Consider the following 114,460-nt stretch of genomic DNA (forward strand, 5'->3'; position numbering starts at 1 on the left):
ACTCCCTCAAGTGGCATGGGCAGTGAAAGTTGGGAAAATACAGCAAAAATGAAAATATTGGAATCTCAATGCTCAGAAAAACATTCCCAATTTTCCTCTAAAGCCTTAATCAGTTAATTCAGAACCTTGCTATCAATCAGTGACAACCTTATTTCCTTGCATCTGCATCTCATTATTAGCCTAATTTGTTTCACCTCTAAGCCACTTCCAATTCCCTTCTCCTTCCCCAAGAAAATCGAAGCACACATTCCAATGTGAAAGTTGGACTGGATGCTTCATGGCTGTAATTCACCAAAAGCTTGCCCTGGCCTTAATGCAGCTCTGTCTATCCTTAATGTCCCAGCCTTTTTCATGGACACCATTCTCCTCCTTCCTCCATCCACGGAAGTCATTTTGAGGAAACCATCAACCTTACCATTCCATCATGGCTCTCAGTCCAACTTATGTAGCCATTCAACCCCTCAGGACTTGACTTTGGAGTCAGGGATACTTATGACTGGCATGCATCTGCAGGAACACATACGCATCTCATGCATCTATACAGAATGCATCTTCTGATTCTTAGCGTCATTTCTTCGCACTCACTCACTTTGCATTCACTTCAATGGAGCTGATCTCTTGATGGCTTGTTTCTTTACTGCACAGACATGGCCTCCTTAGCTTGCATTGCCTTTTCATGCAGGCAGCTTGCCATGATCAAGAGCATTGAACAGTCAAGGGCATGGACATCTCTGTGCAAAGGAGTTCTACATCAATGTCACATCTGCAGCATTTACCAGCAACCTAAGCAGCAAATATACTGCATAAGCTTCAACCAAATGGCAATTTCTGAAAGTCAAAGAACAATTATCATGAGGATGTAGTAAGGAGGCTTACCAGGAGATAGTCAATGGGGTGCTGGAAAAGTAGGAAACTCAGATCTGGGATGGCCTTTGTTGGACTGTGTCGCTGAGGGAATGATTACCATGAAAGGGGGAAATTCAGGATAAAAGGAAATGGTCTTGTAGTGGAGAGAAGGGGATGGGGAGTTCCAAGGGGAGGAGTTTTTAAAAGTCAATGTTGCTCTGGCTTCTGCAGGTGAGCATGGATAGCTGATGCAGGCATTGCAATCTACAAAGCCATGACTTTAGGGGTCAATGAGGGACATGTTATATAATGAGGCAGAATATAAATGGGGGAATGCTGAAAGGTCATTAGAGAAGCAGGGACAGAAAGGCAAAAGAAAACATGGAGGTTGGGACATCGTCCTGCATCTCAAGCAGAGTCTGCAAGTCTCTCAAAAGTACATAAAGTTGAAACTATGCCATTTTCAATCACAAATCAGCTGCACAACAGTGAGACAGAAGGACTGCAACTGCATGCACAATAGGTGGAGTAAGTTACTCTTCAGGGACACAGTAAAATTGTTTGAATATTAGGCCTTGTCAAGGGCGGTTGTATTAATTATGCATCCACTGATTTAGTAAGGTAAAAACAAGGACTGCAGATGCTGGAAACCAGAGTCTAGATTAGAGTGGTGCTGGAAAAGCACAGCAGGTCAGGCATCTGAGGAGCAGGAAAATCGACATTTCAGGCAAAAGCCCTTCATCTTAAATAGAGGCAGGGTGCAGTTTTTGATTATTGAGATGGTGTTGAAATACTGTTTGTTGAGAGTATGAATTCTCCTGAGAACTTAGTACAGAAGGGGTCCTTTGCAGTTCTGAGAGAGTGTGGCCCTCAGCTGAGGCAGGGCTGACTGTAGAGAGGTTAGGTGCTGGCATAATACTGCTCAGCTAGCATCCAATTATACTTCATCACCAGTCATTCATTCTCCAAGAATGCACATTACAAATTATGGTCTCAAACAGTCATGATTATTACACTGTTCATACAAATTTCTTCCTTGCCATGTTAGGTAAGTAAATGTAAATGTAATCTAAAAATGAATTGGGATTAATATTTTTGATAACACGTTCCATAATTATCAGTAAAAGACAATATTTCAGAGTGGCCACATTCTCCAGCCACAATAATGTCTGTGTCAGTTTTGAACAGATAATCTTTGAAGAATGCCAAAAAGAGAACAACATTTCAGTAACAGTACACTTCAGTCACAATGAAGCATCAGTGTAGTACAGAGGCTTAGAAAAGCAGATAATTGCCTCATTAAGAACTCACTATCTACAATTCCCTGTTTTCTCTCTACCTCTCTTATGAAATAATGGGGTTACATTAACTACCCTCCAATATGCAGGAACGGTTCCAGAGTCTAAAGAATCTTGGAAGATGATCAGCAATGCATCTACTACTCCTTGGGCCACTTCCTTAAACACTTTGGGATGTAAATTATCAGGGCATGGCTTGCTTTCAATCTCATCAATTTCTCCAACACCATTTCTCTACTAATATAGATTTGCTTCAGTTTCTCCCACTCACTAAACCCTGTGTTCCCCATAATTTCTGCTACAGTATTTGTGTCTTGCCTCGTGAAGTTAGAGCGAAGTATGAATTTAGTTCATCAGCCATTCCTTTGTTCCCCATTACAAATTGCCCTGCTTCTGACTGTAAGAGACCGACATTAGTTTTCACCATTTTTTTTTCTCTTTACATACTATTTTAAAGCAGCTGCTGTTTTCATATCAGGGGCTGTCTTTGCTTTTCTTATTTCCTTTCACACTTCTATTCTGAATTTTCTTTATTCAGCACACCATACATATCATTTTTCTGCTCCACTTCCTAATTCTTTCACCATCCAATAGCTCTTATTTTGGTTGCCTTTTTTTCTCTTTCATGGGCATTTTGAACTGGATTCAACCGTATCCTCTTTATAGGCAGCCCATTGTTGCATGTCTGCCTGTCAATTGCGCATGCCGAATCACCTGGTCCTTAACTGCTCTGAAGAAGAGTCTCTAGACTCAAAATGTTAACTCTTTATCTCTCTCCATAGATGCTGTCAGACCTGTCGAGTTTCTCCAACAATTTCTGTTTTCGCTTGTTCCAGGATACCTCATGTTTTATTAATGATTCAACCTGTCCTGCCACCTTCAATAATTTATGCACATGTACTGACTTGTCCCTTTTCTCTTGAACCCCTTTTAGCAATGTGCCCTTTATTCTATATTGTGACTCCAGGTTCTTCCTCCAAAAAATGTCACTTCAAACTTACCCATGGACAAACTTTCCTCATTCCTGAAGAAGGGCTTATGCCTGAAACGTCGATTCTCCTGTTCCCTGGATGCTGCCTGACCTGCTGCGCTTTTCCAGCAACACATTTTCAGCGCTTACCCATATTGAACTTCATCTGCCACTTGTCCACTCATTCTTTAAACTTGTCTGCATCCTTCAGAATTTTGATTTTATCCAATATTCCTACAATTCATAACACTGCCAAATTTCATATTATCTGAAACTTTGCAATTGTGCCCTATACACCAAGGATTTGATCCTTAATTCATATCAGGAAGAGCAAGGGTTCTAACACTGACCCTAAGCAAACTCCATCACTAACCTTCCTTCAGTGTGAAAAGCATCCATTAATCACCATTCTCTGTACCTGCCACAGCCAATTTTATACCTATGTTGCTGCTACATCTTTTATTCCATCGGTTATAACTTTGTGAGAAACTGTATCAAATGCCTTTTGGAAGTCTCTGCTCATTATGGGTTTCCGTAGCCAGTTGTGTAGCATTGATAAGAGTACTAGATTAGATTAGAATCCCTACAGTGTGGAAACAGGCTCTTCAGCCCAATAAGTCCACACCGACCCTCCGAAGAGTAACCCACCCAGACCCATTTCCCTCTGACTAATGCACCTAATACTATGGGCAATTTAGCATGGCCAATTCACCTGGCCTGCACATCTTTGGACTTTGGGAGGAAACTGGAGCACCCAGAGGAAATCCACACAGACACGGGGAGAATGTGCAAACTCCACACAGACAGTTGCCTGAGGCTGGAATCGAACCTGGGATCCTGATGCTGTGAGGCAGCAGTGCTAACCACTGAGCCACCGTGCCACCCCAGAGTGTACTAGCAGAGTGTATTGCAGAAGCAGGAGTACTGTGCTATCTTAAAAGGAATACTGAGTTCCTCTCCCATGACGTCAAGGCCATTCTTCTGGACATGCAGCACTTCAACTCTCCTGCTTGAGAATACTGTTGAAGAATGGTGTGAATTCATGAGATTCTGGATGCCCATATCTACACCAGTACGCCAGAGATACGATAGCAGCCGTCTCTGGAAAATTAGCAGCCCTGCAAAGGCTTGTGGAAGTTGTCAGTGGATGGGTGGCACAGTGACTTTGATCGTCAATGGTTATAGATTCAAAATGCTTTCTCTCTCTAGCTATTATTGTCTGACCTTCTGTGTACATTTTCTATTTCCACTTTTATGCTATTCTTTACCATCTTCAGATTTGTAGCTTCTGCAGTACGTTGCTTTTGTTTTATTACAAAGGAGGTTTCAGAAAATGTGAATTAGTACCTTAAAAAGTTCATATCTATTGCTTAAATAGCACGGCCCTCAGGTGATTTGGAGAACATCAACAGTTACACCCTTTTTTCTTGTATACTGATTGACAATATGTTCTATTTCTATTTCAGAAACTTTACTTCAGGCTTCAAAGAACTCAGATAATTATCAGTAGAGTGGAAGGACTGAGGACAGTGGAGTGGTAAGGTGGTCAGTATGTTGACTGCTCATTTATTAGTTCAAGGCTGTACTCAAAGGCAAGTAAATTATGATGGTTAGCGGCCTTTCCAAATTGAATGTTCTGCTGGAGAAAATTTGAATGCTTGAAAAGAACACAGAGAGCAGGTGAAGGTGATGTCTAAGAATTATAGCAGGCCGAGACAGAATGTGGAACCATTTCCTCATAAAGCCTCCCTTACCTACATCCTATTCCCCATGAGGGGAGAAACCTAATGTTCCAGGACTTCCATGGTGCAACATCTGTGTCCTGTGCAGGGATTGGAGCCACATTGACACATGTCAGGTTCATGTGCTTTGCCACCTGGCCAGGAGCCAACCAAGTATTAACGAAGACAATAAGAACATTTGATACTTATGAAATACATGTATTCCATGGGCGGTGTAACTTAAAACCTGTTTTGTGTCTGTAGTGTGGGAAAAGGTGATTATTGTGCGCTAATCTTTGTGCAGAGGTAGCTGTTTCATTGTTATGAGACCATAAGATATTGGAGCAGAAAGTAGGCCATTCAGCCCATCGAGTCTGCTCTGCCATTCGATCATGGGCTGACAGGTTTTTTGACCCCACTTCCACACTTTCTCCCCATCACCTTTGATTCCCTTGGCAATCAAAAACTTAACTACCTTTGTTTTAAACATACTCAATGACCTGGCCTCTAGAGCATTCTGTGGCAATGAATTCCACTGATTCAAAACTCTCTGGCTAAATATGTTACTCCTTATCTCAGTTCTAAAAGGTCTTCCCTTTACTCTATGGCTGTGCCCTTGGTTTCTTGTCTCTCCTGCCAATGGAAACATCTTCCCATCATCCACTCTATCGAGCATGTTCAGTATTCTGAAAGTTTCAATCAGATCTCCCCTCAACCTTCTAAACTCCATCAAGTATAATCCCAAGTCCTCAAATGTCCTTCATATGTTAAGCCTGTCATTCCTGGGTTCATCCTCGTTAACCTCCTCTGGACCCACTCCAGGGCCAATACATCCTTCATGACGTATGGGATCCAAAATTGCTCACAAGACTCTAAATGTGGTCTGACCAGAGCCTTGGAGATTCTCACAAGTACATCCTGCTTTTATATTCTAGTCCTCTTGAGATGAATGCCAACATTGCATTTGCCTTCCTAACTACCAACTCAATCTGCAAGTTTACTTTAACAGAAACCTGGACTTGGACTCCCAAGTCCCTTTGCACTTCAGATTTATGAATATTCTCCCCATTTAGAAATTAGTCCATTCCTACCAATTAGTCCTACCACATTGTATTTCAACTGCCACTCTTTGCCCACTCTCCTAACCTGTCCAAATCTTTCTGCAGCCTCACTGCCTCCTAAATACTACCTGTCCCTCCATCTATCTTTGTATCATCTGCAAAAATAGCCAGAATGCCCTTAGTTGCTTCATCTAGATCAATAATATAGAAAATGAAAAGTTGTGGCCCCAACACTGACCCGTGTGGAACATCACTTGTCACCTGCTTCCATCCTGAGAAGGACTCTTGTATCACTTTCTGCTTTCTGCCAGACAGCCAATTTTTTATTTATGCTGGTACCTTGCCTCTGAAACCATGGGCCCTTATTTTATTCAGCAGCCACCTGTACGGCGCCTTATAAAAGGGCCTTTAGAAGTCCAGGTAGACAACATTCATTGGTTCTCCTTGGTCTAACCTGCTCATTACCTCTTCAAAGAAATCTAACAGACTTGTCAGGCATGACCTCCCCTTGATGAAACTATGCTGACTTGCCCTTTTTTTGTCATGCACTTCCAAGTATTCAGAAACCTTATCTTTCACATTGGGCTCCAAAGTCTAACCAACAACTGAGATCAGACTAATCAGTCTATAATTTTCTATCTTTTGCCTTATTTCATTTTTAAATGGGGGGGGGGGTTACTTTAGTGATTTTCCAGTCATCTGGGACCCTCCCTGAACTCCAGTGATACCTGAAAGGTCACTACTAAAGCCTCCACTATCTCTTCAGCTATCTCCTTTAGAATTCTGGGGTGTGGCTCATCTGGTCCAGGTTATTTATCTACTTTCAGACCTTTCAGTTTTTCTAGCACCTTCTCCTTGGTGATGACGACCATATTTATCTCTGCCCCCTTACTCTCTTGAATTTTTGGGATATTACTCGTGTCTTCCACCATGAAGATTGACACAAAGTAATTATTCAGTTCCTCAGCTATTTCTTTGTTCTCCATTACTAATTCTCCAGTATCATTTTCCAGCAGCCCAATGTCCACCTTTGCTTCTCTTTTGACCTTTATATATCTGAAGAAACTCTTGCAATCTTTCCTAACATTACTGATCAGCTTAGCCTCACATTTAATATTCTCCCTCCTTATTTCTTTTTTCATAGTCCTCCATTAGTCTTTGTAGGTTTCCCATTCCTCCATCTTCTCACTGCCGTTTGCCACATTATATGCTTTCTCTTTTATGTTCTTCCTGACTTCCCTTGTCAGCCATGGTTGCCTCATCCTCCCTTTAGTATGCTTCTTTTTCCTCAGGATGAATTTATGTTTTGTCTCTCGAATTACTCCCAGAAATTCCTGCCATTGCTGTTCTACTGTCTTTCCTGTTAGGCTCCTCTCCCAGTCAATTCTGGTCAGCTCCTCCCTCAAGTCTCTATAGTTGCCTCCAAAATGGGCTTTGGTGAGAAAGTCTACAATTGGATCCGACTGCTCTACACCAACATCTGTAGTGTGGTCTCAGTCAATAGGGTAGGAATCAAGGAGCTTCCTGATCAGTTCCGGAGTCAAACGGGATTGCCTGTGCTTTCCTGCCTTGTTTGGGTGTTGTGTAGAGCCTTTTGCTGAGTCTATAAGGAAGGATCTGAACTTGAGAGGGGTGACTATTCCAGCAGGTCAAAGCCTCCCTGTGCTTGGATGATATTGCCATCTTTTGCTTGGATCCACTGTCAGTGCACAGACTCATGACCATCTGTGACCAGTTCAAACCAGCCTCGGGAGCCAAGGTTAATTGAGGCAAGAGTGAGGCCATGTTCTTTGGAAATTGGTGTTACAACACGGGGTAAACCCCTCTGCTCATTTAAACCCAACACACAGAGAAGCTTACCTCATGCTGTAATCTGCTATATTTCGAGAGGCAAAGAATTATCCCAGATTTCAGAATTTAAAGTAAAAATTGACAATTTTGTTTTTAAGTCCAACAGAGAACATTAAAACCATAATTATTTACAACTCCTTTCTCTTAAACCTATCTTTTACATTCCACTCTACAAACTGGTCAAATTAAATAAAATCCCAAATAACATTTACATTTAAAAAATCACATTTCAAAACCAGCCAGCTGTGTTGATTCTCCTTTGTAGATTTTCCTCTGTAGAGTTTTCTAGGTTGGCTTTTCTTCGATCTTCTGCTGCACAAATTTTCTTATGGACAGGTACCTTTCTGAGAACTATCCAGTTCGCAGTCCGTACTTGTTGGTGTTCTTGGCAGTTATCCCTCTACCTGTTCAAATGTCCAGTTTTATACCCCAAAATATTGATTCATTTCATTGGTTTGATGTCATCAAAACATTAAATTCAAATTCAAATGGATTTTGGTCTCTGGGGCATAATTTAAACTGTTTGGCCGAACTTGAATTTGTTTTTGTACCATGGCAACACAACACCAGCTATTCGTGTCAACCAAATGTTACATTTTTAAATTTTCAGCACACTCTATGCTTTCAGTCAGTCCTGGCCAGCTTCCTCTTTCTCAAAGGTACAGTACACACCTACAAGTTCATAACACCTCCCCCTCAAAAAAGGATGAACCATCGTAATGAAAAGATGGTTTTATGTTTTGTTTCTATTTGTTAACCACATTACCATGACATACGTATGACTTTAATCTAAGTTTACACTAACCGCTTCCCACATATACATAACATTGAATAGACACCAATCTAATCTATATTTTATCAGTTAAATCCGCAATAATGCATCTGCGATTATATTCTTACAACCTGCAACATGGACGATTTGAAAATTAAAAGTCTGTAACATAAGACTCCAATTAAATAGTCTCATATTCTTGTCTTTAAAGCATTCTAAGAATGTAAGAGAATTGTGATCCATGTACACAACCGTCTCCAACACATTGTTTGTGATGTATACATTAAAATGTTGTAAGGCTTGTACCAAAGTCAATAGTTCTTTTTGGATCGTGGTGGATGTTGAGTTTCTTTGAAAAGTAACCAACTAGCAGCTCAATCCCATTATCATCTTCCTGTAGCATACAGCTCCATAAGCTATGTCACTAGATTCAATGGCAACTTTGAAGGATTTTGAGAAGTTTTGGTGGTTAATATTGCATTTAAATGGTTGAATGCTTCCTGCCATTGTTCTGTCCATTGAAACTTTGTGTTCTTCTTCAGCAAACCGGTTAACAAACTTCTGACAGAACCCGGTTAGTCCCAATAATCAAAGCACTTCTTTCTTTGAGGTTGGTCATGGAAATTCCTCAATGACCTTCGGCTTTGCATTTCGTGGGTCAACCTTTCATGACTGATGTTATGTCCCAAGAACGTCACCTCTGCTTTCATGAATTCAGTTTTGTTTAAGTTTATCACCAGTTTTGCTTCTTGTAGTCATTCAACGAGCTCTGCCAACTGTACCATGTGATCTTTCCAGGACTTATTAAAGATCACTACATCGTCCAAATAGACTGCAGAGTTTGTTAATCCAGTCAAAACTCTGTTCATGAGTCTTTGGAATGGGTGCATTCTTCATAAAGCCTATTTGGGGTTACAAATGTAGAAATTCCTTTTGCCATCTCTGATAAAGGTACCTGCCAATAACCGCGCAGTAAGTCCAACTTAGTGATGTAACTGGCTGTCCAACTTTCTCAACACTGTCCTCCAATCTCGGTACTGGATACGAGCTTAATTTTAACGGCATTGACCTTCCAATAATCTGTGCAAAATCGTTGAGTCCTGTCAGGTTTGGGAACTAAGACAATCGGCGAACTCCACTCGCTCTGACTCAGTTCATGATATCCTCATTAAGCATGGCCTTCACCTCCTCCTTTTGATCTGTCTGACTTTGAAATGATTAAGCCGATAGGAATGTTGTTAAGCTAACTCACCCACTTGATTTAATCTCTCCCTCACCTCCGATACATATCCTAAGTGTGAGATCTTCGACTTTGGTCCTGTTAATTTCTCTTTGATTAATTTCAATGAGCCTCTCACTTTTTGTCTGACTATTAACTTGAAGGGAGTAAACTGAGTAGATTCATTTGGGGCATCTCTAATGGAAAACAATATGAATGGGATACATTTATCCCAATCATTCAGGTAATCCTGACAGCATGCTCTCAACATGATCTTCAAGCTCTGATGCCACCTTTCTAAAGTTCCCTGGGATTCAGGATGATATGTACTTGATTTAAAGTACTGTATGTCTAAGCTATCCATGACCTCCTTAAACAGCCTAGCAGTAAAATTGACTTTGGTCCGACTGAATCTCTCTGGGTAGCCCACACCACATGAAGAAAGCTACTAACTGATCTACCAGCCTTTCTGCCTTAATATTCTGTAATGGAATTGCCTCCAGAAATTTCTGTCCATCTGTCCCAAAAATTGTAACAGATCAGAAATAGTGCAAATTCGCTCATTTTTTACTATTACAGACTCGTTAAATCCTGTATCTCTCAATATTATAACTTTTTGATCTTCTCCCCCTGTTGTTTTTGAGTAAACTTTACCTACAGAGACAAATTCTTTACTGAGATCACGCACTATACCCAGCCCTTACCTAGGCGTGCACTCTCCTGCAGCTCCTTGCCTCTTCTTGGGCTGTCCTTTACTACTTTTGTTAATACCATTGGCTTAGCTTCTTTTACCACGTCTTTTCCCACAGTGCCTTTCTCAATGACCATCACTGTGACTTTACGTGTCCCACTTTCCGGCAGTGAAAACACTTTTGCCCAGTGCCCTTCTTGAACCACCAGCACTGTAATTTTCTGTGTCCCACTCCAATATCGTGAAAGCACCTGAGGCCTTTCACCTCCCTTTCACCCTCTTGGGCTACTTTAATCTGTGGTAAACACTTACCAGTGTTCTCTACTCTTTGTTTCGTAGCGTAGGATCACCCCTTCTCCCAACTTCTATCCCTCACAGGACAAAATTCTGGCCGGAAGCTTGCCTTATGCACCAACATGTATTCATCTACTAACTCTGCTGCCCTTCTCACTTCCTGAACTTTTGTTCATCCAACTCATTAAACTCCTCCAGCAGAATAATCGCTGTTAGAGTCTCATAAGTCTTATCTATCTTTAAGGCCCGCAACCGTCTATCAAGATGACTATGTTTAATTCAGTGTCTGACCTGGTTCCTTCTTTGTGTTTCTAAACTGCTGTCTATACGCTTCTGGTACCACTTCATAAGCACTTAAAATAGCCTGTTTGACCTCTTCATAATCTCTTGACTCCTCATCTGACAGTGTGGCAAATACCTCACGAGCTCTGCCTTCCAGTTTAGTCTGAACCAGTATTACCCATAAATCCATGACCACCCCATTTGCCTAGCCAATTTTTCAAATGAAATAAAGAAGGCTTCAACATCTTTCTCATCAAAATGTGGCAGTTTTCTAACATATCTGTAAATATCACTACCTTTTGATATGCACTTGCATTTTGAGTGCGAGCAGCAGCGGAGGTAAGACGAGCCCGAAAGACTGCAGCTAAGGTGAGGCAGTTTTTTAAAATTACTTACCGGTAGCGGACAGCGGTGTTTTCCCTTTCACAGAAGGAGCAGGAGCAGCGGAGGAAGTGACGAGGACCAGAGGGGCAGCCGGGAAGGAAAGCAGTGACCATATATATCAGCAAGGCGGCTAAACCCGAGACTCTACAACTGTAGTGTCTCCCACCCGCCCTCCTCCTCTAACCTAGTCAATAAGGTAAGGTTCATTCTAAACTTCCTCTATTGAATATAAGTTTGTTATTAATTTTATAGCAACTTGAACTAAGCTTTCTACTTTAGTACTGAGTGGGTGTTCAGATAAGTTGGGTATGGATGCTAGGGTATTTGCTTGCTCCTCCTGCAGAATGTGGCAGGTGGGAGACATGGCACACGTCTCCGCTGGCTACATCTGCAGGAAGTGCACCCAACTCCAGCTCCTTGGGGAATTGGAGCTGGAGCTGGATGAACTACGGATCATTCGGGAGGCTGAGGGGGTAATTGAGAGGAGCTACCGGGAGTTGGTCACTCCTAAGGCTCAGGACAAGGATAGATGGGTTACAGTTAGGGGGAGGAAAGGGCCCAGACAGACAGTGCAGAGATCCCCTGTGAATATTCCCCTCAGCAATAAGTATACCATTTTGGATACTGCTGGGGGGGATGACCTACCAGAGGAAAGCCATAGCAGTCAGTTCTCTGGCACTGAGCCTGACACTGTGGCAAAGAAGGGAAGGGGCAGAATAGAAAAGTACTCGTGGTAGGGGACTCGCTGGTTAGGGGAATCAACAGGAGATTTTGTGGTCAGGATCGGGATTCCCAGAAGGTATGTTGCCTCCTGGTGCCAGGGTCCGGGACATCTCCGATCGGGTGTATAAGGTTCTAAAAGGGGAGGGCGAACAGCCAGAAATCGTGTTACATATTGGCACTAATGATATAGCCAGGAAAAGGATCAAAGATATAAAAAGTGATTCCAGGGAGTTAGGATGGAAGCTGCAAAGCAGGACGAACAGAGTAGTGTTCTCTAGTTTACTACCAGTGCCACGAAATAACAAGGCGAGGAACAGGGAGTGGGCACAGCTTAACACGTGGCTGCGCAGCTGGTGTAGGAGGGAGGGCTTCAGATATGTAGATAATTGGGATGCCTTCTGGGGAAGGTGGAACCTGTACAAGAAGGAGGGATTGCATCTGAACTGGAAGGGGACCAATGTCCTGGGTGGAAGGTTTGCTCGAGTAGCTCGAGAGGGTTTAAACTAGTATGGCAGGGGGGTGGGAACCTGAGCTGTATACCGGAGGTGAGAGTTGATGCAGATGAGGCAATAGCAAGAGGTAGACCAGCTAGTGGGAAGGATTTTCCTGGGAAGGAACCAAGGAATCAGTTAAAGAGTGTTTGCTTTAACGCAAGGAGTATCAGAAATAAAAGTGATGAACTTAGAGCATGGATCAGTACCTGGTGCTATGATGTTGTGGCCATAACAGAGACATGGGTTTCTCAGGGGCAGGAATGGTTGCTGGATGTTCCAGGGTTTAGAGCATTTAAAAAGAATAGGGAGGGGGGACAAAAAGGAGGGGGTGTAGTACTACTAATCAGAGAGGGTATCACAGCTACAGAAGCTTCTATTGTCGAGGAAGATCTGCCTACCGAGTCAGTATGGGTGGAAATTAGGAACAGTAAGGGAGCAGTCACCTCTTTAGGGGTTTACTACAGGCCCCCCAGTAGCAGCAGGGAGATGGAAGAAAGCATAGGTCGGCAGATTTTGGAAAAGTGTGGACGTAGTAGGGTTGTTGTAATGGGTGACTTTAACTTTCCCAATATTGATTGGAACCTCCTTCGAGCAGAAGATTTGAATGGAGCTGTTTTTGTAAGGTGTGTTCAGGAGGGTTTCCTAACTCAGTACGTTGACAGGCCGACGAGGGGAGAGGCTATTCTAGACTTGGTGCTCGGAAACAAGCCAGGGCAGGTGTCAGATCTTGTGGTGGGAGAGCATTTTGGAGATAGTGACCACAACTGCCTCACATTCTACATAGCTATGGAGAAGGAGAGGATTAGGCAAAATGGGAGGATATTTAATTGGGGAAGAGGAAACTATGATGCGATTAGACATGAGTTAGGAAGCATGGATTGGGAGCAATTGTTCCATGGTAAAGGCACTACAGACACGTGGAGACTGTTTAAGGAACAGTTGTTGCAAGTGATGAATAAATATGTCCCTCTGAGACAGACAAGAAGTGGTAAGATAAAGGAACCTTGGATGACGAGAGCAGTGGAGCTTCTCGTCAAAAGGAAAAAGGTAGCTTACATAAGTTGGAGGAAGCTCAGCTCTAGAGGATTACAGGCAGGCGAGGAAGGAGCTCAAAAATGGTCTGAGGAGAGCCAGGAGGGGGCATGAGAAAGGCTTGGCAGAACGGATTAGGGAGAACACAAAGGCATTTTACACTTATGTGAGGAATAAAAGAATGGTCAAAGAAAGAGTAGGGCCGATCAGGGATAGCATAGGGAATTTGTGTTGCAGACATTTCATCCCCTGTCTAGGTGACATCCTCAGTGCTTGGGAGCCTCCTGTGAAGCGCTTCTGTGATCTTTCCTCCGGCATTTGTAGTGGTTTGAATCTGCCGCTTCCAGTTGTCAGTTCCGCTGCAGTGGTCGGTATATTGGGTCCAGGTTGATGTGCTTATTGATTGAATCTGTGGATGAGTGTCATGCCTCTAGAAATTCCCTGGCTGTTCTCTGTTTGGCTTGTCCTATAATAGTAGTGTTGTCCCAGTCGAATTCATGTTGCTTGTCATCTGCGTGTGTGGCTAGTAAGGATAGCTGGTCGTCTCGTTTCGTGGCTAGTTGGTGTTCATGGATGCGGTGACACGACCAGCTATCCTTAGTAGCCACACACGCAGATGACAAGCAACATGAATTCGACTGGGACAACACTACTATTATAGGACAAGCCAAACAGAGAACAGCCAGGGAATTCCTAGAGGCATGGCACTCATCCACAGATTTAATCAATAAGCACATCGACCTGGACCCAATATACCGGAAGCAGCAGATTCAAACCACTACAAATGCCGGAGGAAAGATCACAGAAGCGCTTCACAGGAGGCTCCCAAGCACTGAGGATGTCACCTAGACAGGGAACGAAACGTCTGCAAATTCCCAGCTTGGTGAACAGAACCACAACAACAAGCACCTGAGCTATAAATCTTCTCACAAACTTTGAATAGCATAGGGAATTTGTGTGTGGAGTCTGAGGAGGGAGGGGAAGCCCTAAATGAGTTTTTTGCTTCTGTCTTTACGAAAGAAATGAACTTTGTAGTGAATGAAACCTTTGAAGAGCAGGTGTGCATGCTGGAATGGATAGAGATAGAGGAAGCTGATGTGCTGAAAATTTTGTCAAACATTAAGATTGACAAGTCGCCAGGCCCGGACCAGATTTGTCCTCGGCTGCTTTGGGAAACGAGAAATGCAATTGCATCACCAGTTGCGAAGATCTTTGCATCCTCGCTCTCCACTGGAGTCGTACCTGAGGACTGGAGAGAGGCAAATGTAATTCCTCTCTTCAAGAAAAGAAATAGGGAAATCCCAGGCAATTACAGACCAGTAAGTCTCACGTCTGTCGTCTGCAAGGTGTTAGAAAGGATTCTGAGTGATAGGATTTATGACCATCTGGAAGAGCATGGCTTGATTAAATGCCGTCAACACGGCTTTGTGAGGGGCAGGTCATGCCTCACAATCCTTATCGAGTTCTTTGAGGATGTGACTAGAAAGGTTGATGAGGGTCGAGCTGTGGATGTGGTGTATATGGACTTCAGCAAGGCATTTGATAAGGTTCCCCATGGTAGGCTCATTCAGAAGGTCAGGAGGAATGGGATACAGGGGAACTTAGCTGTCTGGATACAGAATTGGCTGGTCAACAGAAGACAACGAGTGGTAGTAGAAGGAAAATATTCTGCCTGGAAGTCTGTGATGAGTGGTGTTCCACAGTGCTCTGTCCTTGGGCCTCTACTGTTTGTAATTTTTATGAATGACTTGGATGAGGGGATTGAAGGATGGGCCAGCAAGTTTGCAGACGACACAAAGGTTGGAGGTGTCATTGACAGCATAGAGGGCTGTTGTAGGCTGCAGCGGGACATTGATAGGATGTAGAGATGGGCTGAGAGGTGGCAGATGGAGTTCAACCTGGATAAATGCGAGGTGATGCATTTTGGAAAGTCGAATTTGAAAGCTGAGTACAGGATGAAGGATAGGATTCTTGGCAGTGTGGAGGAACAGAGGGATCTTGGTGTGCAGGTACATAGATCCCTTAAAATGGCCATCCAAGTGGACAGGGTTGTTCAGAAAGCATATGGCGTTTTGGCTTTTATTAACAGGGGGATTGAGTTTAAGAGTCGTTAGATCTTGTTGCAGCTCTATAAAACTTTGGTTAGACCGCACTTGGAATACTGTGTCCAGTTCTGGTCGCCCTATTATAGGAAAGATGTGGATGCTTTGGAGAGGGTTCAGAGGAGGTTTACCAGGATGCTGCCTGGACTGGAGGGCTTATCTTATGAAGAGAGGTTGACTGAGCTCGGAATTTTTTCATTGGAGAAAAGGAGGAGGAGAGGGGACCTAATTGAGGTATACAAGATAATGAGAGGCATAGATAGAGTCGATAGCCAGAGACTATTTCCCAGGGCAGAAATGGCTAACACGAGAGGTCATAGTTTTAAGCTGGTTGGAGGAAAGTATAGAGGGGATGTCAGAGGCGGGTTCTTTACACAGAGAGTTGTGAGAGCATGGAATGCATTGGCAGCAGCAGTTGTGGAAGCAAGGTCATTGGGGACATTTAAGAGACTACTGGACATGCATATGGTCACAGATATTTGAGGGTGCACACATGAGGATCAGTGGTCGGCACCAACATCGTGGGCTGAAGGGCCTGCTCTGTGCTGTATTGTTCTATGTTCTATGTTCTATTTTAAGCTTCATTCTGTTAACTTGACTTTGCTGACTAAGTCGCAACTTTTTCAGTTCAAATTCTCTCTCTTTTTGCTTGGCTAAGAACCTTCCCTTTCTTTTTCTCTTTCTCTCTCCCTTTCTTCTCTCTCTTTCTTCTCTCTCTTTGCTCAGCTAAGAACCTTCCCTCTCTCTTTTTCCTTTCTCTCTTTGTTTATCTTCTAACTCCACTTCACCAATTATAATTTAAGTTTTTCTCACTCTACTGCACTTGTCTGTTTCTCTGACACACCTAAGTGTTTGAGTAATTCCCTTACAATTTCAGCTTTACTTTTGTCCTTGGTTAAAACCAATTCTAACTTCTTTGCTAATTCTAAGAGTACAGTCTATTTTTTCTACACTTTCTTGGCAAATTTGGGAATCATGTTCAAACCCCAGAACCTCTTTGGCAATTTTAAGAGCCATTTCTATCACTTTTAATTTAACCAATCATAAGTAACTGAAATTAAACAAGTTGTCTCACCTACATTTTATTTAAATATCTAGGACACTAACCGGCAAGTGTTTAAATCTACTGGGCATTTGTCATCCCCCAAATCTATTCAAATCTGTCCAAATCTCAGATTGGATCTGTCTAAACCTGTTCAAATCTCAAATCTGAGACCCAAACTGTTCAAATCCTGGCGACAAGTCCCCGAACTATTACAACAAGGGGGAAAACCCCTCTGCTAATTTAAATCTGACACAGAGAAGCTCACCTCACATCATAATCTCTTAAATTTCAAGATGCAAAGAACTATCCCAGACTTCACTATTTAAAGCAAAAACTACAAGTTTATTCTTTAAGTCTAACAGAGAACATTAAAACCACAATTATTTGCAACTCCTTTCTCTTAAACCTATCTTTTACCTCCCACTCTACAATACTGTGTCCGATTAAAAAAACCCCAATTAAGATTTACAAAACAAAATCACATTTCAAAACCAGCCAGCTGTGTTGATTCGCCTTTGTAGATTTTCCTCTGTAGACTTTTCTAGGTCGCTTTTCTTCGGTCTTCTGCTGCACAACTTTTCTTCTGGACAGGTACTTTTCAGAAAACTATTTGGCTAACAGTCTATACTTATTGGTGTTCTTGGCAGTTCTCCCTCTAACTGTTCAAAAAGACAAGTTTTATACCTCAGAACATCGAATCATTTCATTGGTTTAATGTCATCAAAACATTAAATTCAAATTCAATTGGACTTTGGTCTCTGGGGCATAACTTAAACTGATTGGTCAAATGTGAATTTGTTTTTGTACCATGGCAACACATCACCAGCTATTTGTGTCAACCAAATGTTTCATTTATAAATTGTTCAGCACACACTATGCTTTCAGTCAGTCCTGGCCAGCTTCCTCTCTCTATTAAAGGTACAGTACATACATATACCTTCATAACACTGGGCCAACTGATCCTTTATCCCCTTCACCATCAGGACAGGTTATTTGAACATGCTGGGGAAATGGCTTGGAGGGCCCAGGAAGTGTGCAAAAAACATGGGAGGAGCGTATTGCCAAGATGAGGCAGCAAATGGGCTTTTGGTAGCACCACTCCCACTCCATTGTGAGTAAAAACCTAGTCATCAGATGTGAGGTACTCTGTTGTTGTACATGGAGCAGGTCTGGCCCATTCCCTGAACCTGCACTGTTGCAGTCACCTGAGGTATCTTCCACTTCATCTGGCGATCTAAGATGGGCCATGTCCACAGGGACACCATATACATAATGCTGAAGAAGTTGGGGGGAGTGGAAGGACATCCCCCATACCATCCTCATCCTGACAACCACCTTTATGTGCAGCTGCATTAAGCTCTGTGTCGACCCTCGGTACGCAAACACCAAGTGTCACTATGTACTGAGGTTCTACCTGGCCCTGATGTTGTGAGGGATGGGACTAGCTTTGGCATTGTGAAATGCTCTGAGTAATTGGACCATTCTGTATCATCTTGTCTGTCATAGAGAAATTTGCAAAGTAAAACACCTTTGGCCATGACTCCAAATGGAAGTGGTCAGCACTTAGCATCCTCGAGACCCTGCAGGAAAAGGAGAGGGTGGATCCTGTCGGGTTGCTCTTTGTGTAGATGGTCAAAGTCATTTGGCAAAATGCGTCCACCACCAGAACATCAAGACATTGCTTTCCTGGTGGTGAGAAGGGCATCTCCTGTGAGATCCTTCTTGTACGCTCAAACTCTCTGCACCACCACACGCTGCCCTTGAAGTAGTTGCAGGGGCCTAGAGACTGTCTCATGTTGAGGTTTGTCCTGAGCAGCTCTCTGCTCTACTGTTTGTTCCCCGGGATGCACACTAAGACAAATATCAACTGCACCTGGAGGACCATCAATTGGGTGAAAGATCTTCTTTAGTCTGACCAAAGCTTGTTAGTCATCCAGTGCAAGGGGGTTGACCTTGACTAAGTGTTGCAGACTGGCACAGTGCGAAGTCCAGGACTATGTGCTGAAGGACACAATAAGCTTCGGGCAGCTTCCACCGAGGCACAGATGGCTTTCACCATCTCAAGCCTTTTAGCCAAAGTACAATGGGGGTCCGTTCAGGTATCAGACCCTCCCAGGGCCTCAAATATATGTAAATAGTATCTTGCATAAGTATGAAATATCTTGGGTATGTTGGAACTTTCAGGAAATACAAAGTCCAATGTTTGTTCTCAATATTCTAAGACCATAAAAATTGAACTGCTTTAGTGACTATGAATGTATATAAAGATTTTTATGAGTAAAGTATATTTTGAACTAAAAAGAATCTGGTTTGAGCATGATTGGGAGAAAAACAGTGTCAGTTACACTAAATCTGTAAGTCTGTTAATGTTTTCCCATATATTGTCATCATCTTCCTCAGTACATTTCCCAATGTAGTGGCACCTGGCAGGCATATGCCATTATCACTTGTATTGTGAAACTGAAATAATTAAAACAAACAGATTAGTGTAGATCTTTCTGTTGAAGAAAAGGATCTGATTTTATAATGGTATTTCAAACAACAATATTGACCAATCCTTGCCTCAGGTGTCAACATAATGTCAAAGGAAATGCCATGTATTTCAAACATCTTCTATTTTCAGTAAACAAGTTTTTCAGTATTTAAAATTTTAATATATTTGCATTACTTGAAATTAATCACTGGTTTTATAAAAATGGAAAATAGAAGACTGTCACCTTAATGCAATTATTATTCATTGGTTAATATCATAAACTATGATGTCTAAATATTTTAATCTTCTTTTAAGTTTCCTTTAAATAATAAATGCTCCAAATGCTTGGAATTGAAATAATAGAACCTGGTACATGATGATGAAGTAGCAAAAAGCTTGGGTATGACTATCAAAGATTTCATGCATCAGAGGATTAATCAGCAGTGAACCTTTTCTTTCACAAATGTGTCTCTAGAAATATTGGAACTACCCTTCTGTGAATTCAATGAAAACCAGACTTGGTGTGACACAAAATCAGCACCTCTATGATACTGATACTGAACGAAATGGGCTATGGTGAGAAATTCAGGAGAATTCATGACAAGTTGTGCAAGGCCTTTCTCAATGAGGATACCAATAAGTGCTTTTTTTCAATTATAATTCTGGATGCCAAGATGAGAGGCATACTAACAGGGCTTATCACTCATTACCACATCAATATTATTTAATCTGGTCCCATTAGGAAAGGCAAAGTTACAGTAATCATGGGGGATTTCAATATGCAGGAAAATCAGGTTGGTAGTGGATTGCAAGTAAAGGAACTTGTGGAGTGCCTACGAGATGGCATTTTGGAGCAGCTTGCAGTAGAGCCCACTAGGGAATAGGCAAGACTGGATTTAATGTTGTGCAATGAGGCAGACTTGATAAGGGAGCTTAAGATGAAGGAACCCTTGAGAGGCAGGGATCATAATATGATTGAATTTACTCTGCAATTTGAGAGGGAGGAGATAGAATCAAAAGTAACAGTATTACAGCTGAATAAAAACAACTATAGAGACATGAGGGAGGAGTTGACTAGAATTGACTGGGAGAGGAGCCTTGCAGGAAAGACAGTGGAACAGCAATGGCAGTAATTCTGGGAATAATTCAGGAGACACAGCAGCAATTTATCCCAAGGAAGAAAAAAAACACATGGTACAGGGAGGATGAGACAACCATGACTGACTAGGGAAGTCAGAGATAGCATAAAGACAAAAGAGAAAGCATAAAATGTGATGAAGGGCAGTGGCAAAACAGAGGATTTGGGAAGCTTACAAAGACCAACAGAGGTCAACAAATAAAAAAAGAAATAAGGAGGAAGAAAATTTAATATGAGTGTCTGCTAGCTAGCAATATAAAGGAAGACTGTCAGAGTTTCTTTAGAGATATTGTTATGAAGTTGAAGTTGTGTACTGTACCTTTAACAGAGAGAGAGAATGCTGTTCTGAACTGAGAGCTTACAAGCACCTGTGCATATGACTAGTTGGCAGTCCCGGAGTGTACTGGAAAATTGAAAATATGTAACATTTGGCTGTGAAAGGGATAGCTGAGTTTTGGTTGCTGTGTGGACAATATTTCAAATTTAACCAATCAGTTTAAATTATGCCGCACGATACTAGAACCCAATTGAGTTTGAATTTATTGTTTTGTCAACATCGATCCAATGAGAAGATCCAACGTTGGTGGTATACAATGCAGACCTTTGAAAATTAGTCAGAGAGCAAATGCCATTGAGACAGCAACACATTGGTGGGGGGGGGGGGGGGGGGGGGGGGGGGGGAGAGAGTGTGCTAACATCTTGCTCTTCCAGAAATTACAAAACACTCTCCATCGAAGGTACCTTTTTATATGAAAGACACTTGCAGTAAAAAGAAAGAAGATGACCCAGGGAGATCTTCAGCTGAAAGAAGAAAGACACAGTAGACAACAGCGGCTGCTTCATTTTGAAATTAAGTTAATGTAATTTTAATAAGTCTTATTGGAACAGCATATTGTTATAGACTTGGAAGCAGATAATAAGCAGTTAAGAGAAAGGGGGGGGGGCTTAGAATTGTGAATAGTTGTTGAGTGTTCACTTTTAGAGTTACAAAATAAATTTATGTTATTTTCATTAAATAGTGGGGTTTGTGAGTTCGCGGTCACTCGTATTTTAACAGATTACAAGGCTTTTATGGGTGTTTGGTGTCCCCTCCATGTCCTAACAATATAAAGGGTAAAAGAGAGGCAAAAATGGACATTGGACTGCTGGAAAATGATGCTGGAGAAATAGTAGTAGGAAACAAGGAAATGCTTGAGGAACTGAATAATTACTTTGCATCAGCCTTTACATTGAAAGACATGAATAACATCCAAAAAGTTCAAGAGACTGAGGGGGCAGAGCTGAGTATGGTGACCATCACCAAAGGCGAAGGTGCAAGAAAAACTGAATGCCTGAAGGTTGATAAATCATCTGAACCAGATGGACTACACACCAGAGTTCAAAGGGAGATAGTTGAAGAGATAGTGGAGGCATTAGTGGTGATCTTTGAGAAAGTGCTAGAGTTAGGAAAGGTCCCAGAGGACTGGACAATCATTAACATGACACCCCATTTAAAAAGGGAGTAAGGCAAAAGAAGGAAGAATACAGACCTATTAGCCTTACCTTGATTGTGGGTAAGGTCCTGGAATCCATTGTGAAGGATGAGATTTCTGAATACTTGAAAGTGTACAGTAAAAGAGGGCAAAGTCAGCATGGTTTCATCAAGGGGAGGTCATGCCTGACAAATCTGCTAGAATTCTTTGAGGAAGTAACAGGCATGTTAGCCAAGGAGAGCCAATGGATGTTATCTATCTGGACTTCAAGAAGGCCTTTGACAAGATACTGCACAGGAGGCTACTGAATAAGATAAGGGCCCAGGTGCAAAAGGCAATAGGCTATAAGCATGGATAGAAGCTTGGCTGTCTGGCCGAAAGCATATGATGGGGATTAAAAGGCCTTTCTCAGGATGGCAGCCAGTGACAAGTGGTGTTCCACAACGCTCAGTGTTGGGACCACAATTTTTCACTTTATACATTAATGATCTCGATGAAGGAACTGAGGACATTCTGGCTAAGTTTGCAGATGATGCAAAGATAGGTGGAGGGACAGGTAGCATTGAGGAGGAGTGGAGGCTATAGAAGGATTAATGCAAATTAGGAGAGAGAGCAAAGAAGTGGCAAATGGAGTAGGGGAGTTCAGTGTGGGAAAGTGTGAGGACATGCACTTAGGTAGGAAGAATACAGGCATGGACTATTTTCTAAATGGAGAGAAATTCAGAAATCTGAAGTGCAAAGAGACTTGGGAGTTCTAGTCCAGGATTCTCTCAAGGTAAACTTGCAGATTGACTCAGTAGTTAGGAAGGCAAATGCAATGATGGCATTTATTTTGAGAGGACTTGAATATAAAAGCAGGGATGCACTTCTGAGGCTCTTTTAGGCTCTGGTCAGACTACATTTCAAATATTGTGTGCGGTTTTGGGCCCCATATCTCAGGAAGGATGTACTGGTGCTAAAGCTATTTAGAGGAGGTTCACGAGGATGGTCCCAGGAATGAAAAGGTTAATGTATGAGGAAAGTTTGAGAATTCTGGGTCTATACTCAATGGAGTTTAGAAGGATGAGGGGGGAATCTCATTGAAACATATGGAATACTTAATGGTCTGGACAGAGTGGATGTTAGGAAAATGTTTCCATTGGCAGGGGAGACTAGGACCCAAGGGCAGAGCCTCAGAGTAAAGGGAAGACCTTTTAAAATGGAGATAAGGAGAAACTTCTTAGCTAGAGAGTGGTGAATCTATGGAATTCATTGCCACAGAAGACTATGAAGGCCAGGTCATTGAGTGCATTTAAGACTGAGATAGATAGTTCTTGATTGTCAAGGGGTCAAGGGTTATGGGGAGAAAGTGGAAAAATGGGGTTGTGAAACTTATCAGCCAAGATTAAATGGTGGAGCAGATTCAATGGGCTGAATGGCCTAACTCCTGCTGCTTTGTCTTATAGTATTGTCAAAGAATTGAGCCCAATGGATGAGAGACCACAAACAAGGAGCAAAGTGAATTTGACAAGTGGTTTATTATACAAAGCGATATTGTGGGACGGAAATTAACCAGGCTGACACAGAACTGATTCTCTGCACAGATGGCCAAATGCTCTTCCCCAAACAGAGGTTTTGGCATATCTTTACAGGGATACAACACAAAGGTGATAATTGTAAAGCAGTTACAGTACAATGGTGAAAACTGTAAAAAGATTAAAACAAGAATAAACAGAATGAAAATTAATCAAGAGTCCAGCAGTAGCAATTCATTTGTAACTGACACAGGAGATTCCAGCCATGTCCGTGATTGGGTGAGAATGTCTTCTGGATGATTGTATGTCCCATCCATGCACATATGTGCAAAAGTCCCTTCTCCTGGCATCCAGGTGTGTCCATTGTGTTCCTCCTGCGAGCAATGTCTCCCGGAACCTCTCGGTCTTGCCTGTTTGTTTATGCAGTATTGGTTTCAATGGGAAATGAGCTTGCCCTTGGGGTGTTGAGACTGCAGTGCTGATTGGGCTGGGAGCTGATTGTGAAAAATTATTTTAGGGAGTGTATTCTCTAGTCTAGGAAGGGGCTTGGCTTTTTTTTATGTTAACCTGTTTGGTCAAGACTGGAGCACTCTGGGTAGTTTCTGTATATGTCAGCAGGCTTGATTTCTGTGTTTTGCAGGCCAGCTTTTGTGTCTTTTATATTGCCATGCTGTGGGTGAGCAAGGTGGCAGATCTTTTTCCCACAGGTATTATGGTCTTAATAGAGTGCACTCTCCCATACTACCACCCGCTGGATAGAGAATAAATGCTGAGAATACCTGACATGAAAATCCGAGCGGTTGTCTGCCAACACTAGTTTGCCGCGTGCTCCTCCAGAACCTCCATCTTGGATCCAGTACCAATATATCTGGACACACTTCATGGAAGCAATTGCACAACCCACATCTTTAAGTGCTGGCAGCTGACTCATGATGTGTGTCCAGATATCAACTCAGAGACTGGCGCACAGTCAGTCAGCCAGTTAGGACTATCTAGACCAGGGAGTCCATGCCTCTGCAATCCAGAGAGTGGTTCCCGGTTAGGCCTGTGGGGCCAGTGCAACCCATCTGGAGATTTGTAGGAAGTCAGCTGTGTATACATCAGTCAGGAATCTGGTCACTCGTTCAGAGCTGTTCAGCTATGTATAGGCCACGATCAGTCTTGAGGCGCCTGTTCACTAGTGGGTTTATCAAGGTCTAACTGCTGCAGGAGAAAAGCTGGGGATGTTAATCATAGGGATTAGAGTCAGAATGCAGGGAGGCAGAGGGGATGACAATACTTGGAATGAGCACAGTTTGATACATAAATTGGAGAGATAGGGCATTGGTGCGAAATAAGTCATGCAGGACAGTGTACTGTCAACAGTAAGTGCCGTGGCCACCATGGGAGACAATGCACTGCCCAGCATGGCATATTTATTTGATTGAGGGTAAAGAGGACTTAGATGGGTTGAATGAGAACATGGGAAATGCAAAGCCTATGGGGTGGCAGGAAGGGCTACCAAGAAGTGATGATAATGTTTGAGCATTCACCAAAATCGAGAGGTTGTGCCTACGACTCTGTTCAAGAAGCAACTGCTTCCACCGTGCTGTACATAATAAGCATGCAATGAAAATGAAAATGGCTACTACCACACCTTGAGTTGAATGGGGTACATGCTTTACCTCAACTAATCAGAATCCAATTCCCAAACAATCAGCACAATTGATTCCGTTTAATTTGATATTTCTTGCAAATTGTCCTGATCAGTGAAAGATGAAAAGCTTCAACAAAATGTGCGATATTTCAGTAATACTAATAGCTTTAATTGTGTGGCCCAAGATCCCATTTTCTCTATTAACTCCTCTCTCAATTTGTCTTGTTGCATTACATCATCTATGTATTTAAAAACCAAGATGCCTCTGCCCTGTAGACTTATAAAACTGTAACATAGAGGCTATATCAACTGTCCCTACTCCTTCTATCAAAATGCATTATTTCACACTTCTTTGTATTAAAATCCTTTTGCCACTTGTCTTCCTATTTTGCTGGCTATCACACCATGGTTAATTGACAACACTTGCACTGACTGCCAAATCTCCAGGTTTAGCAAAATTGGAAGTTTTGAAATGTTATTCTTTTTTCCAATATCCAACTCATTTATATGTAAAGCAGTGACCCAGTACTGAACCTCTGAGAACATGATTGTCCACCATCCTCCAGTTTGAAAGACAACATTTTATCTTTACTTGTTATTTTCCGTTTTGAAGCATATTCTTTCATTTAAGTGTATACTGATTCTCCTATTTCAATGAGCCTCAATTTTATTAGACAGCTTCTTTTGTAAAATATTTTCTTAAAATCCATATAGATATCTATCACTGTTCCTACATCAACTTTCTCTTTTTTGACCAAAAAAAATTTAATTACATTATTCAACCATGGTCGACGATTACAATTCTGTACTAGCTCACCTTAATGAATTCAAAATCTCTCCAAGTGCTTATTGATTTTATTTCCCCCTAATTAGTGCTTCTAAAACATTGCCCACTACTGCCATTAAAGTCTGTGGAAACCAGGAATCCCATGCTTAAATAAAGTAGTCATATTTGCCACACTCCAACCCTCTGGCACTATTTCCATATCTAGAGGAAGACTGGAAGATTATAGTAAGCTCCATACCCACTTCCTTCAGCAACTTTGGTGCAACCCATTTGGACTAAACACCTTTTACACTCTAAACGCAGTCAGTTTTTTCTAATAATTCCTGCCTATAAATCTTTATACCATCCATAACCTCTATCTTCTCCACTTTTACCTATATTTTGTCAGTTTTATACCATCCATAACCTCTACCTTCTCCACTTTTACCTATCTTTTGTCAGCATTTGCTTCCTTAATAAACACCGACGCAATGTATGCATTAAATATTTTAGCCTTGCCTTGTACCTATAATCATATATGTCTTCCTCTTAGCCCCTAATATCACCCACTCTGCCTCCTATTATCTGGTTAGCATTCACTTGGCTATTAATAGCAAATTTAAGAAACAAAGCAAGTAATTTGAGAACAATCATAGAAAGATAACACGAAAACAATCAAGCAAGTATCATGTTTAGTACAGACCGAAGGTTAAATGCCCCAGTGAGTCACGTTGGGTCATTGTGAAATATGTTAACAATTCATTCCATTGTGACAATGGTGGAGGCAAAATAAGGTATTGAAAGTAAATAGAGACAGCGCTCCAAGGTCAAGTACAGAAAAAATATTTGCAGCATGTGTACAATTTAGTCATTTAAATTTCACAAACCAAATTATTCAAATTTATCAATAGTACTTTGGCATGCATAACAGTCATTATTAAATAATTTTCTATTGGTCACAAAATATCGTGACTTTTTGTCAAAATGTGGGCAATCTTAATTCGTCAACATTTTTACATCATTTACATCTCAAGGCAGTCACTTAGTAGTAAATGGGCTTCTAAGAAGTTATACATGTTGTTTCACAGTTTTTGAACACTTCAGTCAGTTGCTCAATCTTCATGTTTAAGCCTCATCAATGAAAGCCACTCTGTCAAACTGGTACACTTAGTCAGTGACACAGGATGGAGCAGAGTATAAACAGAAGAATCTGATCCATTAACTCAACTTGATTTTGAGCCAGTCTTGCAACATAGGAAATAGGAGCATGAGTAGGCCATCCAGCTTGCTTTGCTATTCAATTTGATCATGACTAATATTCTAGCACAATGCCATTTTCCTGCATTATCTACAAATCATTTTTTAAAATGTATTCATTTTAATGGGATGAGACCGTTGCTGACTAGGTTGGCATTTATTGCCCATTCCTAATTGCCTGTGAGGTGTTTAACATATAAAAAGCTACTGATCTCATCTCTTTACACACTCATATATTGAGCCATCACAGGCCTCTGAGGTAGGGATTTTCAAAGATTCATCACCCTCTTCGATGAACATCCCTCCTCGTCTTAGTTCTAAACGGCTGATGTTTATTCTGAGACTTTCGACCCTGGTTTAATGCTCCCCAGGGAGGGGAAAACATTGTTTTTGCATATACACTGTTGAGTCCTGTGAAAAGTTTGCCTGTTGCAATGAAATCGGCATTCTTTAATTTTTCTAAACTGCAGAGAATACAGGCTCACTCTTCTCAAACTCTCAATCTCTTCTCACAGGATAATTCCACCATCCTACAATTAAGTCTAGTCAGCCTTTGTTGAGTTCCCCCTATAGTAAGTGTATCCTCCCTTGGGTAAGGAAACCAGAATTGTACACGATACTCCGTTGCAGTCTCACTAAGGCTCTATCCAATTGTAGCAAGTTTTCTTTGTTCCTGTATTTATATCCTTTTGCAATAAAAACCATTTGTCTTCCTAATTGCTTCCTACACTTGTAAATTTAGCTTTCAGTAGCTCCTGAACAAGGACAACCAAGTCTCATTGGGCATCAAAATTTCACAATCATTCACCATTGAAGGAATACCCTGTATTTGTTTTTCCTAGCAAAATAGATAACTTCATATTTTTACACGTTATACTTCATCCGCTGTGTCCTTGCCTACTCACTAACCCTGACTAAATCCCCTTGGAGCCAGTTTGGATTCCCTTCACAATTCACCTACCTAACTGGTTTAGCATCATCAGCAACATGTAAATATTAAGTTTGGTCTCCACATCCAAATCATTGATACAGAATGTAAATAGCTGGGGTCCAAGTACTGATCCTTGCAGTATTCCACTAGTCACTGCTGACCTGGAAATTTGCCAGTTCATTCCTCATTTTCCATGGATTTGTTCCCTCTGAATCACTATGTACACCAAAGTGTGTGCATTGACCCCACATTGACCCCAAACTCTATGTTCCATTGTCTTGTAGAAGTGTCTGGTCTGATCACGTCCTTTGTGTTAAACAGGAGAATTACATGGTAACGGCATCTGTCTTTTCTGTTATCCTTAGAAAGTCTGTGCTCCATCCCCTGCACATAGTAAGAATTTGGTTTATTCCTAGTTTTTTTATTTCTTGTCTCTTACATAATTCTCAATGCATGCCAGTTTGTTACATGCAGTATCTTGTTTTGATTTTACTTACTATGTATTCAGTAATGTCTTATCAAAGACCTTTTGAAAGTCCAAGTGTATCACATCCAATGGTTTCTCTTTATGTAGTCTGCTTGTTACATCCTCAAAAGAAAATCTGACAGGGTTGTCAAACATGATTTCCTTTTCCAAAATCCACATCTTTACAACGTTCTAGCATTCTCCCTACTACTGTTGTCAGACTAACAGGTCATCGTTTGCTGTATAGTTGCAGGATTATAGTTTAAAACCAAGTGCTGTCCTAGTATTAAATCACCATCAAGGGCAGCACAGTGACTCAGAGGTTAGCACTGCTGCCTCACAGCACCAGGGACCTGAGTTCAATTCCAGCCTTGGGCGACTCTTTGTGTGGAGTTTGCACATTCTCCTCGTGTCTGCATGAGTTTCCTCCGGGTGCTCCAGTTTCCTCCCACAATCCAAAGATGTGCATGTTGTGTGAATTGTCCATGCTAAATTGCCGATAATGTTCAGGGATGCGTAGGTTCAGTGCATTAGTCAGGATAATGGAGTGGGGGAGTAAGTCTGGATGGGTTGCTCTTTGGAGGTGTGGATTAGTTGGGCCAAATGGCCTGTTTCTACACTGTAGCGACTCTATGATCAAATGCACAGAAAAGACCAAGAATACTGAATAGTTCTGAGGGTTTTGCTACGTTTCAAATGTTAAGCATCTACATTGATCTTCATCCACATTTATTTTGTGAGCCAGTCGTTTCCACTTACAGTTGAAATGTAAAGCATACAGGCTCCAGAAGATTGCAATAAGACAAATAGTCCACAGTGTATATAAATTCCAACTGCAGCTTTGTTTACTAGCTTGTTGTGTTCAGTTGAGTCAAAAGAGGTTTTTCAAGTTATAAAATGGATTTGTGTTTATTCTTTCCCAAGTGGCTCAGGATGGAAGTGAGAGGTCAGATGCATGCAAGAATTAGCCTGAAGTTAGTTTCTCATCCTCTATTTCAAGCATATGTGTCAAGCCAAACTCTCTGTTTGATTCCATTTATTTCTATAGCATTGGTTAACACTGCTGCCTCACAGTGTCAGTGACCTGGGTTCAATTCCAGCCTTGGGCAACTATCTGTGTAGAGCTTGCACATTCTCCTAATTTCTGCATGGGTTTCCTCTGGGTGCTTTGGTTTCCTCCCACAGTCCAAAGACTTGCAGGTTTGGTGCATTGTGCATGCTGTAAAAGAAAAGAACTGCCCCCTAGCGTCCTGGTATATGCAGATTAGAGGGATTAGTCATTGTAAAATTCCACATGGGGTGATAGGTATAGAGTTGGGAATTAGTCTGTGTGGAGTGTTCTTCAGAGATTTGGTGCAGATTCGACGGGCTGAATGGCCTCTTTCTGTACTTTAAGAATTCTAATGATTCTATAACCTTGGCTGCTATCTTTCATATTTGGAAGCAATTTCAACTTCACCTGTCTGATCTTAAACTCTCTATATCGCTCTTTGTTTAAGATCTTACCTAAGAAATCTGGTTGGCATTTTACTAACAGCTCCTAATATCACTTTGCTTGTTTTGTGTATTTACAGTGTAAAGCACTGTGGGATGTTTCACAGCATTAAATGCTGATAATTGCAAGTCATTGTTATCTGTCAGTTCAAACTCAACTTCTTCAACTTTCTCCTTGTTACCCTCCACCTTTCACAAATGTGCTGAAGTTGTTCAGCTTGGCACCACCCACATCCACAGGTGGTCCAGGTGCCCATCCATTACTGTTCCTGTAGTGTCTGAGTACCACTGGCTTGGCATTGCCCTGACTAATTGATTTACAAAACAATCTTTTCATCTGCAAATCTTTTCATGGATTCCTTATTTTCCTCCAATCAAAGTTCACTGCATTCGCCCTCTCCTTGCAGTTTATGACTAGTCACTGACTTCCTGCAGTATCAGCTGTAACTTGGTAAAATGTTGTTGCTGAACCTAAATATCATAGGTTCATGATCCAATCTAAGCAGCTGGATAGATTATCAGTCCAGTACAGGAGACAAGAGGAGGAATGAGTAGCAAAGTAGGGGAAGAACTCTGGACATATGAAGAATATATTCACTGTATTGATAATGGATGAGCAGCATAGCAGTTGAGCATGAATCTTATTTGGTCTCTGGGACATGGAGGTCTTGATATCACCACATAAGTAGTCACAATCGTTTCGTGCTAAGGCAAGGATAATCTTCTCAGGCATTGTGGGGAGATGAATATTGGAAGCTCCACCACCCTCCTGGCTCTTTCTGCCCTAATGTGGGCTATTTTCTCCTGGAATGACAGGAAGAGGATTGTGAGAGATAAAAATGGCTGCCACATCTATTAGTGCTGGTGCAGGTGGAGGAAAAGTCATGAGAAAGTGCATAGGAAGTGTAGAAGGTATGCAGAACTAGTTGACTGGGGGAGGTGTTGGGATGGGTGGGAGCAATTGATCAAAATTGCTAATACACTGATGACAGTGATGGACTATGAACCTTGATGAGAGATGGTTGCATTGGCAGAGTTAGGGTGAGTGGAAGGTTGCAGAGAGAAGGTAGCACATACCCTTACAGAACAGATAATGTTCTTCCTGCATTGCTGGGCATTCCTTCAGACCATGAACATTGCACTCACCCAGGTGGCAACTTCAGGTCAGACTGGCAGGATCTGGTGCCATGGTCTCCTCTGGCAGTCCTGAGTGCAGGGGGTGACCTTCCTCTCTGCCACTCAATTCAGTACACTCTCCACATTCCTGTCAACAGGTCAGGGTACTGAATTCCCTTTCTCAGGCATGTCCTTTAAAAGTACACAGCAACACACTGGAATTGGCAGTTCCTGGCTTTGTGTGATTGATCTGGTACACAGATTGCAATTACATATGGCACTGGTGGCACACATACCATATGGCCCTGGTGGTGGTGGTGAGTTGTTTTGCTGCTGGTGAGTGCATAATATGGCAAGCGTGTCACCATAAAGGCATGGTGAATACATAATAAGGTAAGCAGTGGGGAACTGCATGAGATAGCTCACAGCGGGAATCCCTCTATGAAACTCCCTGAAACTGACACTTGGTCGATTTTTGGTAAATTCAGCACATCACTCTAATATATCTAAATTGAACAATTAATTAATACAACATGACTTTTGCAAGAAACAATTTCTGTTTGCCATATGTGTGGTAATTATCTGTGTAAGTACTTCAATTCTGGGGATGTAAGTTTGTTCACTGAGCTGGAAGGTTTGTTTTCACCATGACTAGGTAACATCATCACTGAGAGTCTCTGGTGAAGTGCTGGGCGTATGTCCCGCCTCTCTATTTATAAGTCTTGGTTTCTCAAGGTGAGTGATGTCATTTCCGTTTTTTTTTCTCAAGGGAGGTAGATGGGGTCTAAGTCAATGTGTTTACTGATGCAGTTCTGGTTAGGATGCCATATCTCTAAGTTGTATCCTTCTTGACCGCATGTATGGAAACTAGTGATTGTGGGTTATGTCTTTTGGCAGCTAGTTGGTATTCATGTATCCTGGTGACAAGTTTCCTCTAAAAAAAAAAGCTACATCAGACAAACGAGCAGGAAATTTGCCACCAGGATATATGAATACCAACTCGCCACCAAAGGACACCACCCACTTTCATTACTTTCCTTAGATACAGACAAAGAAGGATACCACCTTGACTGGGACAACACACATATCCTAGGACAAGTGAACCAAAGACACGCACAAGAATTCCTGGAGGCCTGGGGTATTCTAACCAGAACTCCATCAATAAACATATCAATTTAGACCCCATCAACCTTCCCTTAAAAAAAAAATCAGAAATTACATCACCCATCTATAAATAAAGAGGCAGAACACAGCACTAGCACTTCACCAGAGGCTCTCACTGCTGATGTTACCGAGTCATGGCGACAAAATGTCTGTAAACAAACCTTTCAGCTTAGTGAGCAAGCTTACATCCATATCCTCAATAGGAGCTACAAATCTTCTCAAAAATCACTAACTTCAATTGTGTTTTACAAAAACAGGGTAGAAGGCAAGTAATTTTGATCAGATCTCAGTTGTTGCAGTAAATGTCACACTCCAGTCAGATAGCAGAAGGTAAAAGTTGCAAAATTATTATAAAATGTTTCCCTTAGAACTTTTTCCATAAATTCTGGGTGAGAAATAGAACATGCAAAGTGCATATCCCTTTGAAACTCATTTTTGAAGTCAAGTACATGGGCAGTTCCAAATTATTCAATGAATAAGTGAAAAGGCAGATTCTATCCCCTTAGATGTATTTGATTGCTTACCTTTGTTTCAATTTCCGGTGCATCAACTTTCTCTGATCTCTATCTGCTCAGTCTAATTGTAAATTAGCAGTCCAGAGTTATACCAACCACAGCATCTTGTGGTCAGTTCAGTGGAACATTTAACAATACAGTGGCATTGTCCATATCCATTACATACATTTCAGTTCTCTTTGGTACATTAAAGTACCTTTAGGCCTGCTTCCGGCCAGGATTCAGTTCTAGAAGCTGGAACCCACGAGTTGGAGAAGGGAAGGAAGCCCCACGTTGTTTTTTTTTGGGAATACTCGATGCTGTTTAATGTCCAACCGGACAGTGTCAGGATATCAAACCAGCAGAGGGCCTATAGCTGCCAGGCTGGCAGCTCCCTATTGCCTGCTGTGATACGGGAACCCGTGGCTGCTGCCAAGTAATGTTACATCCTCACGATCACCACTGGATGCTTGGCCACATGGTGAGGAGGGATTGCCAGCAATGAGAGTGCTTGAGGATCCACAACAAGGATACGGGAATGCCTTGCAGCTGCAACCTATCTCAGATAGCCTGTGCTTTGACTGGGCACTACATTGGGCCTGAACATAAGCGACTCCCTCCTAAAAGGCCATAGGAAGGAATGGCCGAGTGGCCTTTGGGAGTCACGGGGGGGGGGGGGGGGGGGGCCTTGCAGCTCCCATCACATCTGTGACCTACCAGTAAATTCCCTAATCGGTATCCTCCACCTCATGGGTGGCTTTCCTGTCGACTCCCATTCCCGCCCCAGGTTAATTGGGAACAATTTTCCAGACATTGGGAAGGTGAGGTTGGTGTTCTATTTTATTCTCTGACCCAACAGTATGCTCGCTGCGATTCATTCCAGTAACTGCTGCCCTCTCTTCTCATTTCATTTGAGAAGGTAGGTTCTGGACTTTGAGCTTTGCCTCCTCATTGGGTTCTCTGACGTCTGAGATCAGCTTCCTGACTCGTTGTTACCTTTTTTTAAGTGGGTCAAAGCAGGTGATCCTGATCACTTACATTTGCTGCCAGCAAAATGCAATGAGTCAACACCATTTCTTAAAGACTTCAACATGTCATTGTTTGGAGATTTTTAAAACCATATTTCTACGAAGTAATAAAGTAGGAAAGGGTGTAGTCAACACCTTTCTTGTGATTAGTATCATTAGGTTCACAGCAGCTTATAATTGTACTGAAACTTAATCATTGTGGGAAGTTCATACTGCCCGAATGACGGCAAAAAAAATTACAATAAGCATGATATATTACTCAGGAATACAGGTTCCCTCCCTGATATGTGCAGTTATCATAAAGCAACACAAACACTACACTAATTACTGCACCCCATTTAGGTCCCAAATTCAATCCCTATACACTCATCCATTAACATCCCTATTGAGATATAAGTGAGGCATTGCAAGTAACATCAGTGTCCCACCAAGAGCAAAATCCAGGAGGGCTCCCAGTTTAAATCATTATCTAGTGACAATTAATTTCACATCTAGACTGAACACTGGAAAAGCAGATCACACCTGAGCCAGGAACCCTGAGGATAAATCAAATTTGAACAGCACTGTGATCATGAGATATTGATGCTCCAAGGGTCTCTTGTGGAACAGTAGTAAAATCCCACCTCTGGACCAGGAGATCTGGGTTAAAATCCTACTTATTTCAAAGATCTCTGATCTCTGAATAGGTCAATTAAGAAAAAATATCTAAGATATTGATGCTAACTGCACTTTGACAAGCAAAAACATTTATATTGTACTAGAAGAAACAAATACATCTATTTATATAATTCCTTTCTTAATTACAGGTTATTAAAAATCACGATACAGCAATTGGAATACCTTTGAAGTATAGTCATTGTCATAATGTAGAAAATGCAGCTCCAAATTTGCATACGGCATGCTCCTATGCTATATGATAGTCTATTTTTAGTGATATTGATTGAAGATAAATTTGTTTATAACATCAGAGATAATTTCCCTACTGTGCTTTGAAATATTGAGACAAAATCTTTTCCAGACATCTGAGAGAACAGACAAGACCTCTGTTCAATTCAGAAGGCAACAGCCCCAATGTTCCAAATCTGAATGGGAAGCTATGAAAATTTCATCCACTTATTTATCACTGTTTAATTTTAGCAACAAAGCTTAAAATTTTTTAGCATTTACAAAAAATCTGTTATGTCATCAATGTACTAAAGTTTTGTGTAAAATTTCTGCAGCAGGAGAAAAAGTAGTTTTGAACCAATCTGAATAGCAACTAACCACCTACTACATCAATCATACATTGTAGTTACATACCACTTCCAGGTTAAGACAATGAGGCAGTCACCTTACCTACATTATCATAATACCATATGAAAATCAGTCACTGACACAAATCAAGTGTGCCAGTAGCAAACATAAAATGATGGTTTTAAACAGTCTTAAAGTTTCAAAAGCTATTTCAACAACTCTGTAGTCATTCTCATCTGATGTCTACTAACAGGCAAGAACCTAGCTAGCTCTATGTGCAACCAATTCAGGTGTCTCATTTCAGCACCCACCCAGACAGATAGGGTTAAAGGTTACTATAAAGTGTACAAAGACACAATTAAAGTCTCTATATCTAAATGTACATAGCATTTGAACACAACAGATGAACAGATAGTGCATCTGATAGCCATTACAGAGACATTACATTACATGACACAGGATGGCATATTAAAGATTACATGAATTTAGGAAAGAGTGGATGTTAGAAAAAGGTGGAAGGGTGGCTCTGTTGATAATGATGCATATTATTACATTAGATAGGATGATTTAAGTTCTGGAAACCAGGGTGTAGAATTGGTTTAGGGAAAGAAGTCAGTTGTGGGACTGGTGTATATACCCCCCCAACAGTAACCACATGGTAAGATGGCATATAAAGGAAGAAGGAATGACAGCATCTTAAAAGTAAATGATGATATTCATGAGAGATTTTAGTCATTTTATCAAATGGAAAAATCAGTTCGGCAAAAGTAGCCCAGATGAGGAACTTGTAAAATTTTTTTGTAATCATTTCTTAGACAAGCAAGTTCGAGAGTCAACCAAAAGCAGGCTATATTAGGCCAAGCATTACGCAATTAGCTAATATTAATTAATGATCACATTGTGAAGATGCCTCCATATAGCAGCAACAGTAATATAATTAAATTTTACATTTAAAACAGAACTAGCTAAAGTGAACTAACAAATTAAGGGTCAGAGATACAATGGCAGACATTTTTGAGAAAATTGAAGTTTAGAGGAGAAGTGCGGGGAAAGGTTTTTCCCCACAGAGGGTGGTAGGTGCCTGGAATTCACTGCCAGTAGAAGTGGTCGAAGCTGACACATTAGCAACATTTTGAGAGAAACATGGATGTGAGGCGTTCAGAGGGACAGATAACTCATATGGGCAATAAGTACTAAATAATTTAGTAATTGGTACAGGCTTGACAGGCAGAAGGGCCTGCTCCTGTGCTGTTTTGTATTGTACAAAGAACAGATACATTTCAATGCGTAAGAAAAAATCGAAAGAGTGAACTATCCACAGTTCACTAAAAAAGTTAAACATAGTTCAAATTTAAAGAAAAAGCATCTTATTGCAAAAGATAAGGATCTGGTTCAAAGATTGAGCAGAATAGAAAACTAGCAAAGGTTGACAAAAAGACCGACAAAGTGGAAAAATGAGACAGAGGGTTAGCTTTCTATAGATATTTAAAAAGGAAAAGGATTAACAAAGTGAGATCACTTCAGACCATGAACATTTTCCATCATTTTGATTATGCCCACTTCTCACCATATCACCACTCTCAACAGAGCAACCTATTTTCTACCAGTCACACCTCCTATTAATGAATGAGTGATTTTATTGGCATATGTATTTTGCAGTAAGAATTTAACAAAATACAGTGAAAAGCTTTTGTTTGTTACCACAAACTGGCGCCATTTAGAATAATTTAAGAATAAGGAAAGAAACGAAAGATATAACTTAAAGAGAGCCCATCAAATCTAAGCCAGTTTATCATCAGCTTGGCATCTAATCTGTATCAATACCTCTCCTCTATTACTGTTAGCACTCCCATTCTCTTTTGTTCTTCTGTATTTGTTCCACTTGCTCCATTTCATTTGTTGAAAGCATAAAACCCATAATATTCCAGCCTCCTTTAGTTCCAAGAACAAGTTGTATTGGACTCAAAACATTAATTTCTGTCTCCACAGATGCTGCCAGACCTGCTGAGTTTCTTTCACACTTTCTGCTTTTATTTCAGATCTCTGGCATCCACCGTATTTTGCTTTTAACAAAGTGAGCAGTGCATCTAAAAAAATTGAGTCTTGGGAAGCAATAATGGAAAATAAGGAATCATAGAATCAGTGATATACAGCATGCAAACAGACCCTTGGGTCCATACCCACCAGATATCCTAAATTAATCTAGTCCCATTTGCCAGCACTTGGCCCATATCCATCTGAACCTTCCAATTCATAAACCTATCTAGATGCCTTTTAAATGTTGTAATTGTACCAGCCTCTACCACTTCCTTTGGCAGCTCATTCAATACATGCACCACCCTTTGCATGAAAACATCACTCTGTTGGACCCTATTAAACCTTTCCCCTCTCACCCTGAACCTATGATCCCTACTTCTGGACACCCCCAACCCAGGGAAAATACCTTGTCTATTTACCCAATCCATGCCCACTCATGATTTTATAAACCAAAGACAAATGAATCCCTGAAATAACTGTAGATGAAATGGGGGGGGGGGGAATGCAAGAAAATGATCATTGCCAGAGAATTCTTACTTTTTGACAAAGGCAAGGAAGTGGGTTGTGAGAGAACAGGAGGAGGCCATAAATGGATATAGATTAGGTGAATGAGAAAGATCTGGCAAATGGGTTATCAATCTAAGAAAATGTGAGGAACGCAGGAAGAATTTATAAAGAAGCATATTATTTAACGGTATATCCTCCACCAACACACTTGAATAGAATACCGCTGCGACTGATGTGATCATTGTGCATTGGCACTGCATTTGTCCTGAAAATAGTGACCCGTTGTTGTTGCCTCTCCCTTGCAGTCCTGCTAACTACCTCCACCCTCCACCGCCTCCCCCCCCGCCTCAGCAAACCTCACCATCCCATAGATAGACCCGCAATGCTACTCAAATACAATTCCTTCTGGATGGACCCAGTTGCTTATTTCACTGTCAAAATGATCGGTGACATCTTGAGTTCTTTCATTAATCCCATCAGACAACAAAAACACGGAATTCAGAGAAATCAACTTTCACTCAGCAACTTTGTTGATCATCAAGACCAGGGACTGTGAGTAGACTTGGATAAGCCAGCCAGCCTTACAATAAATAACCCCGTAAAAATATTGTGTCGTTTTAGACTCGGGCCTAATGTGTTTTGTTCTGTCGGAAGATTTTAGATTGAAGCAACACTGGATGAAATTAATTGTCAGACAATGCTGCACTGCAGCAGTGTTTCTGCACTTGCATGATTGTCGCCCGGTGGAGAAACAATGTTGGCGAAAGTGAGGACTGCAGATGTTGGAGATCTGTCAAGATTGGAGTGTTGGGAAAGTACAGCAGGTCAGACAGCATCCGAGGAGCAGGAAGATCGATGTTTCAGGCCAATAAATGCAGCCTCCTTAGCTTGCATTCAGTTTAGTGTGCGTTTAACACACCTTTTCTGAATGTGCACAAGAAATTTCGTTCTCACACAAGTATTATTATTAAAAGCCCATTACTTTTTTAAAAAAAGAAACGTTTATTCCGTCCCCCTACAGCCCCCACCGCTTAAACTGTTCACGGCGCCACACCCCAATCACTCATTCAGCAGCACAGACTGACCAATTGAAGAGATCCATAGTTACTGTCCTATTCACTCGGGCTCCACGCTGCTTTCTTTCCTACAGTATTATTGGCTCATATTTTGGCCATTTGCCACCCAAAACCGTGAAAACCTAAAAATGCTAAATTTAACAAAAATGGGAGAAGCAGTTAGATATTTTGTTTACAGAAAAAAAGCCCATGTCTATTTTGTTATTTACATTTATGACAATGGGACTGTCTTCGGCTTGACCTAAAGCTAATCTCTGGTGATTCATAACTCGCTATCACACCCTCCCTATTCATCCTAGTTATATTGCTCATTTGACATGTACAAGATTTGGTTTCTCTTGCTGAGCCTTCAACCATATTTCTTTTGTTTCAAACATTTCAATGGGCATTCATGTTTAATAAATTCAACCCAGTGCAAAGTCTGAGCTTTATATCTGACTTTAAATCCTCTGGTTTCTTTGGGTTTTGACATTCAAGAAGAGGAGAAATTGTGTTCAGGTTCAATTGCCCTTGACTTCTTCCGAGGCAAAAGTGAGGACTGCGGATGCTGGAAGTCAGAGTCTAGATTAGAGTGGCGCTGGAAAAGCACAGCAGGTCAGGCAGCATCCGAGGAGTAGGAAAATCGACGTTTCGGGCATAATCCCTTCATCAGGAATGAACTCCTTCCTGTCTTATTCCAATAACTTTGACATTTCCCTAGCTTTCCATCAGATTTCCTGAAATCTGACTTTTCTTCCATTTTTAGATCAAAAAGCAGCATGGCCTTAACAAAATATGATGATGTTAATCTAACCTCCAAGATCAACCCAATATAACGACAAATCATATTTTAAAATCTTGAAATTCTTGACCGATAGCTCCCTCGTGTGGCTGTTGGTCGATTAATTCCTTTAGATTTGCAGGTTACATGTACCGCACTGTTGGTGAAATTCTTACCTCTATATCAATTGCTAATTAATTCATGAACAGCAGGTGAGCTTGAGACATGGTTGGTAAGTTGCTTTCTTGCAAGCCTTCAATTCATGTCGTGAAAATATTGAATAAAAACCAAAGGAACTGCGGCTGCTGGCAATCATAAACAAATCAGAAATTGCTGGGAAAGGCTCAGCAGGTCAGGCAGAATCTGTGGAGAGAAATCTGGAGTTTCGGGTTCCTTTCTCGGAACTGATGGTAGCTAGGAAAATTTTTGTTTAATTCAGAATATAGGGTTGGGGGAGGGCGTAAGGAGTAAACGATAGGTGGAGGTAGAGCCCAAAGAGAGAGAAGAACAGTTGAATAAACAAAGGAGTGGATAACGATCAGCCTGGGATAATGAATTCATGGACAATTAGTGGCTAACAATGGGTTATATGTAATAGAATAGAATATCCTGTGTACTCCATTATAGAAGTACAGTGAAAAGCTTTTACAATGTCTGCCTCTTATGGTGCCACCTGAGATACAAGTACCTAGGTACAAATTGTGGCTACAAAAGAGGAATAAAAAGTAGTTGCATTACTTGACAGAGTTTAAAAAGTAAGTTAGAAATAAGGCATCATTAAAGGATTGCCATTACAGTCAGGTAAAAAAATTCAAATAAACATCACATTGCAGCAGCACAGCACAGGGCTTCCTCATTTGGTCTGACTGCCTGTGCCAGACCCAAGTCGAACAGCCATAGAGATGTACAGCATGGAAACAGACCCTTTGGTCCAACCCATCCATGCTGACCAGATATCCCAACACAATCTAGTCCCATCTGCCAGCACCCGGCCCATATCCCTCCAAACCCTTCCTATTCATATACCCATCCAAATGCCTTTTAAATGTTGCAATTGTACCAGCCTCCACCACTTCCCGTGACACCTTATTCCATATACATACCACCCTCTGCGTGAAAATGTTGCTCCTTAGATCCCTTTTATATCTTTCCCTTCTCTCACCCTAAACTTATGCCCTCTAGTTCTGGACTCCCCCACCCCAGGGAAAAGACTTTGTCTATTTATCCTATCCATGCCCCTCAGAATTTTGTAAACCTCAATAAGGTCACCCCTCAGTCGCCGACGCTCCAGGGAAAACAGGCCCAGCCTGTTCAGCCTCTCCTCATAGTTCACATACTCCCTAGCAACATGCTTGTAAGTTTTTTCTGAACCCTTTCAAGTTTCACAACATCTTTCCGATAGGAAGGAGACCAGAATTGCACGCAATATTCCCACAGTGGCCTAACCAATGTCCTGTACAGCCACAACATGACCTCCCAACTCCTGTACTCAATACTCTTACCAATAAAGGAAAGCATACCAAATGCCTTCTTCACTATCCTATCTACCTGTGACTCCACTTTCAAGGAGCTATGAACCTGCACTCCAAGGTCTCTTTGTTCAGCAACACACTCTCGGACCTTACCATTAAGTGTATAAGTCCTGCTAACCATCCCCACTCCACTCCAAGACTCCAGACTGCTCCATACTGGCACTCAGCTGCTCCAAGGTAAGTTCCAGGACTGCCTCCTCCACGCTGGTCTCCTCTCGAGACTCTCAGTAGACCATGTGATAACAAGTCAAAGAGTGTTGCACTGGAAAAGCACAGCCGGTCAGGAAGCATCCGAGGAGCAGGAGAATCGACGTTTCGGGAAAAAGCCCTTCATCATAAATTAGGCTTTAGGCTGAGGGGGCTGAGAGATAAATGGGAGGGGGAGGTGGGGGTAAGGTAGCTGGGAATGCGATAGGTAGATGAAGGTGGGGGTGAAGGTGATAGGTCGGAGAGGAGGGTGGAGCAGACAGATGGGAAGAAAGATGGACAGGTAGGACAGGTCAAGTTCCAACTTGGCACTGTTGGAAGGTTGGAACTGGGATAAGATGGGGGGAGGGGAAATGAGGAAACTGGTGATATCCACATTTATAACCTTCCCATGTGATAACAAGGCCTGGTGTGTGGGGTCTGCATCAGAAGAAATGCAACAGAGATGTACCTACTGAGAGAAAGGAATAGAATCTTGTCTCAATGTCCTTACCGCAATGCCCACACACCAGGCCTTGTTATCACATAGTCTGCTATTATACACAACCCATAGTTAGCCACTAATTGTCCACTAATAGTTATTCATTCTCTCAGTTATAGATAAAAAAAACTGCAGATGCTGGAATCCTAAGTACACATGCAGGAGGCTGGAAGAACACAGCAAGCCAGGCAGCATCAGAAGGTGGAGAAGTCAACATTTCAGGTATAACCCTTTTTCAGGACTGGATATGGGGGTTGTGGGAGGTACAGATAAAGAGAGAGGAGAATAGCTGATTGGTGAGGTAGTGGTAGGTGAACACAGGTAGTGGGTATGGCCTGGTTGGTCGATGGGAGGGATGACTCCGATTGGTAGCTCTAAGGAAGCGTTGGTAGGTGGAATGGAAGGAGGCTGGGCTGGAAACAAAGCTGGGGATGGGTGCCAGGGTTATTTGACATTCGAGAACTCAGTGTTTAGTTCTCTGGGCTGTAGGCTGCCCTGGCAGAAGATGAGGTGTTGTTCCTCCAATTTGCAGTCTGATTCACTGCACTAATGGAGGAGGCCAAGGATGGATACATCAGAGAAGGGGGAATTGAACTTGGCGGTAACTAGGAGGTCAAGCCGGCCATTTCAGGCCTGGTGAAAATGCTCGGCAAAATGGACACCTAGTCTACATTGGGTCTCGCCGATGTAGAGGAGACCACATTAGGAGCACTGGTATGCAGTACATGAGGTTGGAGAAGAGGCAGGTGAACCTCTGTCTCACCTGGAAGGATTGTTTTGGGGCCCTGGATGGAGGTGAGCAAAGTGGTGTACGAGCAGGTGTTGCATTGTTTTTGCTTACAGAGGAAGGTACCTGTGTGAGGGTTGGAGGGGTTGGTGGGGAGTGTGGCACAAACCAGGGAGTGGCAAAGAGAACGGTTCTAGCAGAAGGCAGAGAAGGGTGGGGAAGGGAAGTTGTTCTGGGCAGTGGGGTCTAATTAGAGTTGGCAGAGGTGTTTGAGGACGATGCATTAGATGTGGAGGCTGGTGGTGTGGAAAGTGAGGACAAGGGGACCCTGTCTTTATTATGTTTGGACGGGGAGTGGTTTACAGCTGTGGAGCGGGACTGGAGGAGGTGCAGTGAAGGGTTGTCACTGGAGGGAAGAAAACATTATTTGAAATAGGAGGATAGCTTGGATGCTTGAGAGTGGAACGTCTCCTTGTCACAGCAGATGCATGTCCATACCCACAATGATGGCCTGCAGACCCTCCATCTTTTCCTCTCCAACAAACCCATCCAGTCCCTCCCCACCAATACCCTCTTCCACATCACCAAATTAGACCTTACCCTCAATAACTTTTCTTTCAATTCTTCCCACTTTCTCCAAATCTTGGAGGTGGCCATAGGCACTGGCATGGGTCCAAGCTGAACTTGCCTCTTTATCGGTTATGTTGAACAGTCCCTCTTCAGTATGTACACCTGTACAATGACTGCACTGGTGCTGTATCCTGCACCCAGGCTGAACTAGAGCAGTTCATCAAATTCGTTAACAACTTACAGCATACCCTCAAATTTACTTGGTCTATCTTGGATACCTCTTTCCCCTTTCTTGACCACTCCATTTCCATCTCAGGCGACAGTTTAAGGACCAACATTTACTATAAACTACACCTCCTCCCTGTATCCTGCAAAAATTCCGTCCTGTTTTTCCAATTCTTCTGTCTCTGTCGCATCTGCTCTGACAAGGAGATGTTCCACTCCCAAGTATTCCAGATGTCCTCCTATTTCAATCACTGGACCCAGGACATTGGCTCTGGTTTCTCATCACGGGTGCTGACGGATCTGCTGAGCTTTTCCAGCAACTTTTGTTTTTGTTTCATTCTCCCAGGCTGATTGTTATCCAATCCTTTGTCTGTCTACCTGTTCTTCTTACTCTTTTGGCTCTATTTCCACCTATTATTTACTCCCTACCCGACCTTCTGCATAAAAAAAATCAACTTTTTCCAAGCTACCATCAGTCCTCAGGAAGGGTCACTGAACCTGGAACGTTAACTGATTTCTCTCCACAGATGCTACCAGATCTGCCGAGCCTTTCCAGCAATTTCACTTTTTGTTTGTGAAAATATTCAGCAATTTCCAATTCCTTATAACGAAATGCTGTGCTGGATTGATTTCGTCTGCTAATATTTTGTATTTCACAACTTATTCTGATTAAAATCTATTCAATACAACATAGGCCAGGATCATGTCCTTTGGCCCACAAAGCTGCACCGATTCCTAACCCTTATTTGGACCTGCTTTGTATTTCCCATGTGTGGTTTCTTTCCCTTTGTTGGCCTCATGTTCATGTATCTATCAAGACACACCTTAAATATTGCTAATGTGCCCTCTTCCACTGGCAGTGTGTTCTAGGCATCCACCACTCTCTGTGATAAATTTTCCCTGCTCTTCTCCCTTAAACATCTCGCCTTGAACCTGTGCTCTTTTCCACCCTGGGGAAAAAAAAATCTGACTATCCACCCTATCTATGCCTCTCATAATTTTGTAGACCTCTGTCAGGTTGACCCCTCAGCCTCCATCTTTCCAGTGAAAACAATCCAAGGTTATGTGACCTCTTATCAGAACTAAAACCCTCCAGACCAGGCAACATCTTGGTAAAACTTCTCTGCACCCTCTCCAAAGTATCCCAGTTCTTTTGATAGTGAGACATGTTAAAGCAATGCAGTGACTACACTTCAGTAATGTTTAAATGCCTGTGGAGTATGTGCACCATCTGGAAGTTGTGAAAGTTCTATGGAAAAGTGAAAAAGTTGAGAGAAAGAGAAAAGAGGAAGAAGGAGGGGAAAGGCTGAAAGAGAGAAAGCGGTAGTAAGAAGAAAATGCAAGCAAAAGACAGACAGAATAAAAGTAACAGGGAGATTCTTTTTTATAAATCAACTTCCATAATCTCAGGACATTTCAAATCAGTCCACAGTCAATGAAGTATTGTCATTGTAACTACTTAAAAGGATCAGTAATTGGATTTCAAACTTTCTTTCCCATTTGTTCTCGTTTTTTCATCCTAATTTAGCCTCCTTTCTGTCGTTTTTCTCCTTCCTCTCTATTTTCCTATCTTGATCATTGTTGCTTTGTTATCAAATGGTTATTGTACCCAATAAACTAAACAATGATACAAAATCAAAATACTGCAGAAGGTAGAAATCTGAAATAACAACTGAAAATGCTTGAGGTTTTCAGCAGATGGATAAGGTAAATAGTTAAGGTCTTTTCCCTGGGGTGGGCAAGTCCAAAACGAGACTGCATAGGTTTAGGGTGAGAGGGGTAAGATTTAAAAGGGGCCTAAAGGGCAACTCTGTCACACAGAGGATGGTGCGTGTATGGAATGAACTGTCAGAGGAAGTGGAGGAGGCTGGTATAATTACAACATTTAAAAGGCAATTGGATGGGTATATGAATCGGAAGGGTTTAGAGGGACATGGGCCACATGCTCGCAAATGAGACTACATTTATTTGGGATATTCGATCGGCATGGACAAGTTGGACCGAAAGGTCTGTTTGTATGCTGTATATTGCTATGACTCTATCAGACGCAAGACCTATGATCAATGATCTTCCATCAGAACTCTCAGTTTGTGAATGATTGGTGGAAAGAACATCTGGACAGAAACTCAAACTGGATTTTCAAGAAAGTAAGCTGTGTGTTTAAACTTGAGATATTCTCTCATCCACAATCAGGGTGGACAAATTTAAGAAGTTGTGGGGAGATAATTAAAATGGGATTGACTGTAATCTGATGTTCTTGAGGCTTCTATAACTTCACACTACTTCTGGTTGGTTTATGACAGGAAGTGGCAAATGTGTATGGGAGGAGTACTTTCAGGTTTACTGTTTCCATTAGCTTGTCAGGATATCTCCTGGATTTAATTAGTATCAGGGGAACAGACAATATCGGAGCATTGGTGTAGTCAGGTGCAGAGCGGTCCTTCTTTCAATGGTTACTCTAATCCTTCATCTAAAAATTATGATTGGAAGTCTAGACCAGCAGTATTATTTAATAAAAAGGAATGTCTCTTAAGTGTAAGATGAGAATTTGTTTTTCTTCTGAGGATCATGAATCTTTGAAATGCTCTACACAGGAGACTATGGAAGCTCAGTCTTTGAGTATGCCTAAAGTAGAGATTGATAGATTTTTGACTACCGATGCTATACAAGGTTATGGTAATGAGGTGAATAAAAGATACTGAAGTGTTTGATCAGCCATGATTGTATTAAATGGCTGGGGAGGTTTAATGGGTTGAATTGTCTCTGCCTGTCCCTGTTCCTGTCCATTTTGGTTCACGTGCTCTACTTTGGACCTATTACATCTCCAGCTTCTACAAGGTATTGGTTTTGACTCAATCATGGATCTTTTTCCTTTGATTTAGAAGATCATTAATTTAAGGACTCCTCTAGTGACTTCAGTCAATAAACCAGGCTTACATCTTTTCAGAGGAAGTGTCTTTTAAAAGAGATGGTAAACCAAAACCACCTCTATCATCAGGATAACATAAAAGGCACCATAACAATTACAATAAACCTTTAAACTAAAAATCTAAAACCCATTCTGCCTATGGCTACTTTCTACCAAAATGAATCACGTCACACCCGCACCAAATTTCATCTGTCAGAAATAGTGATTCAAAATGCAGATATAAATATAAATATTTATATTTATACAATATTTTATCAATTTCCTTTAATTTGGAAATAAGTGAAAATCCTAGTGCATTCTTTCAAAACCATGAGCTGGAAATTATATTACCTTCAACTGCCCACAATCTCAGCAATGGACTTAAATCAGACTGGGTACTCACCCATTATAGCATGATTAACTTGAGCTTTGAGAGATTGTGTACATCTAGAATACAGAGGCCTGATTAATATCAGGGTTTCATTCAGCATTAACTAATCTTTCTCTGAAAGATGCAAATTAACCATTTTCACCATTTTCTGCTTTTATTCAAGAAGATTACATTTTGACCCAGTCAGGATCTTCAGACCATTCATCATGCTTTTAATTTGAGTTTATATCATGTTATCTAACTTGCAATGCTGCTTTTAGAATTAAAGTAGTCTTGAGTACAAGCTTAAGTCATTTTTACAATACTACTTCTTTTGACCTTGTACCATAACATATTTTCAAGGTTTATAAAAAAGCAAAGTATGTTTTGTTATTTGATAATATCTCCTGGATCCAGATTTTACTGGCTCATCCATGTCTTCCCAAGGCGTATGATAAAATTGCATTTTTTTAAAAACAAAGCAACAAATTAGAACTTAGGAAATGTCAAAATATAAAATTTAGATTATCTCTGCATTTTCAAATATCTTGTTCATTTATGACATATATTGGCATGACATTTCTATCCATGGTGCTGAAAGAACATTTAAAAAATAGGTAGGTAAACCGTAATATTAAAAGCCTTTTGGTAATTTTGACTGTGTCTCACTGTTAGGTGTTCAGGCTTATTTAGTTTTTAGCCAATTTTAATTAAACTTTAACTCAGCCTCATGGTTGACTAAATTTTGTGAGCAAACCGGGCACAGGGTTGGCAGGGAATTACAGGAAGTTATGATAGTAGTAAGTATGAGAGCCAATGCCAGTTTCATTTCCATTTCAATTTTCTACTTATCTAGGAACCTGTATATTAAGTGCATTCTATTTGTTTTGCAGAGTCATGACTTGGGAAACAAAATCTGATGCATTCTGTCCATTATTTAAACTTGAGGAATGGCCTTAGAGATTCACAATAGTAAACAAGCAAATTCCATGCACATTTTAGGTAAGAGTCACAGAGGGCACTATTATAGAGTTATACAGCACAGAAACAGATCCTTCGGTCCAACTTGTCCATGCTGACCAAGTTTCCCAAACTGAAACTGGCTCACTTGCCTGTGTTTGGCCATAACCTTCTAAACCTGTCCTGTTCATGTACCTGTCCAAACATCTTTTAAATGTTGTAACTGTACCTGCATCTACCACTTGTTCTGGCAGTTCATTCCACGTTTGTATCACTTTCTGTGTGAAAACATTGCCCTTCAAGTCCCTTTTAAATCTTTATCCTCTCACCTTAAAAATATGCCCCGTAATTTTGAACTCCCCCCACCCGAGGGAAAGGACCTTTGCTGTTCACTTTGTCTATGCCCCTCATGATTTTATAAACCTCTATAAAGGTCACCCCTCAAGCTCCTATATGCTCCAGTGAACAAATGTCCCAGCCTATCCAGCTTATCCTTTAACCCTCCAGTCCCAGCAATGTCATGGTAATTCTTTTCTGAACCCTCTTCAATTTAATAATATTCTTCCTATAGCAGGATGACTAGTGCTCCAAAAGTGGCCTCACCGACATCCTAAACAACATCAACATGACATCCCAACTCCTATACTCAATGGTCTGAGCAATGAAGGCAAGTTCATGAAAGACTCAGCATTTCCACCATTAGCATCCACTGGAGGTATCCAAAGCAGGCAGACCATGATGTCAATTAGTAAGTGACATGATGGAAACCAGCACAGCTATTTTGGAGGTCAACACATCAGGGTAGAAGATAAACTGTTGCTTTCTATTAAGAGTCCAGTATCACAGTGAGACAGAACCATGCAGAAAATCAGTCATGTGGGCAGTGTGGGCACGTACAGTCAGAGCAAAATGTTTAGCAGTCTCTAAAATGTCATGGCTGGGGGAAAGGTCCTGAATGGCTTAGAAAAAAATTCAAACTGCTGGAAGCTGGTAGCATGGTAAATTCGCTTGTTTGCTCTGAAACTATTTCAAAGTTAGAAGGGAGAAGCTCCAAAAATCAATTACAGCCAACTGAACAAGGAACTTTAAAGTGGAGACTGGTTGAGCCTTCACTGGGGTTTGAATACCTGTGCATTTCTCTAAGTGTTGAGGTATATGCTTCTTTTGTTTGCTTCTTGCCAAAGTGGATAATTCCTTATTTTTCCACAACATTATATTTGCTAGGTCTTTGCCCACTCACTTAATCTATTGATATCCCTTTGTAGCCTCATTACGTTCTCCTCAAAAGTTAGTTTCCTAGTTATCTTGTGTCAACAACAAATTTAGCAATCATATATTTGGTTTCTTCATCAAAGTTATTTATGTGAAATGTAAAGTCGCAAAAACAATGCTTGTAGGACACCATTCATTGCATTTTGCAACTAGAAAATGCAATTTGCGTCTACTGTTTCCTGGTAGACAGCCAACCTTTTATCCATGCCAATATATTATCCTCAAGCAGTGAGCTTTTATTTTCCATAGTAATATTTGATATGGCACCTTATCAAGTGTTTCCTGCAAATCTGAGTACATCCATTTGATCAACCTCTAAAGTATGTGTTACTTACTCAAAGAATCCCAAGTACGTTAGTTCAACATGATTTGAGTTTCACAAAACCATGTGGTCCGTAACTGTCTTAGAAATTTATCTAAATGCTGTGCTATATCATGTTTAATAATAGCTTGTGGCTGCCTAACAGGCCTGTTGTTTCCTGCTTTCTGTCTCCTTTATTTTTCAATAATTCATTACTTTTAATCTTTCCCAAATCTAGGAAATGTTGGAAAATTTAAACTACTGTTTCAACTACCACTGGCCACTTCCATTAACTGCAGTGTGGTTTTATTTGAAGTCACTTCTTCTCCCACAATAGAATTGGTAACATTTCTAGCTACAGTGCACCCTCTACTGTGCTGAGATTGCTTTGACAATCTCTGTATCAGTTGTCAGAAGAAAGCATTCCACCGAGGATCAGATGGATCAACAAAGTAAGATTCAAAATGAAAACTCAAAAATGAAAGCCTTTAAAATAATTTATTTGTTTATTCATTATCTAAGATACAGTTCAACAATAAATAATGGAGACTACATTTTAAACCAGCAATGCAGAAATTAATCTGCTTGCTTGAAAGATAAAGTACCCAACAGCTGATTTGAGCTTTCACATTAGTATTTGAGTGATCTACACCTAACACCTGTAACAAATGCACAGTTTTATAAGGTGATAATGGTCTAAACTATTTCTTTTTAATTCATGGTAAAATGGAGCAGGTGATATGCAACTTGTTCTGTCTGATCATAAACTGATGTAAACAGTGTGCCCTGGGATTGTATGCCCAGATCAAGCCCTATTGAAGTCCAAGTGCCAGATTTAATAGCTGAACAAAAAGGCACGTGCAACTAACCTGGGTTTGTGCAAACTTTCATTCTCACAGTTACTGACTCAGTACTCAAGACTGAAATAGTGAGTCCCTGAGAGAGAGAGACCAAAAAGCAACAGTTTTTGAAGACAACAGAGTAAAGGGTGCCAACTCTTAGCTACTAGGTAGAATGCAGGTAAGCACATATTCTGGTTGAAAAGATGGGACCAGTTTAAATTTTACAATATTGGAAGGTTCAGTCTGACGTGGTGATGACAAGGAATAATTTTGCCAGAAATCAGTTCAAGGATTCTTGAAGATTAAAAGAAATGACTTTCAGTGGAAATTGGAGATCACAATGCAGCAAACAGGAAAAAATGAACCTGGTGGAAACTGAGAGTAACTTTGGACCCGTATCTATAAAGATTACCATTCTATAGAGAGTTTAGCATAATGTGTAAAAGTAGAATTGGGTTATCACATCTGACTATATCTGATGGTTAGTAGCAAAATAGAAACAGGAGTCAACTATGTGGCTCCAATCCTAATCCACTCAAGCCCAGAAAATGCCCTAATTATGTGTCCTCCTTTATGTTTATGTTCCACAATGCCATTAAGTGATCTGCTTCTCCCCACATCATCCACCCTACTTTTGACCTCGAACAACTCACCTCTGTGAATTATTTCGTGAGGTTATTCCCCCAACATTGGTTCAACAACACAGTGGCTGGATACCTAAGAGGTTCAGGGTCCTACATAATGTACGTTTTATTTGAATCCTCCCCACCCCCCTAAATCCAATTTGAGAGAAATAACTCTGTCCTGTCAGTCTTGCGATCAATCAGTGTCCTTATCATTAGTTCTCTCCATCCTCTTGGATGCCACCTCAAACCGTTGACTTGTGATGTTTGGCTAACTACTCATTGACTTAGCCATCCCCATCGGGGTGGTAAGCCCAAGGAAATGATCCAAGCTAGGCTTACGGTGGAGATAAGATAGCAAAGCTTGGGATCTGCACTAGCTGAATGGCAATTTCTTCCTCCTGTCTCTTCAATCTGATGTCTACATCCAAATCTGTGCTAATACCTCTCCATCTGGTAGTCTCTTTCCTGGCCTTAAGAATGCAACCTTTACAATAATCTGGACAACGAGATCCTTTGCTTCAAGCAAAGATAATTTATTACTGAATAGCATGAGGTTTAAGAGCCCTAGAGGTACATTGCATGGAAACAGGACTTTTGGCCCAACATTTCCATGCAAGAGGCCAAATGGCCTGCTCCTGTTCCTTTTTCCTTAGAAGGAAATTAAGGTCCATTATATAATTTAAAATACGACTGCTGATCACCTCAGCATGCAATGTTCATTTAAATGGAATATTAAATAGAAACAATATACTAAAAGAATGAGTTGCTCCACAGTATTAGACTTACAAAAGTTTCCCAGGTTCATCCATTGATATGCTACAAGCAAACATAAGGCTCAAAGTTTGTGAGAAGATTTGTAGCTCGGGTGCTCGTTGCTGTGGTTCTGTTTGCCGAGCTACCATTATAGGGCAAGCGAAACAAAGAACAGCCAGGGAATTCCTAGAAGCATGGCACTCATCCACAAACTCCATCAACAAACACATCGACCTGGACCCAATATACTGGCCACTGCAGCGGACAGCTGAAACTGACAACCGGAAGCGGCAGGGACAGGCCACTATAAATGCCGGAGGAAACACCACAGAAGCGCTTCACAGGAGGCTCCCAAGCACTGAGGATGTCACCTAGACAGGGGATGAAACATTTGCAACAAAAATTTCCAGCTCGGCGAACAGAACCACAGCAATATAAGGCTGATAAGACTTACAAAACACATTTCTGAGGATTGCACATTCCCTGTGAGTGACAACTTTTTTTTTCACATAGATAAAGACATTATGGTAAAAATGTCATTCCAATACACTGTAGAAGACATAAAAGAAACTTACAAGGTTGGGACCTGAACTGAAAGATTAAAGTTATCAGGAAAGCTTGAAAGGCTAATCTAACAAAGTTATGAATCAATTAGACAGGGTAAATTGGAGAGATGATTGCCACTTGAAAGAATCCAAAACTAGAAATTAAACAGTAAACCCATAAATAAAAATTAGATACCAGTAGATCCAAGTAGTAAGGACAAATGCCTTTGCTGAATAGTAGTTTTAACAAAATCTTGTGTTTCATCACAAGAAGTTGTAAGTGCAAATTGTTTATGTTCTTTTCAAAGAAAAATAGAGGTAATCACATGAGAAAATAGGAATTTAAAGGTATGTTGAAAGACTGTGATGAGACAAATCAAAATGGGAGGAGATTCCTGTAGAATTTAAATACAAGAATGGATTTGTTGTGCTGAAAGGCCTGTTTCAGTGCTCTATATTCTTTGAGCAAAATGTTATTGTTGGTGGGGATTCATGCCCACCACTGGAAAGGTCAGCAGGGTACTCAACATTTTTCCCAATGACTACCCTGTTAATTAAGGCTCTGAGGATTTTCTGATCTCATCTGGAAAGGAGTTCTGCTTCTGAGAGCTGCCAGCCAGTTGATTGAGATGCATAGTGTGACGATAGGGCTGGGAGGGAAGCTTTGGAAGAAGTACACTTGTCCCTTTTTCCCTTGAGAGCTGAGCAGGTTACCCTACTGGCCATCTACAACCTTTTGTTGTCAGAAATGGGTGCGGCCTTTATTTGGCCTCTTAAGGGCCTCAATCAGGATAAGGGCCAATGAACCTGGTCTCCCCTGTCTCCTGAATTGTGACAAGATTAGAGCAGGTGGGTAGGCAACAAGAAAGTCACTAACACAACATTATGGAACCCCTTTGCCTGCAAACCTATACATGGAGAACTGTAAAATTCTGTACCGTGTAATTACATCAGTATGTCTTCCTTCCTTATTTTTTGTGCTTTGTGAAAGGTAAACACTTCTGAAATATTTTCCAGATTTCTTGGAGGATAAAAACAATTAGAGTTCATAAAGGGGAACCAGTAAATATAGTGCATTTGGAGTTTCAGAAGACATTCAATAAAGTGCCACAAAAATGATTAATGCACAAGATAAGAGATCACTGAATAGGGAGCAATGTATTAGCACTGATTAATTAACACTCCTAGGACCTCAACTATTCACTACCTTCATTAATGGAGGAGGAAACAGAATGCAATACATCAAAATGTGCTGATGAAACAAAAATAAGTCGGAGGGTAAGTTCCACTGAGGACATTAAGAATCTGCAAAGGGATATGGATAGGTTCAGTGACTAGATAAAAAGTTGCCAGATGGAGTTTAATGTAAGAAAGTGTGAAGTCATTTTGGTGACTTCAAAGTGGCTTCCTACACTGTTTTCCCTACTGCCATCAGTACCTGATATAGTAAATTCTGAATGGTGAGTCATTAGTTTGAACAAAACACAGCACGATTTAGTTTATCCCAACTGGTTCAGGATTTCAATGGCCTGCTTCAACGATATGCATACAGCCCAGCATGACAGTAAACATCACGCAGAGCCCAGGTAATTGAAACCAAAACACTACAATTTCTGTGGTATCGAACCAGGAGATTCCACCAAAATACTGTCTGGTTGCTATCTGTGATGAAAACAATTTCCTTCCTTGTTTCCTTTTGGGGTTTGACATTTTATTTTGAAAACAAAAACTCCTGAAAAATGGAATACACCAGAGATAAAAATGAAGAGGAACATCACGTGGGCTTTAATGATTGTGAAAATTAAAATATTTTAACTCTAATATGCTGTTATGTAGATGATCCTGTAATTATACAGTATAATTGTGATCCTCATGAAAGTTAGTTTAATTTACTAACTGAGGATAATGACAGCATTACATGGATTTTAAAAATAATTATCTTCAGAAAGCAGAATAAACAGTGTCTGTTTTATGACTCACGTGAAGGAGGAATTTGAAGGAAAAATGGGAGAAATTTGGGAAAATGGACAAAGTTTATTTTTTAAAAACGTTTCACTAGAAGACAACTGGAAGACCTTCAAAGATCCAATATGGAACAATTGGGAGGAATAGATACCGAAAACCAATAAGCAAACAATAGCCCAAATTGAATTAACAGACAAATTCAAAATTTTATAGTGACGAAAAATTGCCTCTTGCAGAGTGAAGGAAGAATTGATTCACTGGAATGAATGTAAGAAACTGTAAAAATTGTTTTTTTGTTATTCATTCAGGGAACATAAGTACCCCTGGCAGTGACTACATTATTGCACATCTGTAATTATCATTGGAAATGGGTGATGAGCCAACTTCTTGAGCCAAAGCTGCATATATGATGTAGATACTTTCACAATACTGTTAGGTAGGGAGCTGCAGGACTTTGATCCAGTGAGAATAAAGAGAATATTATGTAATTCTGTTTTAGTGTTGTGCATGACTTGTAAGGGAAATTGGAGGTGGTGATGTTTTCACATTATTCCCACTCTTTTTGTTCCAGATATCAGTAGTTGCAGATTTTAAAGATGCTATTGAAGGTTTGGTATGTTGCTACAGTACATCATGTAAATGGTACAGACTATCCCACAGTATGCCAGGGGTGGATAAAATGAAAGTTTAAAGTGATGGTGAATGATTGAATATCAATCAATCCAGTTGTTTTATCTTGGGTTATATTGAGATTCTTTCACATTTGAGGATACATACATTGAAATAAAAAGAGAGTATTCCATAATTATAGATAGTAGAAAGGCTTTAGGATGTCAGGAAGTGAGTTATTGCCCCCAGAATACCCCAGTCTCTGACCTGTCCTTGTAACCAGTGTTTCTGTGGCTAATTCAATTCGGATCGATGATGACCTCCCTGCCCCGTGTAAAGGATTGGGGGGGGGGGTTCAACAATGATCATGCTGTTCGTTGAATATCAAGGAAAAATGGTTAGATGCTCTCCCTGTCAGAAAGGGTCATTGCCAGACACATATATGGGAAAATGAGATAACGTAGAATCCATAACTAAGGAAGAAATAGCACATCATTGAGAAAAGGATAATGCAATCAAGTAGAGGCAATGTGCTCTTGTGAAAGGGAAATATTTTTGAAATACGTTCCAGATTTCTTGGAGGATAAAAACTATTAGACTTCATAAAGGGGAACCAGTAAATATAGTGCATTTGGATTTTCAGAAGACATTTAGTAAGGTGCCACAAAAATGATTAATGCACAAGATAAGAAATCACTGTATAGGGGGCAATGTATTAGCATTGATTAATTAACACTCATAAGTCAGCAGGAGTCTTTTTTGGGTTAGAAAGACATAGTTAGTGGACTACCACAAGGATCAATCCTAGGGTCTCAACTATTTAATATCTACGTTAATGGAGGAGGGAACAGAGTGCAACACATCGAAATGTGCTGATGAAACAAAAATAAGTCGGAGGGTAAGTTCCACTGAGGACATGAAGAATCTGCAAAGTGATATGAATAGGTTCAGTGATTAGATAAGTTGCCAGATGGGAGTTTAATGTAAGAAAGTGTGAAGTCATTTTGGTGAGAAAATCAAAGGCAAAATGTCATTTAGAGACAGACTCCAAAACAATTAAAGTGCAGAGGAATCAGTGTGTTCTTGCGCACAAAACACAAAAATTTAACATGCAAGTGCACAAGTAATTAAGAGGGAAAGTGGAATTTTTGCCCCTGTTACAAAGGGTTTGGAGCTTAAGAACAGAGAATACATGTTGCAACTATTCAGGGTGTTGGTGAGAGTGCACATTTATTAGATTTGGTCTCCGTATTTAAAAGAAAATATATTGTCATTGGAAGCTGTTCAAAGGAAACTTACAAGGTTGATTCCTAGGATCAAGAGACTGACATACCAAGAATAGTTAAACATGTCAGGCCTTTAACATTGAGAGTTTAGAAGATTTAGGGGCAATCTTCCTGAAACAAATTCTGAGGAGGCTTGATGGGGTAGATGTTGTGAAAATATTTCCACGAGCGGGGGATTCTTGAACTAAGGGATATATTTACAAAATAAGTTGACATTCACATAAAATTTAGATGTAAATGAATTTCACCTTCCAAACGGTAGTAAATGCCTGCAATTCTCTACCCGAGAGACTTCTGGAGATGAGATCATTGAAAGTATTTGAAAAGGAGGTAGATAGATTTTTGAAATAACATAAGGTTGACAGCTTTGCTGAGCTGGCACGAATGAGGAGTAGAGGCCTGATGTAGATCAGCACTGATCTTATTGAATGAGGAGGTATGCTTGAGGGGCCGAATGGCCTACTCATGCTCCTATTTCTTAGGTTCTTGTATGGTATGAATATTGCTTACCAAAGATCAGCCCAAAGCCTGAATGCTATCCAAGTCTTGCTGCATGCAGTAATAGATTTCTCCATTAGCTGAACATTCCCATTCTGCATTTATGTGAAAATGATTGGTGAAGCAGCTGTAGATAGTTTAGCTAGGACATTACCTTGAAGATTACCTGCAATGATGTCTTGGGGCTGAGATGACTGGCATCTGATAAGCACAACTATTTAGAATATACTAGGAATAGGTCATTTAATTTTAGGAGCCAGTTCAGTCATTCAATGAGATTATCACTCATCTGTAAAGCTTGCTTACATTATCAAGGACCTGTTCTGGTTCTGATCTTCCCCACACAGATATACTGGCACCCTCTATGTCCACCTTTTCCACCTTAATACTTCTGGTTATGTATGAGTCTATTGTTGAAAGTTAAAACTTGATCTAGCATCGATTGTTCTTTGCAGAGAACAGTTTCAACTAATTCTACGTTTTATATATGGAATTGTTTTATATTCACACTCTTGAAAGGGATGACTGTAATTTTCAGGCTATCGCCTTTAGATTTAGATACCCTCCAATCAACCAAAATAATTCCTTTCTAACTTTTTAATCTTTTTAAGGAATGGAGGATTGTGACTAGTGGTGTTCCACAGGGATCAGTGCTGGGACCTCTGCAGTTCATGGTCTACATAAATGACCGGGAGGAAAACGTGGCGGGTCTAATTAGTTGATAAAATACAAAGATTGGTGGAGGACTATCAGAGGATACAGCAGGATATAGATCAGTTGGAGGCATGGGCAGATGGAGTTTAATCAGGACAAATATGAGGTGATGCATCTTGTAGGGGCAAGTACAGATGGAATTTGTGGTGAATTGCAGAATACTTAGGTCTATTGATATGCAGAATGATCTGTGTATGCTGGTCCACAAATCACTGAAGATGGCAGCGCAGATGGATATGATTTTTGTTTAAAAGGCCTATGGCATACTTGCCTTGACTGGAAGGGGTATTGAGTATAAGGATAAGCAGGTTATGTTGTAGCTTTATAGAACTTTAGGTAGGCAACATTTGGAATATTGCATACAGTTCTGGTCACCACACTACCAGAAGGATCCGGATGCTTTGGAGAGGGTACAGAAAAGATTCACCAGGATGTTGCATGATATGGGGTTTTTTTTCTATGAAGTTAGATTGGATAGAATGGGTTTGTTTTTCACTGGAATGCAGGCCGTTGAGGGGTGACCTGATAAGAGTTTTGAAAGATTGTGTATGCCATGGATAGAATGGAAGGTATGAGGCTTTTTCCCAGGGTAGAGGGGTCAATTACTAGGGGACACAGATTCAAGGTGCAGGCAGGGAAAATTTGAAAGAGATGTGTGAGCAAGCTTTTCACACAAAGGGTGGTAAGTGCCTGGAACGCACTGACAGAGAAGGTGGTGGAGGCTGACAGTAGCAGCATTCAAGAAGCACCTGGGCAAATACACCTACAGGAAGGGAATAGAGGGTTTATGGATCCAGTAAGTGAAGACAGTTTTAGTATGGAAGGGCAAAATATGTTGGTGCAGGCTTGGAGGGCCAAAGGGTCTGTTTCTGTGCTGTATTGTTCTTTATCCATCCAACTGACATTTCTCCAATCACTACATCCCTCCCCCTCTAAGTTCTGGGACGTAGGCCTGTTCCTTCTGCTGTAGCTTCTTCTAGGGTATTTTTGTACTAGGTCCCATTCTTCCAACTCTACCTTATTGCTGGAAGGTCTACGAAGAAATTCTTATTTTTCTTCAGGCAGTTACAGCGTCAGGGCTGTGACATCAGCTGTGTCCAACTCTTCCTCAGGAGGTTTCTTCGATGCTCGGCTGTGGGGATAAATCACGTGTTCAGACAGCCTTGCCAGATAATCTGAGGGGCTGAGTATGTTTTGCTTCTGTCCCATTTGTGAAGTTGCAGCTTTCATGTGGTCCACGTGCTTGTTTAGGATCACCTCACCTACCCACAATTTGTACGTCATGGGACAAGACTTCACGTTGACCAAGCCTCTTTTCCATGCAGGGCAATTTTCGTGGTTTTGACACCAAACTTTGTGCCATGAAGTAAACTGCTTCTCTTGCTTAGAGGAGTCTTGTGTTCGGCACTGGCATTCCTGATGTTTATCATCCTTCCCCCCTCAAGGACCAGGAAGATAAATTTCAGCCAGGTGTGGAGTCTTCTCCCCATTAGCAACCCTGCTAGAGCTGTCCTTGTAGTTACATGAGGGGTGATCTTATAATCAAATAGGAACTAGGACAGTTTGGTATCAAATGAAGCTGTAGGCTGTTTCTTTAAGCCTGCCTTCAAAAGTTTGGACTGCTCTTTTAGCCAGATCATTGGACAATGGATGCTATGGAGCTGTCCTTACATGCTGAATGCCGTTCAACTTTAGAAAATACTTGAATTCCCGACTGGTAAATGATGGCCCATTGTCTGTAACAAACACCTCAAGAGTCCATGTATTGCGAAAGATGTCCGCAATTTTTCAATCATCATCCCCGTATTTGACACATGAACTCTATGCACATCCAAACACTTTGAATGGGCATTTACAATGACTAAAATCATACAGCACATGAAAGAACTGGCATAATGACATGTAACCAAGCCCAGGGTTTATCCAGCCATTCTCATGAATGTGGAGGAGCTACTGGCAGTAATTTCTATCCTTGTTGGCACTTTGGGCACTGCTTCACAAATGTGACTATGTCAGCATCCAATCCTGGCCACCAGACTTATCTTCTTGCCAAAATTTTAATTTTGGAAACCCCTGAATGACCCTCATGGAGTTCAGTAAGTAACTGGCAGCGATTTTGACTTGGGACAATCATTCTTGCTCCCCATAGTCAGATGCTGTCCTCTACTATGATCTGGTCTGGTCCAGAAAGGTTTCAATCTAGCTTGCGATTGTCCTTTTGCTTCCCCCATCACCATCAGCTGTTTTAGTTTTGACAGGACAGGATCTTCTTGTATCCACAGTTGGGTACTGTCAGTGTTGACCAGAAAGGTGTCCAGGAAGTTTAAAACCAGAACAGGGTCTCCTGGGGAAGCACCACCAGCAGTGTTTCTGTCACTGGGAGTTGGCCCAAGGCATCCTAGGAACTTCTCCAACTTGCAATCGTGCACATTGAAAATGAAGGACCATCGCTGAAATCGACCAGAGCTATGTGTGGAATGGCCTTGACCTCTTCAGGTAGCCCTAGCAGGGGATTATAGCCTGGCCCTATTGCAAATTTACATCTGTAAAGGTATTGGTGGAACTTTATCTCACCAAAGATGATCGCTGAACCTTCCTTCTCTATCTGGGCGTACTTGAGCTTTGCATTAACCAAAGTCTCGGAAGCATATGCTGTCGGACATTTCTCTCCATTGGGCCACCGGTGATATTGTACAGGGAGGCATCAGATTTCAGCACCACATCTTGCTTGGGATCATAGTAGGCCAACGCCTTAGATGATGACAGCTGCCTTTCATTTTCCTAAAGGCTACTTCTTGGCTATGTGACCATTTCCAATGGCTGACCCTTTTTCATTAGCAGATATAAGGGTGCCAAAATGGAGGGCAGGTTATGTATGAATTTTCCATAATAATTTACCATCCCAAGGAAAAACCTCATTTGCAGTACCGATGTGGGAGCTGGGTCACTTTTGATCACCCTCACTTTATCTTACAACTGGTCTAACCTAGTCCTGTCTACTCTGTAGCACAAGTTGGTTACTTGGGATGCCTGGAACACACACTTCTCCCTTCTCAGGTTTCTCCCTTCTCAGGTTACACCCTCCAGGCAGAAATGTTTAAGCACTATGTCCAAGTTCACTAAGTGCTTTTTATTGGTCTTCCCAGTCATTAGTCATCCAGATAAATGGCGCCCTGTAAATGTTCTCAATGATCTGCTGGAAAATGGCGCAGGTTAATGCAAATGGCAGTCTTGTATACAAACCCTTATGGGTATTAATTGCAGCATTCTTCTGGGACTTCTCATCTAGTTGCAATGGTAAATATGCATGACACATGAAGGACAGCTTCGTGAAGAACAGCCCTCCCCACCAGTTTGGCGTACAAATCCTCTCTGCGAGAAGGGGATTTGCTTAAAATCCCCACAAGGGATTGTTGGGCTTCACAATTGGTATGATCAGTGCTGCTCATTCCGCAAACTGTACTGGTTTGAGGATTCCTTTGCTTTCCAGCCTCCTGATTTCTGCCTCTACTTTTGGCTATAAGGCAAATGGCACTGGGTGGGCTTTACAAAATTGGTCAACATGCAAGGTGGCTTGAGCTCCATTGATAGTCCCTAGACCGTCCTGAAAAGCTACTGTATATTTGATTAGAAAATATCTGCCTAAGTCCTAATCAAAAAATATGGAGACAAGTTGAATCTTTCTCAACCAAATCCACCATCAAGCTTGGGCATGAGCCTTTCACTGCCATCCGTGGTAACTGCACCAACTGCTTCTCATAGAAGACTGGAACCATGATCATACCATTAATCTGTAACTGCTCCCCAGTATATGTTCTCAGTCTAGCTTACACAAATATAAAGGGTTGGAGTCCAGAGCGAATCTGATTAAAGTCTGATTCTGCCACCACAGATAATGACAATTTAAGCAGACATTTATTTTGATTGACTGACTCTGATTTGGATGTTGCTAAGCAATTTAACTGTTCCAAACAACAGGTAGGTGGAGTTCCCAGGGTGTGCACTCTAACTCAACTCAAGTTGTCAAACTTTGACAAAGGGTCAGTTAGACTCGAAACGTCAGTTCTTTTCTCTTCTTACAGATGCTGCCAGACCTGCTGAGATTTTCCAGCATTTTCTCTTTTGGTTTCAACTCAAGTGGTGTTCCCCAAGCTCAGTCAGACAGGTGAGGGTGCCCACTTCCATCGGGATACCCTGCAGCTCATATGTACCACTTGCCACATTTTCTAATGACAAAGCCAGCTGTAGTGACTGTTTGAAGTTCAGTTGGACTTCAGCCTTTAGTACGCATTTAATTCCACATATCAAACAGTCTCTCACCATCTGCACATTGGGTTCCATGTTGTCAGGCCCAACTTCATCCACATTTTGAATCCTGCTATTTCCTTCGTTAACATTATCATTCGGTGGGAGGGAGCCTACTGCCCCTCACTGACACTGTCCAGGAAGATGACCTTCCTCTCCCTTATAACATCAAACATCACCTCCAACAGAAGGAGTGCTCTTCCCCAAGTGCCAGCCTTCAGCTATTCAATGATATCTTCACACATTTCAATCTAAACCTCATTTTGGGTTCTTCCAAACATAAACATCAGCCACAGCAGCAGCTATCACAGGGATTTAAATTAAGCTTCTACTTCATTTAACACTTCTGTTTTTCATCCTGTGGCTTCTAATGAACTCAAAGACATACTCCAATTCTGTTAAAGGGCAGTCTCCTTGAGAATAATGACTTTAATCAACTTCCTCTGGGAGTCAGAACCAAAACTACCAGCTTCTATTTCTCAGCCCCCTTTCTGAGTTTTCACTTTAGATAACTCAAAATCCAGAGCAAAAGTTCCACTTTCAATTTGCCAGGGGTTTTAATCTTATATTTTCGAATTTAGAGCTGAGAATTATTTCGCTTTCTCTCTCAAGGAATGCAAATGAAGGGCAGTGAATATCTCAGTGAGGAGTGAAAGACGAGAAGCAATCTATGGTGAAAATGTGTAACAGTACTAACCTATAATTTTAATGCAGTCAGATGTATTCTTCTACAGAGGATTTGCAAGCAAAGAGGCAGGTTTAATTTAGTAAGACCACTTTCATCTCCCATCCCACCACTACAAACACAACACGGAGTCATAGTTGGAGGAAGGTATCAGACACAATACATTCTGCCAAGTAAGGTCAGCCTTCATAATCTATGGAATTTTGATAGCCAAAAGAAATCTCAGTGTACATAATTCTGACCTTGCATACAGTCCCTCAGAAAAGATAGATGAAAGAGAAACAATGCCTTAAGATTTTATGTCATCACATTGAATTGTGTCTTTATAAGTAAACCAAAACGTATTAAAATTTTAAAACTCAAACAAATTAGCGTCACTTACAAGGTGAAGCCACCATTGTCCAGGTTGGACGCCACCTGTGGTGGCTGGGTTGGCATTTATCTACCCACCAAACAGGAGGTCTTGAAATCCTTAGAATTTGATGAGTTGAGTCCAAGGAAAATTCAAAGCCTCGAGAAAGGTGCCGCAAAATAGTCCAGACGGACGCGGAAGGCAATCTACTCAATCCACGACATCACAGTGGATTACTTTAAGGAGACTGAAAACACTAACTGGTAAATGTGTTCAGAGCTAAGTGTGAGGAGTGGCCTCTGATATGCAATGTTAGACAATAAAGGCATTCGGTTCATGTGATCTGCAGGATGTGCTGTGCATGTACCTGAGGAGGAAGGAGAGAGCCTTGTGTTGATCCTGATGAGCTGAAAGGTTGAATGGACAATGGGTGGATGATGTAGAGACAGCTGCTCTGTTTGCTGTGTGCAGTTACAGTTGGGAAAATATATTGTGTGCTTGTACAGAAACTCAGACACATGTAGAATCAGACAGTACAGCAGACCCCATTGAGTCTGTATCACAAAGCAACACACAATCTGCGCAAATTCCACTTCACAGCAACAACCTGAATAAGCTGTTACTAATTATTTAACAATATAATTTGTGTTTTATGAACTCCAAGAACAATATAATTTGACTCCAGGAAAGGAGACAACCTCTTACATGCATTAATGAGGCATTTCATGTCCGGCTGTAGATACTTTGCATAAAGATAAATAGACAAAGTCTTTTCCCTGGAGTGGAGGAAGTCCAGAACTAGAGGGCAATGGTTTAGGGTGAGAGGGGAAAGATATAAAAGGAACCGAAGGGGCAACTTTTTCACAGTGGTGGCTGGTACAATTACAGCATTTAAAAAGCATCTGGACGGTTATATGAATAGGAAAGGTTTAGAGGGAAATGGGGCGAAGTGCTGGCAAATGGGACTAGATTAGTTTGGGACATCTAGTCAGCACAGATGAGTTTGACCGAAGGGAGTGTTTCCGTGTTGTATATCTCTATGACTCTCATCCATAGCTGTGCACATGCCAGAGTGATGCTGGAAAAAGGAGTGTGGGAAATTTGCCAATACACTGGGGACCTCAGGGGCATGCAGTCATCATTGACACAGATGACAAAATGATTTAATTCATCAACATTTCTTTGCTTCATGAGATGTTTCCATTCGTTGTATCTGACAAAAAGCACTTTGTTTCTTGGTTAAAGTTTATGGACAAGCAACTGCAGCCTGTTCTGTAACTAGATGAGGCCAGGCAGGTTTTTGAATCAGTATTTACAATGGAAAAGGACATGGAAGGTACAGAATGTAGGGAAATAGATGGTGACATCTTGTAAAATGTCCATATTACAGACGAGGAAGTGCTGGATGTCTTGAAATGCATAAAAGTGGATAAATCCCCATGGCCTGAACATGTGTACCCGAGAACTCTGAAAAGTTGGGAAGTGATTGCTGGGCCCCTTGCTGAGATATTTGTATCATCGATAGTCACAGGTGAGGTGCCGGAAGACTTAGGTTGGCTAACGTGGTGCCACGGTTTAAGAAGGGTAGTAAGGACAAGCAGGGAACTATAGACCAGTGAGCCTGATGTCAGTGGTGGGCAAGGTGTTGGAGGGAATCCTGAGGGACAGGATGTACATGTATTTGGAAAGACAAGGACTGATTAGGGATAGTCAACATGGCTTTGTGTGTGGGAAATCATGTTTCACAAACATGATTGAGTTTTTTGAAGAAGTAACAAAGAGGATTGATGACGGCAGAGCGGTAGATGTGATCTACATGGACTTCAGTAAGGCGGAGAAAAAGGTTCCCCATGGGAGACTGGTTAGCAAGGTTAGATCTCATGGAATACAGAGAGATTTAGCAATTTGGATACAGAACTGGCTCAAAGGTAGAAGACAGAGGATGGTAGTGGAGGGTTGTTTTTCAGACTGGAGGCCTGTGACCAGTGGAGTGCCACAAGGATTGGTGTCGGGTCCTCTACTTTTCATCATTTCTATCAATGATTTGGATGTGAGCATAAGAGGTACAGTTAGTAAGTTTGCAGATGACACCAAAATTGGAGGTGTAGTGGACAGCGAAGAAGGTTACCTCAGATTACAACAGGATCTTGATCAGATGGGCCAATGGGCTGAGAAGTGACAAATGGAGTTTAATTCAGATAAACGCAAGGTGCTGCATTTTAGGAAAGCAAATCTTAGCAGTACTTCCACACTTAATGGTAAGGTCCGAGGGTGTGTTGCTGAACAAAGAGACCTTGGAGTGCAGGTTCATAGCTCCTTGAAAGTGGAGTCGCAGGTAGATAGGATAGTGAAGAAGGTGTTTGGTATGCTTTCCTTTATTGGTCAGAGTATTGAGTACAGGAGTTGGGAGGTCATGTTGAAGCTATACAGGACATTGATTAGGCCACTGTTGGAATATTGCATGCAATACTGGTCTCCTTCCTATTTGAAAGATGTTGTGAAACTTGAAAGGGTTCAGAAAAGATTTACGAGGATGTTGCCAGGGTTGGAGATTTGAGCTACAGGGCGAGGCTGAACAGGCTGGGGCTGTTTTCCCTGGAGCATCAAAGGTTGAGGGGTGACCTTTATAGAGGGGCATGGATAGGATAAATGGACAAAGTCTTTTCCCTGGGGTCAGGGAGTCCAGAACTAAAGTCATAGGTTTAGGGTGAGAGGGGAAAGATATAAAAGAGACCTAAGGGGCAACTTTTTCTACGCAAAGGGTGGTACGTGTATGGAATGAGCTGCCAGGGGAAGTGGTAGGGTCTGGTACAATTGCAACATTTAAGAGACATTTGGATGGGTATATGAATAGGAAGGGTTTGGAGGGATATGGGCCGGGTGCTGGCAGGTGGGACTAGATTGGGTTGGGATATCTGGTTGGCATGGACAGGTTGGACCGAAGGGTCTATTTCCATGCTGTACATCTCTGACTCTATGAGGGGAAGACCCCAAAGACTGTTTGCAGGCGCGCCGCCGAGCTCAGCGGGCGCCCGTGTGCGCGCTCACGTAGGCATGTGCGCGCGTGGCCAGAGCTCGCGTTGGTGCGTGCTCGCGGCCGCCGCTCCCGGATCCCGACAGTCCCGTCTCCGCCTGGTGACCGAATTCGTGTCGACTGCCCAGAGTCCGCGAATTCAAACCCGACACCGACAGCCCGCGCCAGGTAACGGCTGGGAAAGGGACACCGGGCCGGGGATCCGACAGCAAGGAAGCCGGGCCTCAACTGGGTGAAGACGCCGCTGAGGCCTAGGCCGGGAACAAGCCGGCAAACCGACAGAGCCGGCGGAAGGGGGGAGGGAGAGAGGGAAGGGGGGAGGGAGAGAGGGAAGGGGGGAGGGAGAGAGGGAAGGGGCGGGGTGAACGGTCGGCGGGCCTCGGTCTGTCGGTCACACACCGTGGGAAGCCCGGCTGGAGAATGACCGCCGACACTCAGGAAGCTGCTCCGTGACCTACTGACCTGCCCCCTTTTCCCTGCCACGACCTGCCCCCGTAACCAAGGGTCAGGCCCGGTGTGGGAGAGCACCAGGGGGTGAGCTGTGTCTTGGAGCTCGGGCTGGCAGCATAACCGGGGGAATACCACAAAAGTGAACCCGCCCCAGTAACCTGGACAGTTCAATACTCACAGTTACTACACCGCCAGATGGTCAGAGGGCGGCGGGTGAAGCTCTGTACCAGGATCCGCCCCCGAACTGTTGGTGTTACTCCGTGGGCGCGCGGCTTTAGCTTTTTCTTTTATATTTACAATTCTTAGATTGTACCGGAGAGTCTGGTGACACTTGTCACTTCACACGTGACCGAAACTAATTCTGGCCCATGTTGAAGCTTGAGTGTTTAGCAATGTCGTGAGCGGGAATGTTTTGCATAACGTTTTTGCTTCTTTTGGAAATCACTTGAAATCTGTTCCCTTTAGTTGTTTTTTATTATATAAGAGCAAGCAGTTTCTCACTATTTATTAAACAACTCATAATTTTGAAGACTGTTGTCAGATATCCTGATTTGGAAATGCTGGTGTTGGACTGGGGTGTACAAAGTTAAAAATCATACAACACCAGGTTATAGTCCAACAGGTTTAATTGGAAGCACTAGCTTTCTGAGCACTGCTCCTTAGTCAGTGCTGGACTATAAGATTAGATTAGATTAGATTAGATTACTTACAGTGTGGAAACAGGCCCTTCGGCCCAACAAGTCCACACCGACCCGCCGAAGCGCAACCCACCCATACCCCTACATTTACCCCTTTAACCTAACACTATGGGCAATTTAGCATGGCCAATTCACCTGACCCGCACATCTTTTGGACTGTGGGAGGAAACCGGAGCACCGGGAGGAAACCCACGCAGACACGGGGAGAATGTGCAAACTCCACACAGTCAGTCGCCTGAGTCGGGAATTGAACCCGGGTCTCTGGCGCTGTGAGGCAGCAGTGCTAACCACTGTGCCACCGTGCCGCCCAAACTTGGTGTTGTGTCAGATATCCTCTTAGCCGTTTTCTCTAAGAAATATCCTAACTTTTCAATCTAACCTCTTAACTGAAACTTTAAATTGCTTCAGTCTCTGTGCTGGTATCCTTCCAAAAATATGTTGCCCAGAATTGTACACAATACTCTAGCTGAGGTCTAACCAATATGTTGTGTAATAAGTGGATTTTGGGGAACAGAGAAAAATAATGCATCATGATTTAGAGAATTTATCAGACAAGGCAATCAAGTAACTGGAGGCTGGTACAATTACAACACTTAAAATGCATCTGGATGGCTATATAATAGGGAGGGTTTGGAGGGAGTGGATAAAGAGTGAAGCTGGAAAAAACACAACAGGTCAAGCAGCATCAGAGGAGAGGGGGAGTTGACATTTCAGATCGGAGCTTTTTATCAGGAAACATTGTCTCCCTTATCTCCTCTGCTGCTGGACCTGCTCTGCTTTTTCCAGCTCCACACTTTATCCACTCTGACTCTCTAGCACCTGTAGTCCTCACTGTCTCCAGGATTTGAAGGGATATAGGCCAACTGCTGGCAAATGGGACTAGATTAATTTAGGATATCTGGTCAGCATGGAAAAGTTGGACCAATGGGTATGTTTCCATGCTGCACATCTCTGACTCTAACTGGTCACTCAGACTAGACCAACGATTTAGTTTTAGTATGTTAGGCTTGAGTACTGCAATGAAGCAGCCTGAAGTCTAGTATATCTTAATGGCATATAAAACATTAAAATTAAGTGTGAAGAAATAGATGATTAATTTTCTATCCTTACATGTCCCAAAGACTGTAAAGCTAGTAATTTTTATGGTGCTTTGCATAGCGATCATATGATCAGATATCTAGTCTCACTGATTCTTTTTTTTCCTATGAGTGAAATCGGGAAAAGTTTCTTTGTAGCTTGGAAAAATAAAAGGGTTATGAAAAGTGCTTCAGCTATAGATAACTGGCCATTTGTTAAAATTATAAGTGAGATTCTATACTCTTGATATTCAGAAGATAGAACATCCATTTAACGTTGAATTGGTAATCAATAATTAAACAACCTACAATAGGTATGAGCGAGAAAAGGTTTCGGATTGATGTTGGTGGCTTGAACTGTGCTGGAGAGGAAGGATGTTTTAATTTCCTGTGCGTGCATTTCTTTTTACATAAACTGGTACATCCTGAATGAGACGCATCTTACAATATAATGTTTCAATGAGGAGAAGTTTTTGATTTAATTTATTTTAGAAGTCATGACTATACAACTAAAATGTAAGTTGTAGTGAGAGTGGGGGGAATCTGTTAATTTTATGTAAATTGTTTAATTGCATGCAGGTGGTAGACACTAACTGGGCATTCAATGTCCTGTCAATAGACCGACTAAAAGATGTATATTCATTCATTTCTTGGAATGGGTTTGTGTTGAAAACAAACATTTTTTTCACTTCATAAAATCTTACAGGTTCTGTGACTGTCATATGGAAATTCTAATACTAGAATGTTTCGCCATCAATTCTTGTTTGAGCCATTAACAAGCCATGCCTGGAATCAAGATCGGACACGTAAGTTAGATTTAAGATGTTTTTCTAAACCAGCCTTAACAACCAACTTTTAAAATAAAATGGAAAGATTTTTAGTTACATTCATAGATTGGGCTTTTATATTAAAGGCAATATTACACTGACACTTATAAACTATCAGCTTTGTGCTGATTAAATCTCATAATCCAAAGGTAAGTAAGACCATCAGACTGGAGTAAATGTAGGCCATTAAGCCCATCAATTCTGCTGTGACATTCAGTGAGATTGTTGGGTTTTTTTCAACATTGGATTCAAAGTTACTGTTTCTTAATTTCAGATTATTATTCAATAAAAATTCCACCAAACGCCATGGTGGGATTCAAACCCGGGTCCTCAGAACATTACCTGGGTATCTACATTAACAGTCCAGCGATAATACCACTCAGCCATTCTCCCCTTGAATTGTGAAAATGCCAGATTACACCAGATAATTATTGCACATTGACTTTGTTATATGGGCTTAATGCGAATGTTTAAAGGCTGTGCTTAATTAGCTCTGCGCTAACCTTTAACAAGTACAGAAAAAAGGGCAGTGCTTGTCACTGGCCACCTGGGTGTTTTCCTGTCTTCCTGGTGGTGGAAATTGAATAAAGATTGGTGCACTTTGTGTCTTCCACTGTGTCTCACACCTGCACAAAAAAGAAAGAAAAAAAGAAAAAAAAACAAGTACAGAAAATGCTGGAAGAACTCAGCTCTGGCAGCATCTGTGGATAGGGAAACAGAGTTAATGTTTCGAGACTGGTATGACTCTTCTGAGCTAACTTATTTATTTAGGGATAAATGTATGAATCCTGTTGAGTTAATCACACATTAAGAGTATTTCCACTGCCCAATATTATAGTATGTTTCGTTATGAAAATGCTGGTGCATTTGCACACACTGGCACCTTTCAAAGTATGCCCTGACAATTAATGTGGCTCAATGGAGTAACTTTCAAATTGTGGGGTAAAAAAAGTTAGTCACTTATGTGCTACACTTTTTGTTTGGCACAATATTTTGTATCTTTTTTTTTATTTACTGAGTTTCAAAAGCCTACTGATAAATAGAAATTAGAAACTAATTAAAGTTTGATGTTTGACATTTTTTAAGAATGAGAAAATATCAGCCAGTTAAGATACGAAGGCTAGGAGGATGTATGAGAAGGAAAAATCAAAAGGAACGTATATAGTCAATCAGTAAATTTGAATTGTTAAATCAAGGTAGGATCCCCGCAATAAGAGAATACTCCAAAACAAGTAATGCCTGTTTAATCTCACATGTTTAATCTCACTGTGAAATTATAGTTAAACATATTATGTGATTATCTAGTTTGCTATCATTGGAAAGTCGAGTATTCACTTCCTATCATCAGATATTGCTTACAGTTACTTACTTATTGGAAATCTAGGTGTTTATAACTCTACCTTCTTCTTTTAGGATAAACCTGCAACTTTGAGAATGAACCGAGCAGTTCTTTGAAATAAAGGAATCTATTTGATCTGGTCTACTAAAGTTATCCTTAGAAATCTTGAATTGAAAGTTCTGGAACCCTTCTTAACATTAAAGTGTGAGTAGGTGATTAACATGATTAAGTGTTTTTTTTTTCATTTTGACAGAGAAAGTATTTAACCCCAAAAACCATGGAGTTCATCTTTATAAGAAAAGTGGAAATCAGAGGATTGAGAACCATGAACTGAAGGAGCATAATGGTCAAATAATAGGTACAAAAACAGTTTGATTGCTTCTGGGTCCAGATATTAATATTCCAAATTTGTTTTCGACGAATTGGAATTGCAATGTAGGAAAACTGCTAATTTTTCATATTGTGTGTCATCTTGAAGAAACCGTTTGAGCTGACATTGTGGTATCTTGATCAAAAATGCTCCTAAATATCCACATTAATAAAGGCAGTCAGTTATGATCCCTGTTGATGTTAGCACTGGACAAGTCAGAACTCTGAGTGAAATCTGGGTTGGGAGGCCTAATTCTTTTCAATGTGGTAGTCTGTGACTAACTGCATTCATAGGAGTCTGCCACTGTACATTTAACACAGTGTAAAATGTTTATTAAATATACAAGTCATGAACTTTATTACACTGAACAAAGAGGTTTGAAGTGTTTCATTACAGATATACTATTCGTTCTATCCCAGCAATATCCAAACAAACATCAAAAACATCTTCACATTGCTGAAATCTGTTTTCTTCCAGCAAATGTTTGTAAATTCACCAGTTGTCTTTTTTAATGTCAGCTGGTATGTCTCCCTGAGGTAGTGCATTTAGTTTGTTTTCATTATGTCGGAAGATCCTAAATTTACAAGTGATTGCGCTTAGGAATGTGATCCCACATGGGTGTACTAATATTAATTCTAAAGATCAGACATGAGCATTTCCTTGTACTTGCAAATGACTATTTTATTTTGTCATGCACTGTGTTCTGACTCACAAATGAATAGACTTGCAAAATGTCCATTCATATGCCAGGGTCTGTCTACAACTTAATTTCAAAATAGACCAAGTTTCTTAAACTCAGGTTGCAGTTGTCTTTTCTGGCATGGACTCACTTATTAGCTGTTTGGACTTTCAATTTTTCTTTGTGTTCCTGTACCCATGTCACTAGGTAATGGCACAGTTTTCATCTGTTAGCCTGTATTTCTTCACTGCAAGCATTGTAACATCCAATTAAAAATGCATGCAAACAAACAAGCCTTGCATACTCCACAAAACCAAGCCATTAAAACCATCTCCCTTCTCCTGAAAACTTAATTTCAAATAAAAATTAAATTGGAAGTTGTAAATTGTTCTTAATTTGGTAAGAAGTACAGTTGCCATAGATCTACAAGACCACAGGGTTGCTTTACCCTTCAAGGGTCACCACACCTCAAGCAAGGGAAGAAGTTGAGTAGGAGAGTCCTTTGTGGTAACCTCAACTGGTATGGGAATTGAAGCCATACTGTTGCCATCATTCTGCATTGAAAACCAGCTATGTAGCTAACTGACCCCATACCCAAACAGGTTGATTATGTAGTGGTTTTCTCACTACTGATTTTAGAGTAGAATTGTTACAATTATTAGTCTAAAATCAAACATATTTTCAAATTTTTATAAATTTATTATTACAATTTGTTGAAATGTATTCTGGGGGACATCTCCAGAAGGCAAATGATGACCAATAGCACTTAAGCCAGTCTTCACAGACTTTATAATTACTGGCAGAGTTACACATTACAAGCAGCAAGCTCCAAGCCTAACCACACGGGTTTTGAATTGAGCCTAATGAAAATAATTCTGGTGAATTACCACCTGCTCACATTTAAACAACACAGTACAATTACATCATGTAAAAGGCATCTGGATGGGTACATGAATAGGAAGGATTTATAGGGATATGGGACAAATGCTGGCAAATGGACTAGATTTATCTAGGATATCAGGGTGGCATGGATGAGTTGGACTGAAGCGTCTGTTTCCATGCTGTATATCTCTATACATCTAGTTATACAACAGGAGAGTGGCAAAAAGTTGAGTATGATTCTGTTACTACCAAAACTGAGTAGTTTTTTTTTGTGATTTAGAAAGTTAGTTGTTGAGCTGAGAAGTGGCAAATGGAGTACAAGGCAAAGTGTGAGGTCATTCACTTTGGCAGGAAGAATAGAGGCTTGGGCTATTTTCTAAGTGGGGAGAAAATTCAGAAGTCTGAAGTGCAAAGAGACTTGGGAGTTCTAGTCCAGGATTCTCTCTCAAAAAATTTGCAGGTTGAGTCAGTAGTTAGGAAGGCAAATACAATGATGGAATTTATTTTGACAGGACTTGAATATAAAAGCAGTTATGTACTTCTTTACCATTAAGTGTATGAGTCCTGCCCTGATTTGCCTTTCCAAAATACAGCATCTTACATTTATCTAAATTTAACTCCATATGCTACTCAGCCCATTGGTCCATCTGACCACAGTCCGATAAGCTGCTTCACTGTCCTCTACCAGTTTTGGTGTTATTTGCAAATTTACTAAGCATACATCCTGTATTCACATACAAATAATTTGTATAAATGATGAAGAACAGTGGATCCAGCACCAATCCTTGTGGCATACTGCTGGTCACAGGCCTCCAAATACAACTCTTAGGATGTCACTGCTGCTCCAAGGTTTAAAAAGAACAAGAAAAATCGGACAGAATGGAAAGGCCCTGGACGAAGAGCCCAGATGCTATCTATGCTGTCATCATCTTGGATTTCACCCCGACTCCTACATTTCTTTCTATCCCTTGACTCCTGAGTCCCTCCAATCCCTCTTTCTTTCATCAAAGCTGCTAACTCTCTTTCAACCTCATCAATTCCCTCTTTTCTTCCCTGACCAACCCCTAACTCTCATCCTTCTAGTGCATGTTCCTTCATTGTTCCCTTGAGTCTAACATCTTTGAACAGCATCTTAGCTGTTTAGAGCCATATTTGTCTACACTACTTAAAACCATATCATTAAAAACTGCTTTCTATTCAATGATAAATGAATGGAAAGATGCTTTAGGTAAATGTGAAGTCAGGCAAGTACATGGCTATAATTGTATATGTTGATCTCTCAGTTGTCTCTGATTTATTATTTATCTAACGTGTCAGATGAACAAAAATTTCCTGCAACTAAATATTGGGCAGATTGAAGTTAATGTTATTGATCCTCACTACAATTCCCATTTCTTGTACACTATTTCCATTCTTGTTGATTATACTTAATAATTGCATTTGTAACAAGGTGGATGAATTTACTGTGCAAACAGTTATTAATGGATATGATGTAAATGGGATCACAGAGACCTGGTTCAGGGTGACCAAGGATGGGAACTCAACTTCCAGAGGTATTGAATTTTCAGGAAAGATAGCTGGAAAGGAAAGGGATGTGGGTAGCGTTGCTAGTTAAGGAGGTTAACACAGTGGTAAGGGCGGACATTTGCCTGGACGATGTGGAATCTGCAAGTGGCCATAGAAATAGTGGATGCATTAGTGATCACATTCCAGCATTCTGTAGACTCTGGAAGATTTCCAATGGACTGGAGGGTAGCTAATGTACTCCCACTCTTTTAAAAAGGAGAGAGGAAAGTGGGGAATTATAGGCTGGTTAGCCTGACATCAGTGGTGGGGAAAAATGCGGAAATCAATTATTAAGGATGTAAATGAGCGGCAGCCGAGATTTTGGAGAAGTTTATTGGACCCAGATATGTCAAGTTGATAAAAAATAAACTGGATTTCAACAATGAAAACATAGCGAGGCGTGTGGTTGCATAGCACTGGTGTATGGTACAGATCGGAGAGTAATAGTTGATTGTATTGTGTACATAAGGTGAGCATTTAGAAAGTGGTGATAGAATTGGTCCTGGTCAGCATGGATTCACTCAAGGAAAATCATGCCTGACAAATCTGGAATTATTTGAGGATGTGACCAGTAGAGTGGATAAGGCTGAGTCAGTAGATATTTTGAGACTTTTCAAAGGCTTTTGACAAGGTTCCACATGAGATTAGTAAGGAAAATTAAAACTCATGGTACCAGAGGTAAGTTATTGATGTGGATAGAAAACTGAATGGCAGATGGGAAGCAGAGTGGTGGAATAAACTGATCGTTTTCAGAGTGACAGGCAGTGACTAGTGGGGTGCCGCAGGGCTCAGTGCTGGGACCCCACTTGTTCACAATATACTTTAACGATTTGGATGAAGGAATTGAATGCAACATTTCCAAATTTGCAGATGACACTAAGCTGGGTGGCAGTGTGTGCTGTGAGGAGGATGCTAAGGGGCTGCAGGGTGACTTGGATCGACTGGCTGCAATATGTTGCTGATAAATGTGAGGTTATCCGCTTTGGTTGCAAAACTAGGAAGGCAGATTATTACTTGAATGGTAGCAATTTAGGAAAAGGTGGGGTGAACCGACACCTGGGTGTCATGGTGGAACAGTCGCTGAAGGTTGGCGTGCAGGTGCAGCAGGCGGTGAGGAAAGCTAATGGTGTGTTGGCCTTCGTAGTGGGAGGATGAGAGTATCGGAGTAACAATGTTTTGCTGCAGTCATACAGGGCTTTGCTGAGGCCACAGTTTGAGTATTGTTTGCAGTTTTGGTCTCCTAGTCTGAGGAAGGACGTTTTTGCTATTGAGGGAGTCGAACAAAGGTTCACCAAACTGATTCTCAGAATGGCAGGACTGACATATGAGGAAAGACTGGATTGACTTGGTTTGTATTTGCTGGAATGTAGAAGAATGAAGGAGAATCTTAAAGAAACATATAAAATTCTAATGGGACTGGACAGGCTAGATGCAGGAAGAATGTTCATGATATTGGGGGAGTCCAAAACTAGGGGTCACAGTCTAAGAATAAGGGGGAAATCCTGCTTCTATTTTCTATGTTTCCGTACAAACTGATAGAAATGTTCAGAACCTCCTCAGTTAGGTGTATCCCAAGTTAGGATTCTGACCGCACATTCAAACAGTCAACATGGAGTATATTTCCAGCAGCACAACATTGCATGACTGCTTGTCCCCCTTACCTGTGTTGCTACTGAAGAGCTCATCTACTTTACTTACCTCTAGACTTGATTATTCTAATGCTTCCCTGGCTAGCCTCCCATTTTATTCCTAATGTTATCTTGTGCTCATCCTAAACTCATGCCTGAATTTACACACTTCAAATTGAATTCACTCATCACCCTTTTATTTTCTGACCTTCACCAGCTTCCCATCTGACAGCTTCAATTTAGAAGTATTCATTCTTGTTTTCACACATCTATCTGATGTCCCCCATCTCAATCTGTGTAATTGTGAAGGCCCCACCTTCTCACTTTTACCCCATGATTAAGGAATGGTAACTTTCAAATTAAACCACCACCAGTTGTATATCTAATGAAAGAGCACTATGTTCCTCTTGGATTATAATCACTCAAACCCCTGGTAAATTGTATAATCCATACCCATTAATATAAAATTATTCAAAGTTAAATGAGTCAAACCAAATCACTTGGATTTTCAAATGGTAATGTTGGGCATTTTATTGTTAAAATTATTCAAGACTTAATCATAAAACATACTTAACTATAAATCACTTTTCAGGCTTATCTGCAAGATCGCATGTTCAAAACTAAAGTTTATTGTTTAATAAGTTATGCAATTGGTAAGACTAACACCTGAGAATACTTCAATCTGATTTTATTAATGTCAAGCAGAATAAGCACACTGAAATTCTTCAGTATAAGATTTAGGTTTTGGTTCAGGGACAACTGAATTGAGTGTTATGTACCTATTCTATTCTTTAAAACAATGCTGATAAACATTTTCTGGTGAAATGCTGCTACTTACACATGATTCAACAAAACCACATTTCTTATTGTGTAAGGTGAAAAGAGAGGTACAAAATGGGTAATAAGGAATTAGCAACCGCTTGACACTGTCTTTGAAGTCAATAGTAATATTCAAGTGTCGTTAGGATACTTTGATCAACTTGGCAAATGTGGCATGTTTTTATTTAATATTTTTCTATAAAGAATTAATCATACTGATACCATCAGAACTGTTTTGTGAATGTTCAGTCAGCGTATTAAAAAAAGGTGCCTCTAGATTCAGACAAAATCCTGCCTAACCACATTACAGTGCTGCACCTTTTCTGGATTTGACGGTATTCATGGTACTGAGAATGGGAGAGCATCACAGCAGTTGAGTAAATCTTATTTGGTCACTGGGGCATGGCGGTCTTGATATCAGCTCGAGTGGTTACAATCTTCTCCCACCAAGGCAAGGATCTCCTCGGGCAGGGTGAGGAGATAAATGCTGGGTGCCCTACCATTCATCTTAGCTCTTTCTGCCCTAATGTGGGCTATTTTCTCCTGAAATGACAGGAAGAGCATTGTGAGACAGCTATTAGTGCTGGTGCAGGTGGAGGAAAGGTCATGAGAGAGTGCGTAGGAAGTGCAGAGGCCATGCAAAACTAGTAGACTGGGGGAGGTGTTGAGTTTGGGTGGCAGCAATTGATCAAAATTGCTAATACAATGATGACAGTGGTGGACTATGAACCTTGATGAGAGGTGGTTGCATTGGCAGAGTTAGAGTGAGTAGAAGGTAGCACATACCCTTACAGAACAGATAATGTTCTTCCTGCATTGATGGGCATTCCTTCAGACCATGAACATTGCACTCACCCAGGTGGCAACTTCAGGCCAGGCTGGCAGGATCTGGTGCCATGGTCTCCCCTGGCAGTCCTGAGAGCAGGGGGTGACCTTCCTCTCTGCCACTCAATTCAGTAGACTCTCCACATTCCTGTCAACAGGGCAGAGTACCGACTTCCCCTTCTCAGCCATGTCCTTTAAAAGTACACAGCAACACACTGGAATTGGCAGTTCAGGCTTTGTGTGATTGATCTGGTTCACAGATTGCAATTACATATGGCACTGGTGGTGGTGTTGAGTACTTGTGCTGTTGGTGAGTGCATAATATGGCAAGTGTGTCACCATAAAGGCATGGTGAATACATAATAAGGTAAGCAGTGGGGAACTGCATGAGATAGCTCACAGAGGGAATCCCTCTATGAAACTCCCTGAAACTGACACTTGGTTGTTTTTTGGTAAATTCAGCACATCACTCTAATATATTCTTTTTGTGCAGTAACTTGCTGCATAAGTGGTTCAATTCTATGTTTAAGAATGATGAGGGTAGGAGGGAAGTAATTTTGAACAGATCTGTTGAAGTAAATCTCTCACACTTCAATTACACTGCAGAATTTAAAAGTTGCAAAATTATTATAATTTTTTAAAATAATTCTTGGTAAGAAACAGAACTACTGTCTTATCTGCAAAGTGTGTATCCTTTTGCAAACTATTTTTGAGATTAAGTACATGGTCCCTTTATGATGTCACTTTAAAAATATTATTTTGTCCTGGGTTTGTTTTTGAAGAGAGATTGTAAAGTAGAGATTCTGAAGTGGCTCCTGAAGACAGCATAAGTCAACAATTTACAAGTCTTTTACGTTTTTCATGTTTGGGTCCAAGTAGGGTGGCAGCTGAAATCTCTCTCGATGTTGTTTCCTCCTGGATTGGAGAACTATATGTAAGAATCTATGTCTGAATTTACTTTTTTGCCAAGGGGTATGTTTATGGAATGTTACTATATTGGACCAGTTAATTAGTAAGAGGTACAGTATCTATTATTAGGTTAAGTTTTACAATGGTTAAATTATTCTAAATTGCTCTGATAGAGTCATAGAGATGTACTGAATGGAAACAGACCCTTCGGTCCAACCCGTCCATGCCGACCAGATATCTCAACCCAATCTAGTTCCACATGCCAGCGTCCGGCCCATATCTCTCCAAACCCTTCCTATTCATACCCATCCAAATGCCTCTTAAATGTTGCTTTTCTTTTGCTTGTATTTTAACTATAGTATTTAAATAAATTCTGTTTTGCTTAACATCTAGTAGTTTGACCATCGGAAAACACATTTGCCTTTAAAATAAGAAAAGGAGAGGAGCTAGGCTCCATAAAATATTTTGAGGGAGTCTGGTCTGGTTCATAATGGGCAGTGTCAAATTACTCAACAAATAAGTAAAATGTCAGAATCTGTCCACTTATATATTTGATTGTTTACCTTCATTTCAATTTCCAGCACATCTAACTTTCTCCGATCCCTATCTGCACAGTCTAATTCTAAATTAACAGACCAAAGTTATACCAACCACAACATCTTGTGGTTAGTTCAGTGGAAGATTTAACAATACAGTGATATTGTCCATTTCTATTAGACAATATTTTTCTGTTCTCTTTGGTATATTAAAGTGCCTTCAGGCCTGCCTCCGGCTATGATGTTGCGCTACAAGCGGGAACCCACTTGTTGGAGAAGGGAAGGGAGTCCCATGTTGCTTTTGTGGGGAATGCTCAATGCTGCTTAAATGTCTAACTGGCCAGTGTCAGGATGTCAAACCAATAGAGGGGCCAAAATTCCAGCCCCTACAGCTGCTGGTCAGCCAAAAGGCTGGCAACTCCCCATTGCCTGCAGTGCTGCTGCGACCAGTGGCTGCTTACCTGTTCTAGCCTCAGGATCACCACAAAACCCCTGACCACATGGTGAGTGGGGAAGGATGCAGAGGGAAATGCAGATTGCCAGAAATCACCATGTTGCCAAGATGGCACTAGAGAGTGACAACTCTTTGTGAGCTGTCCCTAGCAGACCTTTACTTTATATCTCTTATAATCATTCTATTCTTTTAAACCTAAATTCTAAGTCTGTCAGAATTACTAAAAATGGTCTCTTAAATCTACTTTCAGGTCAGGAGATCCTTCAACCTACAGAAACAAACAGCACCACCTGGAGTGCACGTCCGAATGAACTGATGGGGTTGGACAGTCAACGATGGAGTAATGATCACATACCCAGAGAGACCATACACTTACCAACTTCTCAAAGGCCTGACCTACCTGATCCCGTTGAAACTCTCAAGGCTGCAACTAGTACCCAGGACCCCACTGGATGCACCCACACACCTTCTGGAACAATAGACCTCCCTCAACAACTCAAGGGCCCAAAACTCAGGAAACGTGGGAGACGTGCTGGCCTGCAGACGAGAGCGAAAGAACGTGGTTTCAAATCCCCCCTACCCACCATACTCCTGGCAAATATCCAGTCCATTGAAACCAAGCTGGATGAAATAAAAAGTAGACTCTCAGTCCAAAGGGAATTGAGAGACTGCTGTGTGCTTTGCTTTACAGAGACATGGCTCACACGAGCTACACCTGACTGTACCTTACAACCTGAGGGTTTCTCAATTCACCGGATGGACCGTTCAGCAGCCATGGGCAAGGCAAGAGGTGGTGGGGTGTGCCTCCTAATCAACACCTCTTGGTGCTCAGATGTTGTGAACCTGGTGAGTTATTGCTCTCTGCACCTAGAGTATCTAATGGTAAAGTGTTGTCCTCCCTGTCTGCCACAGGAGTTCACCTCTGCTATTATAATAGCAGTTTACATCCCACCGGATGCAGAAGTGAAGAATGCACTTCATGAAATATACATCACTACAAATAGCCTTGAGATGGAATACCCGGAGGCCTTGTTTATTGTAATTGGTGACTTCAACCAGGCCAGTCTCACAAATGTGCTTCCAAAATACCATCAACACATCACCTGTCCTACCAGAGGTCCAGACATCCTTGACCATTGCTACACAACCATCAAAGACGCTTACCGTTCCATCCCTCGCCAATACTTTGGAATGTCAGACCGTAATGCTGTGCTCCTTCTCCCAACTTGCAAGTAGAAACTGAAGCATAAGGACTCTCCTTACACGCACATTATTATTAAAAGTTTATTACTTTAAATAAGTTTTTTTTGCATTCCTTTACAACATCCATTTATAAATAGGTCAGCATTTGTAGCTGTTGAGCTGTGTAGGTGAGTTACTTTCTCAAAAGTCTCAGTCCATCTCATGAAAGTGTTCACTAATTTCCAACTGCCTACAACTAAATACTTTGGATTGATTTTGTCTTGATGTTTTGTATTTCACAACTGATTAAAATCTAGTTCCTGATCTTTCAAAGCAATTGCTGTGACTACACCTCAGAAATATTTAAATGCATTTGGAGTATTGTGCAGCATCTGGGAGTTGTCAAAAGTCCTATGTAAATGTGAGAGAAGGAAAGGGAAGGTGAAGGAGAGAAAAGGTTAAAAGAGAAGAAAATGCAAGAGAAAGGGGAAAAAAACTGGCAGCTTTTTAAAATCAATTTTTATAATATTAGGATTTCCCAATCAGTTCACAGTCAATGAAGTGCTTCTGAGGTCTTGTCATTGTAACTGCTTAAAAGGATTAGCAACTGGATTCTAATTTTTTTTCTTGTTTGTTCTTATTTTTCATCCTATTTAAAGTCATAGTCATAGAGATGTATAGCACGGAAACAGACCCTTTGGTCCAACTTGTCCATGCCGACCAGGTATCCCAACCTAATCAAGTCCTATTTGCCAACATTTGGCCCATATCCCTCTAAACCCCTCCTATTCATATACCCATTCAGATGCTTTCTAAATGCTGTAATTGTACCAGCCTCCACCACTTCTTCTGGCAGACCATTCCATAAGTTGCCCCTTAGGTCTAGCATTCTTTCTGAAGTTTTCTTCTTCCTGTATTTTCCTTTCATTGTTGCTTTGTTGGGTACAACAACCATTTAATAACAAACTAAACAATGATACAAAACCAAAATACCAAAGAAGGTAGAAATCTGAAATAACAACAGAAAATGCTGGAAATATTCAGTGGATCAGACACAACACCAATGACCTTTCATTAGAACTCTAAATTATGAATGTTTGGTGGAAAGGACATCAGGGTGAAAACTCAAACAGGATTTCAAGAATGCAAACTGTTGTTAAACCTTAGATATTCTCTCATCCACAAACAGGGTGGGGGGATAATTAAAGTAGGATAGACTGTACTCTGATGTTCTTGATGTTTCCAGAACTTCCTGCTACTTTTGGTTTATAATGGGAAGGAGCAAAAAGTGACCAGAGGCGTGCTTTCAGAATTTCCGCTTCCGTTAACATGCCAGGAGACCATACTAGTCATAATTGTTATCAGGAGAATAGTGTATATTGGTGCAATGTGTAGTCAGATGCAGAGCAGTCTTTTAACAGTTATTCCAAATATTCTTCTGAAAACCATGGTTGGGACATCTAGACCAGCAGCATAATCTTAAGAAGCAGAAGGCTACTGAGATGAGAATTTTCTTTTATTTTCAGGTTTGAGAGTCTTTGGAATTCTCTTTCACTTAAGAATGTGAAAGCTTAGTCTTTCAGTATGTGTAAAGTAGATATACTATATAATATTTGATTACCAATGCTATACAGGCATCTTCACATGATTTGTATTGAATAGCAGGGCAAGTTCAATGGGTTGATTGATCTACTCCTATTCCTATGTTTCTGTCAATTTTTGGTTCATATGGGTCTGTTTTGGTTCTATTCTATTTCTGGCTTGTACAAGATGTCATTTTTGTCTCAATCATAGATCTCTTCCCTTTGCTTTGGAAGATCAAATTTAAGGACCACTCCAGTGACTTCGGCAAATAAACCAGGCTTACATCTTTTCAGAGGTGTTTCAAAAGTGATGGTAAACCAACACCACCTCTGCCTTCAAGATAACATAAAAGGCACCACAAGAATAAACCTTTAGACTAAAAATCTAAAATCTAGATTCTTCCTATGGCTTCTTTCTACCAAAATGAATAATTTGACACTTATCTGCATCACATTTCAACTGTGCTGAATGGAGTGATATAAAAAGCAAATATATACACAATATTTTATCTGTTCCCTTTAAGATTTTCACTTGTGAATTCTTGCATTCCTTCAAAACCATGGGCTCGAAATTATATTACCTTCAACTGCCCACAGCATCAGCAATGCACTTAGATCAGACTGGGAACCTACTCACTGAAGCATGATTAACTTGAGCTTTGAGAGATTGTGCATATCTAGAATAAAGAGGGCTAATTAATGTCAGGGTTTCATTCAGTATTAACTAATCTTTCTCTGAAAGATGCAAATCAACCAGCGATGCACTTCCATTATTTTCAGCTTTTATTCAAGAAGATTGTAGTTTGACCCAGTCAGGATCTTCTGTCCAATCATGAGTTTAATTTGAGTTCATATTATGTTACTATGATGCAAGAATGCTTTTAAAATAAAAGCCTTCAGTGCCGTGAGTACAAGGTTAGGTCAATTTTTCAATAACTTTCTATGACTTCTTTTTGACCTTGTACCATGACACGTACCTTGAAATCTTCTTTGATATCTTCTGGATCCATGCTTGATAGGGAAATTAAAATTATGAAGACTTATTGTCATGTCAATAATACATGAAAAAAATCATACTGTTTACAAAACAAAATTATACTTTATTGTCTAATTTTAAAATGGACTTTCCTGGACTAAAATGGCTGCTACAGATCACAAAGCAACAAATTGCAATTTAGGAAATGAGAAAGTATAACACTTAGATTATCTCTGCATCTTCAAGGATCTTGTTGCTTTATGGTTTATATTGGCATGATATTTCTATTCAAGGTGCTGAGAGTACTTTTTGAAAACCAATAGTTCTATCCAGAACATTAAAAGTTCAGGGGTGGCTTGCCATTTTTTGAGATCAACACATCAGGGTAGAAAAAAAACTGTTGTTGCCTTCCAACACAAATCCAGTATCATGGTGAGACAACCATTCAGAAAGTCAGGCTTTGTGGGTATGTTTGGTTGGAGGAAAATGCTTAATAATCTCACAAAGTCCAGGGGGGGGGGGGGGGGGGAGAGAAGTAACATGGCTCAGAAGAGAATTCCAGAAGGAAAACTGCTCGATGCTAATGGTACAGTAAATGCATATTTGCTTTGAAAGTGTTTCGAAGTCAGAAGGAAGAAAGCTCCCTCAACCAAGTACAACCAACTGAACAAAGAACCTTGAAGTGGAGACTGGTTGATTCTTTACTGAGATTTGGATATCTGTCCTTGTTGTGAGAGTAAAATGTTTGAATCTTTAAATTTATATTTACAATAGTCATTATATAGTTTGTAATATTTATGATTTATATTTTCAATTTGTGTACAATAAATGTTGAAGTCCTTTTATTAAGCTTTGGCAGACTTTTGCAAAGATATTCAGTGACTGACCACTACAGAAGCAAATAGCTAAAATTAAACAAATGGTTAATCAAGACAGTTTCACTTTGGGAATTGACTGCATCAGTATTACCATATGGTGGGCTCATAACAGTATAAAATAATTGAAAGAAAAATCTGCTATTAATGTGCCCTCAGAAGGTTCCTCTTTGCAAACATATGTTCACATCCAAATCATTTATATAAATGACTAAAAGCAGTGGACCCAGCCCTGATCTTTGTAGTGCACCGCTGGTCACAAGCCTCCAGTCTGAAAAGTAAAGCTCCACCACCACCACCCTCTGCTACCCTCAAGCCAGTTTTATATCCAAATGGCTAGTTCTCCCTATATTTCATGTGATCTAATCTTACTCATCAGTCTATCATGTGGAGCCTTGTTGAACTGTCTTACTGAAGTCCTTAGAGGTCTCTCCCACTGCACTGTCTTCCACCAATCCTCTTCGTTACTACTTCAAAAAACTCAATTAATTTAGTGAGACACTATTTCCCACACACTCAGCCATATTGGCTATCCCTAATCAATTCTTGCCTTTGCAAATACATATAAATAGTGTCTCACAGGATCCCATCCAACAACTTAGCCACCACTGATATCAGGCTCAACAGTCTACAGTTCAATGGCTTTTCCTTACCACCTTTTTTAAATAGTGGCACCACGTTAGGCAAACACCAATCTTCCAGCACCTTGACTGTGGCTATCAATGATCCAAACAACTCAGCAAGAGGCCAAGCAATCACTTCCCTAGCTTCCCACAGTGTTCTGGGGTACAACTGATCAGATTCCCAGGATTTATGTCTTTATACATTTTAAGACATCCAGCATCATCTCTGTAATATGGACATTTTTCAAGATGTCAGTATTTACTCCCCAAGTTCTCTATCTTCCATATCCTTTTCTACAGTAAACACTGAGACCAAATACTCATTTAGTATCTTTTCCATCTCCTGCGGTTCCACATATATGCGGCTTACTGATCTTTCAGGGGCTCTATTCTCTTCCTAGTTAACCTTTTGTCCTTCGTGTATTTATAGAATCCTTTTGGATTCTCCTTACCCTATTTCGCAAAGGTATCGCATGTCCCCATTTTTTAACCTTCCTGATTTTCCTCTTAAGTATACTTCTACAGCCTTTATCCTCTTCTAGGGATTCAGTGGAACCCTGCTGTCTTTACCTGACATATGCTTCCTTTTTCTTGACCAAAACTATAATTTCTCCAGTCACCCAACATTCCCTATGCCTACATGCCTTGCCCTTCACCCTAACAAGAACACATTTTCTTTGGACTCTCGTTATCTCATTATTGAAGCCTTCCCACTTTCTAGCTGTCCTTTTACCTGTGACTATCAGCCCCCAATCAACTTCTGAAAGTAATTATTTAATACTGTCAAATTTGGCCTTCCTCCAATTTAGAACTTTAACTTTTAGATCCGCTCCATCCTTTTCCGTCACTGTTTTGAAACTAACAAATTTATGATTAGTGGCCCCAAAGTGTTCCCCTACTGACATCTCAGTCACCTGCCCTGCCTTATACTCTAAATTTTGCTCCTTGCATCCTTAGATATTTGGAAAGTTAAAATCCTCTACCATTACCCCACCCTATATTCTTCAGATAACTGAGCTGTCCTTACAAATTTGCTTATTAATTTCCTGCTGACTACTGGTGTGTCTATAGTACAACCCCAATAAGGTGATCAACCCTTCTTATTGCTCCGTTCCCTCCAAATAACTTCTCTGGATGTACTCCCTAAGTACAGCCATAATGTTATCCTGAATCAAAAAACACCAATCCCCCCCACCTTCTCTCCTCCATGCCCTTTCTATCCTTCCTATTGCATCTATACCCTGGAACATTAAGCTAACATTCCTGAGCTTCATTTCTGTAATTACTATGATTTGCCAGTCCCATGTTCCTAACCATGATCTAAGTTCATCTGCCTTACCTGTCAGACTTTTCAAATTGAAATAAATAATCTATCAGTCCTACTTCCTTCTCTGTTTTGTTCCTGACTGTTTGACTCATTCCCTTCCCTAACTGCAGTAGTCTCAGACTGATCTCTTTTTTCACTATCTCCCTGGTCCCACCCATCCATCCCTTGCTAGTGTAATACCTGAACAAAAGGCAGGTGTAACTGACCTGGATTTGTGCAAAATTCCACTCTCACAATTACTGACTCAGAACCAAGGACTGAAATAATGAGTCCCTGAGACACAGAAAAACAGCAACTTTTGCAGACAAAGGGGTAATAGGTGCAAACTCTTAGCTCAAAACTCGTGATGCTGGAAAAGCACAGCTGGTCAGGCAGCATCCGAGAAGCAGGAGAGTCGATGCATTCCTGATGAAAGCTTATGCTCGAAATATTGACTGTTCTGCTACTTGGATGCTGCCTGACCAGTTGTGCTTTTCCAGCATCACACTTTTTGACTCTGATCTCAAGCATCTGAACACCTCACTTTCTCCTTGCCGTCGCTTAGCTACCAGGTAATATCCAGGTGGATGCATATTCTGGTTGAAGAGATGGGGCAGGGAGATATTTTATGATATTGGAAAGTTAAATCTGATATATTGAGGAGAAGGATTTACTGGCATGAGTCATTTTGCTAAAAACCAGTTCAAGGATTCTTAGAAGATTGAAAGAAATGACTTTTGGTGGAAACTGGAGATCACAATGCAGCAAAGAAATGAACCTGGTGGAAACCAGAAGAGTCACTTCGGACCAGTTTCTGTAAAGATTACAATTCTACAGAGTTTAGCAAAGTGTGTAAAAGTCAAAGGGGGTTATCATTTCTGACTATATCTGGTGGTTACTAGCAAAGTAGAAACAGGAGTCAACTATGTGGCTCCAATCCTAACCCAGTCAAACCCAGAAAATACCTTAAATATCTGCACCCATTTAAAGAAACTCCTGGTGAAACAAGGAAACTCTTCATCTTGGTCACAAATTTACGATCTCTCTCCAAGTCATGAGAGTTCAAAGGTGACACAGGTATTTTTCAAAATGGAATTAAACTTTTAAATATTTCAGTTTTCATTGGTGTCTTTTTTTTTAAACCATGTAAAGGTTGTACTCTTAAGGCACACTTTATACATTTGTGCATCATTTGTTCAGAAAGCTAAATATATAGGCATGTCCCATGGTTGGCTTCGAAAGTTGCAATGGATGTAGGGACATTTATTTTATGCTGGAAGGAAGGATGTTTATGATAATGTAATAGAGGATTTGAACACACAGAAGGGTCAAAGCTCAGGAAGCAAAATTTTATTTCCCTGCCAGTCAATTACAAATGAAAGGATAAATGAGTAACTATTAACAACATATACATGGATCAAAGCCTGTGGGTTACATTGGCTGGGAAACTCTTTATCAGCTTTCTCTTCCTTTCGCATCAATCCTTCCTCCAAAGACGTCTTCCCAGCAATATTATGCTCAACCAGTCCAGCCACCTTCTCTCACTGTTGTCACCTGCTGGTGGAAGCTGCAATGAATGTCTGCTCAATGTCCTTTATCACCACTGCCACCTGCTGTTGGAAGTTCATACACATTTGAGGAGAAAGTGAGGTCTGCAGATGCTGGAGATCAAAGTTGAAACTTTATTGCTGGAACAGCACAGCAGGTCAGGCAGCATCCAGGGAACAGGAGATTCGACGTTTCGGGCACAGGCCCCTCATTCCTGAAGAAGGGCCTGTGCCCGAAACGTCGAATCTCCTGTTCCCTGGATGCTGCCTGACCTGCTGTGCTGTTCCAGCAATAAAGTTTCAACCCAGTTCATACACATTTACCTGCTGAAAAGCTGCCATCTTGGCAACTACACGAAAGACAATCAACTGAGTGATTAGCAGGTTCAAGTGAGCCATAATGGTTAGAATGTTTGAACCCACATTCTCTTCTTGCACCATGGATCTAGGCAAATGGTAAAAGTTGAGGTGATATCAAAATTTGCACAAGAAGATCTTTGAAAAGATTCAACTTCTTTGGTCCATCTTCAATGCTGGGTTCTCGGGCCAGCCAGCATGTTGCTTCAGTTTCTGCCTCCCAGCATATCCTCTCTGCAATATTTTTACAGGATGGGAGTAGGCCAGAATTCTATATCACTATCCAAATCCACTCAAGAGATCACACACTGACACTTAACATTCCACAACATTGCTGAGAGAGCTGCTTGCCTCCATATCATCCACCAGAATTTTGCCCTCAAACAACTCACCTCTGTGAACTGTTTTCATAGTTTGCCCCCAGCCATTGGTTCAATACCACAGGTGTAGCCCCTGTATCCAGCCTCTTGATTACTCCAATTCTGTGGACTTCAGGGTCATACACACCCCACCCCTTCCAGTCCAATTTTGCAGAAATACTCTTGTGCTGATTAGAGATCTGCCCTGTCAGCCTTGCGATCAGTGACTTTCTTATAATCACTTCACTCTCATTCCTCTTGGATGCCATCTCAAAAACTTGGCTTCGCCTCATTTGATGCTTAGCTAACTACTCATTGACCTGCCCATCCCCATGAGGAGGAGTGGTGAGCCCAAGGAGACAATCCAAGGCAGGACTGGGGTCTCAACAAAGCTTAGCTTGCTGTGGAGATAAGGTAGCAAAGATGCGCGCTGCTGTGTAGCAATTTCTTCCTCCTGCATCTTCAGTCTGAGGCCTACATCCCTATTTATGCTGACAGTTACTTCTCTTTCCTGGCCTTAACAATGCAACCTTTACAATAACCTGGGCAATGAAATTATACGCTTTAAAGAAACATAATTTAGGTCTTACTGAATAGCACGAGGCTCAAGAGTCCTAGAGGTAATTTCATGGAAACAGGATTTTCGACCCAACATTTCCATGTAAGAGGCCAAATGGTCTGATCCTGTTCCTTTTCCTTATGTCCTGAGGAGGAAATTGAGGTCCAATGACTCATTTAAAACACCACTGCTGATCAGTCAGCATGCAATGTTCATTTTGATGGAGTATTAAATAGAAACAATGTTCTAGAAGAAGGAGTTGCTCCACAGTATTAGACTTAGGAAAATTTCCTAGGTTCATTCAGACTAACAACTTTCTTTTCACATTCATAGCTCCTTGAAAGTAGAGTCACAGGTCGATAGAATAGTGAAGAAGTATTTGGTATGCTTTCCTTTATTGGTCAGTGTACAGGAGTTGGGAGGTCATGTTGCGGCTGTACAGGACATTGGTTAGGCCACTGTTGGAATATTGCGTGCAATTCTGGTCTCCTTCCTATTGGAAAGATGTTGTGAAACTTGAAAGGGTTCAGAAAAGATTTACAAGGATGTTGGCAGGGTTGGAGGATTTGAGCCATAGGGAAGAGGTTGAATAGGCTAGGGCTGGAGCGTTGGAGGCTGAGGGGTGACCTTATAGAGGATTAGGTAACCTTATAGAGGTTCATAAAATCATGAGGGGAATAGATAGAGTAAATAGATAAGGTCTTTTCCCTGGGGTGGGGGAGTCCAGAACTAGAGGGCATAGGTTTAGGTGAGAGGGAAAGATATAAAAGAGACCTAAGGGGCAAAGTTTTTGTGCAGAGGGTGGTGCGTGTATGGAATGAGCTGCCAGAGGATGTGGTGGAGGCTGGTACAATTGCAACATTTAAAAAGCATCAGGATGGGTATATGAATAGGAAGGGTTTGGAGGGATATGGGCCGGGTGCTGGCAGGTGGGACTAGATTAGGTTAGGATATCTGGTTGGCATGAACGAGTTGGACCAAAGGCTCTGTTTCTGTGTTGTACAACTCTATGTCTCTATGAAGAAGTGCCATGCCCATGCTCTGCAAAATGTGCAGAGAAAATCTTACAAAAAATCTTACAATCTTCTGGGACCAGAACTGAAATTTTAAAGTTATCAGTAAATGTTATGACATGTAGGTCAAACCCCTCTGCTAATTAAAATAAAACACCCAGAGAAGATTGTCTCACCTTGTAATCTGTTAAAAAATGTATGAATGAAAAAAGATCCCTGATTTCCACTCTTTCAATAAAAAAAAAATATTTATTTGATTCTAACAGTGAACACTAGCAAAATTATTAACAAACCGGACACTCTTTCCCCTAACTAACCACTATCCCTTAGCTGACAACAATTCTATTAATATGCTGTTCCTATAACACAATTAATAACAATGGTAAATTCACACTTAATCTCTTAAAGTTCACACAAATGGTCTTCTCTTCTTCCTTCAGCCTTCCTTCCTCTTCTCAAATCTGCTGTCATCTCCTGGGTCTCCTTACTTTTTACTGTGCAAATCTTTAGCTATCAGATGTTTTGGTACCTTTAAAATAGATGGTGTCTTTCTAGAGATTTCTTTGAGAGCTTTTCAGTTTAGATGGGCAGTTAACTCTGAGCTATTTTCAAACTGCCCTCCTTTATAAATCCCATTACTCCTGCCATCTCATTAGTCCGATGTTGTCAATAAAACCACATTTATCCTGGGCATATTTTAAATTAATTGGTTAAATGAAAATCCAATTGCCTTAACTTCAAAAACAAACCAACCCAAGCTTTTGTTAATAACCCTACCACCAACTGTTACTTACTTTCAATTTTCAGCGAGCTATAGGAAGACATTGAATAGACTGGGGCTGTTTTCCCTTCAGCGTCGGAGGCTGAGGGGTGACCTTATAGAGGTTTATAAAATCATGACTGGCATGGATAGGATAAATAGACAAAGCCTTTTCCCTGGGGTGGGGGAGTCCAGAACTAGAGGACATAGGTCTAGGGTGAGAGGGGAAAGATATAAAAAAGACCTAAGGGGCAACTTTTTCACGCAGAGGGTGGTACATGTATGGAATGAGTTGCCAGAGGAAGTGGTGGAAGCTAGTACAATTACAACATTTAAAAGGCATCTGGATGGGTATGTGATTTGGAAGGGTTTGGAGGGATAGGGGCCGAGTGCTGGCAGGTGGGACTAGATTGGGTTGGGATATCTGGTTGGCATGGACAAGTTGGACCGAAGGGTCTGTTTCCGTGCTGTACATCTCTATGACTCTCACAGATTTTCTGTGACTGTCAGCTAGTCACAGACACATGTGCTGTCAAAATCTTAGCTCAGAAGAGCACCCTCTTTCTCTCTCTTAAAGGGACAATACACACTTTCAACTTCATAACAGTAATGATTGAAAGGTTTATCTAACAAAATTACAAATCGGTTGGACAGGGTAAATGTTGAGAGACTATTGCCACTTATGAGAGAATCCAGAATTAAAAATTAGTTACCAGTATTTCCAAGGAGGAACTAAAGGGAAATGTCTTTGTTCAATAGTGGTTTACCAAAACCCTGTGTTTTATTACAAGAAGATGAAAGTACAATTTGTTGCTATTCTTTTAAAATGAAATTAGGTGTAATCACTAGAGAAAACTGGCATTTAAAGGTAAGTTGAAAGGTTATAATGACGCAGAAATAAAATGGGAGGAGTTTAAATATAATTATGGAATTGTGCTGAATGGCCTGTTTCAGTGCTCTATATTACATAAGAACTAGGAATAGGAGTATGCCATCTGGACCTTCGAGCCTGCTCCGCCATTTCATAAGATCATGGCTGATCTTTTCGTGGCCTCTGCTCCATTTACCTGCCCACTCATCATAACGCTTAATTCCTTTACTGTTTAAAAAAATCTATCTTAGCTTTAAAAACATTTACTGAATGACATAGCATTAACCACTTCACTGAGCAGGGAATTCTATAGAATCACAAACCTCTGGACGAAGAAGTTCCTTCTCAATTCAGTCCTAAATCTGCTCCCCCTAATTTTGAGTCTATGCCCTCTTGTCCTACTTTCACCCGCCAATGGAAATATCCTCTCTATGTCTATCTTATCTATTCCCTTCTAATTCTGTATGTTTCTATAAAATTGCCCTTATTCTTCTAAATTCCAATGAATATAATCCCAGTCTACTCAGTCTCTCCTCATAAACCAACCCCTCAACTCCAGAATTAACCTAGTGAACTTCCTCTGTAACCCCTCGAGTGCCAGTACATCCTTTCTCAGGTAAAGAGACCAAAACTGCAAGCAGTACTCTAGGTATAGCCTCACCAGCATCCGATACAGCTGCAACATAACCTCCATGCTTTTAAACTCAATTCCTTTAGCAATGAAGGAAAATTCCATTTGCGTTCCTAATTACATGTTGTACGTGCAGACCAACCTTCTGTGATTCATGCACGAGGACACTCAGGTGCGTAGCAGCATGTTGCAGCTTTTTAACCATTCAAGTAATAGTCCTTTTTACTGTTACTCCTACCAAAATGGATGACTTCACATTTATTAACATTGTATTCCATCTGCCAGACCTTTGCCCACTCACTTAAAGTATCTATGTACCTCTGCAAAGTTTCACTGTCTTCCGCACACTTTGCTCTGCCACTCATCTTAGTGTCATCTGCAAACTTTGACACACTACACATGGTCCCCAACTCCAAATCATCTATGTAAATTGTGAATAATTGCAGTCCCAACACTGATCCCTGAGGCACACACTAGTTATTGATTGCCCACCAGAATAGTACTCATTTATCCCCACTCTTTGTTTCCTGTTAGTCAACCAATCCACTATCCATGCTTATATTTTACCCCTAACACCATGCAGCAGCCTCTTGTTCAGCACCTTGTCAAAGGCCTTTTGGAAATCTACTGAGTCCTCGTTGTCTACCATGTTTGTAATATCTTCATAGAATTCCAAAAGATTAGTTAAGCATGACCTGCCCTTCATGAAACCATGCTGCATCTACCCAATAGGACAATTTCTATCTAGATGCCTTGCTATTTCTTCCTTGGATAATGGACTCAAGCATCTTCCCCACTACAGAAGTTAAGCTAACCAGTCTATGATTCCCCATCTTCTGTCTACCACCTGTTTTAAACAGTGGTGTCACATTTCCTGTTTTCCAATTTGCTAGAACTTCCCCTGAGTGCAGCAAATTTTGGAAAATTACCACAAGTAATCTCTTTTAATACCCCCCGGATGCATTCCATCAGGGCCTGGAGACTTGTCTATCCTTAGCTCCATTAGCTTGCTCAACACTACCTCTTCCATGATAATAATTGTTTCTAGGTCCTCACCTACCTTCGTCTCTTTGTCAATTATTGGCATGTTATTAATGGTCTCCATTGTGAAGACTGACACAAAATACCTATTCAATGCCTTGGCCATTTCATCATATCCAATTACCTTTCTCATTCTCTAAAGAACCAGCACTTAGTTTAGCCTCTCTTTTTCTTTTTATATATTTATAGGAACTTTTGCTATCTGTCTTTGTATTCTGTGCTAGTTTTTTCTCATGTTCTATCTTACTTCTCTTCATAGCTTATTTGTGGCTTTCTGTTGACCTTAAAAGCTTTCTCAATCTTCAGGTTTCCCATTGATCTTGGCCACTTTGTATGCCTACACTTTCAGTTTGATAGCCTTCCTTATTTACTGTGCAACTCATGGCAGAATACCCCTTTTCTTACAGTCCTTCCTTTTCACTGGAATATACTTTTGTTGAGCACTTTGAAAGATTGCTTTGAAAGTCCTTCACTGCTCATAAACTGTCCCACTATAAAGACTTTGTTTCCAGTCTACTTTAGCCAACACCTCCTTCATTCAATTGTAGTCTCCCTTGTTTAAGCACAGGACCCTGGATTCGGATTTTATCTTCACACTCTCCACCTGTACTCTAAATTCAACTATACTGTGACTGCTCTTTCCAAAAGGATCCCTAACTATTAGGTCATTAATTATTCCTGTCTCAATACACAGAACCAGATCTAGGATAATTGCTCCCTTGTCAGTTCCACTACATACTGTTCAAGAAAACTATCATAGATACACTCAATGAACACCTCCTCAAGGCGACCATGACCGTGTGACCAATTAACATGTAAGTTAAAATCCCCCACGATAATTGCTATACCATTTTTACAGGCATTAGTTATTTGTTTATTGCCCATTCCAATGTGATAAATATATAATTGGAGCAAAACTTTGTTAGTGGTGGGGGTCCCTGTCCACCACTGCGGGGTTCTCAATGTTTTTCCCTCGTAATTATGAGTGCCCTCGTAATTAAGGCTCTGAAGATTTTCTGACCTCATCTGGAAAGGAGTTTTGCTTCTACTGCCAGCCCATTGTTTGAGATGCATTGTGCAAGGATAGGGCTGGAAGGGAGCCTATTGAAGAAGTACAATCTGGCAGGCATTTGCAACCTGTTCTTGTCAGACGTGGAGAATGCCTTTATTTGGCCTCAAAAGGGCCTCAACTAGGGTAAGGGACAATGAACCAGGTCTCACCTGACTCCTGAATTGTGACAAGGTTACAGGAGGTGGCAAGGCATTAGGAAAGTCCCAAAAGATCATCAAACGTCTTTGCCTGCAAGCATATTCATGGAATACTGTAAAATACTGTCCCATGTAATTACAACAGTATTTCTTCCTTCCTTATTTAAAAGTGAGATGGCTTCATATTCCACTTTTATCCTTACTGCCATCAGTACCTGATACAGTAAGTTCTGAATGGTGAGTCTTTAATCTGAACAAAGCACAGCATGATTTATTTTGCCCCAACTGGTTCAAGATTTCAATATCCTGTTTCAATGATATCCATACAGCCCAGCATGACAGCAAACATGACAGCAGAGCCCAGGTAATTGAAAGCAAAACACTACTAATTTCTATGGTATCGAACCAGGAGATTCCAACAAAATACCGTCTGGTTACTGCCTGTAATGAATGCAATTTCTTTCCTTGTTTTATTTTGTAAACAAAATAATTTGACAATGCCATATGCTCATGAAAAAATGTAATGCACTAGAAATATAAATGAAGACCAGCATCAATGGGTTTTGAAAATTGTGAAAATTACAAACTTTTAATCCTAATATGCTATAATGTAGATGATTCTGTAATTATACAGTATAATTATAATTATGATCTTCAGGACAGGTTGCATTAACTAGAGCATTACATTGATTTTTTAAAACCTCTCAAAAACACAATATCCATTTTATGACTCAGATGAAGGAAGAATTTGAAGGAAAATTTAGAGAAATTTGGGGAAATGGGTAAGGTTTCTTAAAGAATGTTTCATTAGATGACAACTGGAATACCTTCAAAGATCTATTTTGGAACGTATGGGATGAATACACATTGAAAACCAATAAGCAAACAATGGCCAAATTGAATTAACAGACAAATTCAAAATTTTATATTGAAGACAAATTGTCTCCTGCAGAGTGAAGGAAAGAGTGATTCTCTGGGATGAATGGAAAAACTTATTTTTTATTGTTCATTCATAGAATTTAGATGTTCCTGGCACTGACTATAGTATTGCACATGCATAATTATCATTGAGAAAGGGTGTGTGCCAACCTTTTGAACCATTGCTGCATATGTGGTGTGGATACTCCCACAGTGCTGTTAGGTAGGAAGCTGCAAAATTTTGATCAGTTGACAATGACGAGAAATGTTCTGTAATTCTGTTTCAGGTTTGTGCATGACTTGGAAGGGAAATTGGAGGTGGTGATGTTTTCATGTTATTCCCACCCTTGTCATTCCAGGTGGGAGAGGTTGAAGAAGGTTTGGTATTTTCCTACAATGCACACACTATCTACACAGATGGCACTGAATGATGGAATGTCAATCAATCCAGCTGTTTTCTCCTGGGTGATATTGAGATTCTTTTACTTTTAAGGCTGCACACATTCAGGCATGAGGGGAGTATTCCATAATTATCCATTATAGATAGTGGAAAGGCTCTGGGGTATCAGAAAGTGAGTTTCTCTCCCCCGAATACTCAGTGTCTGACCTGTCCTTGTAACCACAATGTTTGTGTGGCTGATCCAGTTTGGATCGATGATGACCTCCCCACTCCACCACCCAGGATGTGAATGGTGGTGAGTTTCAACAATGATAATGCTGTTTGTTGATTACTTAGAAATGTTTGGATGCTTTCTTGTCAGAAATGGTTATTGCCAGGCACTTATATGGGAAAATGGGATAATGCTAGAGTCCATTATTAAGGAAGAAATAGCACATTATTTAGCAAAGGATAATACAATCAAGTAGAGGGAATGTGCTTTTGTGAAAGGGAAATAATTTTTGACATAGTTGCTGAAGTACATTGAAGATGTCAACAATTAGAATTCATAAAGGGGAACCAGTGACTACAGTGCATTTGGATTTTCAGAAGATACTCAGTGAGGTGCAATGTAAAGGATTAATACACAAGATCAGAGATCACTGTATTGGCAGCAATGTATTAGCATGGATTGAGGATTATTAACACATAGAGACAGCAGGAGTCTTTTTCAAGTGAGAAAAACTACACAAGGATCAGTCCTTGGGCCTCAATTATTTACTGGCTACGTTAACAACTTGGAGGAGGGAACACAGTGCTGTGCATCTTGAAGCTTATAAACAGGGAAGTCTTGTCACAATTATTCAGGATGGTGGTGGATGGAGGATTCACATTAAGTACAGTGTACAGATTTGGTCCCCCGATTTAAAAATGGATATATGGTTAGTGGAGGCTGTTCAAATGAAATTTACTTGGCTGATCCCAAGAATCAAAAGGTTTACATATCAAGAACAGTTAAACAACTTAGGCCTTTAACCTTGAGATCTTATAAGATTGAGTCCCTGAAATCTATAAGATTCTGAGGGGGCTTAACAGGGTAGATATTGTGAAAATGTTTCCACGATAGGGGGGATTCTTGAACTAGGGGATATAGTTCACAAGTAAATTGACATTCATTTAAAATTGAGATGTAAATGAATTTCACCTTCCAGTGGGTAGTAAATGTCTGGAATTCTCTACCCCAGTGTGTTCTAGAGATGAGATCAATTAAAGTATTTAAAGAGGAGGTGGATAGATTTTTGAAATAACATAGGGTTGACGGCTTTGCTGACCTGGTAGAGTAGAGGCCTGATCAGCACAGATCTTAGCTGAGACATTGGGAATGGAAATGAAGACTGTGAAATCATCAATGAACATTCCCACTTCTGACTTTATGAGAAGATAATTGATGAAGTAGCTAGAGATGGTTTGGCCTAGGACACTACCTTGAAGATTTCTGCAATGATGTCTTGGGGCTCAGATGACTGACTTCCAGCAAGCACAACATTTGGAATAGAAATAGGAGTAGGCCATTTAATTTCAGGAGCCTGTTCAATCATTTAAAAAGATTATCATTCATCTGTAAAGTAGTCCTATATGTCCACCTTTCCCACCTTAATATTTTCAGTCAACAAAAAATGAGTCTATTGTTTAAAATTAGAATATATAGAATTGCTCTTTGCAGAGAACAGTTTCAAAACTTGTTCTATGTTTTATATATGAATTTTTTTTCCTAATCACACTCCTGAAAGGCATGGCTCTAATTTTCAGACTTAAACATCTCCCCAACCCCCTCCCCCATCTGCCACTATTCAGCAGAAATAGATCCTCTCTAACTACCCTGTCTAATCTATGCAAAAACTCCATAAAAGCCATTATCCCAAAACTCCATAAAAGCCTTTATCCCAAAAGACCTTTTATTTACGTGAGCAGTATTTGACTATAGTACTGCTTCTTAAAGAGTCAGGCACCAGCGTATCAGTGACCCTGACATTCAACTTTTTTTTTCAAATTCCACCACCAGGAAGATAGGAAAACACCCGGGTGGCCAGTGACAAACACTGCCCTTCACATCAAAGGGCAGTGCTGTGTGATCAAAACAGTGAAGGGGAGGGTAGGGACTAAATCAAAATAGAGTTGGAGTTAAACTTTTTTTTAATGTCAGCCAGAGCTCTCTAATTGGACCAGATTAACAGCCTCAAACAAGGATCTTACATTCAATGAGATCAGCTGGATCATCCAATTACTTTTAAAGGTTGCAAGGCTTCCTGCCTCAATTATCCTTCCAGACTCTGCATTCCAGATTTCACACAAGCCTCTAGATTAAAACATTTTCTCCATCTAAACAGTTCACATTAAAATTAAGCCCCTTCTTATTGACCCTTCAACTGAGGGGAACAGCTGTTTACTATAGTCTTGTCCATTCTCATTATCTGACACACTTTAATCAGATCCTCCCCCAACTACATTCTCCACTCTAAAGAAAACAACCTTTCCCCCTCCAACTCTATTTTGATTTAATCCCTGCCCTCCCCTTCACTGTTTGATCACACAGCATTGCCCTTTGATGTGAAGGGCACTGCTTGTCACTGGCCACTCGGTTGTTTCCTTTCTTCCTGGTGGTGGAAACCGAATAAAGATTTGTGCACCTTGTGTCTTTCACTGTGTCTCACACCTGCACACACACAACATGGGTGCTGGGTGCGGTAGTGTGGGGGTTTATAATAATAATAAAAAAGAAAAATAGTAAAAAAGAGAAAATAAACAGTGTCAGACATCCTGTTCATTCTGAAAGCTGGCTCTGAGAGAGCTGGATCAGTGTCAATGACTCTCCTCGTGTAAATAAAGGGTGACTTGGTGACGGGATGTCAGCTTCTGTGGAGTTTTTTAAAAAAAAGGAAAAAAAGGAAAAAGAAAGAAAACAACCTAAGCTTATCCAGCCTCTCTTCATAGCTAAACTGTTCCATCCCAGTGAATGTCCTGGTGAATCTCTTCTGTACTCCCTCCAGTGTACAATCACAACCTTCATATAGTGTAGTGACCAAAATTGCACACGGTTCTCCAGCTGTGGCGAAACCAAAGTTTTGTACAGTTTCAATATAACCTCATGAGGATGGAATGCAATACAGGTAGTGCTTCACAAAGTCAAAGGCTCAGCCTGTCAATCTAGATAAACCTCCCAAAACGATCTACCTTGCACTCTTTGTCAACCTCGCCATTCCGAGCATCAACACTTTCCAATCAAACTTTTTTCAGTCTTGATCTCCCACTTTTCCCCCTGTGCCCCAGACCTATAGCTCAGTTATGCTAACCATTGTGATGCACTGTTCACCCCACTGAACCAAGGCGGTGCTAATCATTGATGACCACCCCTCAACTCTGTCATTCTCATTGATGTAAGTCTATTCTATTCCTATAGATGTGGTCTCTGCTATGGCGGGCAATTTTTTTTTGTGGTACATTGGATCTTTGTAAGTTGTCTATCACGTCTTAGTGGTGACTTCCATGAAGCTGTATGCACCACATCTTTAATCTGTGTCAATGGAATGTGGTTGTCATTCTACCTGTTGATCTGAGCTGAAGTAGATAGACTTATTACCACAATTTATTTAATATTTAGGGTTCCTCCTTCTCCCTCGGTGAATTAATTATTGGTAAAACCAGCTTGTTAATTTTCTCAACTGTATTACCTGGAGAAGTGTTCTGGCCTGTTCTGACAATATTTTTGTTGGGATACATTTTTGGAAGGTATATAGTTAGACATTTTGTGTACTTGTAAAAAACAAGCACCTAAAATTCATTGTAAGTCGTGTGTACACCGTTTCTTTGTTCAAGCTGTGGGGAAAGCGTTTTGTAAACTGGAAGACACAAGGAATTGTACACAAAGTGGAGTTATAATGAGTTTTAGATTCAACATTCCATCAGCCTGACAACAACTATCTGATTGGTTCTTGGGAGGTAGTTAAACAGCTTGTGTGTATAAACAATATTGACAGAAGCTTTCAAACTGCTGAAAGGGCAGATGGTGTGTCTCTCTCCCCAGTAGATTGCATTGGCCCTTATTTTATGTAGGCAAAATTTGTACATGTATTGCATCTTTTATGTGAAAAAGGGTTATAGATTCTGCCAATCTCTGCTGCATTCCCATGGCATCACCCTAACCAATCAGAATCTACCTGTCAGAATTAAGATTGACAGTAAACTCTTTTTGCTACATATCCATGCCAATAATGGCCCAACCAATTATATTCTCTTCTTAAGCTGCATAAATTGGTGTCTATTTTTTTCAAGTTTATTTCTTGCCTCATAGTCCTGATGAGTACAAAACTAAAAGCTTTGTCTTCTCGTCTATTATCAATCTTTAAATTCTGACTTTAAAATCACCATAGTTATGTACTCCACTGACCTGCAGAGTATATTAATAAAGTCATCCAAAGATTCAGCTGAATATTGCACAACTATATTGAATCTTGATCTTTCAAAAATATTATTAGCTTGAATGTTGAAATAAATGTCAGTGGCTTTCAAATCCTCTTTGAATGTATCCATTTAATTTGCCACCTGGTGAGCAATAACATCATTTGCTATACTTCCAGTTGGGTAGAGGGATATATTTACTTGTTCAGTATATGCTTTTAATACCCAGTTTAAAAGCAATTCCACACCTCAAGAATTGTTTACTTCCCAATTTCATGTTTTATTTGGTGCATCTCTGAAATTAAATCTTCCAGGCAATACTATTTCCAATGATTTCGTAGCTTCCTAATGTGATTGGTTATTTTATCTTTAAAGATTTTTACTCTGCAGTAATAGTAGTTCTCCCAATGCTCTGATCTGTAGTGGACTGTAAACCCTGCTGTGTAGATTTAATGGAGGTTTTCCCAACCTTCAAAACCTCACGAAGATCTAATCTCACTATGTTCTCCTTGTCACCCAAAAGAAAATTTCTGTGTTAGACCAAAATCATATATTTCTTTAAATTTTTCCAAAATAATTTGCTTTAACTGACTTGGTTAGTGAGTTCCTTGACACTCCACTTTCAGAATTCATGAGTTTTCTCTGATAGCCTTCTGAGTTTCATTTTTCCAGCCCTGCCTTATGGTATCCGTGTACTATAGGGTAACAACTGATCTGTGATGCCACGTTCTTTATGAAATTACTGCTTTTGCAGCCTGAATTGCTACACAATGTAATTTTTTCTTTTTTCCACAATGTCTGTTTGACTTACTATGTCAACTCCAGACCACTTTCAAACAGCACCCCACACAATGCAGCATGTATCTTAGTCTTGTGTTGTAATTTCTCCTATTCTTGCATGTCTTCTGTCAGATCTGAAATGCTTTTTGTGTCATCTTCTGAAGTGCTGTTCTGTGTTGAGTGTTGCCATGATGTTTGTGGAGCTCACGGTCAACAACAATCAGTATCTGTTGTCTTGAAGTATTTTGGGTCACTAGCATGTTTCTTGTTCTCTTATTTGAAGGTCTGATGTCTAATTTAGCTGAAGAAAATAATACTGGTCACTGCTACGCACTAAATTATGACAGGGGCCCACTGTTGTCATCACACCATTGCTCACCACACAGTTGCAAACTATGTGGTGTGTGTAGGTTCTGAAATAACCCCAGAGACCAGTATCCTGTCACCAACTCACCCTTTATTTACACATGGAGTGTCTTTGATACTGATCCAACTCTCTAAGAGCCATCTCTCAGAATGAACAAAACTGCTGACGGTCTGTTTATTTTTTTTTTATTTTATTAAACAAATTACAAAAACAGTTTACAACAAACAGTTACATTTACAGCTACATACAAGAGACAGCAATTTTACAAGGGAGAGGAGCAGCAAAGCCAGGCCCCAAACCCTACCATTCAAACAGTTTACAGGGATATGAGGACAAACCTCAAATCCCAGTTTCACAAAGATATAAGATCCTCCGGGTGCTCCGGTTTCCTCCCACAGTCCAAAGATGTGCAGGTCAGGTGAATTGGCCATGCTAAATTGCCCGTAGTGTTAGGTAAGGGGTAGATGTAGGAGTATGGGTGGGTTGCGCTTCGGCGGGTCGGTGTGGACTTGTTGGGCCGAAGGGCCTGTTTCCACACTGTAAGTAATCTAATCTAATCTAATCTAATTCTGATAAGGAGACAACAGCAGTGACAGTTGTACATTAGACAGTACTGTTACATACAAAAGTGCAGACAATACAGACCCAGCAAGCCCCCATCCCTCCCACCTTCCGACCACTCTAAGGCAGCCCGCCCCTACCCACCTTCCGGTTATGACAGTCTGTTTATATCTCAGTCAGGACTCCCTGACTGGATCAAATTAACAGCCCCAATCAGCAAATTGATATTCAATGATGTCCACCTGGCTGACCTCATTACAATCACTCGGGGTTCCTTGAAGTCTGAATTGGTTTAAGTGTGGATGAGGATAACTTCCTTTCTAGTTTTACCACAAGAGTCTTGTTGAGTTAATCATAGAATGTTTATTGCATTAGTTCAAATATATACAGATTACATGAATAAAAGCTACATTACAACAGAGACAATTAGGAGCACACTAGCCTCAGGTTTGTCTTTTACAAGCTCATTCTGAACTTTGACCAATTTCTTGTGACATCATTACAGTGAATGATGTCTACAGCACTCAATCAAGCCTTAACCATTTCAGATTCTTACACTACATTGTTTCAAGATAATCAAGGTGGCATAGTAGTAATGTCACTAGATTAGTACCTCAGATCCCCAGGCTAATGTTCTGGGTATACGGGTTGAATCTTGGCAGATGGTAAAATATAAAGAGTCTGCATGATTTTTTAAAAAAAGTTATTCGTATGATTTAACCATTATTGATTGTTTAAAAAAACACATCTGGTTTACTAATGTCCCTCAAGGAAGAAAATCTGCCATCCTTACTTTGTCTGGCTTGCATGTAACTCCAGACCCACACATTGCAGTTGACTCTTAACCGCCCTTGAGGGATGGGTATAAATGCTGGCTTAGCCAGAGATGCTCACTTCCCATAAAATATGTTTTTTTAAATGACGAGGTTAATGGCACTCTGTTATTTATGTCTAAAAATGTATGACAATTTCAGATGAAGATAGATAGGTGTGAACACAACATATATTTAAATAACATGATTTATATAAGAAAATGTCAAAGAAGTGATATATTACAATGTATGACACTGAAGCATATAAGAAAATCTTGGATTAGATGACTAAAACTTTGGGGAAATATCAGACTATTAGTAGGAGAAAGGATGGAACTGACTGATAGAGAACTGAGTTTGGAGATGAAATCAAAAGCAATGGTTTCTGACATCCAATAGTTAATTGGAGAATATTTCTAATCATCCATTACTGCATGTTGGATAAACAATTAGATAATAACAGAGAAGAAGTCAAGAGAGATGGTGATGAGGTAAAGCTGGATGTTTTCAGGATATGTGTAAATCAGATGATATCACAAAAGAGCACCATGTAGATGAGAAACATGAGTAGGCAAAAGAAAGATCCACGGTGGATACCAGAGATAATGTTGTGAAAGTAAGGAAAGAAGCTATAACAAATGGCTTTCTCTGGCAATGAATGGTTAGGTAAGACCATAAGAAACAGGAATAGGTATAGGCTATTCAGCTCCTTAAGCCTGCTCCATCATTCAATAAGATCATGGCTGATTCAACATCCATCTCCTGCCCTTTCCCTGAGGTTTTCAATTCCCCTACTAATCAAAAAAGTATCTCAGAAAGGAATCAGGTATGAACAGCCCCATCCAACTCAACAACAATGGAAAGGCATTGAAGAAGGATGGTGCGGTCAACTACATCAAAGGTTGCAGAGTTTGAGGAGGAATGGTCACCTTTGTTATAGTAACATAGGATGTGATAATGATCGTGATAATATACATACTATCATTTTTAACTTTGCTCATCTGTTTTTAATAAATTACACATTCATGGTTTCCAAAAGGGAAAACACTATTGAAAATGGCTGCAGTAGTTACTTGGCCACACACTGAGCCACGTTTTATGAAACTATCAATAAACAAGAACCAGTGTGAATTGAAATTAACATTTTTATCAAATTAGTCTGAAGCCTGTCAACCAGACCTGAATTCCCTATTTTACTTACGCCTTTATGACAAGTTCATGTTAGCATTTTGAAAAGAAAAAACACAAAATAAGCAATTCAGACATTGGAATGCACAAACTAGCTACATTTCAGGAAACTGCTTTTGTCAGAGCTGGTGAAATGGATTTGTTACTAGAATGAACTGGAGAAATATCTAGCTCTCAGCCTTTCAAAAGACAAGGCACCTATAATGAAGATATAAACTGGCAGAAAACATTTAAACACCAAGAACTGAAAGGTACCTGCAATATTTGCAATTGACCCAGGACATTCCCATCAAACTATGATCTCAGGTTAAACCCTGACACATAAAGAACACTGAAAGGACTTTAAACTGATTTTTAAACCTATTTTTTTACAAGACACTAACCTTTTTAACATTGTACCTGCGACTGTGTGCATTTAATGTCATGCTTCATTATTTTCCCTGGGTTAGCAAGTAATACATTTGTTCTTCCTTTAAGTTAAGAAAACCTTGTATTTATTTGTTTCTGGTATAGTCACATTTTAATTGGAGTGAAGTGTGGTGGCTTGTTGAAAAGAACATAGTGTCTCATTCTTTCGGGTTGTGACATATTTTAAATATTAAAAACATCAATATGAAATTAAAATTGTTGTTATTTTTACTTTGTTGTCATTCTTTCTCTCTTAATCCAACATTTCTTTCTCTCAATTGTTTAATTTTCTATGCCTGATTTAACATTAAATTCCCTTTAATTCACCAAATATCTTGGTCCTATTGCCATTTATTTCCCAAGTCTTAAATTTCATTGATTCTGTCATTGACATGTTTTTGTCTCCAGGCCTTTATCAGCTTACTCTTCCATCAACTTTGTAAGCAAAGTAGTTTTGCGATGTACAGTATAAGCACAAGTCTAACTAATGGCATGGAGCAGAAAATGCTGGAAAGACTCAGCCAGGCAGCAGAACGCTGATGAAAGATCACTGTCCTGAAATGTTTACTCTGTTTCTTTTTCTGCAGCTGGTGGTTGACCTGCTAGTATTCCCAGCAGGTTGTGTAATTGTCAGATTTCCAGCTTCAGTAGAATTTGACTTCAACCTGACTAATGGCATATTCCATTCGATGTCTTGCCACAGTGAAATATGGCTGAATAACTTATTGTATTGAAGTTATATTTTTCTTTTGTTATACTGAATTTCTAAGTAGCATAAAATTTATATTAATATTAGTATCTATAATGAGAGATTTTATATCTCTGACCTTGTTGCAGTTTTTATTTTCAAACAATACTTAATCCATCATCCGTGTCACAAAGCTAGCTGGGCTCCTTTGTAGCTTTACATCTGACAAAAAGTAAACTTGCTCTAGAGATACAACAGTAAATATGTTATTTGGCACTCTTGTGAGCTGCGATTCTCCACAAACCAGAATTTGCTCAAATGCAAATGGTCACTTGACCAATCAGAAAGTATTCAGAAGTTATTTGGAATACAAACATTTCCCAGGTTAGCTCAGTAAGATGATGCAAACTTTCAGTAAAGGAGGTCCTTCTTGTTTGTAAACAGAATGATAATTTTTAATTTTTCTAACGCATTAATTATAAACTCCATTCTGCTATTATGCAATCCAATAATTTGGAAAGCCATGGTGAGAAACAGAAGAGTTCTATTAACACTAAAGCAGAAAATTGACATCTGTAGATGCTTTTAAAAGGGAAAGAATGAGAACGTTTTGACAAAAGAATATAATGTTAGCTTGTAGATGATATACAATATCAGGAATCAAAAAAAAAATTAAATAAGATGTTTTAATTGTTCCAAATCGAATAAAGATATTGAAGGACACCGTACATATGTGTCTATATTGGAGTAGTGGACGCTATTCTGTGTGAATGGATTTCATTGAAAAGTACAGAGGGTCTCCCTAATTCCAGCCCCATGCTCATAAAAGAGGCAAAATAAATCATGAGGAAATGAAATTGACTGAACTAAGTGCATTAAAAGGTTAGATGCATCTGGTGAACAAAAATCAGTTCAGCATGAATTCACAGGAAAATGCTGTGAATTTTTTAACATTAATTTCTGAACATACTCTGTTTATAATGCAGACAAAACTAGCTTATGTTGCAGATGGTTGCTTAATTCAACACTGGCAGGTACAAGTGAATCTGGTTCTACTGGTTTTAAATTGAATAAAGAGAGAGGTCCAGTTCTCATTTGTGCAAATGGTGCAGCTCGCATAAAGTACAACTTTTGGTGGCTGGAACATTTAAGTTTCCCAAGTTACTTAAAGTTTTTGCACAATTACTATAACTAAACATATACAGAGTAATGCCATGAATGGTTAAGTACATTTTTTAAAAATCACTTCATCGTGTTTTTGCGGCACAGGGAAAGAACATTTTTTTAAAAACGGGGAACCGCAGAGAATGTGAAGATAGTCTATTGCTAGACAATAGTTAAGCTCACAGTTATGAATCCGAATTAGTAAGTGGTAATATTTTTACTAGTCCTCTGTCTGCCAGTATATACAGTATTAAGTCAAACTATGTAAACAACTGATAAGGGTGTCATCCAATACATGAAATGTTACTCCAAAATTTCACCAGAACATTAATCAATCAAGAAGGCACTTGGAAAACCTTCAATCTATTAATAGCATAAAGCAACCACCTGATGAAGGAGCGGCACTCTGAAAGCTAGTGCTTCCAAATAAACCTGTGGGATTATAATCTTGGTGTTGTGTGATTTTTAACTTATCACATAAAAGCTGATGGTGATGGGGGCTATGGCGAGTTGTCAGGCAGAATTGGATGAAAAGTCCAGCAAGGCTGACCTCAACGTTGGAAGCATGTTGCACCATCATTTATGTTTTTCACCATCAGTATAGCAATGTTTCTCACTAGGTAGCATTAAGCTCCTCATTAAGGGTGATTGTCATTTTAAATGCCTTGTTGACAGCATTACTTGCTTCATTAATATTCTGACTAATGTGAAACACAGATATAATGCTTCCCATGCCTCAACCCGGCTGTGGAGCACGAGAATATAGGGCTGCTGAAGATGTGATTCTGTTGCTTGGAATGGTCTGGAAAGGCTTTCCAGTGTAGTTGGACAGAGTATGCTGCATAACCCTAATAAGCTGTGCTCTGTATAAATGGCACAGACATTCAGGCATTTCATTGGATGATGAGGATCCAGGGTAATGAAAGCAGTCTTCTGAGGAGGACAAAGACATTGGGGAGGAGGAACCTGCCCTTGTACATAACAGAGCTCAAGTGTGTTGGACACTATAAGCCAAACCGACCCTCTTTGAGTCACATTCTAGTCAATGAGAGCTGGGTGCAGCAGACAATTGTGTGGACTAAAACATATTTGGTGCTCATAATACAGGACAGACTCCTTCAAAATATTTTAAGGAGGTAGTCCAGACCCTAACTTTTTCTTATTTTAAAGGCAGATGCGTAGTGGCTTTAAGCAAAGTAGAATTTATTTAAACACTACAGTTGAAACCATGAACAAAAGAAAACAGAATCTAGAATAATTTAAGTACTGGAAAACTTAACTGACCTGACACAGCAATTTACCTAAGGAGCTGTTTCAATTCCTGTAAAATCCCATAAACACACCCCTTAGCAAAAGGTAAATTCAAACACAGTTTCTTAGAGGCAAGACAGATTTCAGAGAGAAAACTTAGCCAGGGATCATCTGCTGAAGCATAGAATCTTTTGCACTGCAACAGCTTCTGCTACAGTTAAACCAGCAGCTTCTCATTGTTACAACTCAACCAAACAAGAAAAAACCTGAACTGGGAGAACTGGCTACTCTCCTGCCATTGTTAAACTGGGGTCTTTCGAGACATTTTGGCACCTTTGCATTTACAACTTCTCTTAAAAAAACACGGACAAAATAACCTTATTAAAGTGACAGCATTGTCACACACTGAAATCCAGTTTGCGCTGTTGGGGTGAATGCCAGTCTCTCCTGATTTTTGTTTGTGTTTGCTTGTGCTTTCTGTAAAACAAAAGCTCATGTCTGGATGTGTCCAACTGCTTCTGAGTATATATTATTCCCATACTGGACAATGACAAGCTGCAACAGGGTAGCATGGACTGAGAGATGTTTTGACAGGATAAAGCAATGGACAGTTGGAAGTGTGTGGCATGGTTAAATTGCAACTGAGGTGAGCAAATGAGGTTTCAGGTGCAAGGAAGTATCAGCCAGTCATGCGAGCTCACATGACTGTCTGATACTCCCTTGCAGCAGCAGTATGACTTTGCAGCTGCTGTACCATGACATTGCCAGTGAATGGTAACACTGGATTGGTAACGTTTGTAGAGGTGAAAAATAGTCTCTCAATGATGGTGCAACTGCAAGGGGTACCAGTCTTTTGGCATAACATATATATAAATACTTGCTGAGTGGCGAGTTGGTTCTGGGAACAACCATGATAGGATTGGGGCTGGAATTAGACATGAGTGACACCATAGGAACACTGTAGGTAGTTAATGCGGCGAGCGTTACAAGATATGGTAAGAGAATGTGCTAAGTCTCACAGTGAAATAAACCTTCTAAAAACTTAACGCAACTCATACTTAGCTGAACAAATTTAAGATTTAGCTGCAATTTTCAACATGGCCTTGCTTTGAAATCAGTGAAAAATTCAGCATTGAGGAGAGCTTGAAAACAATGGTTTCCCAGTGCTAGATTTGCGAAAGGCTCTTCTGATAAAGAAATTTGTTGGATTTTAAATATGACTTAGAACAAATACATTATCTGAAATTATGCAAATGGTTATTTGTATTCTTTTTACACAACCAATCAGCAAATATCACAAAAGTGAAGGAGAGTGGGTTAAAACCATCAAGGATGCTGAAATGACACATATTGTTTAGAGATACGAAAATAACTGAGTGTTTTGTGAATACTCAAAAACCAAAAGAGACTGAAAAGTACTCTGAAGAAGATTTCATTGAAGAGGAGAAAATAACTTAGCTAGTGCTACTTCAGCTTTTGATACATTGATTACATTTGGTGAAAGGCAGACATATCCTGCATAAAATATGTAATTGCACATTCTGCACTGTACTTTTACATGGAAAAAAGGCAGAAAGCAAATTGGCAAGCTGATGTTAGGGATTTATACAATAAAGCATCCAAGGACTTGTACTCGGGCCCTTTTCCGATGCCATCTCATCTTATGGACAGTTGTAGGAGACGCTGAAGATTAATTTTGCTTGGATACCTATAAACAGTATTTTTTAATACTTTACATTTTAAAATACTGTTGAAGATTAGAAGTAAAATGAACACTGTTCTTTACTCCTGCATGTTATTTAATATTCTATGCTTTGAAAGTTTACGCACAAGTATTGCACTGTATTCCTTCTATAAATGTAACTCTGTTAGCATTTTAATTAATCAGAACCACCCATTCCACTTGCATGCTAGATAATGAAGATTTTACTGTACAGAAGAATAAGGTAACAAATGCCAGAAGGATGGATTACCTAAAGAATATCAAATGACCAGGAGGGAATTAGAAGCATTTATGTTGTTTCATACACAAAACCAACAAGCAAAACAACCTACCTTAACTGTCATTTTTTTTCCCACACTATTTTTAATTTTGTGAAATAATTTTCTTCTTTCTTTTTATTTGTTAGCATTTTCCAGAAGAGGTAATTTGTTTTTTGGTTCATAAAGGAATGGTGATATTGAATCTGAAACTAACAAATGTACTTGCAATTTTCTGAAAGTGAGCAGAATGGGTTATACTTAGTATTCATTGTTGTGCTCTAAAGTGATCTCTCCACCCTTCAGGCTCTCTGCCTGTATTCCTGATGAAGGGCTTTTGCCCGAAAAGTCGATTTTACTGCTCATCGGATGCTGCCTGAACTGCTGTGCTTTTCCAGCACCACTCTAATCTAGACTCTGAAGTGATTCAGTAAATCAATTTAATAAAATAAATCTTTGTATAAAACTTTGTTTAGTCTGCATTTAGAAGGTTTGGTCCAATTTTTCCCCTCCCAGTTATTCCCCTTCCCCAGTGGTATAGAGTCACTGAAATAATTACTTTATTGATAATTACTTTAAAAGGCTTTTATGTATAACAACAGATTTAGAGAGCTGAGGAAATATACTCTTGAAAAAAGGAGGGTTATAGGAGATTTGGTGTAATTAGATTGAGGTGTTATGAATAAATTGTATGAATTAGCTTGATTGGGCAGAATCAAGAGATAAGTAAATTATTTGAGTGTTCGATTTACCCATCTGCAGAAATACTTGCAGTTATATTGTTCCTTTCATGATCAACAGACATTTCAAGCACTTTTCATTCAATGAAGGACTTCCAAAGTATAGACACCATTGTAACTTGGGAAACATGGCTGCCAGTTTCTGGTCATAAACAGCAAAAAAAAGGACAGATAAAGTTGATGTTGATTCTGAACAATGTACTGAGGATAATGCCCTGCTCTTCTTTGAAGTAGGGCAATTAATTTTTTTAAGTCCAATGAGGCAGAAGATAGTGGTTAGAAAAAGTGAGTGGATGAGAGAAAACAATATGGTAAGTGTATTCCAGTCAAGATAGTCTTCTTGAGCAAAAACAGAAATTGCTGAAAAAAGTCAACAGATCTGGCAGCATCTGTGGAGAGAAAGCAGAGTTAATGTTTCGGATCCGGTGACCATTCTTCAGAACTAGAGCTGGTGAGTTTTCCCAACAATATCTTTTTTTTTCTGATTTCCAGCATCCATAATTCTTTGCCATTTTGTATAGTCTTCTGAAACTTGTTCAAGTAATTCTGGGATCAGAGAGGGATTTAGCAGAGATTTTTCTAAGTTTGATTCTTAGGGTGACCGACAGTCTGACAAGCCTTGTCTTGAATGCTCTCCTTCCATACCTATCACCATGTTTATACCAGCTGAAAGGTCCCGAACTGTTGGAAGGGGTTTATGGGCTCTTACAACCTATACAAGAACTGTATTTGTACACATTAAAGTTGAATCTTTGGTCATTGCCGGGATGGAAATTTAGGCAGATAGGGCCCAAAAATACTAATTTTGTGAATGCTATGCCCATTAAGCTCCTGAAGTTGCTTTGAGATGCCTGGACCAATTGGTGGCATTTTGAATATGCTCCTACTGGGGTTTCTCTCATGGAGTCATAAGAATTACAACACAGAAACAGATCCTTCAATCCAACTCATCCATGCCTACCAGATATCCTAAATTAATCTAGACCCATTTGCCAGCATTTGGCTCATATCTCTCTAAACCTTTCCTAGTCATATACCCATACAGATGCCTTTTAAATGACATAATTGCACCCACCACTTCCTGCCCTGGAAGCTCATTCCATACATGCACCACTCTCTGCATGAAAAAAGTTGCCCCTTAGGTCCCTTTTAAAACTTTCACCTCTCACCTTAAATCTATGCCCTCTAGTTTTGGACTCCCCTACCCTCGGAAAAAGACCTTGGCTATTCACCTTATCATGCCCCTCATGATCTTAAAATCCTCTATAAGTTCACCCCTCAGCCTCCGATCCTCCAGGAAAAATAGCACCGGTCTATTCAGCCTCTCCCTATAGCTCAAACCCTCCAAACCCGGCAACATTCTTGTGAATTCTTTCCGAACTCTTTCAAGTTTCACAGCATCTTTCCTATAGCTGGGAGACCAGGATTGAATGCAGTATTCCAAATATGTTGGAAGGATTGTCAAATGAGGCCTTACGGGTAGAAGCAAATGATACAAGTGGGGTAAACATGTTGTTGAGTGTGGAAGAGAGGCCCCTAAACAGTCAAAGAAAGATACAGAATCAAATATGCAATCAAATTTTGGAGAAGTGTGAGAATAATAAGGCAATAATAGGAGAGGATTTTAATAACCCAAATATTAACTGGGATAGTTTTAGGGCTGAATCTATTTTTTTTGGCTGATTTGGAATGGTATGTTGCACTCTTCATAATGTGGCCCTCCAGAGCACAGTAAACCTTGAGGGCAATAGGATCCTGGAAATAAGTGAGAGAATGGAGAGGAACAGGAGATGGAACAGAAGTAGCAAGTGGAGGCAGAATGGGAAGAGGTAGATCTCCCGGTTTCATAAAAAGGTGGCCAGGCATGGGCAGGATGCAAATGTATCTCTAGAAGCCATGTATGTGATGGATCGTTTGATTAAGGGACTTTGAAAGAAGTCCCTCTCCCGCAGGACGATAGGCAAGGGACCCGGAGTCACTCTCAAGCTACTGTATTAACATATCCATTTAAGTTAAGGGTCCCTGAATTATGAATGATGTACAGGTATCCAGACAGTTTGCCCTCTTCTTGATCTATTCATCACCTCATTTCACTTTATTTGCCATGTTGCCAATAAAAGAAGTCTCAGGTATGTACCTTGAAGTTTATAAAATGATGAGAGAAATAGTGCACAGAGATGGTAAGACAACACCCAGTGTTGCAATCAGTACTTTGTCATGCAATGGTTTTCACACTTGGCCAATCCTTGTCAAAGTTCTCTTGTAACCTCAGAAGAGGTGACAACAGTTGGTCTATGACTGAGATGCATATATGGGAATGATCATCGTCATAGAGGTGTCCCGATGGAGATCTGTGGAGGCTGCTTCAACTGCATTATTTCATGGGTCAACTATTTGACTAGGCCCTTCCGCTGTTTGAAGAACCAAAAAGGCCAGAGATAGTTAAGACACTTGTAAAGGGTAGCACTTTCATTCTCCTCCATGCCACTGATTACAATTTATCATGCATCCTACTCAATGATGTAGTATATGACTCCCAAGGAGATTAGCCATTTCATGTATGGAGGAGCATAGTCCTGAGCCATAGTGGTGCACATAAGCTGCATGAACTCCTTTATTCCAGCATATGTTCCTACACCATCTCAAGAAATTCTCATATGTGGGAGCACATCTCATGGTTCAATTACAAGCCGAATCTCCTCTCCAGTGACATACAAGGCTCTGAATCTCTACTAGTTTAATCATGGTGTCTGCCGTCCCTCCTTGCAAGGGAATTCCTAACAGCTGCCACTGACACTTTCTGCACTATCTAAACATGTGCCAAGACCCATCAAGATGAGAGTATCTGTGCCAGTGAACAGTCTGGTTTTCAGGTGCTTCCTCAGTTTCATGAATTCCCACTTAAGGTGTGCAGGGAGTGGGAGAGAGTCATCGAGTGGACAGTTACATCTGTTAAAGACAAGAAGAGTCATAAGAACAAGAAAAGTCATAAGAACCAGCCTAGGAGAGCAAAAGACACTGCAGTACTGAGGTTTCACCATACACCTTCTGCCTGCCATATTTCTGAGCAGGGTAGTTCCATCTAGGGCTTCCACTTTCATCACCATCTGCATCATTTGTTTCCATGTTGCCAGGCCCAACTTCATTCATATCTTGAATCCTGCTATTTTCTTAAAGTTATCCTTTGGTGGGAGGGAAATCACTGCCCATCACTGCCACTGTCTTGAAAGATGACCTTTCCCTCTCTCACAGCATCAAACATCACCTACAAGTTGTTTTCTGACAATTAAGGGACTGCTCTGTCTCAAGTGCCAGCTATTCAGTGACATCTTCGCACATTTCACTTTAAATTTCACAAAAACACTTTTGTTGGGCTCCTCAAAATTTAAACATCAGCTACAGCAATGGCTGCAGCACAGATTTAAATTTAGCTTCTACTTCGCTACCACTTCTGCTCCCACCCTGTGTCCTCTAATGAACTGTCAAAACTTACTCCAATCCTGTTAAAGAGCAAACTCCATGAGAATTATGACTTTAATTAACTTCATCTGGAAGGCAGAACCAAAACTACTAGTTTCTATTTCTCAGCCCCCTTTTGAATTTTCACATTTGAAGATGACTCAGAATCCAGAGAAAAAGTTCCAATTTTCCATTTGCCAACAGTTTTCATGCTTATATCCTTTCATTCCGATGTGACAATTCTTTAGTTTTCTCTCTCAGGAAATGCAAATAAATGGCAGCCAATGTCTCAGTAATGTGGAGGTGCTGGTGTTAGACTGGGATGGACAAAGTCAGAAGTCACACGACACAAGATTATAGTCCAACAGGTTTATTTGAAATCAAAAGCTTTCAGAGCTTAGCCCGTTTGTCACTTCACCTGACAAAGGGGTTATGCTCCAAAAGCTTGTGATTTCAAATAAACCTGTTGGACTGTAACCTTGTGTCGTGTGACTTTGACAATGTGTCAGTGAAGAATGAAAGAGGAGACAGTGAGGTCTGCAAATGCTGGAGATCAGATTGAGAGTGTGTTGCTGGAAAAGCACAGCAGGTCAGGCAGCATCGAGAGCAGGAAAATCGACATTTTGGGCCGGAGCCCTTCATCACAAATGTGAAAGAGAAGAGGCAATCTATGATGAAAATGTGTGACAGCACCAACCTACAGTTTTGATGCAGTAAGAAATATTCATCCACAGAGGCTATGCGAAAAAGAGGAATGTTTAGTTTAGTTTAGGGAGACTACTTTGCTCTCCCATCCCACTTTGCCACCATAAGCCCAAGAGGAAGAGCCATGATTGGAGGAAGATATCAAACATAATATATTCTGCCAAGTAAGGTCAGCCTTCATCGTCTATGGAAGTTCCCGTGTACATAGAGTCATAGAGATTTACAGCATGGAAACAGACTCTTCAGTCCAACTTGTTCGTGCAAACCAGTTATCCCAACCCAATCTAGTCCCACCTGCCAGCACCCGGCCCCTATCCCTCTGACCCTTCCTATTTATATACCCATCCAAATGCCTCTTAAATGTTGCAATTGTACCAGCCTCCACCATTTCTTCTGGCAGCCCATTCCACACATGCACAACCCTCTATGTGAAAAAGTTGTCCCTTAGGTCTCTTTTATATCTTTACCCTCTCACCCTAAACCTCTAGTTCTGGACTCCCCCAACTCAGAGAAAAGACCTTGTCTATTTATCCTATCCGTTGTCCCTCATGATTTTATAAACCTCTATAAGGTCACCCCTCACCCTCCAACGCTCCAGGGAAAACAGCCCTAGCTTATTCAAATCCTCCAACTCTGGCAACATCCTCGTAGGTCTTTTCTGAACCCTTTCGAGTTTCACAACATCCTCCCGATAGGAAGGAGACCAGAACTGTACGCAATATTCCAACAGTGGCCTAACCAATGCCCTGTACAGCTGCAACATGACCTCCCAACTCCTGTAATCAGTGCTCTGACCAATAAAGGAAAGCATGCTAAACGCCTTCTTCACTATCCTATTTATCTGCGACTCCACTTTCAAGGAACTATACCTGCACTCCAAGGTCTCTTTGTTCAGCCAACACTCCCTAGGACCTTACCATTAAGGATATAAGTCCTGCTAAGATTTGCTTTCCCAACATCTCGCATTTATCTAAATTAAACTCCATCTGCCACTCCTCAATGCATTGGCCCATCTGATCAAGAACCCATTGTAATCCGAGAGAACCTTCTTCGCTGTCCACTACACTTCCAATTTTGGCGTCATCTGCAAACTTACTAACTATACCTCTTAAGCTCACATTCAAAACATTTATATAAATGACGAATAGTAGTGGATCCAGCATCTATCCTTATGGCACTACATTGGTTACAGGCCTCCAATCTGAAAAGACAACTCTCCACCACCACCCTGTTTTCTACCTTTGAGCCAGTTCTGTATCGAAATGACTAGTTCTCCCTGTATTCCATGAGATCTAACCTTATTAACCAGTCTCACATGGGGAACCTTGTTGAATGCCTTATACTGAAGTCCATATAGATCACGTCAACCGTTTTGCCCTCGTCAATCTTATTTGTTACATCTTCAAAAAACTCAAATTTGTGAGATGATTTCCCCCGCACAAAGCTGTGTTGACTATCCCGATTCAGCCCTTGCCTTTCCAAACACATGTACATTCTGTCCCTCAGGATTCCCTCCAACAACTTGCCCACCACCGACATCA

At 40.5% G+C, this 114,460-nt stretch overlaps 1 protein-coding gene and 1 long non-coding RNA gene across 2 annotated transcripts; one reads left to right on the forward strand and one right to left on the reverse strand.

Moving 5' to 3' along the window:
- Nucleotides 1-23,366: 23,366 nt before the first annotated feature.
- Nucleotides 23,367-65,809, reverse strand: LOC148146625 (uncharacterized). Its single transcript, XR_015760595.1, has 2 exons — nt 65,743-65,809; nt 23,367-30,736 (listed from the first exon to the last, which is right to left on the reverse strand). It is a non-coding gene; the product is annotated as an uncharacterized LOC148146625 (long non-coding RNA).
- LOC122560531 (uncharacterized) lies at nt 65,143-79,472 on the forward strand. The gene is made up of 4 exons (XM_043711245.2): nt 65,143-65,282; nt 68,045-68,144; nt 69,758-69,862; nt 78,423-79,472. The coding sequence occupies exons 2-4, from the start codon at nt 68,081-68,083 to the stop codon at nt 79,406-79,408; spliced, it is 1,155 nt and encodes a 384-aa protein (XP_043567180.2). The 5' UTR covers nt 65,143-65,282; nt 68,045-68,080; the 3' UTR covers nt 79,409-79,472.
- The last annotated feature ends 34,988 nt before the right edge of the window (nt 79,473-114,460 follow it).

The sequence above is a fragment of the Chiloscyllium plagiosum genome, unplaced genomic scaffold (assembly GCF_037043375.1).
Source record: "Chiloscyllium plagiosum isolate Xiang-an unplaced genomic scaffold, Cpla_swu_hap1 HiC_scaffold_20, whole genome shotgun sequence".
NCBI classification, from domain to species: domain Eukaryota; kingdom Metazoa; phylum Chordata; class Chondrichthyes; order Orectolobiformes; family Hemiscylliidae; genus Chiloscyllium; species Chiloscyllium plagiosum.

What these genes read in the sequence shown, in the direction of transcription:
- LOC122560531 (XM_043711245.2), top strand. Translation starts at nt 68,081, where the DNA reads ATGTTTCGCCATCAATTCTTGTTTGAGCCATTAACAAGCCATGCCTGG. An exon ending in CTGGAATCAAGATCGGACAC is followed by an intron (nt 68,145 to 69,757) that starts GTAAGTTAGATT and finishes TCATTTTGACAG; the next exon opens with AGAAAGTATTTAACCCCAAA. An exon ending in GCATAATGGTCAAATAATAG is followed by an intron (nt 69,863 to 78,422) that starts GTACAAAAACAG and finishes ATCTACTTTCAG; the next exon opens with GTCAGGAGATCCTTCAACCT.